The sequence below is a fragment of the Myotis myotis genome, unplaced genomic scaffold (assembly GCF_014108235.1).
Source record: "Myotis myotis isolate mMyoMyo1 unplaced genomic scaffold, mMyoMyo1.p scaffold_m19_p_22, whole genome shotgun sequence".
Taxonomy (NCBI): domain Eukaryota; kingdom Metazoa; phylum Chordata; class Mammalia; order Chiroptera; family Vespertilionidae; genus Myotis; species Myotis myotis.
The window spans coordinates 3,436,088-3,542,125 of record NW_023416327.1 but is presented as its reverse complement, the minus strand read 5'-3'; the positions used below and the strand labels follow the sequence as shown (position 1 = coordinate 3,542,125).

The 106,038-nt window shown below is 50.2% G+C and overlaps 2 protein-coding genes across 5 annotated transcripts; one reads left to right on the top strand and one right to left on the bottom strand.

Annotated features, from left to right (window-relative positions):
• Positions 1-16,040: 16,040 nt before the first annotated feature.
• On the top strand, positions 16,041-19,620 carry GPR45 (G protein-coupled receptor 45). Of its 2 annotated transcripts, XM_036355535.1 has the most exons (2): positions 16,041-17,312; positions 17,991-19,620. In XM_036355535.1, exons 1-2 carry the CDS (start codon positions 16,232-16,234, stop codon positions 18,020-18,022), a joined length of 1,113 nt encoding a protein of 370 aa, XP_036211428.1. In that variant the 5' UTR covers positions 16,041-16,231; the 3' UTR covers positions 18,023-19,620. The 2 variants fall into 2 exon arrangements, with proteins under 2 accessions (XP_036211428.1, XP_036211430.1); XM_036355537.1 differs by lacking the exon at positions 17,991-19,620 and having other exon boundaries at positions 16,041-17,595.
• Positions 19,621-39,949: 20,329 nt separating this feature from the next.
• TGFBRAP1 (transforming growth factor beta receptor associated protein 1) lies at positions 39,950-105,576 on the bottom strand. Of its 3 annotated transcripts, none has more exons than XM_036355378.1 (12): positions 105,322-105,576; positions 81,059-81,759; positions 62,823-63,017; positions 60,615-60,769; positions 57,696-57,778; positions 55,372-55,713; positions 53,602-53,659; positions 50,237-50,380; positions 48,597-48,740; positions 47,694-47,853; positions 44,122-44,576; positions 39,950-42,422 (listed from the first exon to the last, which is right to left on the bottom strand). In XM_036355378.1, exons 2-12 carry the CDS (start codon positions 81,744-81,746, stop codon positions 42,246-42,248), a joined length of 2,601 nt encoding a protein of 866 aa, XP_036211271.1. In that variant the 5' UTR covers positions 81,747-81,759; positions 105,322-105,576; the 3' UTR covers positions 39,950-42,245. The 3 variants fall into 3 exon arrangements, with proteins under 3 accessions (XP_036211271.1, XP_036211272.1, XP_036211274.1); XM_036355379.1 differs by lacking the exon at positions 105,322-105,576 and adding an exon at positions 89,812-89,873; XM_036355381.1 differs by lacking the exon at positions 105,322-105,576 and adding an exon at positions 86,158-86,350.
• Between the last annotated feature and the right edge of the window lie 462 nt (positions 105,577-106,038).

The window sequence follows — 106,038 nt, the reverse complement described above, 5'->3', positions numbered from 1 at the left end:
AGCTCAGCCTCTGTTTTCCCTTCCTGCCTATCATATCGATATCTCTTGAGCTCAAAACAGAAATGGTATAAAATTGAGACCTACAGATAAAAGGGAAGTAATGACTTAAATTGACAATTTTTCTTATTAGAAAAAATAAATATATTACCTGCAGAATACTTAGAACACATAGATTAACAATAGGGGGGAAGGCAATAATTCATCTATTCAATAACTGTTTACTGAGCATCTACTAAGTTCCAGAATCCATTGCAGGTGCTGTAGGTAAAACAGTGACCAAAGCCACCAGGGCCTCTGCTCTCTGGTATGTTGGTGGTAAGAAAGGGGGTGATTAGACGCTCTCAGCCACATGGTTGTTAATATGGTAGATGTGATGGATGGGAAGGGCCCGCTGAGAAGGTGACTTTTGAAGAAAGACTCTCGGGAAGTAAGGAAAGGAGGCAAGAGGATAGATAAGAAAAATATTCTGGACAGAGAAAAAGGCAGGTGCATAGGCCCGAGTCGGGAGCATGGCCCATTTTCTGGCGGCACAACTAGAGAATCGGTGTGGAGAACAGTGAGAGGGAGGAGGCAGTAAGGGGGAGATGGTGACATAGAGGACAAACCATGCTGGTCTTTCTAGGTTAAATGTCAAGTTTGGCTTCCACTCTCATTTCTGAGTGAGCTTGGAGCCAGGGAAAAACCGAAGCACAAGAGTGACTTGATCTGGCTTGCATTTTGCCAGGAGGCCCCTAGCTGCTGCACGGAGAGCGGGAGGGGGCGGGGGGGGGGGGGGGTCGGGCAGAAGGGAAGATTAGAGGCAGGGAGATGAGCGGAGATTGCCAACGAGCACCCTTGCGGACGGCCTTGTTTTTAATGCATGCATTAACAGGAAGGACGGGCTCTCCAGACTTCTCCGCCACCTGCATTTGTCACTGACAGATTCTTGCTGAAGGTGGGTGGGGTGACCAGATACCACTTGGGTGCTGGTGGAGAATGAGGGGATCGGCCAGATATGAAGGCTGCTCAGACATCGAGGGAGGGTTCCGGTTAAACTGACTTAGCAGGGTTCTTGCTACAGCTGGAGTTTACAAGGAAGTGCAGGGTAACCGGGGGGGAAGGCTGGGAGCCTGGCTGCGGTTCGGACAAGCAGAGTATCCTGGTCAGAACTAAGACACATGTGCCTTTACGTGCTCACGTCTCTGAAATAGGATGCATCTTACAGCCATGGCTGTCGCCTGGTGGTTGCCATGTACATGCCATTACATGTGTATGTGTGGAGGGGCGAGTGGGGTCGGTCACAGTGGTTCATGCTGTCATCACTGCGATTTGCAGTTAAGTAATGAGCTCGCTGTTACTACACTGTTTAAATTGTTTTCAAAAGGATGACAGCCTAATTCTGCGCCGAATTAGAAAGTTGCCGGTGTGCACAGGAAGACGGACAAAGACAGCACGTGGGGTGCCCATTTCACATTGGAAAAGCACAGATTTGGCATCAGGAATAGCTTCAATCCACATTTTCTTGCGACACAGAAACTAAACGAGTCACGGGAGTTAGGAAAGGAAGAATCCCACACACTGTTCTGTGTTTTCCTGGGAAAAAAAGTTTATTGTTCTCACAGCTCCTAGGACAGGGGCGGGCACGCCTGGAGGGCCCCTGGGGGACACAGCAGGTGGTCAGGGAGACAGGAGCAGGGCGAGGCCTGGGCTGCCCGGAAGGACCAGGGGCGGCAGGGTGAACACCACAAGGCTGCTAGTTTGAATAATTCCAATGGCTCTGTGCTCAAGGGCTGGTCTCTGGTCACCTGGAACCTGGTCGAGGCACAGGGATGTGCCGGCCGGGGTGTAAGGCCAGAGAGAGGGGGTCTGGCTCGGGCCTGTTAGTCTGCACGTGAGGGGCGGCTCCTGGCTGGGCCCTTTGCTGCCTCTAAGAATTGGCAGTCTCTCCCTGGCCGGGAAGGTGTATATGTATATATTCAGAGAGGAAGGGAGAGGGAGAGAAAGATAGAAACATCAATGATGAGTGAGAATCATTGATTGGCTGCCTCCTGCACGCCCCCTACTGGGGATCGAGCCCGCAACCCGGGCATGTGCCCTGACCAGGAATTGAACCCATGATCTTCTGGTTCACAGGTCGATGTTCAACCACTAAGCTAAGCTGGCCGGGCCAGGAAGCTTTTTTTAATACGTCAGAACATCATAATAGATAGCAAGTTAACAATACAGAGGTGGGCAAAAGTAGGTTGACAGTTATAATATAATAAGTAATACAATAAATAATAATATAGCTCTGGCCAGTGTGGCTCAGTGGGTTGGAGCATCATCCCATACACCAAAAGGTCTTTTTTTTTTTTTTTATTGCTTAAAGTAATACAAAGCGTATTACATATGTGTCCATTTTTCCCCCCCGCCCTAGACAGTCCCCTAGCCTCCCCTATCCCCCAGTGTCTTATGTCCATTGGTTATGCTTATATGCATGCATACAAGTCCTTTAGTTGATCTCTTACCCCCCTACCTCCTGCCCCCCAACCCTCCCCGGCCTTCCCGCTGCAGTTTGACAATCTGTTTGAGGCAGCTCTGCCTCTGTATCTATTATTGTTCAAAAGTTTATAATGGTCTCTATTATCCATGAATGAGTGAGATCATGTGGTATTTTTCCTTCATTGACTGGCTTATTTCACTTAGCATAATGCTCTCCATTTCCATCCATGACGTTGCAAATGGTAAGAGTTCCTTCCTTTTGAGAGCAGCATAGTATTCCATCGTGTAGATGTACCACAGTTTTCTAATCCATTCATCTACTGATGGGCACTTAGGCTGTTTCCAGATCTTAGCTATGGTGAATTGTGCTGCTATGAACATAGGGCTGCATATATCCTTTCTGATTGGCGTTTCTGGTTTCTTGGGATATATTCCTAGGAGTGGGATCACAGGGTCAAATGGGAGTTCCATTTTCAGTTTTTTAAGGAAACTCCATACTGTCTTCCATAGTGGCTGCACCAGTCTGCATTCCCACCAGCAGTGCACAAGTGTTCCTTTTTCTCCACATCCTCTCCAAAACTTGTCGTTTGTTGATTTGTTGATGATAGCCAGTCTGACAGGTGTGAGATGGTACCTCATTGTTGTTTTGATTTGCATCTCTCGGATGATTAGTGACTTTGAGCATGTTTTCATATGTCTCTTGGCTTTCTGAATGTCCTGTTTTGAAAGGTGTCTATTTAGGTCCTTTGCCCATTTGTTGATTGGATTGTTTATCTTCCTTTTGTTAAGTTGTATGAGTTCCCTATAAATTTTGGAGATTAGGCCCTTTTCAGATATGACATTGGCAAACATGTTTTCCCATGCAGGGGGCTTTCTTGTTGTTTTGTTGATGGTTTCTTTTGCTGTGCAGAAGCTTTTTATTTTGATGTAGTCCCATTTGTTCATTTTTTCTTTAGTTTCAAGTGCCCTAGGAGCTGTATCAGTGAAGAAATTGCTTCGGCATATGTCTGAGATTTTGTTGCCTTTGGATTCTTTTGGAATTTTTATGGTTTCCTGTCGTACGTTTAAGTCTTTTATCCATTTTGAGTTTATTTTTGTGTATGGTGTAAGTTGGTGGTCTAGTTTCATTTTCTTGCATACATCTGTCCAATTTTCCCAACACCATTTATTGAAGAGACTATCTTGGCTCCATTGTATGTTCTTGCCTCCTTTGTCAAATATTAATTGAGCATATTTGTTCGGGCCGATTTCTGGGCTCTCTATTCTATTCCATTGATCTATATGCCTATTCTTGTGCCAGTACCAGGCAGTTTTGAGAACAGTGGCTTTGTAATACATCTTGATATCTGGTATTGAGATCCCACCTACTTTGTTCTTTTTCAGGATTGCTGCAGCTATTCGGGGTCTTTTTTTATTCCAGATGAATTTTTGGAGAGTTCGTTCTAGATCTGTGAAGTATGCCATTGGTATTTTAATGGGAAGTACGTTGAATTTATAGATTGCTTTGGGTAGTACGGACATTTTAATGATGTTGATTCTACCAATCCATGAACACGGTATGTTCTTCCATCTGTTTATGTCTTCCTCTATATCTTTTTTCAACGTCCTATAGTTTTCTGAGTAGAGGTCTTTTACCTCTTTAGTTAAGTTTATTCCTAGGTAGCTTAATTTTTTTGGTGCGATGGTAAGCGGGATTGTTTTTATAATCTCTCTTTCTGAAAGTTCACTATTGGTGTATAGAAATGCCTCAGATTTCTTGGGGTTAATTTTGCATCCTGCTACATTGCCAAATTCATGTATTAAGTCTAGTAGCTTTTTGATGGAGTCTCTAGGGCTTTGTATGTATAATATCATGTCGTCTGCAAATAAGGACAGTTTTACTTCCTCTTTTCCAATTTGGATGCCTTTTATTTCTTCTTCTTGCCGAATTGCAATGGCTAACACTTCCAGTACTATGTTGAACAGGAGTGGTGAGAGGGGGCATCCCTGTCTTGTTCCTGTTCTTAGGGGAAATGGTGTTAGTTTTTGTCCATTGAGTATGATGTTGGCTGTGGGCCTGTCATATATGGCTTTTATTATGTTGAGGTATGATCCTTCTACTCCCGCCTTACTGAGAGTTTTTATCAAAAATGGGTGTTGAATTTTGTCAAATGCTTTTTCTGCATCAATTGATATAACCATGTGGTTTTTTACTTTCAATTTGTTTATGTGATGTATCACGTTTATTGATTTGCGGATATTGTACCATCCTTGCATTCCTGGATAAATCCTACTTGGTCATGGCATACACCAAAAGGTCTTGAGTTTGATTCCCAGTCAGGGCACATACTTAGGGTGCAGGTTGGATCCCTGGTTGGGGCAAGCATAGGATCAATGTTTCTTTCTCTCCCTCTTTCTCTCTCTCTCTCTCTCTCTCTCCCCCTTCCCCTTTCTTTAATATCAATGAGCATGTCCTAGGGTGAGGATTGAATAATAATAATAATACAAGAATAAACTCTGTTTCATGTACTCACACTGCGCACCTACTTTTGCAGTACGCAGTGATGCTGTGTTGTGTTTTGTTACCAAGATACATGCAAAAAAAATTCCCCCCATACATCAACATATAAAAGTGTACAGTTGCCTGCTACCTCCGAATGCATGGCCGCCTGGGAGAAGTAACAGGCATGTGCTGCTGCGAGGACGCCGTGTTGGGCTGACTGGGAGCATGCTTTCCTGGGTAGTGGGTGTAAAGTAATGAAGCATCTTAAAATCAGTGGCCCTTGGAGTCCATGAAAGACAAAATGTGTATGTTTCACATCTTGTTCTCATTTAGTTTTTAAGCCTAAAGAGACAATATTAGTATTGTATGCCCATTTCACAGACAACATAGCTGAGGCTCATCAATATAAATACTGTGAGCAACTGACAGAGGGCCAAGCAGGGAGACCAATGCGGAGTCTGCCCGACCCTGAGGGCCACCCCATAGACGCCCACCCTGCCATCGTGTTCCCCCCTGCCCCCCGACGTGGACCCCAGAGGCTTTGCATTTCTATCCAACACGTCATGCAAGCAGGAACATGTTCAATTAGGTGTTTGCTGTTACAGGCAGTCAATCCGTGAAGCATTAAATGTCACCGTAGTCACTGTATTTATGCACAAACTTGTTTGCTGTATAGGCGACTTGTGTCTGCATAACAGTGAAGACAGCTGTGTGCAGACTGGCTGTTCGGGATTGGCCGAGATAGTGCTCGATCCAGAACGCATAAGTTGACAAACACTATTTTGATGTTTTAATAACTTTTTAAAAACCAAGAATTCAATGAGCACTTCTCTGATCTGAAGACTAAGACATTAGTTTCACTTTGATACACAACTCAAAGAAGTTACTTGACAGGAACTTACTTCCCTCTTAGATTTTGTTTTTCATTTTTCGAACCAAAGTAAACTCTCCCATGGTCGTTTCTCTTCTGGAAGACCCTCTTACTCCCTGTGGACGGGCAAGGTCATTGACCAGCTGGCTCATTTCCGCTTGTGGCTTGAATGCCATGGCTGTGCCAGAGAGCGGTGGGCCCCACACTGCTAAAAGGTTTTCTCGCCTTCAAATTCTGAAGGTGTGCTTCCTGCCAGCTGGAGCGCTCCCACGCTGTCTAGAAGAATCCCAAAAGTCCGACTTGAGGGAACTTAAAAGGATGAGCCAGGTGCCAACTTCCAGCTTTTCTATGCACATACTCTGTTGCCTCATGGGAGTTGAAAGGCACAGATCATGAAATGTTTTGCAAAGCCTTAAACTGCCATGCATGTAAAATTAAATTTGCTCAGAAGCAAAACCCTTAGGACAGCAGCCCCAGGGACCCACCTTCCCACAGTTGGCTCAGACTGCTCCCCAAACCTAACACATGGGGTGATCAGGACTCGCCTGCCCCTCCCCTTGCCTGGTGCCTTGTGCTCTGCAAGGTGTTTTTCTAAATTTTCATCCTCACAACAACCTGTGAGGTGGGTACTAAAGAATCTGAGGCCAAACAGTGGGGACCTCCCCGGGTTACAGGCTATAAACAGAGTCCAGACCATGGTTAGATCTCATCCCAAGCCCAGGAGTTTGCCTTGTGGGCCAAGTCCCCATGGCCTCCCATATGTCCTGGCGCCTCATGACTTCATGTCAGCTGGTGGGCGTGTGGTGGAGGCCTGTGAGTACATTAAGCTGTGCTCTCTCTGCTCAGCAGTACTCACTGACCCCGACCCACGAGTCTCAGCACAGGCCTGGCCGGAGGACTGAAAGATTTTTCACCTGCAAGAGGAAAGAACCCTTTCAACGCCACTTTCTGCTTGTTCCATGGGCCAGGGGCTGCCAGCCCTCAGGCCCCCCCTTAGAGGTGGCACATTCTTGGGGAGTATTGAGAACTCTTTTCTGGAAAATGAACTAAAATCACTATTAAAAATTCAATCAGTTGCCTACAAACAGAAATGAGGGTCTTTCTTGGATGACAGAAATGTTCTGTGAATTGTGGTGACAGTTGCACAACATTGTAAATGGACTAAAAAATCATTGAATTGTAACCTTACGATGGGAAAATCTTATGATAAGTAAATTATGTCCCAATAAAGCTGTTAAAAACATTAAAACATCCAAAATAATTCTAACTGAATGCATAGCTATGCCTGTCTTCCTTCTATTACAGATGAAAATGCTGACTTTTACCAGACGTGGGTGTTCGTTGTGTTTTGTTTGTTTTCAGACTAGGGACACAAAATGTTAGAAAAATTGCAAAAGGTACAAAGAAGTTTAAAGTGGTTTTTAGGAAGCCAAGCAGAGCGGGGAGCCTGTGCGTGATTTGGAGAAGGAAGGGGTTCTGCGCAGCGGCCCTGCTGCGCCGAGGGCGGTGCCGCTGGATGAGCCACGCCTGGGCCTGAGCGGGGCGTGGGCCGCCACAGGTCCCCCCAGCGAGTCCACGTGGGCGGGGCTCGTCTTTGCATCTTGGGAAAGAGAAGTGACTCAGATTTCATTAACTATCCAGCTATATCCCTCTAAACAACACCACGTGCTTTGTGCCTCTAGCAAAAGCTCCATGCTTGGTGCAGAGCCTTAAAAATGCCACCTCAGGGGCAGCACCGAGAAACTAGTTCATAAAGGGGCCAAGGCTGGCTTTCCACAGTCAGAGGCACAAATACAGCTCCCAAGGACCCCCGGGGGTCTGGCCCCTGAGGAGTTGGGTGCTTCCCTCTCCTAGGGAAGGTGCGTGAAAGACACATGAAAACAGGCCATCATGAAGGGCGGCAGGTTATTGTGGACGTTCAGGAAGCACGTCAAATACCCGTTGTTCCTTCTCGACATGAGCGCGAGGGTAGGCAGCGGCCAGCCTGACGGTCCTCTGAGTCTGCGGAGAGGCCTCTGTCCACACCGTGGCCCGCGGCACCCGCCCGGCCCAGGACCGGGGACGGGAGTCAGAGCACAGGCAGCACTGGGGCCCCTTCTTCCACGGGTATCATCTCAGCAAACCACTGACTCCTGCGGGTTGTCTCCTCATCTGTAACTGAAACAGTAACAGTACATCACTGGGAAAAGGAAGTAAGAGCAGCTTTGGAACATTTTGCTTAATGTTTTATCCAAATATTATTACTGTTTCTTTGGTCAGAGCAAAAATTATGTCTGGATTAGACCTCGTATATGCAGAGCGCTGAACTTGGGCAACTTGGTTTTGCACCTGGGCACATGGCCTTGGAGCAGGGAGGGGCTGCAGGGGAGCAGGGAGGGCTGCTGGGGAGCAGGGAGGGCTGCAGGGGAGCAGGGAGGGCTGCTGGGGAGCAGGGAGGGCTGCTGGGGAGCAGGGAAGGACTGCTGGGGAGCAGGGAGGGCTGCTGGGGAGCAGGGAAGGGCTGCTGGGGAGCAGGGAGGGGCTGCATGGGAGGAGGGAGGGACTGCTGGGGAGCAGGGAGGGCTGCTGGGGAGCAGGGAGGGGCTGCTGGGGAGGAGGGAGGGACTGCTGGGGAGCAGGGAGGGCTGCTGGGGAGCAGGGAGGGACTGCTGGGGAGCAGGGAGGGGCTGCTGGGGAGCAGGGAGGGCTGCAGGGGAGCAGGGAGGGCTGCTGGGGAGCAGGGAGGGGCTGCTGGGGAGCAGGGAGGGCTGCTGGGGAGCAGGGAGGGCTGCTGGGGAGCAGGGAGGGGCTGCTGGGGAGCAGGGAGGGCTGCAGGGGAGCAGGGAGGGCTGCTGGGGAGCAGGGAGGGGCTGCTGGGGAGCAGGGAGGGCTGCAGGGGAGCAGGGAGGGCTGCTGGGGAGCAGGGAGGGCTGCTGGGGAGCAGGGAGGGGCTGCTGGGGAGCAGGGAGGGGCTCCTGGGGAGCAAGGAGGGCTGCTGGGGAGCAGGGAGGGGCTCCTGGGGAGCAAGGAGGGCTGCTGGGGAGCAGGGAGGGCTGCTGGAGTGTCATCTGAATATTTCCTAAATGTGTCCCTGAGCACCAAGGATTGGCCAGAAGCTGCACAGTGGCCAGGTCTCCGTGCAGCCCGCGCCTCCCATCGCTGCAGCAAGCAATCCTGCATCCTCTACACGCAGCAGGTTTTAGATCTGAGGGGACATAGGTCTCATCCACGTCTGCTCCAGAGCACTTGTGGCAGCACAGCCGTCGGGCACAGAGTGTAACAGGCCATGGACAGCGGTGTCCGGCTCTGTCCCGGCCCGACTGTCTGCAACCTGCTGGTCTCCAGCGTCGCGGTCCCACAGACGCCCTGCAGCCCTCTCTTGCTGCATCTCTGTTCCCAATGGACGACATCATTGCTCTTGCTCCGAAACGCTAACTCACTGCCAACACGAAAGCCTGACGTGAACTCCCACCGTCGGGTCTGGAAGTGGCCAGCCGAGCTAATGCAGGGCCCGGGGCTAACGCAGGCTACGTGCTGCCTTCCATCAGCGCTGCTCACCAGGTCATCACCACGGACCACTGCGAGGGGCAGAGAGCTCAGCGCGTAGTTAACTCCCACCACTGGACCCTCTGACCCCTGGCAGTTAGCACACAGAGGGCTGGTGTCAGGTCCTCAGTCAGGAGGTCTGGGTGGTCTGGCACTGCCTGTGTGACAGATCCTGGGTCATGCTGGCACTGCCTGTGTGACAGATCCTGTGTCATGCTGGCACTGCATGTGTGACAGGTCCTGTGTCATGCTGGCACTGCGTGTGTGACAGGTCCTGTGTCATGCTGGCACTGCCTGTGTGACAGATCCTGTGTCATGCTGGCACTGCATGTGTGACAGGTCCTGTGTCATGCTGGCACTGCGTGTGTGACAGGTCCTGTGTCATGCTGGCACTGCATGTGTGACAGGTCCTGTGTCATGCTGGCACTGCATGTGTGACAGGTCCTGTGCCATGCTGGCACTGCCTGTGTGACAGATCCTGTGTCATCCTAGCACTGCATGTGTGACAGGTCCTGTGTCATGCTGGCACTGCGTGTGTGACAGGTCCTGTGTCATGCTGACGCTGTGTGTGTGACAGGTCCTGTGTCGTGCTGACGCTGTGTGTGTGACAGGTCCTGTGTCATGCTGACGCTGTGTGTGTGACAGGTCCTGTGTTGTGCTGACATTGTGTGTGTGACGGGTCCTGTGTCATGCTGACGCTGTGTGTGTGACAGGTCCTGTGTCATGCTGACACTGTGTGTGTGACAGGTCCTGTGTCATGCTGACGCTGTGTGTGTGACAGGTCCTGTGTCATGCTGACACTGTGTGTGTGACAGGTCCTGTGTCGTGCTGACGCTGTGTGTGTGACAGGTCCTGTGTCATGCTGACGCTGTGTGTGAGACAGGTCCTGTGTCATGCTGACACTGTGTGTGTGACAGGTCCTGTGTCGTGCTGACGTTGTGTGTGTGACAGGTCCTGTGTCATGCTGACGCTGTGTGTGTGACAGGTCCTGTGTCGTGCTGACGCTGTGTGTGTGACAGGTCCTGTGTCGTGCTGACATTGTGTGTGTGACGGGTCCTGTGTCATGCTGACGCTGTGTGTGTGACGGGTCCTGTGTCATGCTGACACTGTGTGTGTGACAGGTCCTGTGTCATGCTGACGCTGTGTGTGTGACAGGTCCTGTGTCATGCTGACGCTGTGTGTGTGACAGGTCCTATGTCGTGCTGACGCTGTGTGTGTGACAGGTCCTGTGTCGTGCTGACGCTGTGTGTGTGACAGGTCCTGTGTCGTGCTGACGCTGTGTGTGTGACAGGTCCTGTGTCATGCTGATGCTGTGTGTGTGACAGGTCCTGTGTCATGCTGACACTGTGTGTGTGACAGGTCCTGTGTCATGCTGACGCTGTGTGTGTGACAGGTCCTGTGTCATGCTGACGCTGTGTGTGTGACAGGTCCTGTGTCATGCTGACGCTGTGTGTGTGACAGGTCCTATGTCGTGCTGACGCTGTGTGTGTGACAGGTCCTGTGTCGTGCTGACGCTGTGTGTGTGACGGGTCCTGTGTCGTGCTGACGCTGTGTGTGTGACGGGTCCTGTGTCGTGCTGATGTTATGTGTGTGACAGGTCCTATGTAATGCTATTGCTGTGTGTGTGACAGGTCTTGTGTCGTGCTGACGCTGTGTGTGTGACGGGTCCTGTGTCGTGCTGACGCTGTGTGTGTGACAGGTCCTGTGTCGTGCTGACGCTGTGTGTGTGACAGGTCCTGTGTCGTGCTGACGCTGTGTGTGTGACGGGTCCTGTGTCATGCTGACCCAGGTCCAGGGAAGCACTGGTCTCTAAAGGGCTTAGCTGTATGTAATAAGCACACAATAAGCGTCAGGCGTTGCTCAGGATTGTCAATAAAGATCTGCTTCCTTAAAAGGCTTCCCAAATCAGTTCTATTTGAAAATTCTCTCTCCTCCTCCCCCCGCAAGGGCCTGTCTGAATGGAGAAATAAAAAATCTGTCTCCTTCAGCTCACTTTTCTTAGAAGTTGAGACATATGGCATCACACCTGCTTCTAAACACAGCTCCTTGATGTCTAACTTCTGGCAGTCCCTGCATATTTCCTCCTTGCCAATAAAGTTATTGAAATTGAAATATACCATCTGTTTGAGAGTCTGTATCAAAAAGACAGATGACACTGTTGCAGGCAGTGGCAGAGTCACCCTGTTCCCAGCAATCCATGCACCAGAATGTCCTTCTGCGCCAGGATAGAAAAGTCCAGGTCAGAGCCCCTCGTTCCCTGAAGCAACAGTAACAGCTACAGAGTCCGCCAAACACCCTGCCATTGGGCTGGAAAAGAAACAGCAAGTTCTGTTGGCGTTATATGTGTGCACATGTTTGTACATGTGTGTACGTATGTGCCTGTGTGCATGTGTATGCATATATGCACATGTGTGTGCCCGCGTATGTACGCCAGTATATGTATGCATGTATATATTCCCACTTTTCAAAAGTTCATGCTACACCACTTCACTTCTACAAAAGACCTACATTAGTACCTGTTTTCACAAACAGAAAGAAATCCGAAGAGGACTTTGACTTTTAAGAAAACAAGGGGAAAAGTGAAAATAGTGTCAGCATTTGTTTTGCTCGAGTGGTTAGAGGCAGGCCCCCCGCACCCTCAGGACCTCAGTACTCTCAGTGTTTGGGCCTTGTCTCCATGGGTTTTGTGCACCTTGGCAAGACAGGACCTTGGGTATCAGAAAAGCATAGGAGAGCGTGTAAGGGTGTTGCACTAGCGTGGAACGGGTTCCACATGAAGTTGTCACACTTAGAGAGCAGGAAGAGAGAGTCCTTCCCTCCCCCTCAGATTTCCAACCTCCGAAGCTGTCTTCTAAGCGTCCATTTCCACCGGCTGGAGAGAAGGACAGGTGTTATCCTCAGGTTCCTGTGCCTCGGCTCGGGGCGGGGGGGGGGGGGGGGTGGGGACCGTTTTTCTTACTCTGTGCCTGTCAGTATAGTAAATCCATAAGGAATAAGTGCTATGCAAAAAGCACAGAAAATAAGAATGCTCTCAGATTTAAACAATATGAATGCCAAAATTAGAAATTAAATAGGACTAAACATAAAGTTAAAAATCCCCCAGAGCATAGCATAAAAAGGGACTAAGAACAGAGACAAAATATGTCTGGGAAAAGAAAAGCAAAACTGAGGCCCAATGGGTGAGGTCCAGCACCTACCCAGATGGTCAGGAGGGAGAAAACGAATACAGGTGTGAATCAGAGACTTTCCAGTCGAGATGTACGTGGCTCTAGGTTTAAAAGACCCACCGAGTATCCAGCCAATAAAGGAGAAAAGACCCAAATCTAGCTACACCCTTACAAAGACATTTTCAGAGAGAAAATATCAAACCGTCAATAGACAAAAGGTTGCCACCTACGAAGGAAAAGAATCCAATCTACTTGCAACCTCATTCCAGCAATGCAGAATGCCAGAAGGGGGCGCCTCCCAGCTCCTGGGAAATCACTCCAGCCTACTGGCCAGCCTGCAAGCCAGCAGCCAGCAGAAGGGCAGAAGATTCCAGATGAGCAAGGACTCAGAAAGCCCTTTCTTAGCAAGTGATTTAAGGATATTGTCCAGAAAAATAAAGGAAACCAAGAAAGAAGATGGCAAAGGTTAGGAACACGAAATGAAGAGATACTATCCATACGTGATAGAAGGCCATCGGACACATAAGGATATTTTTATAGTCACTACGGTCATTCAATTAAATTATTTTAAAAATGGTGAATCGAGGAGCAGGCGCAAAGGCTCCAGGAGGGGATCCTCGGGAAGAAAGGATCATCTTCTGAAAGAAAGCGATTGAGAAACCAGGGGAAGGCTCATTGCGCCAGGGAAGAAATGAGAAAGGCAACAAGAACCTTCCAGGAAAGCATTGAGAGCGGCACAGGAAATTCACAGGCAGCACGTGGAACAGCTGTAACATGGCATGTGATTAGCATCAGAGCTGACGAGCTGTCAGACAATAGATGCCATCTGACCATGACACTGGCATGTGCCCCTCACACACGGGACCCCTCTAGGATCAAGTCACACCAGGCGGGAGGATGGAATTCCAGCAGACAATCCGACTCAACCCTGAGCAATGCGACGTCGACATAAAAATCTAAACACTTTTCATGGTAGTTAACTTCTCAACGTCACCTGATAAAAAGGCATAGGAAGCCTGGCTGTGGATTCAGGAAAGGATGTAAATATTACTGACAGGCGTAGTTAATGACAGTATGAACATGAAAGGGGAGAGAGGATGTGGGGGATGGGAAGAGGTACCAAGTCCATATTTTATAGAGATGAAGAGATACTGTCCATATTTGATAGGCCATACAGACGTATAAGTATATTTTTATAGTTACAATGGTCACTCAATTAAATTATTTTAAAAATAGTGAATCGAAATCATTAGGAAGAGAGTGAGGTCAAGTAGACTGAGCTAAACCTCATCTTTCAGATGGTGAGGCCAGCAGATAGCATCTCTAATGAGTGAATCAGGAAATTAGACATAAGTGATCATCTGGTTATGGAGTAACCGTCAGCAAAACCCCAACCACAAAATGGCAGAAAGAGCCTGCCTCTGAGAGGTGCTGGCAAAGATTAGTGTAAGAGACTAGACAAAAACAAGAAGCTATAATTTTAATTGAAAACAAAGAAAAGAATAAATATTATAAATATGCACGTGGAAATGCAACTTTAATTAGAAACCTGTCAGGAATTGAGGCAGATTTCCCGTGTTTCTGTTTCCATGCAGGCACACACATGTGCATGTACACACACACACACATGCACCCCTTTTCTTCTTCCTTCTGATACCTACTTACTCTTGGTTTCTGCTTCAGTTTGCCAGGACCCCTTTATCATTCAGGGTGCAGATCAGAAAGAGTCCAGACCCAATTAGGAAGAGACTCCTGTCAAAGGTGAGGCCAGGCTAAGGGAACCGGATGAAGGCTGGGAGCACGCTGGGCGTCACCCGGACGCCACAGGCTGAGGCAGGGAGTCAGGGAACGGGGAGAGGGCTTGGCTTTCCTGGGGAGTTGCCCTGAGGGGCTGAGCCCTTCTGAGAAGGATGAACCACTGCCAGTCACAACCAGATGGGCGGGAGCCAGGGCAAAAAAAGACCTCATCTCTCTCCCGAGCAAGGTGCCCAGTCTCCTGGGCAGTGGCAAGGCGGAGAGTGGCCAGGATTTGGAGGGGCAAAGGACGAACAGCAGCACCCCCTCCTGGCCTGGACCGAACTGGGCTTTTTTCCCATGAAGCCCTTTGTCACATCCCTCTGTGTAGGTGCTTTAGTTACTTTATTTCCGAGTTCAGATTTCTGCTGAGTGAATGCGAGCCCTCAGAGTCCGCATGGCCAGGCCGTGGACCAGCTGCCCTTGGGGCGGCTGCCTGGTCCCAGCAGCTGTATGGGAAGTGGAGGGGTGGGGGAGAGGGATGGGGAAAAGTATGACAGCCTCCCTCTGGGTGGAGCCACTTCACCTGCTGGCAGGTCTAAAACAGATGCAGGAGTGGCGCACGTATCACATACAAACTCAGCGACACTCATTGTAACTGTGATGACTTGCCTCAGGGCTCACGTGTTAAGGTTTATAGAGTCCTCTATGACCCAGGCATGGTGACGGTGCTTCACGGGATACCATGTGATCTGCATGGTGAGGGCACACCTGGTGGCAGAGGTCAGGCAGCCTGCGAGAGGGAGCCCAGTGATGGATGCCCCATGGGGGCTGCCTTTCACCCAGCCCGGGCAAGACTCTGGACTCAGGCTACTGATCGCTGAACACCATGCTGCCCACATCTGTGAGAAACAAAAGGAAAGCTAGCATCATCTTTTTTCTTTCTTAGTTTATTTTTTTTGGAGAGAGTGGAAGCGAGGGGGGAGGGGGGAGAGAGAGAGAGAGAGAGAGAGAGAGAGAGAGAGAGAGAGAGATGTGAGAGAGACACAGTGATTGGTTGCCTCCCGCACACACCTAGGCTGGGAATCGAACCTGCAACCCAGGTAAGTGCCCTTGACCTTGAATGGAACCCGAGACCCTCCAGTCGGCCAGCTGACACTCTAACCACTGAGCACACCAGCCAGGGCAGCAGCATCTTTTAAAAGAGCTTATCTTTGGGGAGAGTTTCCTTCTTTCCAGCACACTGGCTACCCAAGATGCCTCTGAGGTAAACTGCATACAGGATCTGCCCGATTATGTCTTACAACTGCACGTGACTCCACCTATGTGCATCTCAGAACAAAGCTAAATAAACGTCATAGGACTCACCTACTCAGTGAACAGACCTGCTGGCAGCTCCTGTTCCGGGCGCTGGGGGGGAGCAGAGAAGGGCAGACACGCGCCCTGACCTCCCATGAAAGCGGCTTCTCCAGACTTCACTCTGCCAGGTTGCTTGTAGTTCAAGTCATTAAATCCATGGTTATTCCATAAATGGTGATTAGAAAGTACTCACTTACTAACCCCTTGCAAAGTAGGTCTGATGGGTTTCTCTGGGTTACTTAGCAAGAGTTACAGTGCTTGTGAACAGCAAACCTGTCCCTGGTGGTAGCTGAGTGAGCCCCTCTTCTCCCCACCCAGTCTAGAACGCCCGGGGTTAAATGCGCTACTCAGCAGCTTGCAAGCTCTAACTCCGTCTCCCCGCTCCTTGCCCAGGTGGGAGAGCGCCCCCAGGAAGCTGTGACACAGGCCGCGGTCTGAGCCGGTGGATGTCCCTGATGAGTCACAGACCCTGGCGAATGCTCCCGGAAGAAGGCGCTTCTCCCGACCCTTCCACCGCCCTGGAGAGCCCAGCCGGCCGGGGGGATGCAGGCAGCCCACGGAGCCCGGCGGCCCCCTCAGCGCTGAGGGGCGCCCCTCCGGCGTTTCCGTCCGGACTCCCAGCTTCTCCCCAGGATGTCCTGCAACCGCACGTCCGCGGAGACGTTTGAATCCCTGCCGTCCAACGGGAGCCACGCGTGGGAGGCGGCGGCGGCGCCGCTCCGGGGGTGCCTGGCCGGCCTCCTGGTGCTGATGATCGCGGTGGGCTTCCTCGGCAACTCCGTGGTCTGCGTCATCGTGTACCAGCGGCCGGCCATGCGCTCCGCCATCAACCTGCTGCTGGCCACGCTGGCCTTCTCGGACATCATGCTGTCGCTGTGCTGCATGCCCTTCGCGGCCGCCACGCTGGTCACCGTGCGCTGGCGCTTCGGCGACTCCTTCTGCCGGCTCTCGGCCGCGCTCTACTGGTTCTTCGTCCTGGAGGGCGTGGCCGCCCTGCTCATCATCAGCGTGGACCGCTTCCTCATCATCGCCCAGCGCCAGGACCGGCTGACCCCGCGGCGGGCCAAGGCGATCATCGCCGCGTCCTGGGCGCTGTCCTTCTGCGTGTCGGCGCCCTCGCTGGCCGGCTGGACCCTGGTGGAGGTGCCCGCGCGGGCCCCCCAGTGCGTGCTGGGCTACACCGAGCTCCCGGCCGGCCGCGCCTACGTGGTGACGCTGGTGGTGACCGCCTTCTTCGCGCCCTTCGGCGTCATGCTGGGCTCCTACCTGGGCATTCTGCATGCCGTGCGCAAGAACGCGGTCCGTGTGCGCAACCAGTCCGACACCCTGGACCTGCGGCAGCTCGCCAGGGCCGGCCTGCGGCGGCGCCAACGGCAGCAGCAGGTCAGCTTGGACTTAAGTTTCAAAACCAAGGCCTTCACCACCATCCTCATCCTCTTCGTGGGCTTCTCCCTGTGCTGGCTGCCGCACGCCGTCTACAGCCTCCTGTCCGTGTTCAGCAGGCGGTTCTACTGCAGCCCCTCCTTCTACACCACCAGCTCCTGCGTCCTGTGGCTCGGCTACATCAAGTCTGTCTTCAACCCCATCGTCTACTGCTGGAGGATCAAAAAGTTCCGCGAGGCCTGCATAGAGCTGCTGCCCCAGACCTTCCAGATCCTCCCCAGAGTGCCTGAGCGCATCCGAAGGCGCGTCCAGCCCAGCACCATCTACGCGTGTAATGAAAACCAGTCGGCTGTCTAGCGAGAGGCGGGCGGGTGGAGGGGGCACAGGGCCTGAGCCAGGACCTGGCTGTCCTGCTCTGCCTCCTGGCATCTGAGCCCCAGTGGGCATCCTGTGGCTGCCAGTGAAGCACAAAGGTACTCATTTGTGAGCAGAGGAGCCCGGCTCCCTTGCAGGGTGAATGATTTCCGTGTTCTGCTGCAGGAGAGCAGGGGTGGGTCTGATGGAGACTTCGGGAGGAAGGCGCTGGGAACTGGAGGGAGCAGGGAGTGGGCAGAAAGTCAGGGAAGAGGAGGGAGCAGGGGGTGGGTGGGCTGAGTGTGGGCAGGAGGAAGGCTCTGCTTAAGAGAAACCCTGTGGTTTCTTTACATTGATCACATGAGCGTTTCCAACCAGGCCACATCGTCCTTTCTGTAAACCAAGATCACGCTGGGAGCAGAGGGAGCCGGTGCCTCTCAGCTCCGGGGAGGGCACGTGGGAGACCCTGGGGCAGCTCAGCTGAGAGAAGCCCAGGGAGGGCTGGGTGTGTACTCCACCTCTCCTGCCGCCCAGCACACCCTGTCTCTGGGCCTGGGGCCTCCATCCTCCCTGTCTGCCAGAACTGTCCCTCTGCCCGTCTCTTTCCCTTGCTGCTCCCCAAGCCTCCCTTTGTTCTCTCTGCTTCTCTCTCCAGGGGGCAGAAAAGGCACAGTCCTTCTCTTGTAACTCATCTTCTCAGCAAGTATTTGAAGCGGCCTGCTTTCCATCTCAGAAGTGGTCCGTGGGCTTAGTTTACACGTTTCCTCTGGACACGCTGAGGCTGTAGCCTCCCAAGCTGCCGCATGGACTTCTGCGCTGGGCCTGCTGGCAGGGGCCGGACAGACACCGACCTGCCCGCAGGTCCCCGTTGATCTCTGTGCTCCTCCTACCTCATTCCTCTGCTGTCCTCTGGGCCACCCGCCCGGGGCCTTGGTCCTCCGAGCCCAGGCAGGACCGGGGCCCTGGGAGCGAGGCTGCCGACAGGGAACTTGGCTGCTTGCGCTGTGCCCTTGGCCGCCTGGCCCAGGTCACCCATTACTCCAGAGCTTCTGACGTGGGGTCGGTTTTCCAGAGTTTGAGGCACACCACTGAGTCCATGCAGCTCTTTTTACAGTTTCAGATCTGAAGAGACTGGGAAATTGAAGGAGAAATTCAGGAAATCTGAACCCATGTCTTACTCTAACAGGAGCTAGTGTGTGACCTTGTTCACTTCACCTGACTTCTTGGGCCCGTTTTCCCGTTTACCATGCGAAGAAGCAAGTCTAGATGATCTCCCATGTCCCTCTCATCTCTCAAACACTCAGATTCTAAAAGAGCATCTTGTCTGCTTGTAGTCACAGCTCCTCTGTATTCCTTTATTTCCCACACCATGAGCCTTTATTAAGTGCCTGCTAGACGCAAGGCACTGTGGGAGAAAGAGGGAAGAATAAGGCCCGGGCTGTGCCCAAAGGCAGTGTCCAATTTATCTCAAGATCATTTTAACTCAAGCCTGGCCTGCGTAGCTCAGTGGTTGAGCATCGACCTGTGAACCAGGAAGTCATGGTTGGATTCTGGTCAAGGCACATGCCTGGGCTGTGGGCTCCATCCCCAGTGGGGTACGTGCAGGAGGCAGCCGATCCATGATTCTCTCTCATCATTGATGTTTTTCTCTCCCTCTCCCTTCTCTGAAATCAATAAAAATATGTTTCTAAAAAAATCATTGCAACGCAAATTCGGCCTAACGCAGATGTTCCCTTTCATTGCTCTTCTCGGTTCCTTTCCCAGGTTGCAGCAAGAGGCCAGCTCCTGTCCTCGCACTCGCTTCCCGTGGTGCTGGTGACAGGGGCAGGAAAGAGCGGGCATTACAGAGAACATAATTTATGTTATTTATATTATCTAAGCCCAGAGCAGGACTTGTTGTGAAAATAAGTGATACTTGTTCTCACTAACTTTACCCAGGTGCAGAGAGAAAGATGGGCAGGTGGTGTGTGATTGAGATGGCCTGTCAGTTCTTGTCCCAAGTGCCCCCAGCAGGGTCAGGGTTTGCCTTTGGCTCCCGTCCAGTTCAGCCTTAGTGGGCCCAAAGCACAGCCAGCCCCCGAGGGACCAGGCCAGTGGTCACCTCCCCCTGGTGGGCGTTGAAGAAAATGCTCCCCCAGAGCCTTGAGTAAAAGAGAAATCACAAAACTGAATGAATGAAAGTACCAAAATTCACACCTGTCAGTGTTACATGATGTATGTTGAAAAGTAATGTGTTTCAAACTAATAATTTTGTACATATTTTTAAATAAAGTATTATTGCTCTTTCTGTGTAGAAGACTATGCTCTCTTGTCATAATTAGCACCAACCGTCTGGAGCCCAGAGTCCCCTCAGACACAGCACCTTCAGGAAGCGGAGAAGCCGGCAGTTACTCCCCTCGCCGGAGTGACTGAAGAAGGACATTGAGGGGAGCTGAAACCCAGGAGACTGTGAGCAGTGGGGTCAGTGGCGGGGCCCAGATCGTTTTAAAAAACGGCCCTGCTAAGTAACCTGTGGTCTTCACCTCCGGCTCCCAGCGCGTCACCTTCGGGAGTCTCTCTCCCTCGCCGAACCTCTAAAAACTCTACTCCCCTCGGCCACTGCACAAGGCCCAGGCTGTGCCCAAAGCAGCTGTCCAAACTATTCTCCTTCTGGAGGACGACAACCACAGCTCCCTTGTTTTCTGTTTCTGTCTCTTCTTTAGCCCTGGAGTCACCCAAACCCTGGCACCTGGGTTGTTGGGTGGAGCCTTGGGAGGTGACGATGGTAGAGACTCACCAGGAGGCAGCCCCCGGTTCCTTGGGAGAAAAATGAGACACAAGTCTCAGAAGTGTCATCCCAACTCCGAGTCCCCTGGAAAACCCACTACCTTTGCGTCTTGAATCTTGGTCCCTACTGTCGGGGTGAAATAAAAGCAGAGGTCATCTAGGGCGCTCTGCCAACCCAGACAAGTGACGAAAATCTAGATCGATTCCTACTTTGCTGTTCTGAGACCTGGGTGTGCTTTCCCCTTGCGTGACTTACAGTGCACACTTTTGGGGGGCTAAAAACCTCCTGGTTAAGTATTTATAATGTTGCTCTGCCCCTTGCTCACGCAGTTGGCAGCCCCGCCTCCCAGGGCCTCGAAGTCTCAGAGTGTCAGCATCCAGGCTTCGCTCCTAGGAAATGCACCGGGCGGGGGAGGGTGGAGCCAAAGGGCATGCCCTCCCCAAAACCAGGGCCACCTTGCTCTCTGCGTGATTCGGGCTTCGGGCAAGTGATTTGGTGTCCCAGCTTTCTCCTCTCCCACGTGGTGTAAATACTCCCCCCAAGGCTCCGTGAGGAATAAATGGACTAATGCACATGAAGGGTCCGGCCCCTGCGCGGCCGTGGCAGAGGCTGCACACACGGTGGCAATAGTGGCGACAGTTGTACCGTCCACTTGCCCTGAGCCAACCTTTGTACTCCGGGGCAAGGGCAGCCATTTGTTTCAGAAGCTGGCTGTTAGTCCCCTTCCTCATCGTCAGGTGGGCCTAAGATTTCGGGGTTCAGTGGATAAGAACACAACATCCAAAGGAGCCAGGAGCATGGGATTGACTTTAAAGAGCGAAATTGCCGATGGCTGGACTGCAGCACTTGTCCGCATCCAAACTGTTGCCTCACTGGGCTTCCAGGAGAAGGACGGACAGGTGGACCCCTTTCCATGCGTATCCTGAGAGCACACTGCTCTGAGGGGCTCCTCGCTGAAGAGCTGAGCAGGGTTGTGAGCATGCAGGGAGGCAGGAGTGTGACGAGGGTAAGGGTGGGGCTGCTATCACAGCCGCCCAACTCGAAAGTGTCTGTGAAAAAATAACCCTGTTTCCCTCAATAAGTCCAGGGCAGTGGGTGGGTTCTCTGCCAGGAGGCGGTTCAGGATTCCCTCCTCCCGTCCAGGTTCCCGCTGGCCCTTGAGGAGAGAAAAGGAGGAGCAGAGAGGTAAGACACCCACACTTCCCTGGGCTTCCCTGTCAAGACTGAGTCACATGACCACACAGCTGCATAGGAGGCTGGGAGGTGAGTCTACAGTCTGGAGTGTGTGCCCAGCTCTGGCTTTTTTAGCCTGGAAAGACAGAAGGATTTGGTGTGTTCCCAACAGTCTCTGCCAAGACATGGCACAATTTTGAAAAACAAGGGATCCTAGCACATATACAAATTCTAACATTGAAGTAGAAATCTCATCACTGACCATTTCCTCATTGTACAATAAGCACACCCCTGTCACAGCGACCCCAGAAGGCTGCCTCTCTCTCCACCTCTCACCCCAACATACAGGGACCCGCTCCCAGACACAGAGACTGCAGGCACTTACACCTGTGCCAAGGACGAGAGGAACCACAGGTAACCTTTTAGACACAGAAGATCTGAGACAGGAGGGCTAACCTGAAAATTTGCAGCCACAAAGAGATGAATTTGCCAAATAAGGTAAAAAAATTACTATTTAAAACAAAATCAACAGTGATTGAAAGGTTAAAGTCGTTGGTGCACAGGCAGGCAAAATAACAATTTTAGACAGTGAATAAAGAAAAATTGAATTTATTTAAAGAAAAGGGGTAGGGGGATGGGAATATCCAGAGAGAAGGGTGACACGGCACCAAGCCAAAGAGAATTGGGTCGATGATGGCTGCCCCTAGGAGCTCAAATCTTGTCCTTATAAGCAGTCAACGTCAGGAAGCTTTTGTCATCAGTGGGTTTGGGGGGCTTGATGGGTGGGCTTGGGCAGTGAATTGGGTCAACAGGAAAGCATTGTGGGTGCTGCTTTGCAGTTTTAGTTCCTTATATGGTTTGATTCTTGGTGTCTGGCATTTTTAGTCTGACAAGTCTTCCTGGTGTCTGTCCTCCTGTGGCGGGGAAGCTTACAAATGGCCCTGAGTAATTATATTGCCTTGTAAGTCTTCACAGTGATTGAGACCACCTTTGCCTGAGAATTTGTTAAAGGAAAGACTATAATTTCAAAGCTTTGCCTATTAAAAGGTGGAGACTGGTTGCCAGTGACAAGGAAGACCCCACAGAGTGTGGGAGGGGCACAGGCCAGGCTCTGGCGATTAAATTATTCAAGGAAATTCAGGGCTTCCCATCCTAGCTGGATCTATAATAGAAGGGTGCTGAGCACAAGCATGGTGTGTGTGTGTGTGTGTGTGTGTGTGTGTGTGTGTGTGTGTGTGAGTGCTGAGGGGACGGCCGAGAGGCTACCTTAGCAGGCAGTTCCAGTTCGCGCTCTGCTCTCTGGCCCTTCGTCCTGGAGGAGCAGGCAACATGGAGTTCTAGAGACAGGAGAGGGCCAGCGGTTGCCTGGCTCAGAGAGGGGAACAGGGCGGCCTCTGTGCAGACAGATTTGGCCTCATTAGTCTAATAGGAACATAAAGAACTCACCTGTCTAAGCACTTCGATGTGGCCAGAATGTTACCTTCTGCAGTCAGGAATCTGAGGGCCTGAGGTGCAAGGTCAGCCTTCCAAGGTGTTCAGGTTTAAGACCCTAAAGCTTCCCAAAGGCCAGGGAACAAGCACGAAGTCCCCCACCAGATCTGCACGTTCCATCTCCACTGTGTGCTCCCGTGGCCACTGGCATTTGCTGGTCCTGTGCCAACCCATCCAGCCAAGGGAAAAAAATAGCCAAGCTTGTTTTTGGAGACATTTTTTAAAAAAAAACAGGTTACTGCTCCTTATTAAGTGTCCTTTTGAAATGCTGCCACCATGTTTCCTCATTGCAGTATTGTGTGGTGTCACAAAGATTCAAAAGTTTTATTAAACCAGGAAATGAGGCTCACTAACCTCACCAAAAAAGACAAACAAGGCTGGATAACTTTCACATGGGAAATGGAGAGCTTAAGCTGCTCTCACAGAGGACCCAGAGGGGAGGGAGAAATATGGTAACAGGAGGCTCCTTCTCTCCTTAGCTGCCTGTTCTCTCCAGGGTGTGCTGGGCCTCTTGGGAAGTGGTCAGCCCAGGCTGTTCAGTGTCTCCCCACAAGGGGAGCCCTGTGCGGCTGAAACACACCCATTTGTGGGGTTCTCACTGGGGCCAGATGGGCACTCATGGAGGCTTCCCACACTGAGCACCGAAATGATAATCCACGGGGTTTCACCTCACAGAGCCTACAACTCTGTTATGTCTTTGTGGGAAGCTGCAGGCCTTCTTCTATCTACAGGCCTCTTCTCTTTCCTTCTCAAACAATGCAATAATTAGATATCATTAGGTTCCTACCTAGACAAGAACTGACTCTGTAAAGTCTACAGGTAGCATCTGTACAAGAAGGGCATATTTTCCTTCTTTATAAATAAATATTCCCTAGGCTTAAGAAACGTTTTAAAAATATACCTATCAATTGACTTGTTAATTATACAGGTAATTTGCTCCTTGTAGAAATGAAAACAACTGAAGATTCCAAACTGATGGCAGAGTAAATGGATGCTACACTGACACGCTCCCAGGGCCAAACTGGAATTACAATTAAAATACAGAAAAACCATCCTAAATAATCAACTGAAGACTAACTGGAGAGAACCCTCATAACCAAGGATGGAAAGAGACTGGTAGGAAGTGTGGAGGTGCAAAAGGCTGGCTGAGCTCCCACAGACAGAAACTGAAATTCCAAAGGGATAGCTCAGCTCCAGGGAGTTTCCACTGAGAGCACCAGAACTTAGAAAGGTGCCCATACAACATCAGGCTATGAAAAGCAACAGGGATGCTATCTGCCATGGAGAGATATGCAGGCACCCTCTTAAAGGGCCAACACACAAAATTTTGTGTATAGCCACTCACCTTGGGATCTGGCAGAGGGAGGGAAAAATGGACTGGAGCTGTGTGAGCAGAAATCAGGGTTGGGGGCTCTAGAGTTAGACTTCGAAAGGCTGACTCCCTGGTTTCCTGTGCTGAGTCATTTCCTCACACTGCAGAGGACAACTTTCTCAGGCGAACTTTTGCTATCCAGGTGGTTTTGGCCATGGGGGGGAGGCAGTTGCCCCACCCTATTGTAAAACCCCTTACCTCACCCTGTGGAATTTCTTTTTTTTTTTTATTGCTTAAAGTATTACAAAGGGTATTACATATGTGTCCTTTTTCTCCCCCCGCCCTTGACAGTCCCCTAGCCTCCCCTATCCCCCAGTGTCTTATGTCCATTGGTTATGCTTATATGCATGCATACAAGTCCTTTGGTTGATCTCGTACCCCCCTCCCTCTTGCCCCACAACCCTCCCCGCCCTTCCCGCTGCAGTTTGACGATCTGTTTGAGGCAGCTCTGCCTCTGTATCTATTATTGTTCAAAAGTTTATAATGGTCTCTATTATCCATGAATGAGTGAAATCATGTGGTATGTGGAATTTCTGAGGCTCATTAACAGACTGAGAATAACAATAAGGCTGTAAGCAGAAGCAATTGCCCCACCCTGTTGGAAAACCTCCCACCCTATGCTGTGGTTGATAGCCTGGGGCTAATCAAGACGGAATACAATCAGACTGCAGGCAGAGGTGGGTCTCTGGAGGCTTTGAGTCTTTGCCTGATCTAATTTAGGGCCTGGGGCTAGGAAAAGCATACCTTGAGGCACATCTTAGTCTTTTCCAAAGACACAAAGCTCCTACAGAGGGAGCCATAAGCTATCAGTTGTTGATAGCTCCAAACAGGGTATGCAGGGCCAGTCACAGGCAGTGTCCAACACTGTCCTGCACTAGAGATTGGGAGGCATAGCAGATCTACCTAATACATAGGCACAAACCCAAACAGGCAGCCAAAATGGGAGACAAAAAAACAAGTCCCAAATGAAAGAACAAGAGAGTTCTCTAGAGGAAGAGCTAAATGAAATGGAGATAAGGAATTTATCAGACATAGAGTTCAGAATAATGGTGGCAACGATGCTCAAGAGCATGAGAAACGATATAGTATCTATGAAGAATGGCATAGCACTAATAAAGAACACAGTGGAAGAATACACAGCAGATTAGGAGAAGCTGAGGATCAGATCAGTGAATTAGGGTAGAAAAAAAAATCACTCAATCACAGAACCAAAAAGAAAAAACAATTAAAAAACAGGAGGACAGCTTAAGGGAGCTGTGGGATAACATGAATCATAACAATATTCACGTAATAGGTGTGCGAGAAGGGAGAAAGAAAGGGAGCAAGGGATAGAGAACACGTTTGAAGAAATAATGGCAGAAAACTTCCCTAACTTAGTGAAGGAAAAAGTCACACAAGTTCAGGAGGTACAGAGAATCCCAAGCAAGAAGAACCCAAATAGGCCTGTGCCCAGACACATGATAATTAAAATGCCAAAAATTAAAGACAAAGAGAAAATCTTAAAGGTAGCAAGAGAAAAGCAATTTGTTGACTACAAAGGAACTCCCATAAGGCTGTAAGCTGATTTTTCATCAGACTCTACAGTAGGGTTCCTCAAGCTACGGCCCGTGGGCCACATGCGGCCCACCGAAAACATTTATCTGGCCCGCCGGGTGTTTTTGCCGCTGCTGCCTGTTGCTTAGCAGCCGACTCGTTCCTGGCCCGCAGTGCGCATGTGTAGAATGTGCGCCCCACTCTCCGACTCCCCTCCTTCTCTCTGTCTCTTGACTCCTCCTCTCAGTCTCGGGTGTGATTGGACGAGTCACGAGCTTGCCTGTGCAGAGCCTGCTGCTGCCTGAGGACTGAGGTAAGAACAAGTTAGGATTTTTTTTTTTTAAGTTAGGAGGTCTATTTGTTTTTTATTTTGCAGTTAGTAGGGCCTTTTTTTTTAAGCTAGGAGAGCTTTTTTCCAGAATGAAACATCTGAAAGCTCCAACCAGATCTAGACTAACTGATGCACACTTGCATCACTTGTTACAACTAGCAGTGACAAATATGGAACCGGACATTGACCATCTTACTAGCCAAAAGCAGGTCCATAGTTCCCATTGAAATACTGGTAAGTTTGTTGATTTAACTTTACTTGTTCTTCATTTTAAATATTGTATTTGTTCCCATTTTGTTTTTTTACTTCAAAATAAGATATGTGCAGTGTGCATAGGAATTTGTTCATAGTTTTTTTTTAAACTATAGTCCAGCCCTCCAACAGTCTGAGGGACAGTGAACTAGCCCCCTGTTTAAAAAGTTTGAGGACCCCTGCTCTACAGGCCAGAAGAAAATAGCATGAAGTATTCAAGGCAATAAAAAGCAAGGAGCTAAAACCAATTTTACTATATCCAGCAAGACTATCATTCAAAATAGATGGTGAAATAAAGAGCTTCCCAGACCAAAAAAAAAAAAAATGTTAAAAGAGTGTGTTACCACCAAACCAGCACTGCAAGAAATGCTAAAGGGACTGCTGTACTGAGAATAAATATATATAGAGAGAAACATGGGTATAAAGAATTAAAGTGGCAATAAATAAGCACCTATCAATAATAACCTTAAGTGTAAATGCTTCAGTCAAAAGATATAGAGTAGCTGAATGGATAAAAAAACATGATCCAAATATATGGTGTCTACAAGAGACACATCTCAGAACAAAAATGAGAGTGAAGGGATGGAAAATTTTTTCCAGGAAAATGGAAAGAAAAAAAAAGAGCTGGGGTGGAAATACTTATATCTGACAAAATAGACTTCAAAATGAAGGCCACCAGAAGAGACAATAAAGGTTACTACATAATACTAAAGGGATTTCACAAACGACAAGTGCTGGAGAGGATGTGGAGAAAAAGGAACACTCGTGCACTGCTGGTGGGAATGCAGACTGGTGCAGCCACTATGGAAGACAGTATGGAGTTTCCTCAAAAAACTAAAAATGGAACTCCCTTTTGACCCCGTGATCCCACTTCTAGGAATATATCCCAAGAAAACAGAAACACCAATCAGAAAGGATATGTGCACCCATATGTTCATAGCAGCACAATTCACCATAGCTAAGATCTGGAAACAGCCTAAGTGCCCATCAGTAGATGAATGGATTAGAAAACTGTGGTACATCTACACGATGGAATACTATGCTGCTGTAAAAAGGAAGGAATTCTTACAATTTGCAACAGTATGGATGGAACTGGAGAGCATTATGCTAAGTGAAATAAGCCAGTCAATGAAGGAAAAATACCACATGATCTCACTCATTTATGGATAATAAAGACCATTATAAACTTATGAACAAAAAATAGATACAGAGGCAGAGCTGCCTCGAATAGACTGTCAAACTATAGTGGGAAGGCTGGGAGGGTTGGGGGGCGGGGGAGGGGGTAAGAGATCAGCCGAAGGACTTGTATGCATGCAAAAAGCATAACCAACGGACATAAGACACTGGGGGATAGGGGAGGCCAGGGGATTGTCAAGGGTGGGGGAAAAAAGGAGACATATGTAATACTCTTTGTAATACTTTAAGCAATAAATAATTTTTTAAAAATAAAAATAAATAAATAAATAAAAATACTAAAGGGATTGATCCAACAAAAGGATATAACCCTGGTAAACATATATGCACCCCATATAGGAGCACCTGAATATATTAAAAAACGTCTGGGGGACTTTAAGGGAGAGATCAACAGCAATACAGTCATAGCAAGGGATTTTTAACACCCTGCTGACTCCACTGGATAGATCTTCTAGACAAAAACTTAACAAGGAAACAGTGACTCTAAAGGACACACTGGATCAGATGGATTTAATTGACATTTATAGAACATTTCACCCCAAAGCTGAGGAATATAGATTCTTCTCAAGTACACATGGGTCATTCTCAAAGATAGATCACATGTTAGGACACAAAACAAGCCTCTACAAGTTTAAGAAGATTGAAATCATATCAAGCATCTTCTCAGATCACAGTGGAATGAAATTAGAAATCAACTACAGTAAAAACATCCCAAACCATTCAAACACATGGGGGCTAAATAGCATGTTATTAAACAATGAATGGGTTACCAATGAGATCAAGAAAGAAATAAAATACTTCCTGGAAACAAATGAAAATGAGCACCCAACAACCCCAAATCTCTGGGTGCAGCAAAAGCAGTCCTAAGAGGAAAGTTCATAGCACTACAGGCCTATTTCAAAAAACAGGAAAAATTAATAATAAACTCTTTAACCCTACAACTTAAGGAATTAGAAAGAAAACAAGAAAAGCCCAGAATACCCTAGAGAGAGAGGATTTAAAGTGAATGGGGCTAGTGGAGCTCATGGCTCAAAGGAGAGACATCCCAGATTCTAGCCTAGAATTCAAAGCTCCACACTCATTGTCACCAAGGACCTCCTCCAGGGGAAGGAGACCCAAAGAAAGGAGCGATGAGAAGAGATGGGAGAAGACAAACCAACATTGCATTTCCTGGCTCTGGAGAATTCCCTGAAGGATTCCTCAGCACAGTATGTGTAGCCTCACTGAAGTTTAGAGAACTGAATTACAGGGTGTCATGTCTGAATTGTATACAAATCTTGACAAGAGGCAGATAAACTTCAGCTGAAGACTACTGACCTTCACAGAACTCAGCTCTTCACCTGACCTCCAGGTCCTCCCTTTCCCCGAAATGTCCCTGCAGATCTCTAAGCTCTGGAGTTCTCTGGGCAGGCACAGGGACAGGGAGTGGGCCTCAAGGGCCATAGCAGCTTCAGAGATGACAGGTGATGTCATCGCACCTGTGTAGGATCATGATTCCCTATCCAGACGTTTGGGCAGGAGTTCAAACTGCTCTTGACCAGAGAGGCCAAGAAGGATGCCTCAGCCTCACTGCGCACAGACACAAGGAATCCCGAGGGTCGCTTCTGGCAGGCAGTCTGTGTGGGGAAGAGACAGACTGAGGAGGAGGTTGAGACATCACTGGGGTAGGGCAGGGCTGAGGGGTAAGAAGAGATGTGTGTGTAAAGATGAGAGTGCTCATTCTCACTCCCAGAAAAGTCTGGAAGGAATATATCCTAAGAGACCCAAAACAATCAGAAAGAATGTATGTACCCCTCTGTTCATAGCAGCACAATTTACAATAGCTAAGATCTGGAAACAGCCCAGGTGCCCATCAGTAGATGAGTGAATAGAAAGCTGTGGTACATTTACACCATGGAATACTATGCAACAGTGAAAAAGAAGGGTCTCTTACCCTTTGAGATGGCATAGAGGGACCTGGAGAGTATTATGCTAAGTGAAATAAGCCAGTCAGAGAAAGACAAGTATCATATGATCTCACTCATAATGTGGAGTCTAATTAACAAAATAAACTGATGAACAAAATAGATCCAGAGACATGGAAGCATGGAACAGACTACTGAATCTCAGAGAGAAGACAGGAGTAGGTGTGTGGGAAAAATCAACCAAAGAACTTGTATGCATATGCATATATGCATAACCCATGGACACAAACAATAGGGTAGTGAAGACCTGGGGCGAGGGGTAGGGGCAAGCTAGAAGGGGTCAATGGGGGAAAGGGAAATAAAGTCTATCATCAGTTTAAGTAAGAAAAAAAAGAAATGAAAATAACTAATGTGTTTATCAGAGGTGTGGATTTTTTACTCAAAAACATAAAGAAAGCCCTAACCGGTCTGGCTCAGTGGATAGAGCGTCGGCCTGCGGACTCAAGGGTCCCAGGTTCGATTCCGGTCAAGGGCATGTGCCTTGGCTGCGGGCACATCCCCAGTGGGGGGTGTGCAGGAGGCAGCTGATCGATGTTTCTTGCTCATTGATGTTTCTAACTCTCTATCCCTCTCCCTTCCTTTCTATAAAAAATCAATAAAATATATTTAAAAAAACATAAAGAAAAATAAAGATTTTGTGGTGTTTGTTTATTACATACAAAAATATATCTTTTTCTTTGAGAAATTCAGATCATATTGCACCACAGTGTTATCCCCTATTTTTCATGGGCTTTTGTTTGTGTTTTGAAGTCGTTTCTAACGGCTGGAACCCTTCATTGCCTGGAGGTGCCCCAGCGAAGTTAGGCACTCTACTCTACTCTTTTTTAAATGCTGCAATGAGCATCCTCCACGTGAAACTTTCTGCCTAGCTGCTGACTGTTTTCCTGAGATAAACTTCTAACAGCGGACTTCCAGGCTTCTGGTGTCACAACAAAATTGCTTTTTCAGGAAGTCCAGGCGACTTATCCTGTAGCCAGCTGTGCTCGGGGATTACTGAACACAGAACCTCTTAAGGTAGGTCACGGATCAGTTCCCACCAGCCACCAGGGGCCCGTGCCACAGGCTGGGCCAACACTCTTTGGTGCCCGTTGGCTCATGAATTGGAGCGTGGAGGCACAGGGAGAGGAAGCAGCACCGGATGAGGAGACAGCAGTCAGGAGCTCTGCAGTTCTGTGCCGGCTACGGTCAACTAGTACCTATCCATTAATTCTATAGAAAAGCACAAAACCGACCACTGTGAAAGGTATTTTCCACCTCTTCAGAAACTGATTAGGCTGAAGGGGCTGCGGTCATTCCTGGCACCTGCAGGCAAACATGAGTCCTCCAAGTTCAGAAACTCTTGGAACACCGAGGAGCCTATCTGGCCGGCTTCGGGCCCAGGCAGGTGTGCAGACCCCATCTCTCCCGGTGCTGTCACCCCAAGACCCTTCCACCTTGCTGCTGGAGTGCATGAGGCTCTGCACGTTCGCTTCTCTGCCATGGGAGTGGAACGCAGCTGTGGCTGCCCCAGCCTTCATCAGAAGGAGGCACTCGTACTAACCGCACCTTTACTTTCTGTATCTGGTGCTTTCACACTGGGGGCCCTGCTGACCCGGGGGCCTTAGACAGGGAACACCTCGCCTAGCAGCCCCTCCACGTTTCAGGCCACCGGCCACTGTCTTCCGCCCTCCGCACCAGGGCCTGGTCCACCAGACGACCAGGACGCAGCCTACACCCAGAGGCCACTGGGATCAGCCTAAGCAGCAGCCTCGAGTCTGCTCACCACCTCGCCCCCTTCCCTGGAAACCACAATCGTGCTGCTGCCCGCAGTCCCCCTGCTCCCTCTGCCCCAGGGACCCTGGCGCCCCTCACGGGCACCCCTGGAGTGGGGCGAGGAGGACCTCTGGGAGCTGCGAATATAAACACTATCTTTTCAATGCAAGTGTCCCCTGACCCTTTGGTCTTATCATACCTCAAATCTTCTGTTAATAGGCTCCATTTTAAAACAAAGGATTTTCCAAATACACTGGCTGAAACATTTTGTATTCTGCCTTTTTGGTGGTGGGGTCCCTTCCCATGTCATTGAAAACTATGTAAAGACCAAGAGGAAGGGCAGACATGTGGGCAGTGGCTGCCGGGCGGGATGGGACTACCGTCTTTCTGCAGCATGCACACGTGCCTCTCCCGCTGATGACTGAACATAGGAACACGGGGGACATGGACGGAAAAGGAAACTGTCCCCTTAGCATTAGGCACAGTTCTTGGTGACGGGAGTCTTTAGTCCCCTCTGCAGCAGGGTCGGCCGTGTTTTGGCAGTTGTGTGAATGTGGTAGGAACCTCGGAGGAAGGCCTGTGGCGTGACCATGCCCACTGAGGACAGCCCCGACGGTGCCCACGTGGAGAGAGCCTTCCGTCCTCCGGCCATGGAGGTGGGAATGGCGGACCCGCGGGCTGCTAGGGGGCAGCTCATTGCTGGTATTTGGGTAAACACAGGCTCTCTGAAAATCACACCCGTGGGCACAAGCCGAGCACCAACAGGGAATGGGCACAGCTGGTACCTCTCCAGCGTTGGGTGGGGTGAAGCTGGTTCCAGGAGCAGCGAGGATGTGGAGTGCGGGGTGCGCACGGTCAGTGTGCCGGCACAGCCTTTGCTGGATAGCCGGGGCGCAGGTCTGCGCACAGCGGGGGTAGGTTAGAAACCCCAGCGCCCAGACCCTCGGCGCCAGCACAGGGCCCGGCGGAGGAAGCAGGCCGGTTCTGAGTCACGTGTTTGGAAGACGTGGGGAGCACAGCCCTCAGCACGCCGCACCCACACGCACACACGTGCCGTCCAGAAGCTGCTGCCCAGTCACTCTCCTGCTCTCCCAGGAAAGCGCAGAGAATGCCCCTGCCTACCTGGCGTTCGGCTGCCTCGGGCTCCCGCGCCCCGGATGTCCTCCCGTGACCCACTCGAAGGCTGGAGCCAGGACAACTGCAGCCTCTCGCAGGGCCTGGCCAGGGTCTGGGACTGGCATTGCCCCTCCGCCCGAAAGCGGCCCCAGGGCCCGTGTGGACAGGCTGGGAGAAGAGAACTGTGCACATCGTCGTGCGGGCCTGCAGGAAGCACGCCGGCTGCTGAGTCTGCCCTGCGGCCACTGCTTCGTTAGAAGTTAGTCTGGCCCGGTGTGGCTCAGCAGCTGAGCATCAAAGTTAGCGGCTGAGCATCAACTTATGAACCAGAGGTCGCGGTACAATTCCCAGTCAGGGCACATGCTCAGGTTGTGGGCTCGATCCCCAGCAGGGGGCGGGCAGGAGGCAACTGATCAATGATTCTCTCTCATCATTGATGTTTCTCTCTCTCTCTCTCCCTCCCTCCCTCTCTGAAATCAATAAAAATATTTTTTTTTAAATAAAAAAAAAGAAGTGAGTCTGGCCCTTGGTTCTCGGTCAGCTTCTGCAGGTCTTGCATGTGCACAACTGTCATGTCCAATGGGCAGGTCCCTGTGCCTTTCCTAGTTAATAGAGACCTGGACTGATTCTGAACCACTTCAAGGGCCTGCATTGGGCCATTTGGGAGCTTTGTTTGTTGCTCTGTTTTAACCCAATGGAAGGAATTAGGACAATAATGATGACTGCTAGATGGCTAATGCAGGGTTATATTCTACATGTTAATAAGAATATATAGAACTAGAGGCCCAATGCACGAAATCTGTGCAAGGGGCTTGGTCCTTGCAGCCCCGGCTTCGTCTGGAAGGTTGTCCAGAAGGACATCGGAAGGTCGTTTGGCTGTCTGGTCTAATTAGTATTACCCTTTTATTATTATAGATAGCAATGCTAATTTTACATAAAACACAAGCAAATAGTATATGTGTACACACTTAGGGTAACTAAATACATTATTTTAAAAACCATGAAATGGAAGATTATTCAGTCTTTTAAAGGAAGGAAACTCTGACACATGCTACAACGTGGATGAATTTTGAGGACACAATGCTCAATGAAATAAGCCAGTTCATGAAAGGACAAAAACTGTGATTCTACTCATCTGAGGTCCCAGAGACATCAAGTTCGGGGACAGAAAGTAGAATGGAAGTTGCCAGGGGACAGGAGGGCGGGGCGCTGCTGCCGTGGGGAGAGCTTGACTGGGAGGATGAGAAGGGCCTGGAGATAGAGGGTGTGACGGCTGCACAGCTCTGTGAGCGGACTTCACCACACTGCCCTGTGCACTAAAAATGATTAACATGATACATTCATGTGGTGTACATTTTACCTCAATTTAAAAAATTCATAAAAACGGCAAGCAAACTAACACACACAGAACATGTATTTAAATATAGCCATATGAACAGCCACTATCACAGCCATAAGACAGGCGTGGCCAGGCTGGGGAAGGTGTGCCTGATGCTTAACACTCGCTTGCACACAGTTACTGAGGCTAATTTATTTGCAGGAGCAAATGGTGCCGGAATCTTGACAGTGTTCTGATTTTTTTTAAAAAAGAGGTGGCCGCCTTGTAAGTGGCTCACTCAGCAGCCACCCCGACCTCAGAGTGTAGTGGACACTGTCAGACGGGGGTCGCCTGCTCACGTGCCAGAGCCTCCCGCACGCTGGGCTGGCAGTCATGTGGACAAGGCCAAATCATCTTTGTAAAGAGGCTTCGAGGAAGTGCTGTATTTAACACCCTTATTTAAGCTTATTTAACCTGAAATGGTTAATTTTATGGACACGGTGTGGCCTGCGCCCTGAGAGGGCGTGCGGGAGGCCGCCAGCTCCGAGGTGCAGGGCTCGCCCGGCCAGACGGAGACCAGGCTGCAGGCTAACCACCAGGGGCTGCTACAGACGACCTTTGTATTGCTTTCTTATTTTTAATGGCTCCTTTTGAGATGAATATCCATTTTGCTTTTTTAATAAATGTTTGAAAGAGTCCACACACAAAAAAATTATATAGCCATATTAGAATGTTGTAACCTGTCTTTTTTTATGGATAGAATATTGAATTTCTGACTGTTCACTCCTATAAAGTGGATACATTCTTATAAATCAGTGGTTCTCAACCTTCCTAATGCTGCGACCCTCTATACAGTTCCTCATGTTGTGGTGACCCCCAACCATAAAATTATTTTCGTTGCTACTTCATAACTGCAATTTTGCTACTGTTATGAATCATAATGTACATATCTGATATGCTATATGTGTTTTCTGATGGTTGCGACCCACAGGTTGAGAACCAGTGAAATCAAATGCTGTAAACCTCAACTGCAGCCATGCTTCTTGCACTCTAACTCTCGAGAAAGCAACGTTTAGCATTTCCGTTATATTTATTTCTGAGCTGAAGTCAACAGCTACTGCAGGTCAGCAATGTATTGAAGAGCAGTTTAGAACGCGTTTGGGGTCTTACTGTAATGTGCGGGCTGCGGAAGCGGGGGCAACAGACCACCCCAGCCCACTGGGCGCACCTGTTGCTCTGGCTGGGTCATAAACTCACGGGGCTGCAAGAGCCAGCTGAGGGCAGCGATGTGCGCATGCTCTGTGGCCCCGCTCACACTGGGAATCCACCTCCCCAGCCCAGTCAACACCAATGGAAGCTGAAAGTGAAGCTAACAGAAAACGTTCTGGGGAAAGATGGCCATAATGGTGAGAGACTTGGGAGCCATGAGGAAAGGCAAAGGGATTTGTGTAGCCAAGACTAGAAAATGCTGGCAGAGGGGTGCCTGAAAGCCAGCTATTGGAAAGGCTCAGACAGACCAGTTCCTCTCGCAGCTGCAGATGGCAGCTCTGAAACCGGCAGGAGACGGCCACAGAGGCACTTTCCTAGTCTCTGAAATACAGCAAGATTCTAGCGGTGGGGCTCCAGGGGTTGAGATCTGGGGGTTGGACTCTGGGGGTTGAGATCTGGGGGTTGGACTCTGGGGGTTGAGATCTGGGGGTTGAGATCTGGGGGTTGGACTCCGGGGGTTGAGATCTGGGGGTTGGACTCTGGGGGTTGAGATCTGGGGGTTGAGATCTGGGGGTTGGACTCTGGGGGTTGAGATCTGGGGGTTGAGACCTGGGGGTTGGACTCTGGGGGTTGAGATCTGGGGGTTGAGATCTGGGGGTTGGACTCTGGGGGTTGAGATCTGGGGGTTGAGACCTGGGGGTTGGACTCTGGGGGTTGAGATCTGGGGGTTGGACTCTGGGGGTTGAGATCTGGGGGTTGAGATCTGGGGGTTGGACTCTGGGGGTTGAGATCTGGGGGTTGAGACCTGAGGGTTGGACTCTGGGGGTTGAGATCTGGGGGTTGGACTCCGGGGGTTGAGATCTGGCGGTTGGACTCTGGGGGTTGAGATCTGGGGGTTGGACTCCGGGGGTTGAGATCTGGGGGTTGGACTCTGGGGGTTGAGATCTGGGGGTTGGTCTCCGGGGGTTGAGATCTGGGGTTGGACTCTGGGGGTTGAGACCTGGGGGTTGGACTCTGGGGGTTGAGATCTGGGGGTTGATACCTGGGGGTTGATACCTGGGGGGTTGAGACCTGGGGGTTGGACCCCGGGGGTTGATACCTGGGGGTTGATACCTGGGGGGTTGAGACCTGGGGGTTGATACCTGTGGGGTTGAGACCTGGGGGTTGAGATCTGGGGGTTGAGAACTGGGGGTTGGACTCCGGGGGTTGAGACCTGGGAGTTGAGACCTGGGGGTTGGACTCTGGGGGTTGAGATCTGGGGGTTGAGATCTGGGGGTTGGACTCTGGGGGTTGAGATCTGGGGGTTGGACTCTGGGGGTTGAGACCTGGGGGTTGAGATCTGGGGGTTGAGACCTGGGGGTTGGACTCTGGGGGTTGAGATCTGGGGGTTGAGATCTGGGGGTTGGACTCTGGGGGTTGAGATCTGGGGGTTGGACTCTGGGGGTTGGACTCTGGGGGTTGAGATCTGGGGGTTGAGATCTGGGGGTTGAGATCTGGGGGTTGGACTCTGGGGGTTGAGATCGGGGGGTTGATACCTGGGGGTTGATACCTGGGGGGTTGAGACCTGGTGGTTGGATTCCGGGGGTTGAGACCTGGGGGTTGAGATCTGGGGGTTGAGATCTGGGGGTTGGACTCCGGGGGTTGAGACCTGGGGGTTGAGACCTGGGGGTTGGACTCTGGGGGTTGAGATCTGGGGGTTGAGATCTGGGGGTTGGACTCTGGGGGTTGAGATCTGGGGGTTGGACTCTGGGGGTTGAGACCTGGGGGTTGAGATCTGGGGGTTGAGACCTGGGGGTTGGACTCTGGGGGTTGAGATCGTGGGGTTGATACCTGGGGGTTGAGACCTGGGGGTTGAGATCTGGGGGTTGAGACCTGGGGGTTGGACTCTGGGGGTTGAGATCGTGGGGTTGATACCTGGGGGTTGATACCTGGGGGTTGATACCTGTGGGGTTGAGACCTGGGGGTTGAGATCTGGGGGTTGAGATCTGGGGGTTGGACTCCGGGGGTTGAGACCTGGGAGTTGAGACCTGGGGGTTGGACTCTGGGGGTTGAGATCTGGGGGTTGGACTCTGGGGGTTGAGATCTGGGGGTTGGACTCTGGGGGTTGAGACCTGGGGGTTGAGATCTGGGGGTTGAGACCTGGGGGTTGGACTCTGGGGGTTGAGATCTGGGGGTTGAGATCTGGGGGTTGGACTCTGGGGGTTGAGATCTGGGGGTTGGACTCTGGGGGTTGGACTCTGGGGGTTGAGATCTGGGGGTTGAGATCTGGGGGTTGAGAACTGGGGGTTGGACTCTGGGGGTTGAGATCGGGGGGTTGATACCTGGGGGTTGATACCTGGGGGGTTGAGACCTGGTGGTTGGATTCCGGGGGTTGAGACCTGGGGGTTGAGATCTGGGGGTTGAGATCTGGGGGTTGGACTCCGGGGGTTGAGACCTGGGGGTTGAGACCTGGGGGTTGGACTCTGGGGGTTGAGATCTGGGGGTTGAGATCTGGGGGTTGGACTCTGGGGGTTGAGATCTGGGGGTTGGACTCTGGGGGTTGAGACCTGGGGGTTGAGATCTGGGGGTTGAGACCTGGGGGTTGGACTCTGGGGGTTGAGATCGTGGGGTTGATACCTGGGGGTTGATACCTGGGGGGTTGAGACCTGGTGGTTGGATTCCGGGGGTTGAGACCTGGGAGTTGAGATCTGGGGGTTGAGATCTGGGGGTTGGACTCCGGGGGTTGAGACCTGGGGGTTGAGCCCTGGGGGTTGGACTCTGGGGGTTGAGATCTGGGGGTTGAGATCTGGGGGTTGGACTCCGGGGGTTGAGATCTGGGGGTTGGACTCTGGGGGTTGAGACCTGGGGGTTGAGATCTGGGGGTTGAGACCTGGGGGTTGGACTCTGGGGGTTGAGATCGGGGGGTTGATACCTGGGGGTTGATACCTGGGGGGTTGAGACCTGGGGGTTGGATTCTGGGGGTTGAGACCTGGGGGTTGAGATCTGGGGGTTGAGATCTGGGGGTTGGACTCCGGGGGTTGAGACCTGGGGGTTGAGACCTGGGGGTTGGACTCTGGGGGTTGAGATCTGGGGGTTGGACTCTGGGGGTTGAGATCTGGGGGTTGAGATCTGGGGGTTGGACTCTGGGGGTTGAGTTCTGGGGGTTGGACTCTGGGGGTTGAGATCTGGGGGTTGAGATCTGGGGATTGAGATCTGGGGGTTGAGATCTGGGGGTTGAGATCTGGGGGTTGCACTCTGGGGGTTGAGATCGGGGGGTTGAGATCTGGGGGTTGAGATCTGGGGGTTGAGATCTGGGGGTTGGACTCTGGGGGTTGAGATCGGGGGGTTGAGATCTGGGGGTTGAGATCTGGGGGTTGAGATCTGGGGGTTGGACTCTGGGGGTTGAGATCGGGGGGTTGAGATCTGGGGGTTGAGATCTGGGGGTTGGGCTCTGGGGGTTGGACTCTGGGGGTTGAGATCTGGGGGTTGAGATCTGGGGATTGAGATCTGGGGGTTGAGATCTGGGGGTTGGACTCTGGGGGTTGAGATCGGGGGGTTGAGATCTGGGGGTTGAGTTCTGGGGGTTGAGATCTGGGGGTTGGACTCTGGGGGTTGAGATCTGGGGTTGGACTCTGGGGGTTGAGATCTGGGGGTTGGACTCTGGGGGTTGAGATCTGGGGGTTGGACTCTGGGGGTTGAGATCGGGGGGTTGAGATCTGGGGGTTGAGATCTGGGGGTTGGGTTCTGGGGGTTGAGATCTGAGGTTTGAGATATGTGGGTTGAGATCTGGGGGTTGCGATCTGGGGGTTGAGATCCGGGAGCTCAGACACAGCCAGGGGGACCCTGCAGCCCAGTTTCTGAGCTGGGTGTTGACCGGAGAGCCTCAAGAACCTGTGGGGCAGCGTTTGGTGTCAAAGGCTGGCCCACCCCCATGGCTTTGGCCTGAAGGGTCCTCAGACACGACCTGCTCTACCTCTGAGGTTGTGACTTGCCCAGGACCACAGTGGCTGGTGGAGCCAGAGACCAGGTTCCCCGACACCTCGTGATAACATGTTACTTCTCACGCCTCCCCTGGCCTGTTGAGCCGCGTGTTGCTTTGTAACCCTTTCTTGCTGCGGCACATTTAACTGCGTCGGCGCATCTCTCCGTCCATCAATTCACTCTCTCTCAGCCACCGGGACAGGCAGTGTGAGTCCACAACCTCTCCAGTCTCGTCAGGTGTGTCAGCCTACGCACCCCCTCTTCATCCCTAACATGCGAATGAACCACCCAACACCAATGACGTAGAAATGTAAAAAGAGCAGCCACGTTTCCGCCCCAGGGTTTACTGCAGGAACAGTCAACCCTGGGCTGGTTCCTGGTTTTGCTTCTGTTTGTGGTTGGCGAAGCCGCAGGCAGGGAACCGCCCGTGGGGCAGAGCTCTGGCTTGGTGTGCCTCAGCCATAAGACAACCACGCAACACCCTGCCTCAGTCCTTCACCTTGAAATATGGATGACTCATGTACCCCGCCCTAGCAGCCCGCGCACAGAACAGTCGGCCCATGTCAGCTCACCCTGTGCTCAGGGCAGGGCCAGGCCTGGGTGAGAGAGAGAGAGAGAGAGAGAGAGCCCAGGACAGTGCTGGGTGGGGCCAGGCCTGGATGAGGGAGAGAGCCCAGGACAGCGCTGGGCAGGGCCAGGCCTGGGTGAGAGAGAGTGCCCAGCAAAGTCACTCCACAGAACTTCCCAGACCTTCTATGAACAGGGGTCTAAGAGGGAAATCAACATTTAAAAGGTGAAATTCTTTAAAGGTTCTATTCCTTGAATACATTGAGGATTAGCAATGCAAGGGCAGGAGGCTTACTTAAGAGTGTTTAGCTAAAAGGTAAAGTATGTCAGAAGTAACCAGAAACCTCCACTGACCCCTCAGGGCACAATGTATCTGAAGGGGTTTTCAAGGAGCAACCTAAGAGTGTGCGGGAGATAAACTGAGAAGTGGGTCATTTAAAATTTGGTAAAGTAACAAAACCCTTAAGGGGTGCCGTGAAAGTCCTGTGGGTGCCGGGAGGAGCCCCAGGCATGGAGGCGTGAGCTCTGGAACTCCGAGGCTAGGCACCACCGGGCGAGTGGACACCCTCCCTTTATCAAGAGAATTTTATTTTTTAAAAAAATAACTACAGAAAGGACAAAGAATTAAAAGAATTTTAATAAAATCAAGTTTACATTTGTACATCTTGTGTATTTGGGACCCAACCAGGGGCGAAGGATAGAGTTGCAAGGACAATGGTTTCCATAGGGGAGCAAGCAGAAAGCAAGGGCTACCCCAGCTGTGTGACAGGCAGCGCTCGATGGTGTGACCGAGGCCCCTCCCTCCAGCACAGCTTCCCAGGCTGAGCCAGGCCCGTGCCGCACAGCCTACACCCCCCATTAATTCTCGACAGGCAACAGCAGATACACAGGCCATAAAATTAGACAGTCTTGCCCACAGAACGTAAAATGACAACCGAGTTCAGTTCATGCTGTTTTAACTAGAATGGCTAACAGAACCTAGAGGGAAAAGGGGCTGAGTGGTGCTCCCAATTGCTCTGTCCAACAGCACGGTCACAGTGCAGCAGCCCTGTTGAAAGAACATGTATTTCTTTTCAAAATATGATTGGAGAAAAGAGCCTGTGGGAGTTTGAGAAAGATTAGAGAAAGGTTTTGAACACAGGAGACAATTCTGCAGTGTCACAGAATTCTGCCTGTCTTCGAGGATCTGGGAGAGCTGGAAAACTGTTCAACTCCAATTCCCATTATTCTAAAGGAAAAAAAAAAACATTTCTAAGTATTGATCAATGTGCAGGGAAAAAAGAGATGAGTGGCCCCAAGTTAGAAATGAGCAATCACAAGACGTTTTCAAGATTTTACCCATTCTGAGTAGAAACAGTGCTTTGCAAAGTGCATATTGCATGGACTAGTCGCCCGTTCTTCGAGGAGTAAATCCAAGCACACAAGTTGAACGGTGATATTTATGCACAGTAATATGGTGATTCTGCAAGCCATCCGCAGGGCGGCTCCTGGCTGGGCTGTGTCCACCCCAAGCGACAGCTCACGGCTGCGTCGCAGGCAGAATTCCTTCATTATCTTTTGTTGAGCTCACCGAGACTTAGTTAGGAAAGAAAGCGCGGATGCCTTTGCCTTCTTGGCCCAGTTGGCATCACAGAGGAAAAGGAATGCTGACCACTGCTAGTGCAGAAGACGTTTTGAAAGACTGGAGTGGGCTCTTCATCCCCCTCCGTAAGGCTGAGGCTGAGGGAGGGCGGTTCCAGGTTCTCTTCTCACAGACGCTGATGCTTGCTTGCAAGCCTTGCATGGGGTACAGTGTCTTTATTGTTCATTCCTAACAGAATCAATCATCAAAATGAAGAAACCCGAGAGGGCAGTGCAGTAACCACAGAAAGAATCCGCAGTCTGGGACCGACAGGCATTCATTTCCCTGTGAGCAGGAGACCTCAGAGCAGGCATGTAAAGTGCTGGAGGTAAGGCAGCGGGCTGGGCTTCCTCTAAGGGTGTGGCATGACCTGCAGGGAGGGCGCCACCTCCCCACGGGCAACGGCAGCACCGCCCATGCCTGCCCGGCTGCGAGTGAGGGGAAGCCGGCCTCGCCTGAAAATACACTCAGTTTGTGCTCATTGATTCCCTTTTAACTTCCCAAGGATTCAATAGGAGGTACATTTAACAAGAAAAACACCCCTAACAAATACGACAGGTGATTTTCTAAATGAGAGAAATATTACAAAGATAATATAACTTCAAATAAAAATGTTTAGTCGAGCACATTGGCCGTGTAGTTTCAGGCCAGCACACATGGGCCCTGTCCCCACGGTTCCCCGTCTCTGCCGTGGTCCAGACGGGCCGGCAGCCCCTCTCTCGGCCGTCATCAGTTTCATAGTGGTGTTCACTTGCTAGAAGCCAGAAGGGAAGCAGGAGGGAACGGACACACCTCCCAGGCCAGCCAATGCCAAGGGCAAGAGCAGAGCCCCGAGGTCATCGGGAAGCAGCCACTGTGCCGTGGACGGAGCACGCACCACGTGGGAGAAGTGCGACATGAAACCTGCCGCACAGGACCCTGCCTGGCCACTTGCAGGGCGGGAGAGGTCACCTGCTGCCGCCTGAAGCCACTGTCTGGGCAGGTGTGTGCCTGATGTGGCGTGGGCGCCAGCCTGTGGGGGTGTGCCCGGAAGGCTCACGTATCCGTCCAAGTGGACAACCGTGTGTCTGGGTGGGCGAACGAGCACGTCTCTCCTTGTGGGTTTCCTGTTTACATTCAATGCCGATTGGTCAGCAGGGAAGAGAACTTGTTTCACACTGACGGAGCCTCCCGGGCACCGAGACGTCGCCTCTGTCTTGGCTGGCACAGCGCCGCCGCGTTCTGCTCCTTGCACTGGGCAGGCTTGGTGTGCGAAGAACTCGAGGTCCCCCTGGCGCCCAGGCGGCCCCTTCAAGTCCGAGCGCCGGGGTGGGGGGCGCTGGGGTTCGTGTGTCTGCTGGCAGCACAGTGGGTGTGGACGAGGTCACCGGTTGGGTATCTAACAAACACTGGCTCGCAGAAGGGACTGTGGCACACCTGACACAGCTGTTTGTCTGAGAGCCGGAAGGAGCTTCTTTTCAGCTTCATCTGCGAAAATAAAGACAGGTTCTCACATGTTGCTGTTTAGTCTTTCAGACACGCCTGACCCCAGGGACCACTGTTACTGATGACCATTGCTTTAATATCAACTTCCTGAAACACAGTATTAGAAGTGAAAATAACAAACACAGCCTTGGTAACTGGGGAAGCACAAAGAGCCTCGAAACCCCTTCCTTATTTTACAAACATCACTAGTGCTTGTCTGGCGGAGGCATCCCACCGAGATGGCCCCTCGGACGCTCTGTGAGCTTGGGCGCACCCCGGCGAGGCCTGCTTACCGTGGTGCCCTTAGAGCTGGATGAGGCCGCCCCACCCTCGCTTCCCGGGGCCGCTCACCGACAAACAAGCAGAGGAAGGCACAAACAGGGCACCTGGTCAAAGCCACAGGGCTGGCTAGTGGCACATTCCTGACGTCCTAGGACACATTTTCTTTCCTTAAGGTACTAACAAGCCTGAGCTGTGACGCCATCGCCAGCTAAGAGCCTTTCTGCACAGTTCCCTGCGGCCACACGGCAGCTGGCTGGAGGCTGAGCAGCAACTTGGTGAGTTCACCTTGGACACATTAGTGTCATCAGTCCTCCGACATTTATTCAATGCCCTCGGGACGCCTGGCTTGGCTCTAGAGATCATAAATACTGAGATCATAAATGACTTCCTGCTCTCAAGGAACCAAGCAATTATGAAAGGTGTGCTCAGAATGGTTAACCGGCTGAGGGGTGTGAAGGTTCCACCAGGGCACCACCTGGCCGGGTTTCCTGCAGGTGGTCCCCAGATACGAAGGGACAGGTGAGATCACCCCAGCAGAGAGAACGGCGGGAACAAAGGCCATACATGTGGAGGCGTGTCACCCTGGGGGGTGCCACACGTCCTGGCAAGCCGTGATGGGCCAAAGAGGTGAGACGGAATCTTCCAGGCACCGACCTCTCCTGGGAGCCAATGACGCTTCCAACGGGGACAGGCTCCGGGGAGACCGCTCCTCCCACGGAGGGGTCCCCAAAGGGAGGGGAGGTAGGGGGCTGTTGCAGACTGAATTGTGCCCCCCGATTCATACGTTGGAGCCCTAATTCCTAATGTGATGGTATTTGGAGGTGGGGCCTGTGGCAGGTGCTAAGGTCAGATGAGGCCATGGTGGGCACCCAGGACGGGAGTAGGGCCGTCAGAAGAGGGAAAGGCCAGAGCTGCTCTGCTGCGAGAGGACACAGGGAGCGCCACACCAGGCAGGGAGTCCGCACCAGGCAGGGACTCTGCCGGCCACGCTTCTTAACTCCCAGCCCCTGTAACGTGAGAAACCAGCGCTGCTGTCTAACACGAGGGGGCATCTGCTAGGGCAGCCCGAGTGACAGGGACAAGATGTGGCGCTCCAAGGGGCAGGGGTGCACGCCTGGCTCTTCCATTGACTGACTGCTCTGTGCCTCAGCTTCCCCTCCTGTGAACGGAGGTAATAGCAGCACTGCATTCAAACGCTGTGACGAGGAAGTGATGTCGTGATGACAAGTGCGGAAAAGCGCCGGGCGCACAACGTGCACCTGCCTTCCTGACCATCGTCTCGGAAAGGGAGAAAGCACGCTCCGCACAGGCCTCTCCGAGCGGAACGCAGACGGACGCTGCAGAGAAAACACTGACAGAATATTCCCCAGGCAAAACGCACGCCACACAACACCCGCGTCCGGAGGCGCCTGGCTCTCACCTGGTCGTGCTTGTAGATCAGGTTCTCCGACGTGGCCAGGCCGAGCGCCACCTGCGCGGTCCTCCTGGTGTGGGTGCTGTCCCGCATGGCGCCCGTCAGGAACGGGCAGAGCAGCTGCACCGACCAGGTGCCCGGCAGCAGCTGCAGAACCTGGGCGGCGTCAAACTCCGCAGCGTGGCGGTTCAGGAGGTCCACGGCGGCCACAGCCAGCTCCGTGGAGGTGGAGGCGGGGGCGGGAGGGCTGGGGCCCGGGCCCAGGTACAGGGCCAGCAGCGTGTGGAAGAGCCGCCGTCGGTAGGCGGGCTCCCTGCCCGCAGAGCGCCAGGCACAGTAGTCCTCGGCCGCAGGGAAGTCCCCCAGCTCGAGCGCCAGGGTGCGCAGGGCCTGCTCGTGCTCCTCCAGCTTCCCGTGCAGGATGGCCCTCTCCATGGGCAGGCCGGCGCCCCGCACTCTCTCTGTGGGCAGAACCAGGGTCAGAACAGCGCGAGGCCAAGCTGGCGCCTGGCCGCTCCTACGCCCCGCCCAGACCAGGTGAGCGGCGTCCGTGTCCACGCTTTGCATCTGGTGTCACAACGCCAAAGACACGTGCTACCTCTCGAAGGACAGGTAGGTCGCAGAATACAGCTTTGCTCGGAGTTTAGAGACTGAACGAAACACATGACCCTGGTCTCAGAAGGCCCGGGAGACCTGCGTGCCAGCCTGGGGCCTCCAACCAGCCCACAGGACCCCCTGTCCAGTGAGCGCCTCTTGACTAACGCAGAAAAGCATCGCAGATAACGTCACCTCTCGCCATACAGTTGGCCAAACCCCTTTCTTCTAATTTGAACTCTATTCCATGCAAAGGCATATGGGTTCACATTGCTAAAATCCATGTCTACATCAGCCTAAAGCAGTGGTTGGCAAACTGCGGCTCGCGAGCCACATGTGGCTCTTTGGCCCCTTGAGTGTGGCTCTCCCACAAAATACCGGCTCTTCCACAAAATACCGACTTCTGCGTATGGGCCACAAAGTTTCAATCGCACTGTACATGCATGCCCGCACGTGGTACTTTGTGGAAGAGCCACACTCAAGGGGCCAAAGAGCCACGTGTGACTCGCAAGCCGCAGTTTGCCAACCATAGGCCTAAAGCAAGCATGTCAAACTTGTAGCCCACGGGCCGCATGTGGCCCAGCCAATATAACGGTACATAAGAAAAGTTTTAGTAAAAAACTCGTAACTTAATTTTTACACTATCCTGTTACACATAATTATTAATAACGAACTACAACGTTCGCTAGTGACTGATTGCTATAATCGTGTTGCATTCATTTCCCTTACGCACCTTATGCACAGGCGCACCATTTCTCTCCACTAACACTAGCAGCGAATATTTTAGCAGCTGATTGCCACATCATTAGTCTTGTACTGACTTGTTTGGTGTGCACAACAGGAAATATTTCACTTTCGGAGAATAAGAAAAATAGGTTTATTTGCGTTACGCTTATTAATTTGTGCAGTTATTCAGTTTGGTAAGTTAACGTGCAAGAAAAAATTAATTTTTATTAAAATGTTCTATTATTTTGTTAATGATACTCATTTATTTCAGCCCTTTGTATTCAGCATGTCTCTATCGAAATAAACCTGCATTTCTATGAAAATTGAAGCTTTTGTTTTTTGCGGCCCACATACACTTAAGCCTTGTTTATTTGGCCCGTGTGAGCCTCTGAGTTTGACATGCTCGGCCTAAAGATTTTCCGGTTTGTCTCACAATGTAAATGTCCGGCTGATAAGTAGACGGCACCAGCAGAGGAGCACAGGGGCCAGCTGCCCTTGGTGGGCCGCTCTCCTCAGTGACGTCCCTTTGCTGCCCGCTCCCCTGCCAGCCAGGACGATAACGTAAGGTCTCTCCCACTGGGCAGGGGTGTTCCGAGGACCACCTCTCCAGGGACCAAGGATTATTCCAATTACAGGCCTTTTGCATTTGAAGTTTGGCCACATCCAGGCCGGACGCACAAGGCAGACACCACCAGTCCTGTAGCAAAGGGCTGGCTCATCCACAGGCCACTGACGGCACCAGACACAGGCTGCACAGGCACCAGCTGTCCTCACAGACCCTGAACACATCACTCCTAAGTGGACGCCACCCGTATGGGACGGGAGAGGCACAAAGACGGTGACGAAAAGGTCTGGCAGCGACCTACACCTTCACGTCTGCTGTCTCATTCATGCTTGACTCTCCCCCCATGGGTGGGCGTGGCAGGAACTACTATGCCACATGCCCCAGTGACACCCCTGGTCACCTGACTCCCAGGGGGCAGCGGTTGTCTGAGTGGCAGTGCTGTTCCAGTCTTGGGGACACCCACTTCCTGCAAGCTCCCAGGCTTACCTTCTGACTGCCAGAACAGGGCCGCCTCGGGGCGGCTCCCGGCCCAACACCCAAGGCCTGGCCTGCTCCTCCCTGGGCCCCACGCGGAGCTTCCACGGCCTCACCTGACACTCGGTTACGAGGACAGGAACCCAGCCACACCACTCTCCACCCTCTGTGCATGTCTGACACTACGCAGGCTCCACAAAGGTGGCTGGATAAGAACACCCATCGACAAACTGCGAGTAGCATGAAGTTGTTATGAAGGGATCTGGACAGCATAAAGTAGGACATAAGTCAGGGGGCAGTGAAAATGCTCAACAAGCATGATCGCACGGGCACTGACCAATCATAACGGGCGGTGGCTGTGGGCGACCGGCTGAATGTCAAGTGCGGGCTGGGGCCAGTGTTGGCCTCTGCACCTGCTCGGAACGCCTGCTGTGGGGCTGGCGAGCTCGGCCCCTGGGCACCTGCTCTGAGCTTCACATTCCTCTGCTATAAAGGTCAGCAAATAAGCGTCACACTGCGTGCTGAGCGTTGTGACCTTGCCTGGGATACACATAGTCAGTCCCCAGTGTTGGCAGATTCTGTATGTGCCTCCTCACCAGCATCTATTTGTAACTCCAAAAGCAATACTTGTGGTGCTTCTGAGGCATCTGTGGCCTCGCCCGCGTGGCCAAACGGGTGAGCCAGCGACAGGTGAAGCAAAGCGACGCTCGGCTCTCACTGGGCACACGTGTGCTTATCACGGTCCACTCAGCTCCCAGTGGAGCACTGCTGTGCTCCTGTAGGTGGTTTCAGCATTTAAAACGGCCCAAGCTCAGGGCTGGACGCGGCTACGCTGGCAGCACAGGAAGGCTGGTGCCTCCCAGGAGCGGTGCGTCCGCTGAGCCTCGGGGAGGCTGACTCAGCGCTGCTGCTGTGAGACAGTGTTCACGAATCAGCTGATATTACATGAGGGTCTTTACACAGAGGCATCAAACACGCTCTGCACAGACCGGCCGAGGGAGAGCTGGGGATCAGAGTGCGCAGGGACCTGGCCCGGTCTCCCGAGCGCAGCAGGGTCCTCACTAGTTGTCTGTGGAGACTACAGCCCCCCTCCAGCGGGGCTGGCTTTGTGCCTTAAAGGCTCAAGGGATCGCCCACGGAACACAGGAGCGATGCCGAAGCCTTGCCCTGCTCCCGCCACCCGCAGGGTTACCGTGGAGCGACCACGAGCTCGCCTCACCCATCAGGAACTGGACTCGGTACAAGTCAGACTTCTGCAGCAGGCGTCGCAGCTTCGCCTGGGTCTCCGTCACCTCGGCCCCCGAGCCGCTGGCGCCGGGCGTCCGCTGCAGCACCGCGTCCAGGTAGAGGAGGGCCAAGCGCGTGTGGTACTCTTCCCTCTGCAGGAAACGGGCCAAGACACGCGAGTTCACGCGGGGGAGACTGGGTGCCCGGCCCGCAGTGCCGAGGGGACCTGGCGGATTCGCAAGGACAATGCACAACACGCTGGCTGGTCAAAACCCTCTCAGAAACCACAACGCAGAGAAGGCGAATTTAAAATCCACGGGGCCCTAGCTGGTCTGGCTTGGTTGGTAGAGCCTCAGCCTGCAGACTGAAACGCCCCAGGTTCGGTTCCAGTCGGGGACACATGCCCGGGTTGCGGACTCGATCCCCAGTGGGTGACGTGCAGGAGGCAGCCGATCAGTGATTCTCTCTCATCATTGATATTTCTATCTCTCTCTCCCTCTTCCTTCCTCTCTGAAATCAATAAAAATAAATAAATAAATAAAAAACTTACAGGGAAACTATAAAAGGGCTACTTCTCATTTTGAGACGGGCCACAGGATATAGATATTCTCCAAAGAGGTACAGCTTCCCTCATTTCCTTTAAGAAAATCAACAAGGAAGGAGTAGAGAAGGAAAGTACGAGCAGAATGGACATGAGATGAGGGTAAGAAGCTACTTACTCCTCCCGCCTCTTTCAGAACCGCCAGCTCCTGCCGACCACCAGCAGCACAGCTGGGCAGCCAGGGCACAAAAAACGCTACACGAGGACCACCTGCCACCAAGTCTTAGTGTGGAATCCTGTCGCTTAGAGCGGGATGCTGCCACCGGCACACCTGATCCACTTCTCGGGGCTCACCTGCAGGTTCCTGTCCATAACCAGGTGTTCCAGGTAGCGCATGAGGGCGTTGGGGTATTTCTTAAGGCGAGTGAGCACATCGTCTGGATTGAAACCGTCCTGCTGCTCCTCCAAAGGCCTCTTGGTGAAAACCTGAACTCCAACCTGAGGGGAGAGCGCGCCTGAGTGCCTGCTGTGCACAGGCCCCTTCTCACCGTGTCCCGAGCACCACGGTCCGTGCTCTGGGTGAAGCCACAGGCTCCGGGAGCAGTGCACAGCCCGGCCCTCCTCACGGCCTGGCCATTCCCTTCAAAGGGCCAGAAGTTAAAGAACGAAACATTTATTGGAAACAACCCATAAAGCAAAACTTTGTGATATTAAGGTCATCCCAAACCAGGACGGTTACTGGCTGACTAGGAAGTGGAAGGGTCTGAAGTGCTGCCCACCCAACGGCCTGTTCTCCTGACGCTGACACCGCTTATGGAGCACCCAGTGTCCCGGCTGCCTCTGGCCTGTCTCCCAGGGCCCACGGTGCAATTCCGTGCTCTGAGGACGTGCTGACGGCACGCAGGGAAGCAAACCCAGCCTGCCCTGCCCCGGCACTGTGTGCACTCTTACGCACACGCTCGCACGCCACAAAGCCCGTCGGCGGAACAGCGCAGCTCGGCTCTGCCAACTGCAGCGCCTGGGGGACGTTCAGAGCTCTCGGAGCCCGGGCTCCCATCCTGAGGCGCCCACTGGGGGCCGTCTCCTCGTTTAAAAGAGGTGACACATGTGAGGGACCGGTGCCGGGTCAGGGAGCACCCAGAGCCCGAGCGCCGTGACCACCTCGTGGCAGCGGGAGAGTCCCCACTGCAGCGGCACCAGGCTGTCAGCGGCGTGAGCAGGTTGGCACGTGGTGCTGCACGTGCCGGCGCAGAGTACAGAGGGCGGGAAACGTACACGGAGCACACGGCCGACTCCAGTTACGACAGCACCAGGGAGGACACGGGCGACCCACATTCCAGAAGGGCACCTGTGGCCAAGGCCCTGCATCAGAAAGCTACCGCTGTGTCTCCAGAGGGAGCGAGGCCGCGCAGGCGTTCTCACAGCGAGAACTGAATGCTTCCCCAGGCGTCTTGGGCCTGTCCTCAGGATTCTGGCCCTGCCCCGAGCACGCTGTCCCCTCTGGGGCCCCAGTGCTCTCTCACTGACCACTGACATCCTTGATCAGCCTCTGAGATGGGCCAGTCCTGCTCACGGCTGCCCTCCTTCCTCCAGACCCACGACCCCGCATCACGGCAGTGGGAGCAGAGACAGGGCAGCGGTTCGCCTGGCGTGGCCCAGGCCGGGCACCCAGCCTGCAGCAGCCATCGGATCCTGCTCCCGTCCACGGACCACACGGCCGCCAGCCTCAGTTAGGTGGGGTTTTGCAGAAGATGCTAAGAATGGGGCTGGCTATGCTGCCGCGTCTCTAGCGTGGCCCGCCCCAGACAGGGTGCTGAACGGCGCGTCTCCAAAAGCACTGAAACGCTGGGACGCCAGGTGCGCAGGGGCTTGTAAAGGGGAGCAAAGGACGTGGACACAGCTCAAAGCGCAGCTTGCTTACCCACCCGAATCAAGGCTTTGTCTGTTTTCACCACCCCAGCCCCACCCCCCGAATGCATTTACGAAGCACAAACCTCCTCACTTTTCTGCAAGGCCCAGTCGGCGTGCTTCCACACCAGCGCGTGGTCCGGGCTGTGGGTGAGGAAGTCCACCACGTAGTCGTACAGGTCTGTGCGCGTGGGGTCGTCAATCTCCCCGTTCACGATGTTCACCCACAACTGGCAGGAGCAACGAGAAGAAACAAAAGCTTACGTACCTGCTAGAAGCGCTGAGAAAGGGCACACGCTTACTTTTTTGGCCTTTTAATACTTAAAAGCAGGCGGACAAATTTTAAGTGCTTAAGTCAAATTTAACTTTTTCTCGGAGAAATAAAGAAATGTAGAAGACATGGCTCAGGCAATCAAGAACACCTGTCCTATTCCCCCCTCTTTAGTGATGTCACTGATACAGGTCACACACGCCCTGTGTGGGAGAGGTGGGTGTGTCCAGCAAGTTTCTGCACAAAAACAACACGGTCACTGACAGCTCAGCACCGAAGTCACCCAGGACCGCTGGCCAGGCTGTCTCCACCTTCTCCATTCCAGAAATTCCTCACCTAAAGTCTTTATCCTACGGTGATAGACACTGTCCTTTCAAACGCTCTGATTCTGTCCCCTAGTGTCCGACAGCCTTTGCACAAGGCCTCGGGACAGGCTGTAATGAGAGGCCTCTGCCATTTCTTGCAGAACTTCCTGCCGTGAAGTGAAGCTTGCCGTTGAGCCCAGCAGGGGCGGCGTCAGGGCAGAGAGGCCGTTGCCCGCCCACCACGGCACTGCACGCTGCCCGACGTGCCTCCGCGCTGCACTGCGGCCACGCCACCAGCCAGAAGCCCCAGAAACGGGCAGGCAGCAGCGGCTGAGTCCGACGATGGGCGCGCCAACATATTTGATGGCACGAGTTTCTTCAGCACTGAGTTCCCTAAACCAAATACTCTGATCACACGCCCACTAAAACGTGTCACTTTAAAAACATAGTGGTTGTCTGTCATACAGTGAGATTTTTTCATATCATTTCAATTTTGAAAATCTCGATATATACCTCTGCTAATATTATTACATGTATATCAAGCTATAATTCTTTTTTTAAATATATTTTATTGATTTTTTACAGAGAGGAAGGGAGAGGGATAGAGAGTTAGAAACATCAATGAGAGAGAAACATCGACCAGCTGCCTCTTGCACACCCCCTACTGGGGATGTGCCCGCAACCACGGTACATGCCCTTGACCATAATTGAACCTGGGACCCTTCAGTCCGCAGGCCGACGCTCTAGCCACTGAGCCAAACCGATTAGGGCAAGCTATGATTCTTATGTAATTATGTGATGCAAAAAATAAAAATTTATCTTTGACACTCAAATCTACTCTCAGCCATGGGGTGCCTGCTGGCGGGAACCATTTTTCTCTCTCAGCCTGTTCTGCAATGATGTTGCCACATAGTTTAAGCAAATGTGAGTGTGCCTTTGCCAAAGTCAGGAAGCTGCCTCAGCTTGCTGAGTGGTGCTGGGGGTCGTGGCTGCTCACAAAGCACAGAAAAGGCCCACGAGGAAGCTGTGACACAAAGCAACCCACGGGCCTGGGACCGGTGCAGCCTCTGTGGAAGACAGTATGGAGGGCCCTCAAAAAACTAAACATGGAACTCCCATCTGACCCATGATCCCACTTCTAGGAATACACCCCAAGAAACCAGAAACACCAATCCGAACAGGTGCACCCCTCTGTTCATAGAGGCACAATTCGCCATAGCTAAGATTTAAAAACAGCCTAAGTGCCCATCAGCAGACAAATGGATTAGAAAACTGTGGTACATCTACCCAATGGGATACTATGCTTCTGTAAAAAGGAAGGAACTCCTACCATTTCCAACGGCATGGATGGAACTGGAGAGCATTAAGCTAAGTGAAATAAGCCAGTCAGAGAAAGATAAGTATCACATGCTCTCACTCATTTGTGGATTATAATGAACAACATAAACTGATGAACAAAAACAGATCCAGAGACATAGAAGCATTAAACAGCCATCAAACCTTAGAGCAGCGGTTCTCAACCTGTGGGTCACGACCCCTTTGGCGGTCGAACGACCCTTTCACAGGGGTCGCCTAAGACCATCCTGCATATCAGATATTTACATTGCAATTCATAACAGTAGCAACATTACAGTTATGAAGTAGCAACGAAAATAATAATTTTATGGTTGGGTCACAACATCTGGAACTGTATTTAAAGGGCCAGAAGGTTGAGAACCACTGCCTTAGAGGGAAGGCGGGGGGCAGAGGATAAGAGACCAACCAAAGAACTTGCATGCATATAAGCATAATCAATGGACACAGATAATAGGGGGGTGAAGGCCTGAGCTGGGGGGATAGGGATAGGCTGGGAGAGGTCAATGGGGGAAAAGGGGCACATATGTAATACTTTCAACACTAAAAAATTTTTAAAAAGTATATGGATTGTCTAACCACTATGCTGTACACCTGAAACTAATACAAAACAATATTAAATGTAAACTATAATTGGAAAAAAAAAAAAAAGACTTTCCTTTCGATAAAAACCACAGCAATCCCAGTGGATGGCAACTACCACAGGGGAACGGTCTCCCAAGAGTGGGAGAGCGGTCAGTCAGATGCTGCCAGATGCAAGACTAACACTTGGTCACTTGATTCAGGCTCCGCATCCGGCCAGTTCTGGTTCCACCCCCAGCTCTACCGCTGGTCAGTGGTTTGAACCTGCCTTGACCATCTTCAGTTTTGTGTGTTTTTAAATATTTTTGCAATTTCAGAGAGAAGGAAGAGGAACAGAGAAATAGAAACATCAACGATGAGAGAGAATCATTGACCAGCGGCCTCCTGCACACCCCACACTGGGGATGGAGCCGGCAACCCGGGCATGTGCCCCAACTGGGAAGCCAAACATGACCGCCCAGTCCATAGGTCGACGCCCTACCACTGGCCGGCAACCAGTTTTAGTTTTGTCACAGATGACACAGGGATCGTAATTTACCAGCTCTCTGGCAATCGTTACTGTCATAAACAGTCATTAATATCATAAATTCGCTAACAGTAGCAGGGCATTATAAAACAAACTGTTATTCCCAGTGTTAATTTTCTAATAAGGTAGTGAAAGCAAATGTCTGAAGCCTCAATAAGAAAGCATATTTTTATTTCTTAAGATTTCAAAAAACTCAGCCTTCATAATGTTCTTATGAAGAGATGTAAAGACAAAGGAAAAATTCTTGGCCCACATTCTCAAGACATTCACTCTCTAAAAACAGTAGTCATCTTGTTGTTTAAAAAAGCTTGTAGATCAGGCAAAAGTGGTCTCTCTCAACTTGTGATGACTTTTAAGCAACACTAAGGCACACGGACTGGTTTCCCAATAATGCCAACGTGCTTTTGAACTAACCTGAACTGCAGCCGCGTCCTGGTTATTATGGTGGTAGAGCAGTCCCAGTGCAAAATACCTGCAAGAAAACAACGTGGTGAGTGCCCCTCCCACCTTCTGTGGGGGCACCCGCACAGTGACACCCCACCCTGCCTTCTCCCCCACTCAGAGTTCAGCAACAACAAGGTCCTCATTTCTGCTTATTTACTTATGGTGTTAAATGCACGCCCAGCACCCTGGCTGGTGGCAGATGGTTGGAGTGTCCTCCTGGGCACCAAAAGGCGGCAGGTTCGACTCCTGGTCGGAGCACATCCCCAGGCTGTGGGTTCCATCCCTGGTTGGGGCATGTACAGGAGGCAACCAATCAATGTTTCTCTCTGACATCAATCTTCCTGTCTCTCTCCCTCTAAGCATATTATCAGGTGAGGATTAAAATAAAAAATTTATGCCCTATCAATTTAAAAAAAAACCACATTCAAGTCTAAGATAAGCTGACCAATAAAACTATGACTTTACTATGGAAAATCACGTTTGAAGTATCTTTACAATTTGCTTCAAATATTACTATAATTTCATATATCTTCAGTTAGCCACTTTAACCTAATATTAAAGGACTATTTGGAAGGGTTGCTACCTGAACTATTATTGCAAGAAGGAATAAGGAGTTTGAACATGAACAGCAGTAAAGACCAACAGGATCCAGGCATCACAGAGAACAGAACGTCAGGGAAAGTCCTGGGGGAGGCCACCAGAGTTCAAGGGCATGAGTTTCTATTCAGGCTGCATTACTTATGACTGTGTGACCTTGAGCAAGTAGAAAGGATCAGCAACGACATTGGCATTGCCTGGGCAGTGAGCCACAACCACCCTTCCGAGTTCTGCAGGTGTGTCCTGCTCCTGGTCCCCTGCTCCCCAGCAGGGGACTGGAGCAAGGGACCCAGGAGGTGTCAGATTTCTTCCCACACAGAGCAAACTCCCAGGATATGGCTGACTCTCCGGACCCTGTCATCCCATCACTACCATGAGGTGTCAGAGTATTTTCTGGTCCTAAACAAAATGACTCCACTCCACACGCGTTCAGGAATCGGAGGGACAGCTGGAGGAGCAGCGCCACGTGGAGACCAGCCACCAGGCTCTTGTCTTGGCCTCTGAACAGGGCCAAGCACTGGACCCACCCAGTCCCCGTGAGATTTCACCAGGGCGGTTGTCATTTCAAATACATAACAAAAACCACAGACCAAGAACCTTATTGCCAAGTGGAGCGTGGGGGTCACCCAACACTTTTAAAGAAAAAACTCGTGAGGCCCAGAAGATTCAACCACGTGACATCGCAGGAGGAGGAAGCTGCCACCCAGACCCAATCCGTGTCCTCGGATTAACTGCCCTGGGGTGGCCGCCTACTAACGCGTACCCATAATGAAGACAGATTTAAGTCATAACCTCTTACCCACGAGACCAAGAAGCCCCCGTTTATCCTTTTATCCAGATGTCTATCTATTCAAACTGGGCATCAGTGGGTAACGTGCGCTATTAACTGTGCCAACAAACACTGGTGTCTTCCACGGGCGAATCCTTCCTGGAACAGGAGCAACCTGAGGACCACTTCACTTACTACAGGCTGGTTAGCTCCACACGGAAGATGCCACCGGGAGGCGCTGGCTGTCACTGGGACTTCAGGGCAGCCCCTCGAAGGGCCTCGGCAACTCAAACCCACTGGCTTCATTGGCTTCACGGCAGCCTCCCCACGGGAGGGAAGGCCAAGCAGGAAGCCGGGCCGTGGAGGACACTCACCGTTTGTGCTTCTCCAGCCAGGCAGCACTGTCGGCCAGCAGGCAGGCGTTCTCGGTGACCAGGAGGTCCAGCAGGCTGGCGTGGCCGGCCTCGGCGTACAGCTTGAGCAGGGCCGTGTCCACGTCCTCCTTGTAGCCGTGGACCACCTCTGAGCTGCGCACTTCTTCCAGGTAGGTCACGAGGAAGCGCTTGCACTTGGCCGCCTTCTCCTGGTCGCCCTGGGTCAGCTGGTTCAGGTCTGCGTACTCGTGGAGAGGAGGGTGAGACCGCGTGAATGAAGAGGAGGTGGGCAACAGGAAGGGGCACAGAGAGATCAGCTCCCGGACGTCAAGCTGGCCGCTTCTGCAATTACAGTGTCAAACTAAATGAAGCAAAAAGAGAGAGAGAGTGCACGTAGGCACACAAACAGCACTGGAGGGCGGGCGCGGAGCAGGGGAGCTGCGCACCACGGCAGAGACCGCCTTCCCCCGCACGCGAGGCACAGCATCCCCGAGCCCAGCGCCACCACCTGATCTCACACAGAGGGAGGGGACCAGAGAGGACGCACAACGCGTGCTGCAGTGAAACTCCGACACAGCCGCACACAACGGGCTGTGGCTCCCCGGCGCCCCAGGGCAAAGAAAGCGACACAAAGGCAACACCCATCAGCGTGGGGCCGTCCTGCACTGCTTCCTCCCCGGCTGCTGGACGTCCTACAGGCTCTGCGGGACCCCAGCTTCCAGCTTCCTCAGCAGGCACCTGGGACCAGGGACATGAGCACCGCGGCCCTTTCCAGGGACTCCTGAGGACTCAAGCGGCCAGCAGTCCTCACCTCGCAAGGCCCAGGAGGCCCTCCAGGAACGCCCATCGCTACCGCATCGCCGCTCCCTCTCCCCTCGCCTCCCTCCACCCCAGTTCTGCCCACAGTGCTAACAGCAGCAATGCCAGCAAAGCCTCAGGCATGGCCCAGGGTCAGAGCTGCCTGTGGGACACACCCGCCGTGGGAGGGTGGGAGAGTGGGAGGGTGCGAGGTGCGGGCGCCGGCCATGTGAGGCAGCTCCAAACTTCTAGCAGCAAATGGAGAAGGAATCTGAGGACCAGCCCCAGATGAGTGAGGAAAAAATCACGAGTATTATTAGCACGGTCTGCCGAGGGTACAGGAAGGGAAGGCAGAATCATGCCTGTCCCAGGAGGGTCCCCCTCAAACCTGCGCTTCCCTGGCCTCGCTGACAAAAGCGAGCAGCAGCCGATGTAAAGGTAAGTGATACAGAGGCCGACGTGGGAAGCACAGCAGCCCGTGGTGACCGTGGACAGGCCCCACATTTATTCTGACAAAGTCGGCAAACTTTCCGAGGAGCGCACCATGACCGTTCACCTGTATTTTAAATTAACCCGTGACATGACGGAAGACCCCAGTGAGGAGGCTGCCAATTCCGCGGGGACAAGACCAGGCGTGAGTGAGAGCGTCAGCCCACAGGGACCAGGACTCCTCCCCGACCCCAAAGCTAGTGATCATCCAGGCGCAGATGACAACAGCAGAGAACTTCTGCAGGCAAACGGTTAGCGGGCACCAGGCTCACACGGGAACCCCTTTAGCCAGTCTGTTCTCTGCAACTAATCGGGGACCAGGGACACGATCAGAGCCGCAGTGCGTGGCGCAGGGCGCTGGCGGCAGGCACGGCTCCTCCTGAGCGCAGGCCTGGAGGCTGCACAGACCAGCGCAGCCCGTGGCGGCTCCCACCGCAGGCTCTGCTCCAGCCCCGCATTCGGAAAGCTGCTCATAGGCAATGCGCTAGTGGGCACTCAGACGACGGTACAGGTTTCACCTAATCTTCTGCAAAGCATGCTGGGCACACAGTGTGAGAGGGCAGGGCGGCTGGGAGAACGGTGAGACAGGACGGGCGAGGGGCGAGGGTGGATGGCCCTGGTACCGACAGGGTTACTCATGGTGCCGGGACCCTCCCGGCAGAAACAACTTCCTGAGCGAGCTAACTATGACGGGCCATTCAGAGTCTTTAGGGAGTCGTTTTCACAAGTCCTCCCAGAACCGCCTGCTCTTGTTCTAAACTCAGCTTCCCGTGAAGCCTCTGGAGAAAAGGAAACGCGAACAATGGTATTTCCCTAACAGCCCTCCACGTTATCAAACCCGCTCTTTGAACTCCCCTCTCCCGTCCTGTACGCCCGCATCAGCCCCCCCTCCAAGAGACGAGACAGTTAGACTAAGACTGAGGGTGCAGCGGACGGGGACCATCTAGCCAGGGCAGCACCTCCCTCCGCAGCCTGGAGGTGGAATGGAGCCGAGCACAGAGGGACCCCGGAAGCCGGGCTGCTGCACCTCGAATTACCTGAAGAGCTCTTTAGCTTCCAGGAACTGCAGCTGTGCAAAGTGTATGAAGCCCGCCTGCTGCAGGATCCTCCTGTACATTCCCTGAAAGAAAGACGGCTATCAGAGCCACGCTCAGAAGCTTCGACAGAAACACCACCCACAGCACACGACACAGATCAAGGAAACGCTGGACACACACCTTTGTCTCCTCGATGCCTCTTTCTTAAAGCGCCACACTCTGTCTCTTTGGATCTCTAGAAGAAATACTCCTTTACTCCCAGCCCCTCAGCCAAACTTCTGATAATCCCTCCCTAGCGCTCAGTGGAGCAAGGTCAGTTCCTGCTTTAAATGAAGAGAAGGGGGTGAACGGTGAGAAGCCAGTCTCCTGACCGCCTGGCTCCTTCCTCTCCCTTTCGGTTTCTCTAAGCCTGGGCTAGCGTTTGGCCGCACACATCCTAACGTTAAAGCAAGTAATGTACCTTATGGTAAGGTCACATCTAACCCTAAAAACACAGCCCCTTCAGGAGAGGTTACCCCTAAACAACCACCTCTGCTCCACACCCATCCCATCAGCGTGCTGAGAGCCCGGTCCACAGCTGTGACTCCCGCGGACCCATTCCTTTGTAGCTCAGCCCGGAAATGAGCAGAGGTGGGAAACCCAGAGAGAAGAGTCTACCCAGGAGCCGGGAAGGCTCAGGAACAGGCATATTTCAGCGAGGTACCGAAAGAGTAATTTACAGCATGGAAGTCGCTCCAGTAAAGTGGGGGGGGGGAAGAGGGGTGTGAGGGCGCGGCAGGGGCACGGCAGGTCCGCACGGGGAGACAGGCCCCAGCGCTCTGCTCGCACCAGCTGCCGTGCCTTCCTGCCTCTGCAGGCTGTACTGGTTATGTTTTACCTGCTCTGAGGATGGAAATGTCTAAAATGCCTCTCAGAGGGCTTTCACACTGTAGGGCTCAACCGCTGTACCCAGGTCCGCTACCCTGTGAGGTGACTGTGGTTCCGGCACGTTTCACAGGGCGACAGAGCGGGCAGGAGAGGGGAGCGGGCGGGGCCGATCTGAAGCACCTGCAGGGTGTGGACTTTACTGTCGGCAAGAGGCCCCCATGATGCATCTTACGCCAGGATGTGGTCTGCAGTTTAGAAAGATCGCCCCAGGGTGGCATGGAGGATGGAGCAGGCACCCCGAGGAGGCTGCTGATACCAACCAGCTGCAAGGGCGGGCACGGAGAAAGGGCTGAACCCGAGGTCCTTCTGAGGGTCCCAGGGCTGTGCGTGTTCGCAGCAACAGGGAGAAGGCAGAGGGCGTGTTAGAGAGGGGACACGCCGACTGAGATATCGGACCAGAGAGCAAGGCGGCTAGTCATGTTCTTAATACTCACTGCACATGTCTACTCGTGGCAAGAAGAGAGGAGAAAAGGCAAAAGCAGACAAAGAACCAGGAGAGCCCCTTTAAGAAAATGTTACAAACTTCAAGTGTGCACGTGTGCGTGCACATGCGTGTGCGTGTGTGTGTGTGTGTGTGTGTGTGTGTGTGTACGCGCGCGCACGCACAAGGAGGGGCACCCCAGGACCGGCCTGTCCAGCCATCCAACTTGTCTGCAGGCGGCAGCTCAGGGGTCCCTGATACACAGGCAAGAGGAGCGAGGAGCCCAGCAGGGTCTCAGGTCCGGCTACGGGCTCCTCAGGGCCACTGGCTGGCGGTGTAAGGAAAGCACTGCGGGGCGCTCAGCACAGCAGGCCCTGAGCAGGCACTTTCTTCCTTTTGCTTTTGCTGCCCCCTGCTGAGAGCTAATGGGTAGGTCTTACTTTAAAAAATTAGGAGGGCCGAAACCGGTTTGGCTCAGTGGATAGAGCGTCGGCCTGCGGACTGAAAGGTCCCAGGTTCGATTCCGGTCAAGGGCATGTACCTGTGTTGCGGGCACATCCCCAGTAGGAGATGTGCAGGAGGCAGCTGATCGATGTTTCTCTCTCATCGATGTTTCTAACTCTCTATCTCTCTCCCTTCCTCTCTGTAAAAAAATCAATAAAATATATATTTAAAAAAATAAATAAATAATTAGGAGGATGAAAGTTCATCACTATTTAAATATAGAAAAGATGCCTTCTTTTCTATGCCTTCACACCCCATAACCACCAAGTACACTTCCTGCCTCTCGCTTTCAGAACCTACCTTTTTCAGCATAAAGCATCCTCTCATTCCACAGCAGTCACAGCCATGGACTGTGAAGGGTTACTCTACGTCCATGAGCCCTTTCAACGACGACTTAGACATTCACATGAATGTACACGCACCCACATCACATTTCTTTTTCTCCCGATTCCACAGAGTAACCTGAACTGACCTGACAGCCGATCAAGCAGCAATTGTTAGGGAATGTGACTTCATTAGACATAAGAACAACTGGTGATTATTATATCCATTACATTTATTCATACCAACTCTACGAAAGCTCACGTTTCTTAAGTGCATTGAGTTTTCTCCTAAGGAAATTAACTAGGTGGATTCCTGCAGTATTAGATAGCTATCAGTATGGTTAACCTGTAGAAAATAGAAACCTAAACTTTTACAATTCAGTCCATCCCAACAAATACAAATTCTGAAGGAGGAAACAAAGTAACCTGCTGCTACTCTTGGTTTTCGGAATTATGCCCTGATTCTTCTTTGAAGGCCACTGAGGAAGGAAGTTGATCAGAAACACAGCTCTGTGTACTAAGCACAGAAGCCGGAGGCTCCCAGCCTGACCTGGCTGTCGGCCGTGTCCTGCGGCTGCTGCCCGGGGCGCGGCTCTGCACCTGTTTCCTACCTGCACAGTGGGACGTGCGAGAGAACTCTGCCCCAGCGGTGGGCACACAGGAAGGGCTCCTGTGTGGGGCTAACCCTGAATGCTTTCTGCTTACTGCCCCAGAGGCATGCTTCCCCCATCAGGAGCTACAGACCTGAAATTTCTCCTTCGGAATGTTCCTCCGGGCTCCTTTTGCTAAAACCAACGCCTCCTCCACTCTGTGGCTTGCTAGAAGATCCTGTATTTGTTTTTCCAGAGGTAAGGGAACCAAGATGTAAACTCCTTTACTTGTGGCGACAATCACTCTTCCTGGGAAGAAAGTCAACCAATTGGAAAGTGGAAGACATACTGCCGGCAAGAAAACACGCTGCTCCCCACACTGACCCCGCTCTGACCAGCTGATCAATTTCATCGGCGTTCTCCCACACAGAATCACCACAGAAACTAGAAATGACAATGCCTCTCTCTTCTTTACCCCATACTTTAAACTGTCAACAAAGGCCAAAGTCTTAACACTCCATTTCCAAAGTATAAAATATCCTTTTTTACATTGTTTTTATTTGAAAGTGCTGATAAATTTACAACCAGTTGAGTAGATATACAATATACAGTCCAATGAGGTTATAGAGATCAGTTATGGAAAATTATCAGTCCGAATTATGATGTACCTCATATAACTTTCAAAATTTTATTTTCTGTTTGTGTTAGGTACTTTACAGGAAACAAGATTATAACACGACATTCTGAACGATGAGATAGTATTTCATACTCACCTGCCATACAAACACCTCCACATCTCGGCACCACCTTACTCACTCCCCCACACAGCTGTGAGTCACCCTGACCGTGGCCAGCAATGTCACCCCATTTCACCTAGGGGACTTTGCACAGGCATCCACCCAGGAGTGCAACTACAATCCAAGACCAGCTCCTAGTACAAAGCTTTATTTTTTTTAATCCTCACTTGAGGAAACACTTATTGATTTTTAGAGAGAGAGAAAGAGAGAGAAACATCAATCAGTTGCCTCCTGTAGGTGCCCCAAGCAGGGATCGAGCCCGTAAACTAGGTATGTGCCCTAACCTGGAATTGAACCCACAACCTTTTGATGCATGGGATGATGCTACAACCAATTGAGTGACCCAGCCAGGGTCCAGTACAAAGCTGTTAAGTGGGTTCTGCTGCGGCCTGGGGACACGTGTTAAGCGAGCTATTACGTGTTCACAGGAAGCAATGGCACGGCTTCTCTTTCTGCCTCAAGGAGAGTTCTGGTCAGCCACGCCTTTGCTGCTGTCAGCTCGTCTCCCCTGCACTCCTGCCCACCGCAGCCCAGCCAGCCCTCGTCTCCTGGCCTGGATCGTCACCGCGTCTCCCTCCCTGGTCCTGCTCTGCTCTCTTCTCGATTATCTGTCCCCTGTTCTCACAACCAAACTAGCTTTTCTCATACTCAGGAGACTCTGTCCCCTCTCTGTGCTGGAGTCCCTGTTCCCAGGAAGGGCAACGTGTGGTGAGCTAAGATCCTTAAACGATACACGCAACGCAGGAATCTGGACTAGTTCCTGGCCCAAAGAAAAGATCACAGCAGGCATTCTAGGACCCTGGGGAATCTGACACAGGCAGGACATGGAGCTCACTCTCTAAGGTGCGGAGGGGCGGTGTGGTTACGGAGGAAAGTGCCCTGATTCTGAGGAGAGGCAGTCTGGAGTATTACGGTTTAAACGCTGCGTGGTCCTCTACTTCCCTTCAACGTTAGGCACTACATCTAAGTGGACGGTGCACAGAGGTTCCCTTTGTCTTCTCTCAACTCTTCAGTACATTTAAAAACGTTCTAATAAAGTTTAGAGGTAAAATAAATCCACCCCCTGGCTCCCCACTGCACAGAAGAGGCAGTCCCTCCCTGACTGCCCTGGTCTCCTCATCTGACACCATCTTCCTCCCACGCCGGGCACCACAGCCACTGGCCTGCTTCCGGGGCCAGAAGTGCAGGTTTGCATGCACCTTGCTCTCTACCTGAAGGTTCTTTCAGAGCACGTGTGCTTGGCTGAGTCCTTCTCACCCTTAAAGGTTTGGCTCAAATACCACCTCCTTCAGGAAGCCCTCCCGGTTATTTCTAGGAAATCCTTCCTCCTCCGCTCTCCCCTTACTTCATTCTATCAGGTTCTTCACCTGCTGTGCCTACTGTTTAAATGTCTCTCTCCCCACTGACCTGGGGCCCCGAAGTACGGAATGTGTGTTACCATCGCCTTGTATCTGCTATGCTCAGCATAAACCCGGTTCCTAATGGCTCGGAGCAGTATTTACTGAGGAAATGTCACGAGAGAAGTGATAATGGAATTTTGTTAAGATTTCTGCGTGAACTGGTACCTTCGAAGTCCTGCAGAATGTGGCCTTCCTTGAAGGGCAGGGTCTGCTTCTGCTGCTGGTCCAGCATGCTGTGGACTGTGATGAAGGCGTCGTCGAGCGCCAGGACGTAGGGGAAGCAGACGGCCGCCCCGATCACGTTCTCCGACCAGTGCACAGGAGCCCGCTGAGAAATCCCAGCAACAGTGGCAAACATGCCTAGAAAAACAGGGATTAGGAGGCCTTAAGTAACTACTTATTTTCCTGCGTCTGGATGCAGAATATCCCCCACTTTCCTTATATCTCAGATAGGAAAGATAACATAATATACTGCACATGTGAAGAACTCTTCGTGACTTCATTTCCATGAGAACTAGCTTCCCAGAGTGTATATCTTATATTTACTTCCAACGAAAAATGAAGATAAACTGGGGGATTAAAAATGGTGGTGGAGTAAGTGGATGCTGCATGCTCCCAGGACCTAACTGGAATTACAGCTAAAACACAGAAAAACTTCTTGAATAATTAACTAAACGCTCGCTGGAGAGGACCCTATAAACGAGGACCGAGAGTGAAGACCGCATAGAGACTGGTAGGAGGGGCGGAGGCGCAAAAGGTCTAGCCGGCTGCCACAGACACCAGCTGAGGTTCCAGAGGCATATCTCAGCTCCGGGGGGTTCCCATTGAGAACGCTGGGGTCTAAACCCCAAGAAGAAAGCACAAGAATTGAGAAAGGTGACCACATAACATCTGGCTGTGAAAAGCAGCAGGGTTGCTGTCTGCCAGGGAGAGGCAGCTAGAAATGCAGGCACCCTCTTAAAGGGCCAACACACAACCACTCACCTTGTGCTCCAGCAGAGGGAGGGCACAGTGAACTGGAGCTGTGTGAGCAGAATTCAGGATTGGGGGCTCTGGGGTTATACCTCAAAAGGTACACACCCCGGTTTCCAGTGCTGAGTCATTCCCTCGCGCTGTGGAGGTCGTCCTTCTCACAAAGACATTTGCTATACAGGCGGCTTTGCCTATTGGAAAGCACCTTGTCCCACTGAGTTACTGAGGCCCATTAAGAGACTGAGAATTAGAATTAACCTCCAGGCAGAAGCAATTGCCCCACCCTGTAGATGATTACCTGAGGGCTAGTTGAGACTAAATCCAATCAGCCTGCAAGCAGAAGCAGTCTCTAGAGCAGTTGTTCTCAACCTTCCTAATGCCGCAACCCTTTAATACAGTTCCTCATGTTGTGGTGACCCCCAACCATAAAATTATTTTCGTTCCTACTTCATAACTGTAATTTTGCTACTGTTATGAATTGTAATGTAAATATCTGATATGCAGGATGTATTTTCATTGTTACAAATTGAACATAATTAAAGCATAGTGATTAATCACAAAAACAATACGTAATTATATATGTGTTTTCCGATGGTCTTAGGCGACCCCTGTGAAAGGGTTGTTTGACCCCCAAAGGGGTCGCGACCCACAGGTTGAGAACCTCTCTAGAAGCTCAGAGTCTTTGCTCAATCTAATTAGTCAGAAACAGTGTTTGACTGTCCAACACTAGAGATTGAAAGGCGTAGCAGATCTACCTAATATAAAGTCACAAACCCAAACAGGCAGCCAAAATGAAGAGACGAAGTAACAACCCTCAAATGGAAGAACAAGAGAATTCTCCAGAAGAAGAGATAAATGAAGCAGAGATAAGAAATTTATCTGATATAGAGTCAGAAAAATGATGGTAAAGATGCTCAACAGCAAGAGAAAAGATATAACTATGAAACCAGAAATAAAGAATGACATAGCACAAATAAAGAGCACATTGGAAGGAATACACAGCAGATTAGGAGTGGCTGAGGATCGGATCAGTGAATTAGAAGACAGGGTAGAAAAATCACTCAATCAGAACCAAGAAAAAAACAATTAAAAAACAGGAAGACAACTTAAGAAAGCCAACATGAAATGTACCATATTCACATGATAGGTAAGCCAGAAGGGGAAGAAAAAGAACAAGAGATAGAGAACATGTTTGAAGAAATAATGGCAGAAAACTTCCCTAACCTGGTGAAGGTCATACAAGAGTCCCAAGCATAGAGTCCCAAGCAAGAAGAACCCAAATAGGCCCACACCCAGACGCAGCATAATTAAAATGCCAAATACTATAAGACAAAGAGAGAATCTGAAAGGCAGCAAGAGAAAAGCAAAGAAGCTCCCATAAGGCTGACACATGATATCTCAATAGAAATTCTACAGGTCAGGAGAGAATGGCATGAAGTACTCAAGGTAATGAAAAGCAAGGATCTATAGCAAAGATAACTATATCCAGCAAGGCTGTCATTCAAAATAGACGGTCAAATAAAGAGCTTCCCAGACAAAAAAAAAAAAAAAAAAAAAAGCTAAAGGAGTTCATTATCACCAAACCAGCATTGCAAGAAATGCTAAAGGGTCTGCTGTAATGAGAAGAAAGGGAGAAACCTAGAATTAAAATGGCAATAAGTACTTATCAATAATAACCTTAAAGGTAAATGGATTAAATGTTCCAATCAAAAGGCATAGGGTAGCTGGATGGATACAAAAACAAGACCCAACTATATGTTGTCAACAAGAGACCCAACTCAGAAAAAAAGGTTCACACAGGATGAGAGTGAAGGGATGGAAAAGAATTTTCCATGCAAATGGAAAAGAAAAAAAAAGCTGGGGTAGCAATACTCATATCTGACAAAATAGACTTCAAAATGAAGGCCATCACAAGAGACAACATAGGTCACTACATAATACTAAAGGGATCATGATCCAACAAGAGGATATAACCCTGGTAAACATATATGCACCCAATATAGGAGCACCTAAATATATTTTAAAAACTTCTAGAGGACTTTAGCCAGTTAACTGCCACGACATTTAATTTAATTAAAAATGGTCTGCCACTTGCATCTATAGACACTTATGGCGTACAAATGGTTAAGGGAGAGACTGACAATACAGTTATAGTAGGGACTTTAACACCCCCCTGACTCCACTGGCTAGATCTTCCAGACAAAAATTTAACAAGGAAACAGTGACTCTGAATTGCACACTGGATCAGATGGATTTAATTGACATTTATGGAATATTTCACCCCAAAGCTACAGAGTATATATTCTTCTCAAGTGCACATGGGTCATTCAAAAAGACAGACCACATGTCAGGACACAAAACAAGCCTCTACAAGTTCAAGAAGATTGAAATCATATCAAGCATCTTCTCAGATCACAGTGGAATGAAATTAGAAATCAACTACAGTAAAAACACCCAAAAACATTCACACACATTGAGACTAAATAGCATGTTATTAAACAATGAATGGGTTACCAATGAGATCAAGAAAGAAATAAAAAACTTCCCGGAAACCAATGAAAATGAACACACAAGAATCCCAAATCTGAGAAACAGCCAAAGCAGTCATGAGAGGGAAGTTCATAGCACTACAGGCCCACCTCAAAAAACAAGAAAAATCTACAATAAACTATTTAACCCTACAGCTTAAAGAACTAGAAAGAGAACAAGAAAAGCCCAGAGTAAATAGAAGAAAGGAAATAATAAAGACTAGAGCAGAAATAAATGACATAGAGACTAAAAAATCACTACCAAAAAATCCAATGAAACCAAGAGCTGGTTCTCTGAAAGGATAAACAAGATTGATAAACCATTAGCCAGACTATCAAGAAACAAAGAAAGAGGACCCAAATGAATAAAAGCAGAAACAAAAGTGGAGAATTAACCACTGACACCAAAGAAATGCAAAGGGTTATAAGAAAATATTATAAACAATTATATACCAACAAGCTGCACAATGTGGATGAAATTGACAAATTCCTAGAAAAATACTACCTCCCAAAACTGAATCAGGAGGAACCAGAAAACCTGACTAGACCAGTTACAACTGATGAAATAGAAGCAGCAATCAAAAAACTCCCAGCAAACAAAAGCCCAAGTCCAGACGGTTTCACAGGGGAGTTTTATCAAACATTCAAAGAAGAACTAACACCTACACTCCTCAAACTATTCCAAAAAGTCCAAGAAGGAGGAACACTTCCCAGCTCTTTTTATGAGGCCAGGATTATTCTAATTCCAGAACCAGATAAAGACACTACAAAGAAAAAGAATTACAGGCCAATATCCCAGATGAACATAGATGCTAAAATCCTCAACAAAATATTAGGAAATCGGATCCAGCAATATATTAAAAAGATCATACACCATGACCAAGTGGGATTTATTCCAGGGATGCAAGGCTGGTACAATATTTACAAATCAATAGACATGATACATTACATAAACAAACTGAAAGACAAAAATCACATGATCATATCAATAGATGCAGAAAAAGCATTAGACAAATTCCAACATCCATTTTTAATAAACACTCTCAGCAAAATGGGAATAGAGGGAGCATATCTCAACATAATACAGACCATATATGACAAACCTACAGCCAACATCATACTCAATGGGAAAATACTAAACGCATTTCCCCTAAGAACAGGAACAAGACAGGAATGCCCACTTTCACCACTCCTGTTCAACTTAGTATTGGAAGTGCTAGCCATAGTGATCAGACAAGAAGAGAAATAAAAGGCATCCAAATTGGAAAAGAAGAAGTAAATCTATCATTATTCACAGATGGCATGATAGTGAACATAGAAAACCCTACAGACTCCATCAAAAAACTATCAGATTTAATAAATGAATTAAGCAATGTAACATGATACAAAAATAACACCCATAAACCTATGGCATTTTTAAAAATATATATTTTTTATTGATTTCAGAGAGGAAGGAAGAGGGAGAGAGAGACATAGAAATATCAATGATGAGAGAGAATCATTGATTGGCTGCCTCCTGCACGCCCCCCATTGGGGATCAAGTCCACAACCCAGGCATGTGCCCTTGACCAGAATCAAACCTGGGACCCTTCAGTCCACAGGCTGATGCTCTGTCCACCAAGCCAAACCGGCTAGGGCTCTATGGTATTTTTATACAACAATAATGAACTCAAAGAAAGAGAAACTAAAAAAAAAAAATCCCATTTACCATTGCAACAAATAAATTAAGATACCTAGGAATAAACTTAACCAAGGAGGAAATAGACCTGTACTCAGAAAACTACAGGATGTTAAAAAAAAAAAAGAGAGATAGAGGAAGACAGAAACAAGTGGAAGAATATTCCATGTTCATGGGTTGGTAGAATCAACATAATTAAAATGTCCACACTACCCAAGGCAATCTACAGATTCAATGCAATCCTTAGAGCTACAACAAAAACTCCAAAAAGTTATATGGAATAAAAAAAGACCCGTATAGCCATAGCAATCCTGAGAAAGAAGAACAAAGTTGGAGGAATCACAATATCAGATTTCAAGTTATACTACAAATTTACCGTAATCTAAACAGCCTGGTACTGGCCCAAGAACAGGCATATAGATCAATGGAACAGAACAGAGACCCAAGAAACTAACCCAAGCCATTATGTTCAATTAATATTTGAACAAGGAGGCAAGAGCATACAATGGAGCATACAGTCTCTTCAATAAATGGTGCTGGGAAAATTGGACAGATACATGCCAAAAAATGAAACTAGACCACCAACTTATACCATACACAAAAATAAACTTAAATGGATAAAGGACTTAAATATAAGACAGGAAACCATAAAAACCTTAGAGGAATCCACAGGCAGCAGAATCTCAGACATCTCTGATAGCAATATCTTTACTGATACATTTCCTAGGACAATGGAAAGTAAGGAGGAAATAAACAAATGGGACTACATCAAAATAAAAAGCTTCTGCACAGCAAAAGAAACCATCAACAAAACAACAAGAAAGCCCACTGCAGGGGGGAACATATTTACCAATGTTACATCTGATAAAAGTTTAATCTCCAAAATTTATAGGGAACTCATTTAACGTAACCAAAGGAAGATAAACAATCCAATCAAAAACGGGCAAAGGACCTAAATAGACACTTTTAGAAAGTGGACATCACAAGGCAAGAGGCATATGAAAAAATACTCAAAGTCAGTAATCATTGAGAGATGCCAATCAAAATGACGAGTACCGTCTCACACCTGTCAGAATAGCTATCATCAATAAATCAACAAACAACAAGTGCTGGAGAGGATGTGGAGAAAAAGGAACACTTGTGCTCTGCTGGTGGGAATGCAGATTGGTGCAGCCGCTGTGGAATACAGTATGGAGTTTCCTCATAAAATTAAAAATGGAACTCCCATTTGACCCAGTCATTCCACTTCTAGGAGTATATCCCAAGAAACCAGAAACACCAATCAGAAAGGATATGTGCATCTCTATGTTCATAGCAGCGCAATTTAAAATAGCTAAGATTTGGAAACAAACTAAGTGACCATCAGTAGATGAGTGAATTAAAAAACTGTGGTAGCCCTAGCAGGTTTAGCTCAGTGGATAGAGCGTCGGCCTGGAGACCTAAGGGTCCCGGGTTCAATTCTGGTCACGGGCATGTACTTCAGTTGCAGGCTCCTCCCCGGCCCTGGTTGGGGTGCGTGCAGGAGGCAACCAATCCATGTGTTTCTCTCACATCGATGTTTCTCTCTGTCTCTCCCTCTCTCTTCCACTCTCTCTAAAAATCAATGGAAAAATATCCCGGGAAGTGGGCTGCGTACGACAACGTGCTGCAGTATGTTTGGAATCGCAGTGAGAGGAGTGCGTCGGTGCTAAGGATTAACGATGGGCACCCAGAAGGACATCCAACCCCAAAGCAGCAGCCAATGATATTCTAGGTGTACCGGTTAATAATGGCGGATTTTGTAATCAAAGAAAACAGGATAATTTCAAGAGAAACATCAAAAGTGCTTTATTCAAAGTAATGTCCATCACTAGCTGCACATTCCCCCATCTTTCAGGTAATTTGTGGATACCGTCCCCATAGAACTTTTCTTGTTTTGAGGCAAACCATTCAGAGACCCAATTTTCCACTTCTTCGTACGTTTTGAAGTGCCGCTCAGAAAGTGTGTGCGCCATCGATCGGAACAAGTGGGAATCTGAAGGAGCAAAGTGTGGTGAATACGGCGGGTGGGTTAATACTTCCCAGGCAAGATCTTTTAATGCATCTTTAACTGGTTTGGAAGTGTGTGATGGTGCGTCATCATGAAAGTCAAGTACGGAGATAGTGCTTTCCCGCTCAGTGAGACTGTTCAAGAGGCTGGGCGCCCTGGGCTCACAGGGGAACAAACCCTGCTCTTCCCCAACATATTCTGAAGCCTTCGCCTGTGCCCAGAACCCTTGCTTGGCCCTGCCCAACCCTTTCAACACTGGCTGTCGGAGTGTGAAGCAGCACCAACTGAAACTGTCAGGATGACAGAACAATAAGCTTTTTGAGAGAGAAAGAAAGAGGGAGGGAGGGAGGGAAGAACGGAGGGAGGGAGGAAACGTGTGCATCTCCCACCACAGTCACAATTGTCTAACATGAACCATTCTTTCACCTTAAGTATTTCCCTTTGACCCTTTAAGTCTCTAACCATCATTATGAAGAAGACTAAACTCAATAGAAAAACAGACAAAAGATATGAATCAGTAAGTCACAGAAGACAAAATGCAAATGACCAATAAACTCATGAATAGAGTCCATGTTCATTAGTAACCAGGGGAACACAAATTTAAAGAAAAAAGCAAGTTTTACCCATTACATTGGCCGAAGTTTATAGACTGTGTTAGTCTATAAACTGTATGGCATAAAGAAACGTTTTGGAGAATAATTTGGTGTTTTCTATCAAAACTGAACATACGCCTACAATTAGTTCAGTAATTCTGCTTTTCAATCTATCACCAACCGGTAAGTACAAGGATGGCCACTGTGCCATCCTATCTAATAAGGATGGAATATGCAAATTAACTGTCACTGCAACAAAGATGGCAGCGCCCACAGCCAATAAGGAGGGAATATGCAAATTAACGCAACAAAGATGGCAGTGGCTGGTCCGGAGCGAAGGCGGGAGGTGGCTCCTAGCCCTGAAGCAAAGGCGGGAAGCGGCAGCCAGAGCAAAGGCCTGGGTCCTGGGTGCTGGAGGGAAACCGGTGCTGGCAGCCAGGGGAAGGAAGGCCTATTCTTGCACGAATCTTCGTGCATCGGGCCTCTAGTTTTTAATAAGAGCATAAAATTGAGTATCATACACCAAACAGAGTAGGACTCTGGGTGAACTCATCATGAACAGAAGGAAAGCTCATTTATTAAATGAACACCTACAAACAGAAAAATTATAAATGAGCATGTTGAGTATCAACCGAAATTCAACACTTGCTAGGCCCTTGCTGTGTGTCGAGCACTGAGTTAGATACGGAGGGACAGACTGAGACACACCAAGGGACTCGCAGCGCTGAAGGGGCTCAGGAAAGTACATAAGTAATTACAAGAGGCAGCAACCTGGCAGAGAAGGAGGTGGAGTCCAGGTGGAGCTGTGGTCAGACAGGCTGCACAGGGAGGACGAAGCTGGGGGTGAGGGGGTGGGTGGGCTCGGCATTAAGCAACAGGAGGTCACAGAGAGGCGGGGAAGAGGGGAGCGTGTCCCCCTAACAGGAGTGGCTCCCAGAACAGGGCAAACCCTTCATGGGGTGCAGAGGGTGGGAGAGGGAGGTTTGGGTGGGGGTGGAGGAGTGCAGCCTGAAATCGGCACAGATCCCAGGGCTTAGAGAAACCACCTGCACGAAGGTGGAGGCTGCACGAAGGAGGGAGAGACCCAGACACGAAGGCCAGGCAGCTGCCTGCCACAGGAGGAGGCCCGGTGCGCAAAGAGCAGGGCTGACTTCCAAGGAACTGCAGCCTGACTTAGAGGGGCAGGCAGCCTCCGGACCACACGGCTGGGCTGAGCGGCCAACACAATGGGAATCGGGAGCAGGGCAGCTGGCAGGCAAGGTTTGCACTTCGTGGAACTTGAGAGACTTCTGCGAGGGGAGAACATGGAGCTTGAGTGCTTTCTCGGGGATAAGCGCGAGGACAGAACACTAGACCACACGGGAGACACGTTTCTGTGCGGCACCCCCACGGGCTGCTCTGAGGCGGCTGAGGGCCTCCTGCTTCCACTTCTTCTGAAGCGATAAGAAGTCAGGAGTTCCCTAGAAACGTGGAAGACACGTGGAGATGGCTCAGGTCAGAGGTAAGATCGAACAAACGGTGCTCTGGGTCTGGGCTTGCTCCAGAGGGGGACGGTGGGCACAGCTGAGGGTGGGCTTGGCATCCCAAGGTTTCCCAGTGGGAGAGAGGGTGTAACTCAGGTCTGAATACACCCAACCAAACTGGGTGAATTAATGTCACCAAAGTACTCAAAACGCTTTACAAAAGCCTGAAGGAGAGAAGCGCGAGGTGCAAAGCCACTGGAAGCATTAAGAACCTGAAGTAAGGCGAGCTCTGGAGGAGCGAATTAGGTGCGCGTGAACTTGACTTCTCCACGCGGTCAGAACCAGCCGCCAGAGAGCCCAGCGGACCGGCGCCGTGCCCACCACCTTCACCCAGGCGTCTGGCAGAGGTAAGTAATCCCAAGGATTCTGCTGAAATAACCGTTCCATAGAGCACAGCGCTCATGGGAATATGGGCGCGGAGACCTCGCCCAGCCCTCATGCCGTGCAATGGGGAGACCCGAGCATGAACGTTCTGGAAATGAAAAGGGCAGACACCAGAGGTAAAGAACAGAGGCCTCTGCGCAAACAGAGGCGCAGAGTTCACCAGAGTCAAAGGGCAGAGCAGTCACCGGCAATCGGGGATCCAGGTCCAGAAGCTAAGGTGCCACAGATCCGCTCAGAAACAGAGAGCACTGCTGTTACACCTGCCAACGGCCTACGTACTTGCTGAACAGGTGGCAACCTCGTTTCCATATTGTTCAAGGAGTGCAAGTGTAGCAAAATGTGTAAAATCCTTTAAAACCATTGCTTTCACTTGTGCGCCCTCTAAATATCCCTGGACCCCTTATCTGTGCTGCGGGGCAGCCGTGACGTGAGGCTAGTGGATTTATTTGCATTTCAACAAGCATTATCAAAAGATAGAACTAATAATCGCCTCTGGTTTCTGCCCTTTTCTTTTTTTTTTTTTAAAGATTTTTTTTTAAATATATTTTTATTGATTTTTCACAGAGAGGAAGGGAGAGAGATAGAGAGTTAGAAACATCAATGAGAGAGAAACATCGATCAGCCGCCTCCTGTACATCTCCCACTGGGGATGTGCCCGCAACCCAGGTACATGCCCTTGACCGGAATCGAACCTGGGACCTTTCAGTCCGCAGGCCGACGCTCTATCCACTGAGCCAAACCGGTTTTGGCAAAGGTTTCTGCCCTTTTCATTTCGAGAACAGTCATGCTAGGGCCTCCGCACTGCACAGCGTGAGGGCTGGGAGAGGTCTCCGTGCCCATATTCCCCTGAGAGTTGTGTTCCACAGAACACAGCTACTTCAGCAGAATCCTTGGGATTACATAGCTCAGTTGGTTGGAACATCATCCCAATATGCCAAAGGTTTCAGGTTCGATCCCTGGTGAGGGCACAAACAAGAATCAACCAATGAATGCATCAATAAGTGGAACATGGAACAACAAATTGATGTTTCTTTCTCCCTACCTCTCTCTAAAAATAAATAAATAATAAATTTTTAAAAATAAAGTCAATTTATCATCAAATTTTCAGCAAAATATTGGTTAAAATATTAATTTAAATTAATAAAATTTAAATCAAGACCAAAAAAGTTAAGAGCAATTACTCATGATACAGGAGTGGGCACATGTTATCTTCAGAAAGAAAGGCAAATGTAATACATAGTTTTCAAATGCTAAAAGTGGATTTGCATTCGTTATAGTGGTTTGTTTGAACTTAGTAATTGTACCAATTACAAGCAAAACAACAATTTTGCATGATATCTATGTAATTGAGACAAAGTAAGCTTGAAGGAAAAATGCATTCTAAATAACAACTACTGTCTCCCGTCAATCCTAACACTAAAACCAGCAAAAAGATATTGCGATCAAACGTTTTCACTATAAAGTCTTTATCACTAAGCAGGTATTGGCTCATGAGTAGACAGCCTGATGGAACAAAATGGGAAATCGGACAGACCCAATGACAGAAGGAAATGCAGTGGACGCTGCAGGCAGCCACCTGAACCAGTGAGGAAAAACGGACTCTTTAATCAATTTGTTGGGATAATGAACAGAGCATAGAAAAGGATAAAATGAATCCATTCCTTATATTCTTTACTGTAAGAAATGAAACCATAAAATCATGAGCAGAGAATATGGATGAATTTGTCTATAACCTACAAGAGGGGGAACATCCCTCATTAAAAAGACACTCAAGTAAATGGCCAGGGGAAGAATAGATAGTTCCCAGCGGACGAGCACATGGCGACACCTCGCACGGTGCACAGGCACTATCTCTGACTCAGCAGTCCCGCCTCTAGAAGCTTTCCAGTGGGTACAATGGGGAAGTACAAAAAGGCAAGTCCTTGTTAATCCCCTAGGACTGGAGAAAGCCCCAATGCCCACCAACAGGGGGCAGACTGAACCAACTGGGACTGCCACACGCCAGAGCAGCATGCAGGAGCAACCAGGAACATGCATCAACCTCCCAAGTGGGCTCCTAACACACTGTTCAGTAAAAAGCCAAGAAAGAAAGAGATAAAAATAGTCACATATTTGTTTATATTTTTGTTTAAAAATGAAAGGATACACCGTAAAAACCTATGGGGGAAGGAGTCAGGATATAAGCTCTTTGAATATACCTCATTGTAGCAATCTGACTTGGAACCCTTTAAATATTTACATAACAAAATATAAAATAAAGCAATTTCTAAAAGTCAAAAGTAAAATGAAACAAGTTAATCTAACTGTATGTCCCGGTGGCGCATAACCACATGGAAGGGAACTACTCCAAATGACCTAACACACAGTAAGGTGACAGACATTCCCATACCACCCGAAGGACAAAAGAACCACCAACAATCAGACTTTTCTCAGTAACCACATGTGGCAGCCGCTGTGTCGGTATCATTCTGTTCTGTGTGCTGTGGGACAAAGTGTGCTGGGTGGCCGTTAGGGAGATTTCGGCGTGGCTGGAGGAGATTCAGGTACACAGGTAGACAAGGTCAGTGTCTCGCAGCCCTGACCTGGTTCTGTCGACATGACCTCATACTGGATCTCATCTTTAAACAATGCAGACTTCTGCGCTGGCCGGGTGGTTCAGTGGGTCGGAGCATCATCCATACAACAAAATGTGGTGAGTTCGATTCCCAGTCAGGGCACACGAGGGGGGCAATCGATTGATGTTTATCTCTCACTTCGATGTTTCTCTCTCTATCTCTCTCCCTTCCTCTCTCTAAAAGCAATAAAATAAATTTTAAAGACCAACTTCTAAGCTCTGTCTACTGCTGAGGCCTAGAAACAATGGGCAGCAAGCTCCTCGGGCACCCAGCTTACGGTCTGTAAACCGCAGGGCCCCTTGGCGACACGGGAACCAGATCTAGGGCAGGAAACGTGCCAGGCGGACTTGCAGCACCTCGCCACACCCAAAGGCAAGGAGGCTGTCACAGCGCAGGGTCAGGGACGGGGACTCACCCTTCAACCTGAGTGAACTCCCACCAAGCGCAGATGACTGGGAATACACTGTATATATTACAATCCATGATTCAAATTATAATGTTGGAAAGTCACTTCCGGAAGACAGAGGGATCACCTTATTGAAAACCTTTTCCTCCTGCCCAAAGCGAGGCATTTCTCTTCCTCCAGGAACTACAGTTCAAACATGAAGGAGGGACAGAGAATTTTGCCACTAATTTGTATGATTTAAAAATGTAGGCAGGCCCTAGCCAGTGTGGCTCAGTGGATAGAGCATCAGCCTGTGGACTGAAGGGTCCCAGGTTCATTCCAGCCAAGGGTACATGCCCAGGGTGCAGGCTCAATCCCCAGAAGGCAGCCGATCAATGATTCTCTCTCATCATTGATGTTTCTATCTCTCCCTCTCCCTTCCTCTCTAAAATCAATATATATATTGTTTTTTTTTTTAAATGTAGGCAATACTCACCAATAGCTAGTAACAACACAGACACAATCACAAGAAAGTGTGTGACCCTGACAGAAGCCCCCCACCTATGAATAAGTCTTGCCTCTCCTCAGAAACCAGCAAATATAACGACACTTGAATCTGACCAAACCTCTGCTGCTCCCCGTTTGCAGGAAACACAAAGGTCAGCCTCACATATTCAACAATATGCAACGGAAATGATCCAACTTTTACAACAGAAAATTAAAGAAAAAGAGAAGCACGAGTGAACCTAAAGATACGAGAAACTGAACAATTGCCAAGCAATTGTGATGTGTAGGCCTGGTATGAATCTGACTCACTCCACCTGCAAAATGAACATGGACACACTTCAACACAAATGTGTGCACATCACAGAGCCCTAGCACCACAGGCTGTGCACACCCTGAGGGGGCCACCACACCTGCACCTCACACACCTGCCCACACCCTGAGGGGAGCCACCACACCTGCACCTCACACACCTGCCCACACCCTGGGGGAGCCCCCACACCTGCACCTCACACACCTGCCCACACCCTGAGGGGGCCACCACACCTGCACCTCACACACCTGCCCACACCCTGGGGGGGCCACCACACCTGCACCTCACACACCTGCCCACACCCTGAGGGGGCCACCACACCTGCACCTCACACACCTGCCCACACCCTGGGGGAGCCCCCACACCTGCACCTCACACACCTGCCCACACCCTGGGGGAGCCCCCACACCTGCACCTCACACACCTGCCCACACCCTGAGGGGAGCCCCCCACACCTGCACCTCACACACCTGCCCACACCCTGAGGGGGCCACCACACCTGCACCTCACACACCTGCCCACACCCTGAGGGGGCCACCACACCTGCACCTCACACACCTGCCCACACCCTGGGGGAGCCCCCACACCTGCACCTCACACACCTGCCCACACCCTGGGGGAGCCCCCACACCTGCACCTCACACACCTGCCCACACCCTGAGGGGAGCCCCCACACCTGCACCTCACACACCTGCCCACACCCTGGGGGAGCCCCCACACCTGCACCTCACACACCTGCCCACACCCTGAGGGGAGCCCCCACACCTGCACCTCACACACCTGCCCACACCCTGAGGGGAGCCCCCACACCTGCACCTCACACACCTGCCCACACCCTGAGGGGAGCCCCCCACACCTGCACCTCACACACCTGCCCACACCCTGGGGGGCCCCCCACACCTGCACCTCACACACCTGCCCACACCCTGGGGGGAGCCCCCACACCTGCACCTCACACACCTGCCCACACCCTGAGGGGAGCCCCCCACACCTGCACCTCACACACCTGCCCACACCCTGAGGGGAGCCCCCCACACCTGCACCTCACACACCTGCCCACACCCTGGGGGGAGTCCCCCACACCTGCACCTCACATACCTGCCCACACCCTGGGAGGAGCCTCCACACCTGCACCTCACACACCTGCCCACACCCTGGGGGGAGTCCCCATACCTGCACCTCACACACCTGCCCACACCCTGAGGGGAGCCCCCACACCTGCACCGCACACACCTGCCCACACCCTGGGGGGAGCCCCCCACACCTGCCCACACCCTGAGGGGAGCCCCCCACACCTGCACCTCACACACCTGCCCACACCCTGAGGGGAGCCTCCCACACCTGCACTTCACACACCTGCTCACACCCTGGGGGAGCTCCCCACACCTGCACCTCACACACCTGCCCACACCCTGGGGGAGCCTCCACACCTGCACCTCACACACCTGCCCACACCCTGGGGGGAGTCCCCCACACCTGCACCTCACATACCTGCCCACACCCTGGGAGGAGCCTCCACACCTGCACCTCACACACCTGCCCACACCCTGGGGGAGTCCCCATACCTGCACCTCACACACCTGCCCACACCCTGAGGGGAGCCCCCCACACCTGCACCGCACACACCTGCCCACACCCTGGGGGGAGCCCCCCACACCTGCCCACACCCTGAGGGGAGCCCCCACACCTGCACCTCACACACCTGCCCACACCCTGAGGGGAGCCTCCCACACCTGCACTTCACACACCTGCTCACACCCTGGGGGGAGCTCCCCACACCTGCACCTCACACACCTGCCCACACCCTGGGGGGAGCCCCCCATACCTTCACCTCACACACCTGCCCACACCTGGGGCGATCCCCCACACCTGCACCTCACACACCTGCCCACACCCTGGGGGGAGCCCCCACACTTGCACCTTACACACCTGCCCACACCCTAGGGGGAGCCCCCACACCTGCACCTCACACACCTGCCCACACCGTGAGGGGAGCCCCCACACCTGCACCTCACACACCTGCCCACACTGTGAGGGGAGCCCCCACACCTGCACCTCACACACCTGCCCACACCGTGAGGGGAGCCTCCACAACTGAAGCTAACATCACAGGTTGCAGTGAAGTCAGCTCTGATTCTTAACTTCTGCATGGCAGGGCAGAGAATTAGGAAGACCGTACAAAACCCCCAAAGCCCTCTCAAGGCTCTGGCTACTAGATCCTTCTTGCTGGGATGAAATCTCAGTCAACTAAGAGAAAATTAAGGGAATGCTTCTGGTACCAGTGGACAAAGTTCAGGGATGCTGTTTAATATCTTCCAATAAACCAGACAGTACTCTCCATCCCGCACTCCCCCCCCCAAAAAAAGAGAGAGAAAACTATGTCAGTAACACTGAGGTCTCCGCATCTGGAAAGAGCTATCGGTGAGCTACCTGAAATCCTTTTGAGAATGAAGAGCAAAAACAATCAAGTGACACACCCACGAACTGGAGGAAATCTTACCTGGAAGGCTTACGGACTTTTATTTTTATAGTTATTTACTTAAAGGAATCTTCTCCCCAGAGCAAATTCTGGCTCCATGCCAACACAACATAAAACTAAAGAACAGCCCTGGCCGGTTTGGCTCAGTGGATAGAGCGTCGACCTGCGGGCTGGGGGGGTCCCAGGTTCGATTCCAGTCAAGGGCCTGTACCTTGGTTGCGGGCACATCCCCGGTGGAAGGTGTGCAGGAGGCAGCTGATCAATGTTTCTTTCTCATCAATGTTTCTGACTCTCTATCCCTCTCCCTTCCTCTCTGCAAAACAATCAATAAGATATATTAAAAAAACAACAACAAACAAACAAAACTAAGGAACAAATAAAACACAGACTCACAGATACAGAGGCAGACTGAGTGTTGTCAGATGGGAGGGGGGCTGGGGGACTTGCAAAAGGTGAAGGGATTGAGAAGTACAGATTGGCAGTTAGAAAACAGTCACAGGGATGTAACGTACAGCACAGGGAATACAGTCAATATTCTACACTAATAAAAGACAAACATGCAAATTGACCATACCTTCGCTATGCCTTAAGCCACACCCACCAGCCAATCAGAGTGACTATATGCAAATTAACCCAACCAAGATGGCAGGCCACAGCCACAGAGATGGAGCGAGCAGGAGGCTTGGTTGCCCCAGTGAAGGAGGAAGCCAAGCTTCCCGCCTGCAGTGGCCGGATCTGAGCTCCACTCAAGGCAATGAAGTTTCAACTGTAGAAGATAAATAAACCCCAGATACCTACTTTCAGCTGGCCGTGGCCACGGAGCTGGAGCGAGAAGGAGGCTTGGGTTGCCCCTGGCAATGGAGGAAGCCAAGCTTCCTGCCCGCCCTGGCTGGCTCTGAGATCCACTCAAGGCTACAAAGTTTCAATTATAAAAGGTAAATAAATCCCAGAATAAAAAAAAAAAAAAGGAGAGGCTGGGAGATTCTGTCTCTGGGGGTGCTTGGCCAGCCTGAAAACGGCCCTCAGCCCCTCACCCAGGCTGGCCAGGCACCCAAGCGGGACCCCCACCCTGATCCGGGACACCCTTCAGGGCAAACTAGCCAGCCCCCACCCATGCACCAGGCCTCTATCCTATATAATAAAAGGGTAATATGCAAATTGACCCTAACAGCAGAACAACTGGGAATGACTGGTGACTATCACACACCGACTACCAGGGGGCAGACGCTCAATGCAGGAGCTGTCCCCTGGTGGTAAGTGCACTCCCACAGTGGGAGCTCTGCTCAGCCACAAGCCAGGCTGATGGCTGCCAGCACAGCGGTGGTGGCGGGAGCCTCTCCCGCCTCCTCAGCAGCACTAAGGATGTCCGATTGCAGCTTAACTCTGCTCCCTGCTGGTAAGTGGACATCCCTTGAGGGCTGCCGGGCTGCCAGAGGGATGTCTGACTGCCATCTTAGGCCCGTTCCCCCCAGGGAGAGGGCCTAAGCCAGCAGGTGGACATCCTCCGAGGTCCCAGACTGCAAGAGGGCATAGGCCAGGCTGAGAGACCCTCCTAAGTGCACAAATTTTTGTGCACTGGGCCTCTAGTACTATAATAACTATGTACGCTGCCAGAGGGGTATTTGAAATATCAGGGGTCTATTTTGTAAAATACATGGCTGTCTAACCACTATGCTGTACACCTGAAACTAATCTACACTAATAAAAGAGAAAGATGCAAACTGACCGTACCTTCGTGGCGCCCACCAGCCAATCAGGAGTGAGAATGCAAATTAACCCAACAAAGATGGCGGGTTAATTTGCATACACAGGCACCAAGCGTCCCGCCCTGCCCCAGCCACTCCCAGCCTCTGGGCAGCATGGGAAGGCAGAAAGGCGGCTCCAGGCCAAGTGAAGGCGGAAAGGCGGCTCCGGCCGGAGCGAAGGCAGTGCCGGTAGCCAGGGGAAGGAAGGCCCATTATTGCACAAATCTTCGTGCATCGGGCCTCTAGTACAAAATAATATTGAATGTGAACTGTAATTGAAAAGTAAAATGTAAGCCCTAGATGGTTTGGCTCAGTGGATAGAGCATCGGCCTGCGGACTCAAGGGTCCCAGGTTCGATTCCGGTCAAGGGCATGTACCCGGGTTGCGGGCACATCCCCAGTAGGGGGCGTGCAAGAGGCAGCTGAATCGATGTTCCTCTCTCATCGATGTTTCTAACTCGCTATCCCTCTCCCTTCCTCTCTGTAAAAAAAATCAATAAAATATATGTAAAAAAAGAAGAAAAAAAAAGAAAAAGAAAATGTAAAAGAAACTGGTTATGTGACCACTCTAATTTCAGCATGCAGTTGTGGAGGTAACTGGAGAGAATGGGCAGATGGGAGGCGAAGGTAGCAGAGGCAACAGGAGGAGCTCACCTAGTCCTCCCGGACCCGCCAAGAGGAACTCCTGCCTCCCTATCCGCTTGACGATGGGGCGCTTCTCCTCGCTGCAGTAAGGAAACAGGTCCTGGGCGGCGCCCGTGCTGTAGTTCAGGATGATGTACTGCGTGGTCAGAGCCAGGCACAGGAAGTGGCCGTCCACCGCCACCGCCAGGGGCTGCTCCGGCGTGGACACCTCCCTGACGATCTGGACCCGGTCCTCGTACACCATGAACACCTGGATGGTTCGGCGTTTCACAGAGATGATGCAGACCTCCACACAAAACGGGTCCCCGCTCACGGGGTTCTCGTTCAAGGCCAACGCCACGGCCCCCTTGATGCGGGCCCCCGAGGGGACAGGCTCCAGGCTCAGCATGTGGACCAGGGTGATGGAGCAGTCACAGAGCACCAGCAATCTGTGCAGGGCCGAGGCGGCTCGCAGCTCACACACTGGCTTCCGGAGGCCCAGCTGTCTGTGCAGCTGCTTGGTGGCCGTGAACGTGGCCGTCCCGGCAGGCAGGCTCTGCTCCTCCAGCAGGAAGTGGTAGATGGAGCAGTCGTTGGTGCCCACGTAGAGGTTCTTGCCGCAGCACTCCACGCACTCGATGTTGACGCGCTCCTTGTCGCCCATCAGCAGCTCCCGCTCCACGGCAGAGACCAGCGTGAAGGCCTTGGTGCTCATCATGCCCGCTGCTGGTCTGCAGGAAGAAGAACGGAAAATGGTGTTTACCTCACGAGGAGGGAGCAGAGCCATTTCAGGTCACAATAAACACACTGACTCCTCAGTTACAACTTCAGGGAAGGGAAAGCATTCAACACTGTTAAAAACAGGGAAGGCAGAAGGTTTCCCACTTGCCTCCCCCCCCCCAGACCAATGGGAGAGGCCAGCAGGAGAGCAAGCGCTCATCCAAAGGAGGGGCGGGGGAGTGCGGGCCATGTGGGCTTCCTCGCTCTGTATAGGAGACACACCTGCAGGCAGAAGAGAAGCACACATATCCCCACAGACAACAGAAAACTGTGAAACTGTGGAAAAGGCAGAAGCGACCCTCGCGATCTTGCCCTGAGTTCTGCATGTAGTGAATGGTGGGACGCACTGCATGGTGCTGCTAAACCCTGCCCGGGACCCTGTCGGGAACCTGGGCAGGAGCCACACTCGCTTCCTATGAGGGTTCTTCCCTACGAGGGTGCACGTGGTCCAGCACCACAGCTGGCCCCAGAGTAAGCGTGTCTGTGTGGAGGAAAGGCGGGCACATCTCCACGTCTCTCGGGAGGGCTTGTGAGGTCACGGGCCTGGCGGGTAAGGGCCACTCCCACTGAGGACAGGCTGCCCTTGCTCACCTGGCTTCCTCTTCTCCCTCTGAAGGGCTGGGGTTTCCGCTGCACAAAACAGAGGCAACGAAAATGGCAAGATGGCCTTTCCCTGATCTCAGTCCCCGCTACCCTCACGCAGGAGAGGGAGCCAAGCTCCGGGAACTGCAGGGGACTGAGCGGGAGGCTTCGAGAACTGCCTGCCACTTCAAGCTGCCCCCAAAGCGGGTGCCTCCTGAGAAACTAAATTCCTTAATCACCCTGCAAAGGCTGGACGAGACCTTGGAAATGTTCAAGGAAGATGTATGCATCAGGGAAGGGCAGGAATCAACTCAAAGATTTTAGAATTCTACAATTTCTTATCCCTCTGTCCACTGGAGCGGTGACAGCTACACACAGGGAAACTCCGGTTCCCCTCTGTGCGTCCCAGAAAGCCCAGGGCTGGGATGAGGTTTCCACTGGCACCAGTTCCTCCTTATCCCTACCTGTCGCTTGGTAGCGACATGACCTTGGGAAGCTCATTTGGCTTCTACCTACCTCAGGGCCCTCATCTGTGAGTGAGAGTAATGATGGCGCCTACTTCATATGATTCTTTTGAGAAGGCTAAAAAGGGCTAATTCCAATGTAACCCTGATATTTGGGGGGCTAGCAATTGGAATCCATACCAGCAAGCTCAGTGTACATTCTTGATAACCTATAATTAAGTCACTACCTCCTTCCCAGATACTGGTCTTGTAGAACCTGTTACAGAGGCCATGAAACTGTGAACAGTGCACTGTCCCAGAGGGAGGGTTATTAACGCTGGCGCCAGGCCCAACCATCAGCTATGGCCTGGAGACCCCCAACACCTGGGGGCCTTCTTGCAAGGCCCGCGAAAAGGACCGGAAGCATAATCCGTATTTGCGGGACAAAGACCACAGGGAGATATAAAAAGAAGTCCCCTGCGTGTTTCTTCACTCAGATTGAAAGTTATTCCGAGTCCGCCGGCGTAGTAAACCGTGTCCCTCCTTTTCTTTAAAGCGTCCCTTGGTTTTTCTGTGGCCTTCTGCAACACTGTGAGGATTAGCCAACCCCCGTGCGCACTCACTGAACGTTCGGGTGGGTCTCTCGGCCCCCAGCGTACTCTGCTTTTAACGCCATGCTGGGCTCCAAGGGACGGAGCGGTGCTGTCCACGGCCCTGAGCTGGCGACCCGCGTCCCCCTGACTGACAGAATGTAGTCCTTGCATTTACATGCGCTCCTCCGCACGGCGCTGTGGAAAACACGCTCAGAGGCCTCAGAGAGAAGGAATCGCATCCATCCATCCATCTGGGCTGCACAACCCCCAGGGTCCCCGGGAAAGCCTAGGGCTGGGGAAGAGGGCTTTTAATCTGACAAGTTTCACACACCACCATCTATGTGCTATGACCAAGCAGAATCACCAAAATCCACCCTAGACACAACTGTTTCCATTTAAATCCTAATGAATTAAACACTTAAATTGAAACAGAACGGTTCTTCCTTCAGTGATGGGCAAAGAGGGCTGTCTTCTCCGAGGGCAGGGCAGCCAGTCCTCTGCTGGGACATGAAATCGGTGGCTGGCTTTGCAGCAGGAACAGAGAAACAAGCTTCAGGCATGCAGACTCCCACTCGCTATTTAACTTCTTTAAGTATATTGCCCATAATTCTAGTCTCTACCTTGACCTAGCATGAGAGGTAAACAAAAGATGTTTGCCGTAAAGACTACAGCTTGGAACCTTGGCCAACATGGGATTTGGGGTGCCCACCCCCCACGCAGTTGAAAACCCACATAGAAATTAAACTGCCCTCTGCACATGCAGATTCCCAGCTGCCAGCTGGTCCTTGAACAACACAGGTTTGAACTGCACAGGTCCAGTGAACTGAGTGGGTCACCTGAAAAAAAATCCGCGTATCAGTGGACCTGCACAATTCAACCCCGCCTTGCTCAAGGGCCAAATGCATATCGAAAACAATCAAACACCTCATATTTAGCCTAAATACTGGGGTGGACAGTGAAGGAAAGGAGGAGGAGAGAGTTGTTTAAAAAAAAGCTTCGGTTTATCAAAAAATCATAATTCTATAATGTTTAAAAAGACATGCAATATTGTCTCATTATCTGGTATTCAGTGACTCAAGTCTTGCTAAAAATAAGTGTCCTACTATAGGCCTTTAAATAAGGGACCTGCTTTAATAATTAAATGGTAATTTGTAAAAAGCAGAATGCTGTCAATAACACAGCAGAGTAAGATGTTCCTTTTTAAACAACCAATTAGCCATCCGTCAGCAAATAAAAGCTCCCCTGTGGGTGTTGTGGGGGCTTGGGGGTGGGGCTCACCCACCCAGACATGCAGTGACAGGCAGACAAAACTCGGTACCGCCTGTGGAACCAGTGGACCCACAGGCCTGCCCAGACCCCTCTTCCACGGCTGGAATGTAAACCTAGAGAATGCCAATGCTGACCTGGGCAGACATACAGACGAGAAAGAGAATTTGCACAGGTCCTGACGTCCTGCAGGGAGATTCCAGCATACTACTAGAACAGCGGTTCCCAAAGTGGGGCACGCGCCCCACAGAGGGACAATTTGATTTTTAAGGGAAGCACTTCGAGAATGAGTTATTAACAGTGAATTTTTTGCATTTCTTATGGTTCTAAGGGCCTCAGATATAGTATATGAATATATATGTGACATATTTATGCATTTTAGTTCTCTATTATGTTTTGAAACTTTATTTGCTATTTTTTCATATGATTTCATATTATTATTATTTAACAATTTCTTAGTGATTTCTTCCTCAGTACTTCAACTGTCCATTTGTTCTTTTATTTTTCTCTTTCATGGATGCCATGTTCTTTGGAAGCTTGTTTAGACCAAGTTAACCCTTTGTGGTCGTATTAAATTTGGACATGGGTGTCGTACTGGTCGGAATTAATTTCCATTGAAAGAGCAGTGATACATAACATGCAGGATTATGAAGGATAAACAAGATTTATTAATTCTTTTTTGGAACTACGTCACTGTTAGTAGAATCACTACAAACGTTATCACTTTCTACGTCAGAGTCAGTATTCAAGGTGCCAAAATAAAACTCTTCATCGTTACTTTCAGATTCGCAGTAAGTACACTTCTTTCGGTAACTTTCTTTTTGCCATTTTGGAGTATTATTTTGAAATATCTTAATAAGCGAGAATGCCTAATTACAGTTAAACGTAATTTGTAAAGCTTTATTTGAAATTCTGCGAAGTATCTCCGAAGCTTGTCGATTTCTTCACTCTCAAAAGGCGACTGACTCGCCACGGTGTTCTGCATGGCGAGTGTGGAACGATCGCATTTGTTTATATTGAGTTTCGATATCTCCGATTTGTCGGGGCAATGTTTTGGTTCGTGACAAGGTCACTTAGACACTTAAGAGCTTTCAGAGAAATTATGAACTGATACATGAATGAATAGAGTTAAGATTCGTACGGTTCCTTGCTGTGGTGGCTGAGAGCAGACATACGACCGGAACGGTAAAAAAGCTTTGGTGGCTGAGAGTAGACAAACGACCGCAAAGGGTTAATGGCCTTTTAGGCTTCCTCCACGTGAAAAGATGTTCACTTTTGTAATAAGAATTGCATGTCACGGGGGCGGGGGGATGGGGAGGAAGGGGGGATCAGGATTTTAGAGATGTTTAGGTGGGGCATGGCCAAAAACAGGTTGGGAACCACTGCAGTAGAGCAAAAAAAAAACCAAAAAAAACCAGCTTGGTCACAGCAGAGGCAGCGGTAAGGGCAACTTCCCAGCACGCACCACCTAGGGAAACACTGCCCAGGCGCTGATCTCCCAGGCTGTGGCCACCTCTCAGGTGCTGATCTCCAGGCTGTGGCCACCTCTCAGGCGCTGATCTCCCAGGCTGTGGCCACCTCTCAGGTGCTGATCTCCAGGCTGTGGCCACCTCTCAGGTGCTGATCTCCAGGCTGTGGCCACCTCTCAGGTGCTGATCTCCAGGCTGTGCTGTGGCCACCTCTCAGGCGCTGATCTCCCAGGCTGTGGCCACCTCTCCGGCGCTGATCTCCAGGCCGTGGCCACCTCTCAGGCGCTGATCTCCCAGGCTGTGGCCACCTCTCAGGCGCTGATCTCCCAGGCTGTGGCCACCTCTCAGGCGCTGATCTCCAGGCTGTGGCCACCTCTCAGGTGCTGATCTCCAGGCTGTGGCCACCTCTCAGATGCTGATCTCCAGGCTGTGGCCACCTCTCAGGTGCTGATCTCCAGGCTGTGGCCACCTCTCAGGCGCTGATCTCCCAGGCTGTGGCCACCTCTCAGGTGCTGATCTCCCAGGCTGTGGCCACCTCTCAGGCGCTGATCTCCCAGGCTGTGGCCACCTCTCAGGTGCTGATCTCCAGGCCGTGGCCACCTCTCAGGCGCTGATCTCCCAGGCTGTGGCCACCTCTCAGGCGCTGATCTCCCAGGCTGTGGCCACCTCTCAGGTGCTGATCTCCAGGCTGTGGCCACCTCTCAGGTGCTGATCTCCAGGCTGTGGCCACCTCTCAGGTGCTGATCTCCAGGCTGTGGCCACCTCTCCAGGCTGTGGTCACTTCTCCCGTGGAAGAGGGGAAGGCGTGAGTGAGTGCCTGGCTACCCAGCTGTGCAGAAAGAGGCTAGAACCGCCCAGCAGGACCTCCTTGGCTGGGAGGGCGAAGGGCTGGGAAAGAGGCAGGTGAGAATTTCAAAGGGAATGAAAGGAATCAGATGCAGCAGGAAGGAAGTCCACCCGCCAGCCTCTGGGCGTATCACACCCAGGGATCTCCCACTGGGTCTGCAGGCACCCCTACCGCCTGAGCACTAAACCCACACATCCCCTCCCTCTGTGCCAGCTCCTTGTGTGTGCTTCTGTGTGCAGCACAAGAGAGAATTCTGGCAGACAGGGAGCCCACTCAGAAAATGGGCAAGGGAGAAACCACATACTTGAGCTATACCACCACCTTCTGGAAAACAAGAGAGGTTTCCAGCGAGTTGTAAGAACCAGAGAAGCCATAAAAGCTTAAGGATTCAGTCACAAGAGGGAGCATGAATGCAGGAGGTGCACCCATAGAGAGGGAGAAAACCCAGATAATATAACACCATCAAACACAACACCCCATAGAAGCTACCTAGCAAAGCCTTAGGAGGTGTCTGCTGCTTCAAATGTGAAAACAGCAGTGAAAAATTGCAAGGAACACGAAAAACCAAGAAATCATGTCATTGCAAAAAGAAAACAATTCTCCACTGAGTTCGAAGGCATGGAATTTGTGATCTAGCTGAAAAAGAATTCAAAATTGCTGTCTTGACAAAGCTCAATGAGCTACAAGAAAACTCAAAGTCAATTCAGCAAATTTTCAAAAAATATATACATGATCAAAATGAGACTTTTAACCAGAGATAGAAATCACAGAAATTCTGGAGCTCAAGAACTCACAGTGAGATGAAAAACGCAATAGAGGGCCTCTGAAGAGCAAATGGAAGATAGGGTGAGTGAGATAGAGGACAGGAACTGTGAAATAACAGTCAGGGGAGAACAAAAAAAGAAGAATGAAGAGTGAAAAAAGCATATGTGATCAATGGGATTCCAGTACATTTCCAAGAGAGTTAGTTAGAAAGGAGCAGGCAATGTATTAAAAGAGATAATAGTTGAGCCCGGTCGGCATGGCTCAGTGGTTGAGCATCGATCTATGAACCAGGAGGTCATAGTTCAATTCCCGGTCAGGGCACATGCCGGGGTTGTGCGCCCAATCCCCAGTGGCAGGGCATACAGGAGGCAGAGATGATTCTCTCTCATCACTGATGTTTCTATCTCTCTCTCTTTCTCTTCCTCTCTGAAATCAATTCTTAAAAATTATATGTATATGAAATAATAGCTGATAATTTCTTAAATCCAGGAAGATAACTAGATATCAAGCTCAGAAAGCTAAGAGATCATCCTATTATCTCAATTAAAAAAAAAAAAAAACTTCTTCAAAACACATTATAAGAAACTGTCAAAAAAATCATCTAGAAGTAGCTGGGTGGGGAGGGGACATCATAACCTACAAACAAAGAACCCTATTAGGTTATCAACAGATTTCTCAGCAGAAACCCTCCAAGCCAGGAGAAAGAGGAGGCATGTTTGAAGTGTTGAAGGATAAAAATTGCCAGCCAAGAAAACTCTACCTGGCAAAGTTATCTTTCCAACATGAAGATGTAAAGACTTTCCCAAACAAAACCATCACTGGACCTGCCTTGCAAGAAATGCTAAACAGAGCCCTGGCCAGCATTGCTCAGTAGTTAGAGCCCTGGCCTACGCACTGAAGGGTTAGGGTTTAATTCCAGTCCAGGGCACGTACCTGGGTTGCTGGTTGGATTCCCAGCCCAGGGTTCCTGTGGGAGGCAACCAATCGATGTATCTCTCTCATATCTTTCCCCCTCCCTCCCACTCTCTAAAAAGAGAAAAAAGAAAAAAAGAGAAAGAAATGCTGAAAGGAGTTCTTCAAGCTGAAGTGAAAAGACACTCATCAGCAACATGAGAATGTACATAAAGACACTAAACGCCGGTAGAGGTGAGCATACAATCAGACTTAGAAAACTCAATATGGAACAGGGTGATGTGCCAACCACTCAACACAGCATAAAGGTCAAAGGAAATAAGTATTAAAAATAACTACAGCTATTACTTGTTAACGAATACACAACATAAAAAGAGTGAGTGATGACATCAAAATATAAAAAGGGGAGTTAAAGGGTGGAACTTTTGTAGATTATCTAAGTTAAATTGCTAGCAGCCTAAAATGGGCAGTTAGCTATGATATGTCTTATGTAAGCTTCGTGGTACCACACAGCCAAAATCTAGAGCAGTTGCACAGGAAATAATGGAGATGCAGAGCACACCACTGGGGAAAATCACCAATTTACAAAGGGAGGCAGAAATTAGAGGAAACAGGAACAATAAAAATACCAAACAACCAGAAAATAGTAAGTTGGCATTAGTAACACCACAAATATTAGATATTAACATTAGAAATACAACATTAGAAACATAATAATGTTAGAAAACATCACAAATCAAAAACTCTGTACATAGACTGAACTCACCAATCAACAGGCACAGCGTGGCTGGATAGATTTAAAAATTTAGACCCTGCACTTCTGTTTTAAAGACACACAAAGACTCAAAGAGAAGGGATGAAGAGACATTCCATACAAGTAGAATCCAAAAGAAAGTGGGAGTAGCTGTGCTCATAGCAGACAAAATAGACTTCAAGCCAAAATCAGTAGACAAAAAAGGTCATTACCCTGGTATATAATGACAGAGGGGTTCATTCATCAAGAAGATGACAATCATAAATACACATGCACCCAACATTGGAGCTCCTAAACATAATAAGCAAACACAAACAAATCCGAAGGGAGAAGTAGATCAAACAATAATAATGCGGGACTTCAATATCCTACCTTCAGCAGTGGATAGAGCATCCCGGCAGAAAATCAAACAGGAAACAATGGACTGACTTGAGCTATACATCAAATCAAATGAATTCAGCATTATAAAATATTGCACCCAACAGGAGCAGCTGCACATTCTTCCAAAGTGAACACGGAACTTTCTCCGGGAAGCCCATATGACAGGACATAAAACAAGTCTCAGTGAATTTAAGAAAACTGAAATCATACCAAGTATCTTTTCCATCACAATGGTATGAAATTAGAAATCAACAACCAGGGACCTGATACCATAAAGTTGGGAGACAATATAGGAAAGAAACTCCTTGATACAGGCCTGGGTAATGATTTTTTCATTACCCAAGCGGCAAAAGCAAAAATCAACAAGTGGGCCCAGCCAGCATGGCTCAGTGGTTGAGCGTCGACCTATGAACCAGGAGGTCACAGTTGGATTCCTGGTCAGGGCACATGCCCGGGCTGCGGGCTTGATCCCCCATGTGGGGCATGTAGGAGGCAGCCGATCAATGGCTCTCTCATCATTGATGTTTCTATCTTTCTCTCCCTCCCCTTTCCTCTCTGAAATCAATAAAAATATATTTTTTAAAAATCAACAAGTGGGACTAGATCCAATTAAAAGCTCTGCACAGGGTGCTGGCCGGTGTGACTCAGTTGGTTAGAGCATCGTCCCACACACCAAAAGGATTAATGTTGGATCATGGCTCATAAGCAGGTTGCGGGGTTGATCCCCAGTTGGGGTGCATGTAGGGGGAAGGGGGAGAGAAATGGGGGTGAGGCAGCGGATCAATGTTTTTCTCTCTCTCCCTTCCTCACTCTAAAATCAGTTTTAAAAAATAAAATAAAAAGCTCCGCACAGTAAAAGAAACAATCAACAAAATGAAAGGCAACCTAGCAATGGAAGAAAGTACTTGCAAACCATGCATCAGATAAAGGGTTAATGACAAGATATATAAACAATTCAAACAAATTAGTAACAACAACAAAAAAACAAACAATCCGCGCCCGCTGGCTGGTGTGGCTCAGTTAGTTGGGGGTCATTCTGTGCACTGAGAGGTTGCGGGTTTGATACCCAGTCAGGGCATATGCCCAGGTTGCAGGCTACATCCCCAGTAGGGGGCGTGCAGGAAGCAGCCAATGGATGTCTCACTCTCACATGGATGTTTCTCTTTCCCTCTGCCTTCTTCTCTCTCTCAAAATTATTAAAAATATTTTTAAAAAACAGTCCAATAACAGTGGCCAGAGAAACTAAACAAAAGACATTTTCCCAAAGAAGACATTCAAATGGCCAACGGGTACATGAAAAGATGCACAACATTAGTAGTTATCAGGGAAATGCACATCGAAATACCTGTCACAATAGCTATCGTCAAGAAGACCAGAGATAATGAATGTTGGCGAGGATGTAGCGATAAAGGAACCCTTGGACACTGTTGGTGCAGCCACTATGGATCACAATATGGACTTCCTCAAAAAATTAAAAATAGAACTACCATATAATCCAGCAATACCACTTCTGGGTGTGTATCCAAACAACATTACAATAAGATCTCAAAGAGATATCTGTACTCCCATGTTTAATGCAGCATATTCACAATAGCCAAAACTTGAAAACTACCCAAGTGTTGACAGACGACTGGATAAAGATGTTGTCACATATATGGTAGTTACCAGAAGTTGAGGTGCAGGGGATGGGAGGTGGTGTTTAAGGGCAGGAACCTGGAACTAGTAGATAAGTAATTCCTAGACCTAATGCACAGCATAGCGACTATCCACAATACTGTGTTATGAACTTCACAGTCGCCAAAGCAGAATTGCACAGAGGTAAGTGAAAGCTGACAAGGTAACATTCTGGGATGAAAAAATGGTTTATTTCTTCAAGCAGTAGAGAAATTTTCTCCATGATCTAGTTCATGTGATAAATTTGCTTAGATTAAATATGAATCATAAAAGATAGACTTTTGGCCAAACCTGTATTATGATTAAATCCAACTTACTAGGGGCTGAATTTGGAGGTTTAACATGGTAATAAAATTAAAAATTTCTCTAAGGTATACAATTTACACTTTATTGTGTGATCTCAAACTGACCATAAGTTTAAACTAACATTTTATTAGCATGTCACCTTTAAAGCATGGTTATATTTAAAAGATCAACATTTTAATACTTTTTCTCAAAATTTCAAAGTATATACCTAGTTAGGGAAAGAGACTGAAAAATAGTACATTTATGGACAACAGTTTAAAAAAAGATTCTACACATAAAACAAGCACCTGTAAGTGTGCAAAATAAAATTCAAGAAATCACTTCCATATCCCAAGAGTCTCCCAATCTCATTAAGGAAATAGGACTAGAAAAATAATCAAGTAACAACATAAAGCAACATGCGCTAAGGTCCAAAATTAAAATATTAGTAATTACTTTCTACCAAATTACGAGTATCCACACTGCCACTGGTGATCACGAGAATCTGAGTGTCTCTGAAAATGCTAACATAAAAATACTAATTTTCTTCTGCAGATGTACACAGAAACTTTACCTTTTCATTCACACTGTAGCCACTGATAAAAGACATGTCGCTGTGGCACCTTCCCTGCAGTTCCTCGTGCTTCCTAGGCCTCAGCTCAACAATAATGCTATTCTTCGGGCTACACGTGGGACTGGGCAGCAGATTTTTATTTTACCCATAAGCTTCAATAAAATGTTTTTCTGTGTTCTTTACAACAGCCATAGAGGCTTTCAGAGGCCCTACTACTTTCCATGGCACACTGCCAAATCTAGGAAAACATATTTAAATGCGGGAACATATCACACTTCATTTTATAAAGCCAGTATAAAGTACAACGTTGATATCCAAACCAGATAAGGATGTAGGAAAAAGAAAAACCATCGATCATTCTTACTCATATTCAAAAATATTAAATATGAGCACACCATGTTTGCAAATTAAAAGGAAAAAAACAGAAAACAAAGAACAAAATTATTACCATCTGTTATGGGTTAAAGTATGTTCCCCTAAATATGAAGTCCTATCTCCAGACTTGTGAATATGACCCTTTGTGGCAATAGGGTCCTTGCACATGATCAAATTAAGATGAGGTCATTAGGGTGGGCCCTAATCCAATATGACTGATGTCCTTATAAAAAGGGGAAAGTTAGGCACAGAGATAGACACACAAAGAGGAAGGACAGTAAAGCCACAGAATGCCTGAGACCGCAGAAGCTAGGGAAGAGGCTGGGAACAGATTCTCCCTGAGGAGGACCAACACTGCCCATCACCCTGACCTCAGACTCTACCCTCCAGAACTGTGAGACAATGAATTTACGTTGTTTAAGCCACCCAGTTCCTGGTATGTTGTTATGGCCGCCCTAGCAAACTAATACTCTATCTCTACCCAACACTGACCTGGGAGACTTTGCCAGGCTGAAAAAGAAGATAGTTGTAAAGAATCTATACTAATAAAAGGGTAATATGCTAATCAGACTCGGAGACCTTTCAGGAGACCTTCCAGACATTTTTCTGGACAAAGCCATGGTGGCGGGGCTGAGGTAGAGGCAGTTAGAGGCCAAGAGGGGAGGGCAGTTGTGGGTGATCAGGCTGGTGGGGGGCGGGGCCATTGGGGATAAGCAGACCAGCAGGGGGGCCAGTTGGGGGCAAGCAGGCCATTGGTGGGGGTCAGTTGGAGGTGATCAGGACAGTGGGGGGGGGGGCAGTTTGGAGTGAGCAGGCCAGCAGAGGGTCAGCTGGGGGTGAGCAGGCTAGTGGGGAGGGAAGGTGGGAGCGAGCAGGCCAGCAGGGGGGGCAGTTGGGGGTGATCAGGCTGGTGGCGGGGGGGGGGGGGGCAGTTGAGGGTGAGCAGGCCAGCAGGCAGAGTGGTTAGGGGCAATCAGGTAGGCAGGCAGGCAAGTGAGCAGTTAGGAGCCAGCAGTCCCAGATTGCAAGAGGGATGTCCGACTCCCAGTTTAGGCCCTATCCCTATAAACCGGCAGTAGGACATCCTTCGAGGGGTCCCAGATTGGAGAGGGTGCAAGACGGGCTGAGGAACACCCCCTCCCCTGTGCAAGAATTTCGTGCACTGGGCCACTAGTTTAAAACTATAATTATTTACAGATGATTTTAGTGTTTGCATAGACTCACAATCTTTTTTTTTTAATTTTTTTTTTTTTATTGCTTAAAGTATTACAAAGGGTATTACATATGTGTCCTTTTCCCCCCCCCATCCTTAACAATCCCCTGGCCTCCTCTAGACTCACAATCTATTACAATTTTTTTAAAGCTTAGAAATGTTTAATTTTTAAATCAATATATGTGAACCCTGAGAAAGAAGATACTTACTAAAAAGGGCTCCTGGTGGCTAACGGGGCTCAAATTTAAAAAATTAAAAAGCAGAGCCTAGCAACCATTTGCATTCAGGGACCTCTCCACAAACTACACTTCAGGGAGAAACCTGCCCTGGGACTGCCTGCCTGCACTGTGTTTCTGTCATCTGACCCAGCCCTTAAAAGGAGTTCCTGGAATAGTATTTCAACCAATAGGGCTGAGGCTTTCCCCACCAATCAGAGCTGTGCAGCTATATTGCTATATTCTCCTCCTCACCCCCATCTTCACTAACCAATCAGAGAGACTCTATTCTGACCAATCAGGACAGTGCTTTTTGGACGAATCAAACTATGATGATTTGGAGTTCTCATTTGCATGAGGACAGACCAATCTGTCCAGGAGTGAGGCCCTACTACTGGGCCCAGGAGTGAGGATTTCTGTCCAGATAAACCACCTCCCCTCTAGCTCCAGGAGTGCACATTCCCTCCCCACCAAAGACTGAACACTGTGTTCCCTGGCTGGAATTGAAACACTGAAGATGAAACACAGAGGATGTCTCGCTGGAGCAGAGCAGAGCTACCTAACTGGAGAGGGGCCTGCCAGGTCCCAGGGCTGTCTTGCAGCCATGCTGTGCTGCTGCATAATGGAACTGTAACACTATTAAGCTTTCCCACAGTCGTGCTGTATCACAACTAAGCTGTTTGCACTGAATAGAGTTTCCTTCTTCACTGCCTCCCAAACCGGGGATTTCTGTTGGCATTGAATTGGCACCAAAACCTATCAGTTGACAAAATTAATCTGCATTTCTACATAGAACAACAATTAAAGACGTTAATCTTAATGAAAGACATTTACAATGGCATAAAAAATTAGACATGAAGCAATTTTATCTAACAAAGATGTATAAGATCTTTATGAAGAAAATCACAGCCCTAGCCGGTTTGGCTCAGTGGATAGAGCGTTGGTCTTTGGACTGAAAGGTCCCAGGTTCAATTCCGGTCAAGGGCACATGCCCAGGTTGCAGGCTTGATCCCCCACAAGAGGCATGCAGGAGGCAACCGATCAATGATTCTCTCTCATCATTGATGTTTCCATCTCTCTCTCCCTCTCCCTTCCTCTCTGAAGTCAATAAAAATATATTTTTTAAAAAAGAAAATCACAAAATCTTGTAATACCTTAAAGAAGACCGAAATTATAAGCCCAGCAAACTCTTCTGTAGAAATTGACAATCTGGTTGTAAAATTTACATGAAAATCAAAATACAATCATGTGTCACATGATGTTTGATCAACAACAAATAGTATATACAAGGCTGGTCCAATAATATTACAATAGAACTGAAATTTCCAATTGCCTAGTGACATTGTACCTGTGGTGACATCACAGCACAATGCATTATTTTCATGTTTGTGGTGATGCTGGTACAAACAACCCTACTGTGCTGCCAGTCATATAAAAGTATAGCACATCCAAATATGTATAATATATAATTACTGACAGTAATAAACAGCCATGCTACTGGTTTATGTATCTACTATACTACACTTTTAATCATTATCTTAGAGTGTGCTCTTTCTACTTATTAAAAAAAAAAAGTGTGCTGTAAAGCAGAATGCCATGTTACACTGGCAGCAGCCTCACACATTTCATATTTACCTCATCTCTTGATTGCATCATTTTATCTTGTGCGTGATTTAATCTTGTGTTGCGTTGTGTGGTAACTGCTGTACATGCTTATGGCCTAGGAGCAACATGCTATAGCACCCAGCCTAGGTGTGTAGTGGGCTACATACTAGGATATCATCTAGGTTTGTGTAAGCATGCCGTACGATGTTCGCACAACGAGGATGTGTCTGAGTCATTAAGTAGCACATGACTCCCTAGAATAAACAAAGCAATCTTGAAAATGAAGAACAAAGTTGAAGACCTACATTAACTGATTTTAGAAACTGCTATAAAATTGCAGTACTTAAGACAGCTGGAAAGACAGATCAATAGAACAGAAGAAAAAGTTCAAAATTAGACCCACATATACATTCCATTGATTCTTGACAAAGGCATCAATGCCATTCAATGGAGAAAGGAAAGTCATTTCAATAAATGGTGCTGGAACAATGGATAACCTTATGAGGAAAAAATTAACATTAATTATCCCTACCTCACGCCATATACAATAATTAGAGATACATCGAATTATTTTAAAAGTAAAATCTAAAACATAGAAGAATGTCTTTGGGACCCTGGGGTAAAGATTTCTTAGAATACAAAAAGCACTAACCATAAAAGAAAAAGTTAATAAACTGGATTTTACAAAACCTAAAATAAAACTTGCATCCATTGAAAGACACCATTATGGAAATGAATAGGCAACCCCCAGACTGGGAGAAAAAATCGCAGTAATATATGTGGCAAAGGTCTCACACATATCCAGAATATACAAAAACTCCTACAAACAAAAAGCCACAATGATGTACCATTTCAAAACTATTAGAATCACTACAATTAAAAAGTTTACAACACTAAAAAAAAAAACACAAACCCACAACACTAGATGTTAATGAGGATGCAGAACAACTAGAAATCTCATACTTTGTTGGAAGGAGTACAAACTGGTACCATCACTTTGGAAAGCTGTTGCTTTTTTATAAAGTTAAACATGCATTTATCCTGTTGCTTTTTGATAAAGTTAAACATGCATTTACCCCACAATTTCACATTTAATGTTTCCATTTGTCTCAAGTACATACCAATATCCACAAAGACTCATACAAGAATATACAGAGCAGCCTTATTCAAAAGTGCCACACGCACACAAAAAAGGAATCAGCTGTTTTACTGGTTTGTACCGTTTCCTTGGCCTCAGCAATGGAGGCTGACCTGGTGTTTGGACTGAGATAGCCCAGAGAAGTCAGGCGGTGGGACTCAGCTGGGTGGGGCATGGACTCAGCCTGGCTCAGGGCAGCTTGCTAATTAATAAGCAGGAACGGTGTGCAGTTAGTAAGGGACCTGCTGCCCAGTGTCCAGCCTCTGAGTTCACATCCCCGCGGCACGGAGCATAAACTCTGACCCTCCATTCTCCTCCCAGGTCCCGGACCACCCCACCCTCGTCTTTCCTCTCCCGGCCATGCTGTCGTAGGTAGAGAGCAAGTCAGGCAGGTATGACTGGACACATTTTTTTTCCTTCGGCCTATCCTACGTTCCTGACTGAATGAATAGCCAAATCACAAACTCAAAATTCTTCATCTGGGTGGGTTTGGACAAACCTTGCTAGCAAAAGTTCTTCCATTGCAAGCTACCTGCAGATGTTCTCTTCATGCTAAATTAACAAAATGAAATGTTAACTGAAGTCCTCTACACAAAACACTAACCACCTCCAGTTAGTTCCTATGGGTGACTCCACTGGCGATCTGACAATCACCTTCACAGTCTGTAGAAATAAAACACTTAATAAAATCACATCAGTGTCTCAAAACTTTAGTGAGCTCCTGAAAGATGAATTTGAATGGTCTGTGGGCCAATCAGCTCTCCTCTTAAGCTACAAATTGACTATAATTACAATCAGCATCCTCTCCAGACCAAAGGAAATATGAAGTATTTTCCTGACCCTCTAAAGCAGTGGTTCTCAACCTTCTGGCCCTTTAAATACAGTTCCTCATGTTGTGACCCAACCATAAAATTATTGTCGTTGCTACTTCATAACTGTAATGTTGCTACTGTTATGAATCGTGATGTAAATGTCTGATATGCAGGATGGTCTTAGGCGACCCTGTGAAAGGGTCGTTTGACCGCCAAAGGGGTTGCGACCCACAGGTTGAGAACCGCTGCTCTAAAGTCAGATGAGATTTGATAGGACTCAAAGGTTCAGTGGTCACAAACCTAATTTTTTGTGTGATAAGAAAGCTGAACATTTTTGTTCTTTAACTTGCAGTTGCCTCAGAAAAAGCTCTCCTAACTCCTCAAGGTAACATCACAGGGTGACTGACTGGGTGACTGGACACAGGGAACGAAGAGAAACATGATGGGAACGAGAGGCACTTCTGTCCCACCTCACGGGGGCGCAGGAGGGAGAGTTGCTCACAGGGGCCTGGGCACCAGTGACCTACCTTCCTGAGGGACCAGGAAGTTTCATGACCGCTGCTCCTGTCACTTCAGAGGGACACGGAATGCAACCCGGCATTAAAGGGTGACTGAGGCAGGCCACCACTGTGGTGTTCTTGAAGAAACTGTATCCCCACTGCCTAACCATGAGATCAGGCCAAACTGCCCCACGCTGAGGGACACCCTACGGAGTCCCGGCGGCCCTCAGGGTGCTAGGGTCATGAAAAACGGGCCGGCTGAGGAAGCGTCACAGATTAGAGATCAAAAGCAGGACCGCCCTGACCGGTTTGGCTCAGTGGATAGAGCGTCGGCCTGTGGACTCAAGGGTCCCAGGTTCGATTCCGGTCAAGGGCATGTACCTTGGTTGCGGGCACATCCCCAGTGGGGAGTGTGCAGGAGGCAGCTGATCGATGTTTCTCTCTCATCGATGTTTCTAACTCTCTATCCCTCTCCCTTCCTCTCTGTAAAAAATCAATAAAATATATTTAAAAAAAAAAAAAGCAGGACCGAGGAGCAGAAAAGACATTAGTAGAATGACCGGTGACATCAAATACAGTGTGGTCAGTGGTCCTGATAGTAACGCATTAGTTCTGATCACTACACTACGGCCGTGCCAGATGTTAACAGCGGGGACGGGAGCGTAGGTGAGTGCGGTACTGTCGTTCAACCCCTTAGTAAGCCAGTTATTTTGAAACAGAAAGTGAACATAAAAAGGGAAATGTGCCCCAACCGGTTTGGCTCAGTGGATAGAGCGTTGGCCTGCAGACTGAAAGGTCCCAGGTTCGATTCCGGCCAAGGGCATGTACGTTGGTTGCGGGCACATCCCTGGTGGGAGGTATGCAGGAGGCAGCTGGTCGATGTTTCTCGCTCATCAATGTTTCTAATTCTCTATCCCTCTCCCTTTCTCTCTGTGAAAAATCAATAAAATATATTTTTTTAAAAAAAGGGAAATGTAATCAGTTTTTTATTTATCATCTTACCTTGGATTATTCAAAAAAAGAGGAGAGAAGAGCTGAGAATCTCCTTTTCTAGCAGGAAAAGAGATGCTCAGAACGAGCTGTCAGTAACCAGAAAGGAGAAAGCGGACACCATGGCCAGCAGCCCAGCGGACTCCCGAGGCAACTCAGGCCGCGGGAACGATTCCATGATCTTTTTTTTTTTTTTTAAATGTTTTTTACTGATTTCAGAGAGAGGAAAGGAGAGGGAGAGAGGGATAGAAACATCAATGATGAAAAAGAATGACTCATCAGGTGCCTCCTGCACGCCCCCAACTGGAGATCGAGCCTGCAACCAGAGCTTGTGCCCTGACCAGGAATCGAACTGTGACTTCCTGATTCACAGGTTGATGCTCAACCACTGAGCAACACAGGCCAGGCTCTATGATCGTTTTGTATTCAGTAACTTTTGGGGGTGAATTTTCTAAATTTAGTGTCCTAACTTAAAATTACAGGTATGAATAATATCTACCTACTAAGATTTTCTCCTGAGAGTGTATTTCAAAGGGGAGACTTTGGGCCCTTTGCTCATCTGAAATATTTCTCATAGATGAATTCAGACTGGATTGGGGTAAATGTCAGCTGACTCCTGCGGGTCAGAAATCTGATATCCTTTGAGCTTCAGGAGAAGCAGGCAGGTGGGAGGCCCTGATGGCCAGCAGGAGGGCTTCAGGTCTGCAGAGCTGGGAGGAGCAGGGATGAGGCCCCTAACCGCCCCCTCTGCACAAGGTTCAAGGCCCGGAGCTCACCTGGGCCACAGAGTGAGGGGGGTCAAGTGGGCTTGGTGCAAAGCAGACATTCTCAATAGTAACCTGGGTCCTGAGCCCCAGGGGCTTGGCCAACTCTTTTGATCTTCGGCAAGTCACTCAGAGCCTCAGGGCCTGTCACCCCTTGTAAACAGGAAGGGGACTGGTTGACATGCTTCCCCTGCGCTATTATCTAGCTCCTCTGAAGCACAGGTGGTGGCACTATTGCAGGGGAGCTAAGACATTTGGAAGGCTCCCTGTTAAATGCTCTCTTCATGCTCACAACGAGCCTAGAAGGCGAGTACTATGATTATACCATCTGCAGGGAATGGAGATTCGAAAGGTTGAATGACTATGGAGAGCGGAGATTCCAAACCGGGCAGCGTGCCTCAAAAGCACACACCCTACCCACTGAGCCACCTGGATGCCCGGGGTACAGTTGCTCCTGTTGCTCCAAGTCTAGACAAAGGACGGGCAACCGACTGCGGCCCCGGCCGACACCTTCATGGCTGCCTCTTGAGAGCCCCTAGTCACTGGGTCAGGCGGATGCTAAGTACTTGATAGAAGTGACGTCCTGTCACTCACATTCCTCTAAGACAGTGGTTCTCAACCTTCCTAATGCCGCAGCCCTTTAATACAGTTCCTCATGTTGTGGTGACCCCCAACCATAAAATTATTTTCGTTGCTACTTCATAACTGTAATGTTGCTACTGTTATGAATCGTAATGTAAATATCTGATATGCAGGATGTATTTTCATTGTTACACATTGAGCATAATTAAAGCATAGTGATTAATCACAAAAACAATATGTAATTATATATTTGTTTCCCGATGGTCTTAGGCGACCCCTGTGAAAGAGTCGTTCGACGCCCAAAGGGGTCGCGAACCACAGGTTGAGAACCGCTGCTCTAAGAGGTGGACATTATTATGGACAGAGATTTTCGGCGGCTTGCTCCAGATTACACGGCTACCAGGTGATAAAACAGGGACTTCAAACCGTTTGTTTCTGTCTCCACGGCCATATTCTTTCCGCTCTGTTGACCGAAGGGGGCAAGTATGATTTCAGATGCTCTCCTAGAATTCAGTCCTGCTGAAGAAAGCAACAACTCTACCCACAAGGCCATCGTGGTATGAGGCCTATGATGACCGTCCTGCCGCAGTGCCTCCCGGGGCCCTTGCTCAGCATGGCCCGGCCTTCCCACCCTGAGCTAGAGCAGGCGCCCTATCATCCCCCCTCATCCTGCCCCCTTAGGTTTCTCTGCACCAGAATGGGTTACCCCGACTCTCTGACACCTTTTGTCACAAATCAGTGGGACTCGGTGTCAGAACTGCCTTGCTCAATTTCGGGTACAGAATGGCCCCTTACATGTTTCACCACCAACCTAATCTTATCAAAACAGGATATATTTTTATGTGGCATAAGTTGTCCTCACAGAACCACACCCCATGCTGGGCCCAGGTTCTTCCCAAAGTCCTCACAGACATCTGCTCAATCTTGAGATTTGCCAGGAATCCACAACAAATTTATTGACTTGTGCCAAACACAACTTGTCCCTCTTCTGAAAACGAGGACCTACCGGACAACCAGTTCACGTTCTTTTGCACTCATGTAACAGAGATCACAAAAGGCTAATTATAGCACAATAAACTTGTTCCAATGACCTGAAAGAATACATATATATAAAATACAGCTCAAGCCTAACATCTAACGGTCCGGTCCCCTTGACATTATTCTGGCATGTACCAATATGTGACTCATCACAGACAGTATCCTTTTCCTGGGCAACACTAAGCAAAACTATTTAACTACACATGTAAATATACATACACAGTGAATATGTACACACATATATACCATTTATATACACCTTATATGCGCATATACACGCCTTATATATGCATGTAATGTGTGTTGCCTATGTATATATTATATACGCCCTATCATATTAATGTCAACAGTCATAACTGAAGGGACTTGGGGAAGGGGGAGAGGAAGGGAAGAGGAGTAGACTGGGAGTATGGGTCTCCAGGGCATTTTCTTCATAACATTTTCCTCAATACTGGACCTCAAAAAGCTACAAAGAATTATCCAGTGCCTTCTGGATATTGGGAAATTTTTCTTTTATATATTATTTTTCTTGAATCTTTAATTTACTCAATGGCAGCTACTTGACTATCAAGAAAAGATCTTGGTCTCAAATCACCTGCAAGACTTCCCAACACGCCCAGTGACTGCCCCCATTCTGCACAGCGCACTCAGGCTCAGGGGGAGCCTCCAATTAGCTTGCTACTTCTACATTCAGATTTAGTAGCTAGCCTTTTTTAATAAAGAAAAACGGGCCAGGTTTACCACCGAAGAGATGAGTTGTAAAGTATGGGCCAAATTACTCAGCAGTCGGTATCCAAACACCTGGTCACCACAAATGATTAATGTATTTCTAATCAACACTGGATTCAGCCCAAGATGAAGATGCGTAACTCATTAAGTAAAATTTCCTGGAGCTTTGTTAAAGGATCACAAATGTTTAATATCGGCATGAAGGAATAAGCCGTAATAACAACTTTGTTTTCCTGAAAAGAAATGCTAGCTGCAAATCAGGCCTAGAATACTGAGCACTTTTTAAACAGCAAGCTCTGCGCTTTTAAACCTTGTCAGCTGGAGCTGTTTAATGGGAGAATAGGCCCTTATGAATCCCTGTGCCTGGGGGTCAGGCAGAGGCGGAAGCATTGGGAGCCTGCAGTGCTGCACTAACGCCCCCCAGTGCAAGGGCCGGAGGACCGCGGCTGGAGGTGGGCAGCGGAGGAGGAAAGGCGAGGGTATCACCTACTTCTCTGTACAATGTATATACTGTGACGTGTACCACAAATTGGGATCAGAACCTACCAGGAGTCTAACTCCAGAGGAAGCATTCACTGTGTTAACACTTACAGTTGACTCCTGAACAACACGGGTTAGAACTGCGTGCGTTCACTAATAATGAATTTTCAAAAACAAATATACAATTAAAAACAACATTTTATTTATTTTTTGTTAATCCTCACCAGAGGATATTTTTCCATTGAGTTTTAGAGAGAGTGGAAGGGAGGGGGAGACAGAGAGAAACATCGATGTGAGAGACACACATCAATTGGTTGCCCCTCCCACATGTGCCCTGGATCTAGCCTGCCCCAGATTGAGCCTGCTACGTGCCCTTGACCGAAATCGAACTTGGGACCCTTCAGTCGATGGGCTGACCGCTCTATCCCAGTGGTTATCAACCTTGGCTGCACATTAGAATCACCTGGGAATCTTTTTAAAATCCTGGTTTCTGGGCCTCACCCTCCAGGAATTCTGTTTGTTACTAATGTTGTGGCCTTACCCCATAACAAAGAAACAGGATTTCCAGAGGATGAGGCCCAGAAACCAGGATTTTAAAAAGATTCCCAGGTGATTCTAATGTGCAGCCAAGGTTGAGAACCACTGCTCTATCCACTGAGCCAAACCAGCTAGGACTGAAAACAATATTTTTAACCTAAAGCTGAGAATCCACAGATGTGGAGGACCAACTGTATGCATCATTCTATATCATCTATATATATAAAACCCTAATATGCAAATAGACCAAATGTTGGAACAACCAAACAACCGGTGGCTATGTGACCACCAGAGGGTGCGTGCGGAATATGGCGGATGTCAGCAGCAGGCGGCAGAGCGTGGAACACGGTGAGTGTCGGCTGCAGCGGGATGGTGGAGCAAGTGAGCGGGGGCACCAGACCAAGGCGGGGCACCAGATCAAGGCAGGGCGCCAGTCGCTGTCATCAGGGAGAGCCTCCGGTAGCTGCTGAAAATTCTTTGCTCCCGTGTGCCGCAGTCCCACCCAGCACTCACACCCGCAGCTGACACCAGAGCCGCCGCAGAGGGAGCGGGGCTGCCGGTAGAGAGGGGACAGGGGCCACGGCAGGAGGGGCCCGGCTGGGGTACAGAGGATGGACCAAGACCCGCCCCTGTGCCCACCGCAGCCTCGCGGCCCACAGTTCCTTTTAAGGTGCACGAATTCGTGCACTGAGCCCATAGTTTTATGTAAGGGTCTGAGAATCTGAGGATTGGGTGTCTGCGAGGACAACTGTACTAGTAGTTAAGTTTGGGGGGAGTCCAAACACAGACTTTTGCTTGTGCAGGGTTGACTGGCAGAATCAGGGTTGGAGCCCACGTGGAGCAGACACACCGGGGCCTGGGAAGGGCTGGTTGTAGACAGGCTCCCAAGGAGTCCCGTCAGGGCTGTTTCTAGGGCCACACACCAAAGAAAGGCTGCTCTTGTGACTGCTGAGGCTGCTTGGCTGGCAGAATTGGAAGGAAAAAGGAAGCAGCTGGCCAGATGTTCCTTCCTATGTGACCTAGTGCTGGAAGCTTCTAGCTGACAAGAGAGAAGCAAGCTGGGAGGGGGCGCACTGGCACCCACAGGCCCCTATGGCCTGAGTGCTGGCTCCCGGTGGCCAGCTCACTGCAGGAGCCTCCTCCACTCCCCTCCCTGCCTGACCTGTCACTGCAATCACGGAGGCATTTCCTCGGGGATAAACCCCAGCACCCAATACAGTCATGTGCGCTAAGCACCGTGTGAACCCCCATTTCCAGCAGCCAGGCCGGGCCCCCAGAGCGGCCTGGGGACTTGGAGAGGGTCACCCAACAGCCCCTGGGCGGAAACAATGACAGCGGCAGGCAGACAACTGGCGACGGAGGACAGCTCGTCTCCAGAGTCATCCCCACTTGACACACAGGGAGGCGGCTGACACCCCAGCTTCCCCTGCAGCCCCCAGGGCCTGGGGCGGGCAAACCGCGCGGGCGGCAGCTCCCAGCCCCTGGGCGGGAACGGGTGAGGTCTCTGCCCTCCTCCCAGCACACGCTGCCCAGCCTCCGGCTCAGGGCAACAAGTCAGGTCGGGTGTGACCCGGAACTGAGCTCTGAAATCCCAAGAGCGTCAATTACAGCAACAAAACCGGTCCATGCAGGGGTGGGGCGCAAGGGGCTCTGGGGCACCGTCCTCCCAGGGCCCCCCTCCAGAAAACCAACAGCTCACCCCAAACCAAGGACGAGGTCTCGGACCTTCACGGACCTTCCCCGGACACACACCCACTCCCTCCTCGCGCGCCACTACATCCACACCGCGGACCCCGCGCTCGGGCCCGCCTGCCCCCCCCCCATGTGCACTCGGGCGCACCCCACGCCGGCACCCCCACCTGCACCCCGTCCCAGATCTGACAGGCACATGCCCCACGCACGGCTGTCCGCTCGCGACCCGCCCAGGCACCCCTCGCGCCGCACCGGTCCCGCTCCCAGCCCCGGCCGCGCCCCACGGCCCCGCACTCACCGGCGCGGCGCCCGCCGGCCCCCGCGTCCGCCGGCCCTGCGGCCTGGGCCCGCCGCCGCCCGCCGCCCGCTCCGGCCGCTCCGGCCGCGGCTCCGGGGCTGCTCCGGCCGCGCCGCCGCCGCTTCCCGTCACGTGGGGCGGCCGCTCTGCGCGGGAGGCGGGAGCCCGAGTGTCCCTGCGCCGCCCGCCCGCAGCCGGCACACGCGGCCCTTAGAGATCCCGCTCCGGGCGCAGCGGCCGAGGGGCGCCCCCTGGGCCTCAGTGTCCTCCGCCGCCTGGTGGGGCGGCCGTGAGGGGCGGGGCGGTAGGTCCCGGAGGCACGGACCGCCCGGCAGCGAGCGCGGGTGCGGAGTGCGGCGAGGCTGGCCCGGCGCACCTGCTCCCGGCCCCGCCCGCACCGCTCGGGAAACGCCGGCCGCGCGGCTCCGCTCCCGCTCATTTCTCACCCCAAACAGCGGGGCGCGGGAGGCACGGGAAACGCGGGCCGAAGGAATGAATGAACCGACCGACCAGCCAATCCCGGGGGAAGCTAACCACACGGCCAGCTGACTGTTGCGGAGCAGCCAATCACAGGCCTGGGCCAGGACTCCACATTTGCATGAGCTGAGCTGCCCTTACCCAGTGGCAGAGGGGACACCACTGACTCAGGACGCTGGCCTAAGGGCCTTGCAGAGGTTCTCGGGGAAGCCTCCCAGGTCCCTATGAAGTAAGGCTATC

Excerpts from the sequence above, each read along its gene's own strand:
- GPR45 (XM_036355535.1), top strand. The coding sequence starts at position 16,232 with ATGTCCTGCAACCGCACGTCCGCGGAGACGTTTGAATCCCTGCCGTCC. Across the intron at positions 17,313-17,990 it reads GCCCAGCACCATCTACGCGT|GGGGCAGAAAAGGCACAGTC; the intron begins GTAATGAAAACC and ends TTCTCTCTCCAG.
- TGFBRAP1 (XM_036355378.1), bottom strand. The coding sequence starts at position 81,746 with ATGATGAGCACCAAGGCCTTCACGCTGGTCTCTGCCGTGGAGCGGGAG. Across the intron at positions 60,770-62,822 it reads CATTCTGCAGGACTTCGAAG|GAAGAGTGATTGTCGCCACA; the intron begins GTACCAGTTCAC and ends CTTTCTTCCCAG. Across the intron at positions 53,660-55,371 it reads TGGCTGGAGAAGCACAAACG|GTATTTTGCACTGGGACTGC; the intron begins GTGAGTGTCCTC and ends GTTTTCTTGCAG.